We start from the raw sequence: 140,558 nt of genomic DNA on the forward strand, positions 1-140,558 counted from the left end.
GCAGCCATGAGCACTCAAAATCATTCTCATTCTATTCTTATGAGCATCGCACATGCAACAGGAATAAAAAAGGGCACGTCTTCGAACTAACAAGTGCAGCTGCCAGCTTGACTTTTTCTGAAGTGCCCCAGGACACCTCGCTTGCAGCAACGTACTCTAAGAAAGAGTAGAGTGAGGGGTTGAAGCACCTTGGAGCTTTTTTTGTGTGTTTTGCATAACCTGCTACAAATGCTGTAAATAAGGATACAGGAAGGAAATCAAATGTGCCCTGCTGTCAGACTAGGTATTATATTTATGACCCGACAGGACTGTCCGAAGGTTAAAAATGTACTTCGATTGTACTTTTGATATTTTATGAGCTAAAAAATACGCATTAGAATATTCCAAAATACAAAAGCTGCTGAACAAAAATACCAATGCACAATTGATCAAGGGTCGTGGATCAGGACTGGAGAAAGCCTCAGCTCAAACCTACCTCACAAGGTTGTTGTTGTGGGGAGAAAATGGAGATACCCCCTCCTTCCCCTTGAGAGAGAAGATGGGCTATCAATCAGCTGCATAATAAATAATAATTTATACAGGCTGCAGAATTTGTGTGTTCTTGCAGAATCTTTGGTCTAGTGGTTAAGGCAGCGGGCTTGAAACCAGGAGATTGAGAGTTCTAGTCCCGCCTTAAGCATGAAAGCCAGCTGGGTGCCCTTGGGCCGGTCACTCTCTCTCAGCCCAACCCACCTCACAGGGTTGTTGTTGTGGGGAAATGGGAGGAGGAAGGGGTATTAGGGATGTTTGCCGCCTTGAGTTATTTATAAAAATAATAAAGGCGGGATAGAAAATAATAAAATAAATTTTCATTTTTTAGATGGGGGAGGTGTTTGCGTGCATGTATGTATGTAATTTAGAAACATTTAAAACTACTTTTTGCACACGCAGAAGGCATCAGATTGTAGAAGCCGGTGTATATCTCAGGCTTGCTCAATCAATCAGGGACACACCAAGACATCGGGAGCCTGGGGTCAGGGTGGTGCTGGTTCCCATTTTGTGCAGGGATGCGTACTTCAACCCTGGCAAGGAGACAGGGTCCCCACCGTCCTTGCCTCTCAGCATCTGCCCCCAAAGGGTTTGCTTCACTCGACCTAACAGTTGGGCTGACCCTGGCAACATACACGTGGATGTAGTCCAACCCAGCTGTCAGTCCTTTACGGAAAATGCAAATGCACCTAGCTTGGCTTTGCCTTGGTAGTGTATCTTTATTGATTAGTCAATCGACCTTATCAAAAAATTGACATCAGCCACAATAAAATACAGTAGCTAACTCAAGGCATCAGTTTGCAACCAAGGGATGATCTTCTCCACAGCTCCCCTCCCTTCTGTAGGGAAACACACACTCCTAATGCTCACACACACACACTCTCTATCTCCCCGAAAGTTTACTTTTAAGAATAGGGAAAAGCAGCATAAACAAACTGACTTCAGGAAAATAGGAATGAACAGCACCGATTTAACTGGTGGATTATCTTTAAAAGCAGCCAGTTACTTTGATCTGCCCATACACGAAGTACGTCTTTGTACAGTAAGGTAATCACACCACCCAGTGGTGCACCAAAGAATTTTTCCTCTTGCGTATGTGCCGAGTGAGCTCTGGGCCATCAGGGTCATGCAGGCTGCATCCATGCATCGCACTAAGAGATAATGTAGTTGGTCTGGTTTTTTGTTGGGTGAACCAACCACAGTGGCTTGTTACAGTAAATCACAGCTGAACAAGCCACAGCTTTGCACTGTGTGAACCAGGTCTGTGGCTTGTTTAACAACCATGCCTTTGTATACATGAAGCCTCTTGCTGAAGCCACACAGGAGGTGCGAGCAAGTTGTTTTTAGGATGGGAAGAAATGTTTTTAAGTGTCCCATGTAGACCCAGACATCTCATTGTTTATTTTCTAGGGCAGTAGGATTCAACTGCAACTTCAAATATTTAAAATATTTTTAAATTTATTAATTTTAAAATTAATTATTTTTGAACTTAAATTGCTTAAAAATAAAATAAAATAAAATTAGACTTCAACTCCCAGAATATAGGCCTTCTGAAAGGGAGTGAAAACCTGGCTTTGCCACCTCGCTTGGGGTGGGAGGGGGGATAGTCAATCATGGGGGTGGTTGGCGCCGTGATGTGGCCCCGAGAGATTGTTTTATATACATTTTAAGTGTTTTATTTTATATTTTTATGATGTACTTGTTTTCATCATTTTAATCTCGTGATTTTAACTGAATTGCAAACCGCCCAGTCACTTGTGAGATGCATGGTGCAGAAATGTGAAAAATAAATAGTATGCAAACTTGATCAAACCCAATTTTAGGATTAGTGTGGTTGGCTGGGGAATTCTGGGAGCAGAAGTCCACGCATCTGAAAGTTGCCAAGGTTGAAAAAGACTGCTCTAGGATAAATGGGGTTGGCTAGCTGTGGCTCAGTGTGTTCTGTGAATCCTGGCAACTATGCAAATTCTGCAAACCAGAGTTTGGTTAACTCTCAAGCAGGATGCTGAGCGAACTCGGCCATTCTTAGTCAAGCTGCTTCCAGTCCGTAGTGAATGTCTGAGCTCTTATCCAAAAGAGGGGTCTGCTGATTCCTTTGTACCACTTAGGGTGGGGGAAAAGACAAAACCACCTTTTTTCCCCCTCATAGAAGTTGCTTTCCTTTCTTCCGAGAGAGGAGAGCTATGCTCACAGATGGCCCACGTTTCTACCTCCCAGATAATGAAAAATTTGCATTTCTTTGACTTGACACATTTTTTGGTGTCCACAAACTTGGTTTTCATTCAATCCTATGCGACAAAACCACTGGCCCAGGAGAAATCTGTATCTCTCTGCACTCCCCAAAATTGTGGGGTTGCAGAGAAGTTGCCAGGCAAGTTCAAATTTTAAAAGGCAACCATTTGGCAATAATCAGTTTGGAAATGCAGAGCCTTTCTCAGGAAAGTTTATTTCAACCAGGCGTGATAGCAATAAATCCATTAAGAGCATAAAGACAAAATTACCTATAGTTGTTGTTTTTTTTAATTATAAAAGGTAGGTACAAGACCAAGGAGGATTTTTTCCCCTAAATCCTCAGAAAGAAAAGAATTAACTTATTTTATCGGTCCGCCACCTCTTCTCAAGTGCTGAAACGCCAAGAGATATCCCAGTCAGCTTTGGAATGTGTGTGAAGACAGCAGCACAGACACCCCTTGGTCTCCGCAGAGCAATCCCACCTCTGCAAGAACAGCAAGCCAAGATAAAAATTTGTACCCTATCTTTCCACTGTGCAGGAGCTCGAGAGTGCATAGAGAAATGATGGATCAGTTATTTCAGATTCAGCAAGGCAAGGGCAAGCTTCAACTGAAAAGACACCCTTCCCAATTGTACCCCAGCTGTCTGCTTAGCGTCTGGTGGCCCTAAAAATCCTTTGGGGAAACACTCGCCCCTTCTCCATCCAAAGCTGAGCAAACTGAATTGCTGATGTTTTTTCTGCAGCTGAATTTGAATTTGAAAGAAGCATCCCCTTCTTTCACTTCAAACAACACAGTATTTCCGAGTCACCCCTGCACCCACTCCTTCTTTAGCCAGATTGACACCCATGACAGCACTCAACCCACCCTCTTTGCACCCCTCTTTGCATGACTAGCAAACAAAGGGGGAAAAAAGGGGGGGGACACCAAAACCCAGCCACGCTTAAGGAGATCAGAAGCAAATGGTGAAGGTAGGGTTGCAAAAGCAAAAACCAGCCTACTCCCCTTCCCTTCCTTTCCTCCTCCAATGCCTTCCCCATCACTAAGATTCACGCTACAAGGGGGCAAGGCCTTGTATTTTTGCTTACGTGACTCCATAAATTGGCCAAGCACCCCCTCCCAGTATAAACCAGCCCAAGGATCAAGCCAACCAGTCCTAGCCCCCCCTTTTTTAACATAAAGCCAGGCTATCTGCTCTGTTCGGCCAAATGAAATAGAAGGGTAAAACGGATGATCAAGAGACTGAAATGAGGCACGTGATGAATGCAGCTTTTCATTTAATAGAAGACGGCTTCCATAAAAATAAAACGACACACACGCACATACCCCAGAAGGGAAGAATCAACATTAGCAAAAAGAAAAAGGAACACAAAAATCAAACTGGTGCCATGGGGGGTGGGGAAGGGGGGTAAACGGAGCGTTAATGCAGCGAAAGCTTCTTTGATAGGGACGTGGGTGGTTTTTTTTGCTGCATTGACGCTCCATTTACAGGTAAGCATATGTGTGATTGTGCATGTGCGTGTGTGCTTGAGGGTTAAGAGAGTGTCATGGTCAAGAGGATGAAGGGCGCACAAAAAGTTTTGCCTCTGCCTCTCCAGCCTGAAATTCTACGCAGCAAAAAAGTGCCATTTTCATGCTCCCTGATAAGATTTCATTGCACTTAAGAAAAACAAACAAACAAACACAATTGAAAAACGAAGTAAAAAGCTTTTAAAGTTCTGCACCGACTCCATAGCCAGCCCTCCCAACTTCTGCAGGAAGGCCCATGTCCTCCAGTCAGTCTCGTACGGAAAAAAAGGTACTTTGGGGGGAGGAAGAGGGGGAAAACATCCCTTTCGTTTCTGCTTCGTTAATGAGTACCATAATAAAACCCTTGCAGAGTTTGCTTGACGGCCGATCAGGGCACTGTAGCCCCACTTTGGGGGTGGGGAGGGCACTTTCCCTCCTCCCCTCTTCTTTCACATCAGCCCTTCAGACAGAGACTTGAGTCAGCTGGGGCAAGTTTTCCACGTATGGGAAAAGATTTTGGAGGGCATTTAACGTGGCCGCCAAAGACTGCCTCTGCTTCCTGTTGCGGTGGTTTCCAACCAGGTGGATTTTGGCCTACTGCATCCCCTTCTGCCAACACAGGTCATGCCATGTCCGGATGCCAGCTCAGCATACGCAAGTACCAATCGGTCTCTGTGGCTCAATGCGTGGGCGGAGCTCCGTCTGGGGGGGGGTTACCTGTGAGACCACTTCCCCCCGACCCTCTGCAGCGTCTCATCACCTCTGAATTTCTCTTCCTTCTCTTGCCAGGTTCCAACCAGGGGATTATTGGGGGGGGGAGGGAGGGAGAACATGCGACTGTGCACAAGCCTGGGTAATCTGGCTCCTCTCAAGGATGCCATATTGGGGGGAGGGATTCTTCAAAAAGCCCTTCCCTGAGAAATAGTCAACCCTCCCCCACAACACTCTCTACAGCAATCCGCTTCTCCTCCTCCTCCTCCCTTTCGGGTGCTGAAATCCGGTAACACCCCAGACGAGGGCTCCCTGCAGATGTCCTCCTCTTCCTCGCACTTGGGGAGAGGTTCCCACCTCACCTGCTTCACCGAGCCTTTAGCACCCCCCTTCCTGGCCACACGTTAAGAAAAGCACGGCTCGGCTGGGAGGGATGCACCGTTGCTCTGGAAGGGGAGCGATTTTGGGACGCTGCGAAGGCCCCGAGGAGCAGCAGCTGACTCCCTACCACAGAGGTTACAGCCTCGTCCACACCTATGGAGGAATGTGGAAAGGCCTGCAACGCAAAGAGATGGGGCAAGTTGGAAAAAAATGGGGAGGGGGGCGTTAAACTGCCCTGAACCCAGCAGCATCCATAAAAAGATTCTCATGTCAGTTTCATCACATGGGGTAAACACCCCCTGCCGTTTTGCAATCCGTGCCTCTTTCCACGTTTTACAGTCCACTGGTGAGTTTCCTGCGCCATCATCCCCAAGTTCGGCACCACACGGCTTGCGAAGAGACCCCCCCCCTGGAAATGCAACAACCTGGTCCTTTTTGCAATAAACAGAAGACGCCAGAGTGGGTGGAACAGCATTCACATTTGTGGGCAATGGAGGGAGAGGAATCCGCCCCCCATGCACAACATGTCCTCAGCTGGTGGCAAATGCTCCGTGTGGCCCCAGATGACAGCCCCCCTAAGGGATTTCTTCTTCTTCTAACAAATGGCAAGAGCAGAGAGGCAGCTGAGTCCCTCCGAAAGAGATGCAGATTAAAGGGAAGAGTGTTCCCGTTCCTCTATAAATAGACACCAAACAAAAAAAATAGAACAAACGTGGAGACACAACAAAGGAAGGAGAAAAAGAGATGGATGTGTGTGTGTGTGTGTGTGTGTGTGTGTATATATATAGATATATGAATTTATATATTCATATTCATATATATATATATATATATATATATATATATGCATAAAAATAAAAATAAATAGTAGTCTGTGCTGTGAATTAACAGCCTGAATAGTCTTGCTTAGGCAAGAAAATGTTTTTTTCCAGCGTGGGGCTCTGACATGACAAGTTTGCCACCTTGACTCAGTGTTGTCACCTCTCCCTCCTCAGCCTTCTTTGAAAGCGCAACCCACCGGGACTGGTCACCTCTGCGCTGCACAAGAAGCCAAAAGGCGGGCCTTTGAGGGGTCCTCAGGGTTTTGCTTGGTTTTTTTAAAAGTCCCCCCTTTGAGCAGAAAATCGCAGCCCGTTACATCCAGAGCCTACAAGTTAAATCTCCTCGCAGAGTTGACCTGCCGGGGCCATTCTAGAAAGGAAGGGGGAGAAAAAAATTGCAAGTGCCCTTGGCTAGTGTTCCAGAGGGAGAAACAGAAGCAGTCCAGACTCAAGAGTTCATCCTGTGACTCAAGTATGGAAGCTCTTCTCCAGACTGAGATCTCCCTTTGCCGGTTGCCTGGATCGCTCCTGCTAAGACAGTGCCTCTCTTCTCAGAGGAAGACGTCAAGAATGCCAAAAAAAAATGCGGGGGGGGGGGGAGTGGCTGCATCTGGAAACAAAGCTCTTTGGGAAGGGACAAGGCATCCAATTGCCCTGGTATCTCAGCATCCACTTTGTTTCTTTGGGATCACACGGTGGAGGCAGGGAGTAAAGCTAGACAGGTGCTTCCCAAATGCAATCCATCTGATCAGCAACAGCCCAGGACTGAAAGAGAAGGGGAGGAGGAAGAAAAAGGTTCAGAGGACCAGAATTTGGAATGCACACATCCAGAAATTACTGGATAAATCATCCTCACTTTACTGAGGGTTAAGGAGAAGTTGGGACGTACGGACATCACAATATAACTGTTTTTTAAAAAATACATTAGGGCAAGCTATTCATTTCTAGCGTATTTTGGTCTTCACCCTGCTACTAATAAGCAAGCCTAATTTCAAACAGAGGGCAGTTTATGTTGAATTATGGACTTGTTGAATAAATAAATAATAGGCCTGGGGACCCCAGGTCGCTTCGGAGCCGATCAAGTGGCCGATACGAATGTGTTTGCTGCCACCGTGGGCTTTATGGTTTTTAATTCTGTAAGCTGCCTGGAGTCACCGCGTGTGAGTTGGGCGGCCTTATAAATTTGTTTAATAAATAAATAAAGAAGTGACACCTCAGGCACATTTCATCCGTTTTCACGCAGCCGCACCGAACTGCTTGCATTTTCTCCCCTCGTTACGGCAAAGGGGAGTACGACTGCCTTTTCACCTAAATACCACTCAAACGACGTTTTCAAAATATGAGAACCAGACGCTTGACTTACCTGTGAGAGTGGCCCATAATTGAGCATTTTAAAAGAGAACATTCTGGAGAGTGGAAAGTTTGATTTCCTGTGGTCACCATTATGTGTTGGACAAATGTATTAATTTGCACCCCTCCCCCGTCCCCAACCCAGCACACAGTTTGTCGTTAAGACCTAAAGGGACAAGGCCAACAAGGAGACTGCTAGCTGGGGCTGGAATGGTGTTTGGAAGCACTCTTCCCCTAGGCCCAAATTAAAAAAACCTTGGCAACTTCAAGATGTGTGGACTTCGACTCCCAGAATTCTGGGAGTTGAAGTCCACACATCTTAATGTTACCAACACTGAGGAACACTGAGTTAAAGGTATTACTTCCTACCCAGACACTATGCACCTGCTACAGTCCTTATGTAGGAAATGGTTTTAAATCGGAAGCATATAATGAAAGGAGTGCCAATAAATAGTGCGCTGTTGCTTATGTTCTAATATTGGCTACCGCTTGGCTAGCGTTCTCCTGCTAATAAAGCCATCTGTTCTCAAAACGGGGAGGAGAGGGATTTCACTGTAACTTCCCCTCCCCAAGACTGCTCTAAAACGCAACCACCCTGGAGCAGATGTGGAAGGGGCCCGGAGGGCGAGGGGAGGAGGAGAAGAAATGTTGAAGTTAGGGTTAAAATTGCTAAGGTCGAGCAACACCGCTCTAAAGCTTTTTAAAAAGCCCTCCACCAGTTGGAAGAAGCCAGAGGATCTCCTCACGCAACCACCCAGCATTTCTGGGAATGCTTCTTGGGGTTCCTGGCACTGCCAGGGCTGGTAATGCCAGCCATTCAGCCAGATTCTGAGCACAGCGGTGTCCGGACACTGCTGAATTTTTAAAAAAACCAGCTGCAAATTTAGAGTCCAGAAAAAGATGCTGGAGCAAAATTCAGTTGTTGGTAGCCTTAGATAAAGAATGCCTTGGAAGCCTCAAAAGCTTAGACCACTTACCAACTTCTAACTAGAAGCTCACTGCATACAGCTGGTCCTCTCTTAATGACTCCCCTGTTGAGCAACCGTTTGAAGTTACGATGGCGCTGAAAAAGTAACCTTACAACTGGTCCTCACACTGAGGACTGTTGCAGTGTCTCTGTGGTCAAGTGATCAAAATTTGGGCGCTCTGCAACTGGCAGGCATTTATAACTGTCGCAGCGTCCAGTGGGCACGTGATTGTATGCTTCACAGCTGGCGTCTGACAAGCAGAGTCAATGGAGAAGCCAGCAGTAAAATCCCAAGTCGCGGTCCCATGATGTCTCACTTAACAACAGCGGATGATTCACTTAATGACCACAGCAGCAGTGACATCATAAGTCTGGTGCAGTCACGTTTTGCTTAACGACCATGTCGCTTAGCAACAGAGTTGCCGGTCCCAATTGTGGTCGTTAAGTGGGGACGACCTGTACACGTATTTGCAGTAGATGCTAACTATATTCAGGGGGACTGCCTTGGCCACACATACCTTCAGAATCATGGCTTTCCGAGTGCGGCCAAAGAGCTCTGCCTTTAAAGCACACATTACCCCTTCTGGGATCCTGGTTCTGTTGCGCCTACTCTCCTTTCCACACGTTCAGAGACCAGTCCCTTACCTAAAGTGTCACATTGGTTCCTGTCCCATCTCTAGGCTTGCATCCAGGAGCAACTCCTCCAACTCCTTCTCGTTCTTGGAACAGCTCAGCTCTGAAAAACAGAACGGCGAATCAGAGCGTCACGCGGTCCCTCGATCGTCCATTGTGCCGACATGAAGCCGGCTGCACCTGCAGCAATTCCTGCAGCCCTCCGAAGCCCAGCAGCCTCTCCCAAAGCGGCCACCAAATCACCACCTTTGGCGTGATGGAAGGGGAAATTATCCCATCTGTGGGGTACAATCATATTCGCTGAGGTTAAATTGTGGAATGTCAATTCCGTTCAAGTGTTTCGACCTAGCCTCAACTGCTTCTTTGGTCCTTCCTCCCCCTGGTTTTTTGGGAGCGCATCTCCAGCACCCCACCTGAAGATCAAGTCCTGCCTTCAGCCCAAAGGAGGCCGAGGGCTCCCCCCACCCTGCACAGCCTCACCCTTCAGGTGATAATAAATAAAATGCACCGGGATCACGGCCATCTCATCTCTCTATAATGCAAGGTTCTCCCTCGTCCTTACCATGCTCCACAGCACAGCTGGCAATTTTCCCCTCATATCCTAAAGGTGTGTCTGGCAGCACATGAAGAAACTCCGTCTTCACCCCATTAGGAAGCAGAGCAAGGTGGACAGTGGCCTCGCGTGACCCAGGGTTCATTTTTTCTGTGCCCGTATGGGTACTTGGCGTGGGGCGAGAGCTTTCCAAGCTGGCTGTCGGCTCAGCCACGGCCTCCCTGGCCTCTTGTTTTGAGCGTTCAGTCTTTACGGGCTGATCTGGGGGCAAAGAGTCTGCCTGCTTCGACGGAGGCACAGACAGAGCCGCAGGGCCAGCGTTCTGCTGGGCTCCCCTCGTCCCCTCCTTCTCTGGCAGGCTCTCCACTCGCGTCACCACGAAGATTTTATGGCCTCGCCCAGGACTGGAAACCGATATCCGCTTCTCATTTCCAGGAGAATTGATCTGTGTTGGCGCCCTGCTTGTGGCTCCTGCTCGAGATTCACATTTTATTTCTTCGGTAGCTTTCGAGGGGGAAGCCTTCTCTTCAGCTCCAAGGGGGTTCCCACTCTTCTCAAGGGAACCCACCCCAGGGGCTCCTTCAGTGTGGTTGGGCTTGCTGTGCTGTTCTGATGGAGAGAAGTTCTTCAACCTCTCCTCCTCCTCCTCCTCCTCCTCGGTGTCTGAATCAGAATCGGACAGATGGCCGCTGCCACCCGCCACCCTCTTCTCCGCTGCTCCATTCTCGTGGGACATCAGGGCTTCCCCAACCTCCTCCGCTTCCTCCGGACTGGGTGCCACATCGCCGTTCTGCCCGTCACCCGCCAGCGGCTCCTCCTCCAGGGGTCCTGTGACTGTGATTTCAGGCATGGAGGCCGACTGCTGGAGCTTCTGCTCCTTCTCTTCCTTCTCTTTGGCCAGAACAAAGTTGCGCTTGCAGCCGTTCTGGATCTCCGTCAGGAGGGCTTTCTGCGTCTCAAGAAAACTCTTCACCTGCGAGAGGAGCAAGGCAGAACAAGGTGACTCAGTGCAGTTGCAGTGGATGTTCACTTGAGGGGCCTCAAGGCATGCTACTTTCCCCCCCCCCCCGCAAGGGAATCTTCTTTCCTTCAGAACCTGCGTTCAGTCAAGCTTGCCTTAGTCCAGGTGTGATGCAGGTTGCAAAATCCATCCGCCCACCCATCCATCCTATATAGCTGCCCAACTTGAAAAACACCGAAAACCCTTTGGAAAGGACAAGAGTTCTAGGATTGACCTGGGCAGTATGGTTGGGATATCCCAGCGGGTCAACTATATTATGCCTCCTCCTTGGGAATTCTAGCACCATTCACTGATGTACCACGTGTATTGATTTACTTATCTATTTATTACATCAATTTATATGGCCTCTCATCTCACACTGGCAACTCTGGATGGCTCAAACAGGATTTAAAATCCAAGCAAGAAGCAATGAAAAGAGAATTAATAAGAACACTACTTCCCAGGAAATATCTAAACAGAGCCTGGATAGTTTTGTCAGGGCTTCATTCCTGCACCGGGCAGGGGATGACCTAGATTCCCACCACAATCGCTTTCTAGTCCTTACATTCTATGAATCTACACAATGTCAGGTCATTAAAAAGACAGGAAAAAACACCTTGTATTTTTTGCGGGGGGGGGGGGGGCGTGCCTTAATTGCCCTGAAAGGAGGCCAGGTTTAGAGGGAGAAGAATCAACTGACTGAAGCCCGGTCACTTTCCATAAGGTGTACTCTCTGGAAAAACTGTTCCCCAACAGCAGCACAGGGCCCAGTTGACCTTGCCTTCACCCACTTTTTCAGCAGGGCTAAGGCTCTGGCAGGAGCACCAGCCTTTGGAGATGGCAGGTATCGCGTGGCCTCCAACAATGCCTTTGGGAATGGTGTTACCGCTTCACAATACAAACACCATTATGTTATAACATTTCAAAGGAATTCAACCAAACAAGAATATAACCTCTTCTAACACACTCCAGGGCAAACGTGAAAGGATGTCAGGAAATCAGCAGAAGAGGGCATTGGCCATGGCAGGGTCTATTCCAGCCTTTTTCAGAGTGGGGTGCTCTGGATATTTTGGACTCAGATCCCCTTCAACTGGTAGGTCTACACATCTGGAGCACACAGCATTAAAGGAAGCTGAATGATTGGTTCACTGGCTTCAGGTGGCTTCAGCTTTCATTTAAAGAAAGTTCTCATTCACAGCAAAGGCCCATGTCAGTGACTCATGCTGTAGCTTATAAAAATTTTGAGAAGCTGGATAATTCTCTCAGCTCCCAGAAAAGGAGTACTGTGGAGGATTCATCAGCAGAAGCTCACTCCAACCCTCCTCAACCTTGATGTTGACCAGATGTGTGGATTTCAAGTCTCAGCAATGGCTGTGTTGGCCTGGGGAATTTGGGGAACCGGTCCACTGGAGAGGGCCCAGATTGGGGACTGGCTTCCTAGCACAGACTCACCGATTCCTTTTTGGGCTCACGGTCGAGGTCCAGCCTGAGTAAAGAATGATTGACCTTCAGAGCCAAGGACAAGGCCATCAGTCCCCCCGTCTTGATCTCATTTTCTCGCAGGTCCAGCCGGAGCAGGCGAGGACTCTCTGCAATGAATTCCGCCACAGCCACAGCACCTGGGCACCAAAACCCCTGGTGAGATCATGCAGACAAGAGCCCCTAGTCTGGGGTGGCTTCTGCTGCCATCAGGAGGCAGGGAAGGCTGCAAAGCCGGTTTACCTTCACAAGTCAGTTTGGTCGAAGCCAAGCCCAACCGCAGCACCGAGCGGTTGCTGATGAGCCCGTTCTTCAAGTTGCGGACCCCTTCGTTGCCAATCGGGTTATGTCCCAAATTCAGGGTCTCAAGACTCTGGGTGTGAGGCTGAAGATGCAAGCAGGGCAGACTGTGAGCTATCATGTTTCATGTTCAGATAATATGTACGCTGCCAAGAAGGCAAAGTCCCTGACTTGTAGACCTGTCAGGGAAGAACTCTGGCCTTCCGAGTAATCTGAAACACCCCATCTTTGCTCTCAAAACTCTAGCCAAACTATACCCCTGAACAGAAAACTACCGTTAAGAGTCCTGGGGCAGCTAAGCAAGCAGGATACAGGTTATGATCTATTCTGACTCCCTGGAGGCTGAAGGACCTGATCCATCAGGTTGCCAGTAAGCAATCAATCACCTGAGGCTGATCAGACAGTGAATCAGCAGGAGCAGGCGAGGGTGGACTCAGATCCTGGCAGGACACCTCTTGGCTCTTTAAAACCAAATCTGAAACACTGCAGAGCCTTGCTTCTAAAACTATACCCTGCAACCTCCAGGCAAAAGGATCTATTACATAGTAATGGAAAAAATGTCTGCTGAAGCCAACTTCCCAGCCACCGGCTTAAGTGGACAATGCTGGGCTAGGCAGATCAGTGCTCTGACTTGGTGAAAGGCAGCTCCGCACCGTGTTCCCTGAAGCCTCCGACTTTCTGATCAAAGAGTGTGCCCTGTGGTACAGCAAGTGCTTTTGACTCACCAGGGTCATCCCCATATAGGCCATGCCGGTGTGAGTCAGCTGATTATTCCACAGCACCAGCGTGACGAGGCCTTTCCGCTGCTCTTTCAGCCCTTCACAGATATAGGCCAATCCTGGAAACCGCAGGACAGACAGTTGAGAAAGGGAAGTTTTCTTCATTTTTTTTTAAAAACTAGCACAGGGTAATGCAGAAGATCTGCATGTTCTATATTTAGCTTAAGGGAATTAATACATCACTTTGTTCCTTCTGGAAACTTTCCTTCTGGATCAACTTCCTCTTGTGGTAACAGCTGCCTGAGGTCTCTGCATCTACTTTAAATAACTCATTTTGTTTCTGGTTAGGATTGTTTAAAAACAGGAAATGCTGAAAATGAGTTTCTTGGATCATAGGTATCTTACACCTTTTACCAGTTCCTCAAAAAAAAAAAATTCACCTTTAGGATTCCGCAAAAAGAAGTTTATTTAAAAGCCAATCACCAGTTCACAGCCCCATTCGTCCAGATCTCAGTAACATGTCTCCTTGGAAGTTGGACCCATCCAGAAGTAGAATGATGTATGAATTACTGCAGCCAATTGCATTAAAATAAGCCCCAGCTGCTACTTGGCAAGTTAATGTGGTTTATTTAAGACTTCAAATATACATAATGGACCAGTAAATAGGAACCAGTTCCTATTGTCTGACTTATTTAAAACCTTATTCTCCAGGACATTCCTGCATATATTCTTGGGTCGACGAGACCAAAATAAATCTGCGAAACTAATCAGATGCATGAAAGTTTACTTAATTTGCAAAGATGTATTCAAGCTTCAGCATCTGAACTTTTCTCAACTTGGAATTGGAGTAACCTTACAGCTGAGAATGGGAATGCAACTGTTATTTCCCCCCCCCACCCTCCCCAAGCTGTAGTGCCACAATCACAGATTTCTGTTTTGGAGTGAAAAGGAGGATGCTTGAGGCAGGAGTTTCCCCTACCTGAGTCCAGAACATGGTTGTTCCTGAGATCCAGGATCTGTATGTAGCAGTTGAACTTCAAGAGGTTGCCGAGCTGCGCCGAGTCTTGGAGGCTGTTCAGTTTATTATCAGCCAGGTAAAGTTCCCGCAAGTTCATGTTCATTTTCAGAGCCGTTGCTAAGAACAGAAAAATACATCGGTGAGCGTGCAAGAGCTCGGGCAGAAGAACAACAGAACTTTGGGCCCACTCCAGTCACCTCTGGCTGTCAGTTTCTTTTAAGTGGAGAAAAAGAGCCCTGTGGATCAAGCCAAAGGCCTGTTTAGAGCGAGTCTGGTCTAATGGTTAAGGCACCAGGCCAGAAACCAGGAGACGGTGAGTTCTAGTCCCACCTTAGGCATGAAAGCCAGCTCGGTGACCTTGGGCCAGTCCCTCTCTCTCAGCCCAAGAGCCAATCAGGCGTGGTATGAGAGTTCTAGTCCCGCCTTAGGCACGAAAGCTGGCTGGGTGACCTTGGGCCAGTCCCTCTCTCTCAGCCCAACCTGCCTCACAGGGTTGTTGTGGTGGGGAAAATAGGAGGAGGAAGCAGCACTAGGCATGTTCACTGCCTTGAGTTATTTATAAAAATTATAAAGGTGGGATAAAAAACATCTTTAAAAAAACTCCCAATTTTGTTTCTCACAGTGACCAAGGGATGCTTCTTTTGTCAGGGGAACATGAAAGGAAGAAAAAAACTACAATCCTGAAAAGCTCTACTTGCCTTGGATGCAACAGGAAAAAGAGGTGAGAAATAACAGACCTACTTGGAGCGTTGCTGACAGTGGCCAAGGCTTGGGGCCGCAAGGACAAACTTGCACCTCTCTCCTCCCACTGCCAAGCATTCCAATTGGTCTACCCAATCTTCTAATAAGGGTGGGAACTCATAAACTCTTCACAAAGAGTAGCCCCAGAGGACGAAAAAGGCACATTCCTAACTGAGCCATATAGTTTTCCTTCCCCTCCTCCCTGAAAAGGAGCTTTGGAATGGAAAAATGACCAAGTCGACTAATGCCGGATATCGCTGCTACGAGCTGAGGATAGTATTTCAAGCAGGTCTGCATGTTAAAGTCCTTCAGGCTGGTTCCAATTCATTATTAAAGCTCCGGGATCATCTTTATCTGCAAGAATGTCCACTGCCCCTCCTAAGTGCTAGAAGCAGCCTCAGGAAATAAAAAATATCATGTGGAATCAGCCAAGGGGGGGCCCACTTGCCCAGGAAAAAAATCAAGATGACAATGAGGTGATAGAGAAAGCTGGTTCCTGTAACAGGAATAAAGCAACCTTTCAGGCACAGTGGGCAGTCTTAGCATGCCAGCTCCTTTGAGAAACTGCCTGTCATTTGTTTTTAACGTGCTAAGAGTGCCCCCTGTGCCTGAAAGGTTGCTTTATTCCTGTTACAGGAACACACTCACAAGAAGCACGTTGATCTTTTAGCAGGGGATCGGGAACAACTGCAACATGGGGTGGGGTGGCAGAGGGACAGAACATATTAACAAAAGGACAACTCAAGTTATTCACCCAGTAACATGAGGGGGCGACCAGACAGGCTAGCATTCTCCAGGTGTAAGACAATCAGGCTGTTGCTGATGCGCAAGGCGCGGGCCACAAAGGGGGCCGAGTGATCCAGTAGAGGCGTGTTGCGGGCATCCACGTACTGGAGGCAGTTTGTCTGGGAGACAAAGAAAGCAGGGGTCAGGCACAGACAGACATGGCGTGGGGGTGGGTGGGTGGAGGAAGAGACCAAATCCTGAGATCCAAGAAGACTGAACCCCAATATCTAAGAATAGGCAAAGTTTCAGCTGTCTACATATGGAGGCAGCCTGCCTTCATCAAGCAAATCTTCAGCCCATGTCATCAAATTACCAAAGTGCCGGTCCGGCATATAGGACAAGATATTATGCCACCCAATATTGCCGAGGGTGAAGTTATTCTACCCAGATTACAGTACCTCAAAGAAGGCAGGAATAAGCAGAGATCGGTGGGATATAATCACCAGGGCAGAGGATCCCCCCCAGGGCCAAATGCAAACATGCTGGTGCACGGAGGCTTCAGAACTTTAGGGAAGATGACTTAACTCAAGTTCTAACATGCTCTGTTAAACGTGAACATATGTTAGACGACAGATGCAGTATATTGTCCCTTAATTCTCCTGTTAAATATGCGCGTGTGTTAGTTAATAGCCGTAGTATTATTTTCCTTCCATTTTTTTTCCTTTCTTGATTGTATAGTTTTAGTAAATAACATTATTACTTTACTACTGTTTATTTTTTGATGTTATGTAAATATATTGATAGCTCTTCCACCGAAGTCAAATTCCTTGTATGTCTAATCATACTTGGCCAATAAAGTATTCTCTTCTCTTCTCTTCTCCAAGCAGGCTGCCTGTATGATAACTGGCCAATACTGGGCTTGGGACCAGGGAGACCCAATAGGGTTTTAAACTTTGCTGTGATGCCCTTGGGAAAATTCAGCCCTAGGATTTGCCTCCAATTCAGGGGAAAAGACATTAGTGGCATTCCCATTTTTCTAGTTTGATGGTGAAATAGGCTATTTCAAACCTCTACTGCAGTGTTTCTCAACCTCAGCCACTTTAAGCCGTGTGGACTGCAACTCCCAGCATTCCCCAGCCAGCAGGGCTGGCTGGGGAATGCTGGGAGTTGCAGTCCACACGGCTTAAAGTGGCTGAGGTTGAGAAACACTGCTCTATTGTCTTTCCTCAAGGCTGCCTACAAGAACATGTTAAAAAAAAAAACCTCAGGAGAACATCGGTACCAACCTTCCTCATCATGTGTGCAGCTGCCTGCCAGCCCCGGGTGCCAATGTGTTTGTTAAAGGAGATGTTGAGGTGTGTGGCTGACTCATAGTATTCAATCATATCGAACAGTGCTGAGGCACCCTAGCAAACGAGGGGCAGGGGGAGGAGGAGAAAGAAACAGCAGCAGTGTTAACAGGGCATAGCATCCCAAACAACGATCTTGCCTGCAGAATTAGCAATATTCATTTAATAGACTACTGCAATGCGCTCTACATGGGGCTACCCTTGAAGAGTATCCCGAAGCTTCAGCTGGTCCAGAATGCGGCCGTGCGGGCTATTTTCGGCGCCCCTAGAAGGGCACATATAACACCTTTGCTTTGTGAGCTGCACTGGATACCAGTTTGCTTCTGGGTCCAATTCAAGGTGTTGGTTATCACTTTTAAAGCCCCACATGGCATGGGGCCAGGTTACCTGAGGGACCGCCTCTTCCCCGCTTCATCAGCCCGTCCCACCCGGTCATGCAGAGAGGGTATGCCGAGGACCCCGTCTGCAAGAGAATTTCATCTGGCAGGGTCCAGGAAACAGGCCTTCTCTGCAGTGGCGCCCGCCCTTTGGAACATCTTGCCCCCGGAGGTGAGATTAGCCCCATCGCTCCTAGCCTTCTGGAGGAAGTTGAAGACCTGGCTCTGCCACCGGGCTTGGGGCAGGGAGGAGAATTGACATACTTGGGGTTGGCTGGTGCCTTGAAGTGCCCCTCCTAAATAATGACTGAAGGAGATCACAGCCATCTGGATTTTATGAGCTGGGGTAGTTAAGAAATTGTTTTTAGTGGGATTTTATTAGAATTTTATCATATATTTATTAGAATTTTATTGTATATTTATTGTTCTGTATTGTAAACCGCCCAGAGTCCCTCCGGTCGGGGGAGATGGGTGGTGACAAATTTGATGAATAAAATAAATAAATAAATAAACAATTCATTTCCATTTATTAAGAGGTGCAGGTTTTCCCTGCAGCTTGAAGCAAGACGCATCTTTCAAGACAGCAGATTCAAACCGGGTATGAATTTGTACAAAGGGCAACAGCCGAAAGCAATGGGCACTTTCTCAACAGCAAGCCCAGCTTGGTTCAATAAGGCTTCCTTTGAGGCAAGCGTATACAAGGCTGTAGTTCTCCAGGCAGAAGGTGCACCTTTTCAACTCCCGAGACAGTCAGTTTTGAATGGTGAAGAGGTGCAGAATTCTGCTTCACAAGGAGAGGGGAGAGGAACATTTACAAGTTCTTTACGGGTTACATACATCTTCATCAAGGCTGGTTTGCTCCAAATCCACAATTTTGAATTGGAGGCGCTTGAAAATCTCTTCCAGAGCCTCACAAGCCTTGTAGTCTAATTTCTCACCTGTAAAACAAGAGAGGCAAATAGTTTGTAAGGTTTTAAAAATGTGGGGTTCATGACCAGCAACTCAGGAAAAATGGGGGGTGGGGGGGGGACAGATCTTAGACAATCATGGGAGCCAACTTCTCCCTGTTCAGGAAAGTGATGCCTGAGGCTACCTCAAGCCAAGATGTCAGTATGCCCAGCCATCAGCCCCACAGGTATCATGGCTGAGCCTCCAACTGGGGAAAAGGCTGAACAGATTGCAGTAGTTGGGGGATTCAAAATGAGGTTGAGGCCAGAGAAGCCTAGAGAGAGAGACTCTCAGAAAAGCCTAAGCTGCTGTGCTATCCCAAGCCTTACAGCAGTGTTTCTCAATCTTAGCAATGTTAAGATGTGTGGACTTCAGCTCCCAGAATTCCCCAGCCAGCATGCATGGATTTCAACTCCCAGAATTCCCCAGCCAGCATGCATGGATTTCAACTCCCAGAATTCCCCAGCCAGCATGCATGGATTTCAACTCCCAGAATTCCCCAGCCAGCATGCATGGATTTCAACTCCCAGAATTCCCCAGCCAGTATGCATGGATTTCAACTCCCAGAATTCCCCAGCCAGTTTGCATGGACTGCAACTTCTAGAATTCTCCAGCCAGCATGCTGGCTGGGGAATTCTGGGAGTTGAAGTCCATATATCTTAAAGTTGCAGAGGTTGAGAAACACTGCCTTATAGAAATTATAGGAAGAAATGAACCTTTTCTCCATCAGAAGATATAAAACAATGTTTTACTGTTCTCACTGGTCAAATACGGCCAATTCCACCAAGTGCCTTACCTTGAGAGGACATGTGTTTGTGGAGCACCCGAAGTAGAAGACATTGCACATGTCCTATTTAACTGCCAACTATATGCCCCACCAAGGGCTCAGTACCTTCAGACATTAATTGATAGAACCACATACTGGGACCGTAACAAAAGACTATGTTACTTCCTCCAGGGCACAAATACATATGTGGTCAATAGAACTGTTAAGTTCCTAGTTAGGGCTGTCCAACTAAGCGTGCAGTTTATAGAACACATTGGGGTGGCATGTAAAGGTGATGAATTCATTTAAACTCACACTGTTTCTGTATTTTATTACTCATTTTATTATATCTTGCATTTTTATCTTACAATTTTAACTCTATTTTATCCTCCTGTATTTTATCGTATTTTATCTTACCATAGTATATTTTATCTTACTGTACTGTATTTTATCTGTTTTATAGTATCATATTTTATATCTTATAGTGGCTGATGCCCAACTTCTTGATATGGTCATTTGACTAATCAATAAAGTTATTCATTCATACTGTTCTCAGCCTTTTGCTGGGAGACATGGCAATACTTGAATCGGCTTAGCAGCTTCTAGACAGTTGAGCAGAAGCGAGACTAAAGGGGAAAGAGGCACTTGGGCTGGAGACACAGGGCAGACAGTAACACCACTCAGCTTCAGCTTCTGTAGATGCTTGCTCCTTGTGCTTGTGAACAGTTAAATCCCCTGAAGCAACAAAGACTTTCCGGGATCCTTGTAAGTTTAAAGAGGCCAAGTCATAAATTATCTGGAGGAATAAAGGAAGATCTTTCCAACATCTCGTAGTAACGGGTAGCCTACTGTCTCTCAATCCTGTGGCTCTGAAGAGGTCATACAGTATTTTGCAAATTGTAACCAGTTCTGGATCAGGCTTAAAAGGAGCTGGAAGAGAAGAACTTCAGCATTTCCTCCCCATAAAGCAGGCTCAAGGAAATTAGACTCACACCCACGTGAGTAAGAAAGAAAGGGAATGAATGCATGACTCTCCACGGCAGAAACCAGCATATTCCACAGTGGAGGGCTACACAGATAAGGAATAAGGCAAATGTGGTTTAACGGCTGCTCCTATTCAGTGCCGTCTACAAAGGAGGAGAGAAAGTAAAAGTGAAGCCCACTTTAGAACATTTATTATTACTGGCATTTTCATTCCACTATTTTTCTGAGAGCAGAAGGGAATTTTCATGGAGGTCTCCACAGTGTTATCCCCACAACCTCCCTGTGAGTGGACTGAGCTGAGGGAGTGCCTGGCCTAAAATCAGCCAAGAGCTCTAGGGCTGAGTGGGGATTTGAACCTTAACCACAGTGCTAGAACGGTCCAGTCGAAGGTTAAGTTGTGCTTTCTTTCCTCTTAAAAACTTTTTAAAAAATTAGAAGCACAGACTGCCATAACTGGGCAGTTCAGTCTCTATCTTCTCCCACCTCCCTTTTAGCAATTTTTATTTTCATATTGGGGTTCCTGTGGCTGCCATGTTGATCCGCCTCTCTTACAAGTGGTGCCATCAAAGTACCTATTCAAGGAACGACAGAGGTCCTACCCCTCACTACAAGATTCTTCTCATTTTCTACTACAACTTCTTCACCCCTTTTCAAACTTCTCCCAATATGAGGGTTACGTGCCCATACCCAATGCACGCTTAATTAGAAAATGCTGCACTCATAATGAAGATTTAGCACTGTGCAGAGGTCAGAAAGGATGCTCTAAGGCGGGGCTGTTATTTCTGCTGCAGAGCCAGATAACCCAACACGGCTGCTCTTTCTTCTCCTCCTCAGCTGTCAAGCGTGACCCATTCGTTTTCCGTTCAGATGACGTCTGCACCCTCACACACCTGGAGCCCTGACAATTTATTGCCCTGCCAGCCTCTTTTTGGGAACAGGCATCCCATTTTGAAATGAAGCTTCTATTTAGCAACTCTGCATATAAAACCCATCTTGTAGTCAACAACCTGTCATTATAATGCAAACACGACGTTTACTGATTGCTTCAGAGGGACTGCTTAGTTATAAAATATAAAACCAGGTGAGGGAATGGGAGGAAGAGAAAGGTTCACCCCAGGTAAATCCAGAAAGGACCGTGCCTATTTCTGGCTACCATGGAAAAGATGATACAGATGTTCAACCTGTCAGTCTGGTTACGCCATTTGGCGCATTTCCATTTTTTCTCCCCAAACTCGATTAACTTTTGAATCTACAACTGGAGAAAGAAAGTTGAACGCAAAAGAGAAGAGCACTGGCAAGTGGGTGAAACTCTGAGCCAGCTTTAGAACATCAGGTTTCACACGCCTGCCAGCAAACAATAATGACTAATGTGTACACGGCACTCAGCAAAATGACCCCAGGAACCGCGACAGCCATTCTGCCACCTCCGCAAAAAGGGGGCTATTTTCAAATGCAAATAAACGGAACCAATTTTTGAACAAGAGGGATGGCAACCTTAAAGGCATGCTCATGGTGGCAAATCAACTGTGCCAACGAAAGGCTTAAAGACATACCTTTTAGATCCAAGCACTCTATCCTGGGGGTTAGATCTTTAAATTCCTGCAACAGAACAACGGCAAATTATTATTTATGGCAAGAAACCACATCGAGGATCAGAGCTGGAAAGAAGCATGGGCGAGAAGAGAAACGCATGCCAGGACCCTGCGGGTGTCTTCTAACTTCAAATCTGACTCATCCTCTTCAGAAGTGAAGTCAGTTTGTTTTAGATCTGGGATTAAGCGCAGATTCAGTCATTTTCTTGCTGGCCATGGCTCTCAAGATGGAGCCCATAAGAGTCAATGTCAGGAGGGAAAAGACGGCTGTTAAGAGAATTTTGCAAGCTCCCTCGCAGAACGGCCTTGGAGCCATCCTGGGATCAGAGGGATCTCCTTTCTCCTTTTCCTTGCTGGAGAGATGCCGTGAGGCATTCAGAAGGGCTGTAGCCTCTGTGAGCAAAAGGTCTAGCTTCAACCCCCAGTCTCTCCTGGAAGGACTGCGAAAAGGTCCTGCTTGAAAGCCGGGAAATGGGGCTGCTAGTTAGCATTTACACCACCACCTAGATCAGTGTTTTTTAACCTTGGCCACATTAAGATGTGTGGACTTCAACTCCCAGAATTCCCCAGCAGCTTTCCCAGAATTCACCCTGGCTGGCTGGGGAGTTCTGGGAGTTGAAGTCCACACGTCTTAAAGTGGCCAAGGTTGAGAAACACTGACCTAGACAGACCAAGGGCCTGCCTCAATATAAAATGGTTTCCTATGTTTGCCAGATCTGCCAAAAACAAACCCCAAGAGTGGATAACGTTTCAGGAACTGCATTATCCTCCTCCTCTAGTTGCAATTAGCTTCCTGCAGCATTTTTTTTAAAAATCCATCTCTGGCTTTGACAGCCAGATCTCATCAATCATCGTAGTGGTACCTTTAAGGACAAGCACCTACCTGGATCTGCTTCAGTAGTTTGGGTATCTGTTTGCAATTTAACTTTTGACAGGCCTGCTTGTAGGCGGTGAGAATTTCTTCCACGGTCACATTCTGAGCTGGAAAGAAGGTGAGAAAGAGAGAGATGGGGAAAACCCACGTATAATGAAAAGCCCCCTTGATGAGCACCAGGGTCCCGGCTTTACGGATCACAAAACCTTGGAGGTAAACATAAAAGGGAAATGACCCTAATCTGGAGGTAAGAGTCCAAAGCAAGGTTTCTCAACCAGGGTTCCATGGAGCCCTCGGGTTCCACAAGAGGTCCCTAGGGGTTCCCTGGGAGGTCACAGTTTATTTAAAAAATTATTTCAAATTTGGGCAACTCCACATGAAAGAGGCAAGTTTCATTCTTTATTTTCAGTTTAGGAACCCTGTTCATGCCTATAGACAGGCCTACCCATGAAACAAATGTAATAATTTGGTAACTTCTGGCCTCTCTTTGAGCCTGAATGGGCAGGGGTTCCCCGAGGCCTGAGAAATATTTCAAGGGTTCCTCCAGGGTCAGAAGGTTGAGAAAGGCTGGTCCAAAGGGTGTTGGGGGAAACAGAGTATTTTTGGGGCGTGGAAGTAGCATAGCCTTGCTTGTTGTGAAGGTGGCACTCACACTACCTTCAAGAGACACCCCCCCCCAATGTCTCCAGATTCATCGCCACTTGGCAGCCACTTTTAGACTAACTTGCATTGCCACTTTTAGTGATGGAAAAAAATGAAGCCTTAATTGTGGGCTTTAGTGACTAAATGGTTTGCTTTGAAAGGAACAATATTAATAGGGCCTAATTACAGGTATGAGATTACATCTCAAATTGTATTTATACCTGCATGGGAGAAATGGGAAACCATCTTTCGTTTTGTTTCTTTTATAGTTTCTTCTTTGTTCTCTAGCTATCTTTTCCAGCTTTTCTATATTTTTTATATTGTATTGTAGCTATATATGTTGAAAGTGAATAAAATTCTTAATAATAATAATAAAAAAAAGATTCCCCCCACACCTTCTCTCTCTCTCTCTCTCTCTCTCTCATTATCTCTAGCGTCTTCCTCTTTTTTCCAAGAGGAAGCCCTCCTTGGGCTATCAGAGTCAGTTATTAAGGAGAGAGACTCTGGCATTCCTTCAAAGGTCCCCTCCAGACACTTTCTGCAAGATTAAGCAGCATCGGTGGTTTGCGATTAACTGGGAAGCCTGGCACCAGCATGTAAACAGATAAGAGTCATTAAACACAGATATACACCCAAAGAAAATAGACAGGTCAACTTGAACTGCTCCAGGAACTGCCAAGCAAACCGCCCCGACTCACAAAATGACTGGGTCAGGCCTGGGTAGGTAGGGATCTAATTACAAGGTTAGAATCTAACCTCGATTACTGAAGCAGAAAGAGCACCATCACCCCTATGCCCGGCTCAGTTCAGGAACGGATAACTCTGCCATTGACACAATTCACTGGCAAGACTAGAAATTTCCAAGGGGCTGTAGCTGCTGCACACTTTGGTTTTAATGGTATTTATCTGCAAGCCAAGCATTCCACTGCAGGAGGAGAGAGAACTCTTTCATTTAGCTTCCTTTAAAAAAGAACCCTCGGAATACTGAGCTTTGTGGCAAGAATCTGCAGAGGTTCTCAATAACTCTAGCTTTGCAGTTCAATAACGCTAGCTTTGCAGTTCATTACTTGCTTCAATGAGCCCTTCTAACGTAGGATAGATTTTAAGGTCTATTCACCAAGCCATGTTTTTAGATTAAAGGTGGGAAAGAATTCACAGCAAGGCACAAAGGTTAGGAAGGGGGTTACCTGTGTGGCCTTGAGGCCAAGTGCCTTCTAGAAAGAAGAAACCGTGTTTCATGGACTGCCAGGCCTTGATGGTCCATCCCATGCCTGGCCCTGCCACTTAGGTAAACTCTAGCTATTAACTCTCAACTACCTTCCAGCTAACAGGATCTCTGCAGTTCAGCCACTGGCAGCGCAGCTGAGATTTCTTGGGGGCTTTCGAGGCATGCTGCGGAATATGGTAGCAAGTGAAGCTTTCCAAACTAACAGTACAGGAAGCGCAAATGAATGCACACTCATACACCAAACAGACTTTTCCAGCTAATGCAGAGCTGCTGGGATAGGACAATCGGAGGCCAGAAAGAGGGGGGGGGGGTGAGGAAGAGCCAGGGCTTAAGCACTTGTGCCCGGGGAGAAAACTTCAGCAAGTGCAGCTATCCACGGGAGCAGCAGATATACTGTATTTTCTGCTGCTTCACCTTGGACAGTACAGGAGCTTAATATTTATTCCATCTCTCACTGTTAGTATTTGCAGGTTCCTGAGAATTACACCCTAAAACAAAGTTTAATCATCCTCATCAAGCTCTAAAAATACTGTAGTCTTTGAACATACCTTTCTTACAGCCTACATGGGTATCTATAACCTCCTTGAAAAAAAGATACATAAATAGTTATTTCATCGCCTCTGAAATCTTGTGATTGAAGCATTCAAGTATCTCCCTGCCTGATTTTCTGTTTCTGGTATATTTAACTTTGTTTAAAAAAAAATTGGCCTTAAGATACTTAGCAATGTGCTTCTAAAATGCTGTTCTTCCAATCCTTATTGGCTGCGTTAACAGTAAAGCAGGATTTTTAGCCACACTTTGATGAACAGGCCGTTATTACCTGAACTGCACATAAATCAAAGCCATGATGGATAGGTTTGTGCATCATGCTAAGCCAAAAGACAAATCACCTTAACATTAGTACAACGTATGAACCCAGGCACTATCTGGGTTCTTGTTTTGCAGCCTTGCGTTCCTTTTTGTTCTGCTTATCTGGACAAACCTCCATTTCTAACAACACTTTCATTTCCCTAATAGATTTCCTGACTATGCTGTTAAACAGGGAGCATTTTCTTAGACTTGGGGTTTTATCTCTTGGTCTGCAGTGAAACCTTACTGGATTATATTGGGGGTTGTTTGTTTTTTGGTATGTTTTAACAGACAAATTGGATATAAATATGAAACACACACTTACAATTAAACAAAGAACACAGCATATTCTTAAAAGCCAGATGCTTAAATTTATGCAAAAAAAAAAAAAGCACAGGTTGATTTGCCTAATAGTTTCTTAGCAGAAAAGAGGATTTTCTATTGTTTACACATACCAGCTTTGCCCAAGTAATTCCCCTTAGGACATTCAATGTACCAGGAAGTATTATTTTTATTGCATACTTTGGTTTACATATGCATAATCTAACCTTTCTTTTAGAGGCAGACCAAGAGAGTATAATACATGGATGGTTGCCATCTTATTCCAGGCAGAGCTACTTGTTCCAAACCCAAATATTTTCACTCCTACGAATCTCATTTCTACTCCTTTAGGAATAAAATGTTTAAAATGCATCCTCAAAGACCCCCAGTCTGAGAACAAAACTAAAAAAACCCAAACCCCAGATGACTGTTCCAGCTTCTTATTACACAGGCAGAGTTTCCCTCCCGGCGGCCCAACACACAGACAGGGAAACATTTACTTAGTCAAGGGTTAGCTCAAGACATTTGGATGCCTGAGGTAGAAAAACGAAGCAGTAATTTCACGACAGTAATTTCAGCAACACAAGCAGCAGTTATAACTCTGTCTGACCAAAGTAAACCATTCAGGCCCCTTACTTCTGTTGCATTCCCTCTCCATTCTGAACCTACATACCATAAACATTTCCATTGTAAAAAACGTAATGCACCCCAAAATACTGTACAAAAGAATCTAATACGGTACTGCGTTCATGACTTTCTGCGTACCCAAAGGGTCTTTCCTCACTCCCCTAGCTGAGTACTTACAAGATTTGCTTGAAAAGACTGGGAAGAATGCCACAGCATACATTGAACTTTTAGAAGCAGAGGAGTATTGATAAGCCCCGAAGTAATTTCAGTGCATTTATTTCCCTGTATCACATTGCTGCAAAATGTCCCCGACTGAATTTGGGGGAAAAGCAGGAGCAGAGGAGATCACTTGCGATCACCTTGTGGGGCAACAGGACCCACTTACATTGCACCAGACAGAGTCAGTTCTCTATCCTCAGGTCTGGTTTTTCAGGTCAAGCATCCATACCCTCCCCCCACCCCCAATAAACAAATATATTAAACAATTCACAATTCGGCTCTGACAAAAGCAGCAACGCCGAAGTTTCTTTCAAGGCATGGATCTGGAGGGCTGAAAGCCAGGTGCTTGAGACTATCCACTGGACTGGCAACAGGTGAGAGGAACAGCTGACCACTGACGTGCCCCTAAGTGTGCAGGATCTTCAGCAAAGAAAAGCTTAACTCTCTTCCCCAACATTATGGCTTTGGCACCGCCTTCTTTTTCTCACTCCCCAAACAGCAGGAAATCAGCCTACACGGATTGTTTCTTTCAGACTGCAGAATGTGTGGGGCACTGACACAAAGAGGTCTCCCTTCCATCATCTCCTACAGGTAGTCCTCCCTTAACAACCATTTGTTTCGTGATGGTTTGGACTTACAACGGCACTGGAAAACCCAACTTGCAACCAGTCCTCACACTTACGACCGTCGCAGCATTTCCCCCCCATCATGTGATCACAATTTGGGTGCTTGGCAACCAGTTTGCATTTATGACTGTTGCGGCGTCCCGTGGTCACATGATCACCATTTTTTACCTTCCCAGCCGGCTTCTGGCAAGTTAAGTTCACCGACTGTGCTACATAATCATGTACGTGGTTTGTGTTTGGATTAACCGGTTGTGGGAACCCAGTCACAGGAGTTGGTAAATCATGGTTTATGACTTTGTATTGTTTAAACCAAGCCACAGTGGTTTGTAAACAATGGTTTCTTACAAGAGTGTACAAAAGCTGCCAATTTGGGAGACACACCTGTCTTTGCATGGCTCTAGAAGTGAGTAGGGCCAAGGATAATTTTTGGGAACCTCTGCAAGACTTCAAGCACCTATTTTGACCCTCCAGTTTGCCAGAAAAACCTTCTACAAAATGCAGAAAAAGGCCAACATTTTTAACACTAGCACTCTTGAAGGCCCTGATGGCTGAAGAACGGATGACGGCATGTACCCCTCCCGACTGCAATCCTTAGTTTGTGGTATGGGTCTGGCAAATAAGGCAGACAATAAGTACTATAACTATACAACAGACTCCCTTATTTTTATTTCCAATGTATCTTGGCAGCATCTGACTTTTAAAAAAATCTTTTCAGCCTGAGAAAAACTTAGTAATTGACTATGCCTTTATTCACTGAAAAAAGGTGCCGTATGAGATGGACCTCATTCCCTGTCAACTGCGGATGAGATGGTGGGTGGGGGCCAAAAAGGCAGGTTCGTTTACTGTAGCTGCCTGTACCTGGCGGGCAGCCCAGATCAGATCAGCAATGCAAAGCTTGTACTGAGGTTGAGAGCAAAATAGGGTACAGTTCTTTTTCCCCAACACACAAGGCCTTCAGACCTTGCAGTATTTCCTTTTTTGTCTGAACAGGGCTAGAAAATGCATTTGTAAAGCTTCCGGAAAAGGCTGTTGGCATTTGGAACAGGAATGCTGAGGAGAATAAAAGAAAGAGATGGAAGAAAAAGAAAAGATTATGTATGGGAGGTACCAGACACCATGCCACAAAAGGCAAAAAGTGAAGGTGTATCATACTTTGAAAAAAAGAAAAGAAAAGAAAAGCTGCCTTGGAGGCCTGCTGGTTGAAGAGAGAATGTGGAAAATAAAACAAAAGTGTAATTTCAATATAGTGTCAGCTTCTGCAGCTCCTGCCATTGTGGGGGATGTGTCAAAGAGACCACCACAAAGGCACCAAAGAGCAGAATTTACATCAGAGGGCAAGCTTATCTTCCAGGGCTTTTATAGATAAAAAGTCTATCCTGAGACTTCAAAACCAATAGCCCCAAATGGCTATGAGAAAAAAAATCTCTCATTCGCCATTAGGCCTTAATGCGATGGCACCAAAGATGGCTTCATCTGGATTTTAACCATCAGAGAATCTAGGTGAATTTTCTCTTGCAAGGGCCATAGCTCTTTGGTAATTTGTTGGGGGCTGTGAGATATGTGGGCTGAAACAGGCTGCAGGGGAGGGAAAAAACAGTCCCTACGAGATCTAAACTGATCTCTTCCATAGGGTTTTACAAAATCACACAAGGGTTACAACTCAAGCCTGCCCTCTCTATTCTAAAGGGATGGAACTCCAGAAATGGCCAGCCAAAAAGGACATTCCTAAACAGATTAAATCATGTTCTTGGAGACTGCTTCCTCACCACTTGCAGCAAAGAAACCTTGTTGGTGTGATTGATCACCCTTTACTACAATCCAGCTTGATAGCACTGAGGTTCAGTGGGGATCCTTTTGGGGAGCAAAAAGCAGAAAGATATTCTACCAATAGCATAAGGGAAAATCGAGATGGATGATATATTCTGCAGAGTCCGATCCCACCATTATGGTCCAGAATTGCAGGCCCTTTTGCTGAAATGGTCTTTTAATCAAATGGCTGTCTGATGGTAATGTGTTTTTATTTTGCCACCCAGAATTCCTTCTGGTAGATGGCTGGCTATATAAGTTCGCTGAATAAGGTAATAAATAAAATCTGATCAAAATATGGATGCAAGTAAGTATGGTAACTATAAATCACAGGATTATTAATAGGTCCTACATGGTTCATTATTGATTATTTGATAATGATAATTTATTAAATGAATATGTTTCCTGGCTTCCAGAGAGTGTAAGAAATGTATTTGCAAGAAAAAATATCTTGGAAGTCGCACCTTTCTTTAGGGAGCTCTTTCTGGAGAGGCAAGGAGTTCACAATAATAAAAAGTGCCAGCAAGAAAGAAAAGACGCAAATAGGGTCACACACCACTTTATCCACAGTCCTTCTTAAGTCAGGGAACTTAGCCTGTTGTCAGCCTTGGGCTATTTACCCACAGACTTGGCTCTCAACATTCCCGCTTGGGCAAAGCAGAAAAATAAAGCGTGTTCCTGCACAAAGCCAATAGATTTTCCATCTGGGATTTCTGCCAAGAGTCACAACCCAGAGTTAACCTATTCTCAGCCTCTGCTTTGGGAACTTGCCAAGATTGGTCTTCTTCGAGCAAACAAATCAGCAAATTAAAGCATCCTGGCCCAGGCGTGGAGAGACCCTCACTGCTGGCTTGGAAGGCTGCTGAGGAGAAACCAGGCAAGAGAAAAAGTGTAAACCAATGATCCAGGAGAGGGTATCCCACGTTCCTGTTCTGAAAAAAGAAAGTAGGGGGAGCAGGAAAGCCAGTCCTACCCTGAGTTCTATGCAGGGAAGGAAGCTTCTACATGAATATCCAGATTTTGAGCAGATAGGGCAACTGCCACAAGTGGCACCCTTGTGTCAATTCTTCACATTCTAATAAGACTTAGTCCATGGCCCAATGTCAACAGACTGAGCGTCCACATCAGTGGATGACAGTGACAGGCAAAACACACAACACAATGTGATCTGGGTTCTGAAGATGTTTTAATCACCCATTACAAAATGGTAGTGAGAAAATTTGCTACAGAACCGGGAGTCTTGTATTATGGATTTACTTCCTTAAGATTAAGCAGGATTAATCATGAGGGACTTGCCAGAAGGGACCCTAGCACACCAACTTGGGGTCCTTGGGGTGAACTCAAGCTAACCCTCAGAGGTTGAGAGTCCAAGCTGATTATATTATGACTAGCCAATAGCGGTGGTGGTGGTGGAAATCTAACCCTTATTTAGTAGCAGACCCAAGTCTGCATTTGAAGAGATCTTGAGATGTTACTTCCCCCACAGAACCAGTTTTCCACTTCTATAAGCATCTCACAATGTGCTTTTCAGCAACTTGCAAACAGAGCAGTGCAGACAACAATGCATTTGTTTTTGTATTGAGCAAGATATTTCCCAAGATAGACTACATCTGATAATATGGAGGTTCCATTTATCTAGCATTCCTAATAGCTCATGAGACCTACCCTCCTTTAAAACAGAACCAGACTAGATAAACTAGTGGTCTGACTTAAGTTCCTATTCACGGCTGGAAGAAAACCTCAATAATTAATTGAGGGAGGAAATCTTGCTAGCCTTCCTGCAGGCTGGGCCTGATTGCCAGAACCTATATCTCATTCTTGAAAGAAAGACAAGACTGAAAGGTAACCAATAATTCAGAGTTTCTGTCCCATGAAATAAATCATAACCAATTAACTGATTTATTAAAATAAAGCCAGTCTTTATTTGTGCTTTCAGATGGTATTGATTAAACCACAAGTGTTCTCTGGCAAGGTACTTACTTCCCATGGGTTGGAGCTATATTACAGTACACCTACAAGGCACCGGACTGGGGAAAGCTTGCTGAAATGGAGCAAATAGATTATGTTTTCATAAGCCTAATGCAATTCCTTTCATCCTCATTCAGTCCTGCCATGCGGCTGGCCGAGCGTGATTGGTCAAGTCATCTATCCAATCAAATACTGCAGTCCTTCGATCCCAGGCCCCTGAGACAAACCAGACTATAAATAACTTCTTTAAAATCCCTCTTCCTTCGCTTTGGGAGTCTCAACCTGTCATTCAGTAATATGATTTGCAATTTATACAGGCAATGAACTACCTACAATTTATGGGATCTCGTTTCAGATGCAAAAGGCTGGCAACCACCTTTTAAACCAAACACCCTCACCAGGCACGCAAACACAGACACCTGCTGAAAGCCCGGGAGTTTGCTCTCCAAGTCCACAGACTCCACAGGACCTCTGAGTTGAGCAAGTTGGGAGCTGCTTGCTTACATAAGGCTTCCCAGGGAAAACACTAATTGTCATGAGCAGACATGACTCAGCTGCGGTTTCAAAGGCAAAAGGCCCCACTGGAAAAGCAACCCTTCAGCTCCAGCCAAGAGCGAACCAAACCACAACATTATACACACCAGAACAGACAGTACACAATTACCAAGCAGCAGCAGTCTTAAGATAATAACGGAGTGTACGTGTGTTGAAAAGGAAAGGGGTCCCTCATTTTGAAGCTGCGGTTTCAAAAATAATCTTGCTGTGCTCAAGAAATGCCAGCTGGTTGGCAGCAGATGCTGTACCCAACTTTGGATTCCTGAAGTAAAAGGACGAGCTCCTGCTTGCCTGCTTTGTAAACCAACTTGGTAAGCCAACTGCAGCCTCAAGTTACCGGAGATCTGCCAATATTGGAGGGAGGGAGGACAAAGGCCAGGAGAATCCACATAGGTTGCCGCTCTCCCCCTGACCACACTGGCCTGACTTTGCAGGTGAGAAGAGCTGTAGGTGCTGCACTTCTGTCCACCCAACCAGCCTCCAGCCCATGTCTTGTTCAAAGACCAAAGGTGCTTCTGATTCTGCTGAAATGCTCCAATTCTCTCTTGGGCTGGAAACACTCACCTACCCCAGCTCATTGTCCACAGGGACCAGATTTAGGGTGGGCTAAATCACGACTGGGGAAGGCAACGGCAAAGCACCCCACTACAGTCTGCCAAGAAAACTTCGCGAAAGCGGCATCCCCCGCGAAGGGTCAGACGTGACTCGTGGGTGCTTGCACAGGGGACCTTTCACTTTCACCAAATCACTCACTACCATTTTTTTCTTTTTTTTCTTTTTTTTGGGGGTGGGGGCACATGTCCACATACACACATGTGAGTTTGGAAGGCAAAAGATGAGGAGAGAGACAAAGATGGGGGATGAAAAAGCATGCAGATTTAATTTTTGTATCAAAGGGCTGGAAGGAAGTACAGATGCCATGAGGTGCTTGGAGTTAAAACAACTGAAGGATCTTAAAAGTGCCTGTAATTAATTAGTTAATTAATTAATTAATGTAGGAAGATCAAACTTTCTTGTTGTAGTCAGAATGTCAGACAATTTGCAAGTCGTTGCAAAAACATGACAAAAAGCAGAGTAAAAGGCTGCAGGCCCAGGAAACCTTCCCTAACTTTTGCAGGAGCCAGCCGATGCAACAGGTACAGCAACAGTACAGAAAAAGATGTAGAAAGCTGATTGCCCAACCAGCCTCTTGGCAGTATGACACTCTTACACAAGAAAAATGAAAAAAAAAAACTTGTTTACTAACAATACCTCCTTAGACCCTTAATATCGGTCAAAAATGGCTTCCAGATTAGGGTTGATAAAATGCTATTTGTAACTATACACAAAACCCAATTTCACACCGCTATTCTCAAATGAAGGACCTCTCAACAGATCCACAATCTCCATTTCTATGGAATCCTTACGACTTAAGTTGCATGCTGGAGAAAAACAGATTATCGAAGAACTTTAGCAGTCCAGGAGGATCAAAGCTGGGCTTAAACACCATAGTTAGCCCTGTGTGCCTAACCATGATTTGTTAAATAAGTCACTGCTGATTAACTTCACACATTGGGCTAAACCATGGTCTGCAAATCACAATAGTCTGGTGTACCCAATTTCAAAGAAAACATGATAACTTAATGCAACGTGTAAACCTGGCCATTACCTTTCCCTCTTTTGCTGTTTCTTTGGGCAATAGCCAGTAACCACAAAATCCATTTATGTTGCTGCTGTTGAACCACTGGTTGAAAAATTGACGCCTACTTTGTTAGAACTGTTAGTATTAGGCAGAGGAACACAATGTGGGCACTGTGTAAGCTTAGCAGCAGCAGAGTTCAATATTAATGCAGCAGTTGACATATGACAGTCTCCTCCTCTCTCACCTCTACTATGCCAGATACCAATTTAGTTAAATGTGGTGGAAAAACACTTTTTATCCCGTACAGTAGCTGAGCCATTCAGGATGGGGAACAACTACCTCGGTAACCGACCTCGACAGGGTTAGGAACCCAAACACTAGTGGCACCAGCTACCACAGACACAGGAGGAGGAAGCCGAAGGCTCTCATAGCATTTACACAGAGGAGATTCTGCCAGGATGGCTGGAGAAAGAAATGAGCCTTGACATCACCAAGAAATCTAAAATGCTAAAAGGGCTGAAGCAGCAGGTCGAAACTCCCATTCTTGGAGAAAAGGATGGGGATGGAGTGAGAAAACATCACCATCACTCTGCTTGCCCACCCTGTGTGTGTACTACACACGTAGTGACAGAACCATATTGGGAGGGAAACCCTGTGCCTTGCCTGCCTGCTGCCGATGCAGCTGATCCCGGGCACAGACTGCCCGGCAGGAGGGTGAATCTGACTCATGGGTTTCTGGACAGACCAACCAAGACCTAAGAAGGAAAGCATTTTATCCTTCTTGTCATCTACCATCTGCATCATGTGCCACAAACATTCAACCCCTCCCACTGCACTGAAGCAACAAAGGGTGTGGCAGGGAGAACAGGAGGTTTTCCTTCTCACAGGCAGCAAGAACAGCTTTGCTTTATTCACAAACTACTTTGCAAGATGGTGGCAACTCAACTTCTGTAAGGTAGTTTGCAAGAAAAAAAAAACACAGCCTCCCAGTCTCAGCCCAGCCCTCCGTCCTGTATCTGTTCCTTTCTTTCATTATTCCTCGGAGGAAAGAGAGGCAGAATCTGAGATCCTGCTATTTTTCCCAAGACCACAGAAACATCATGAAGACGAGCAAACTTGCTGCTCCCTGCATCTAGAGTATTCAAATGTTCAAAGTGTTTCAAGACAATCGCACTGTCCTACTGTAGAAGAGGAGGGAAGAAGCTCAAGCAGGCTTCTCTGAGGCTGCCTTGTGAGTCCACGACACAACCACAACGTGCGTTTTGGGGAATGCAGCGTGGTTCCTGGGCTTTTGTAAGCAAAATGCCCCAGAGTTAAGGCCTTTGGGGCTTTTTCCATGTGATTCATTCTCTTCAGCCGCATAGTTGCCTGATATTTATTTGTTTGTTTGTCTGTTTGTTTTGTCGCCGCCCATCTCCTCCCATCAGGGGACTGGCACCTAGCACTATCCTTCAACCAGGTCTGAAACCTCTTCCAATTCCTTTGTAAGTCTTGCCCTCCTTGTTGTCAAACTCAAAGTCGCCTGGGCACCAGACCAATTGTTTTCCACAGCAGTAGATACACAGGTAACAATACACTTTTAAACACTCCGGGCTAGAGAATCCTCGTGTTATCTTCTGCCTCTGGGAGAGAGGGCTGTTTCAGCATGTTCCTGCTCAGTTATTTTAGGCTTATCAACAGCCCTGGAACTGGTCTCTTGTGTCAAATAAGAATCCCCTTTAGGTGGAGAGATAACCTTCTATAAATAGAAGATAGATGGCTCTTTGTCCCTGCTCTCATTCTTTATTTTCAGGGAGCACTGTTGATTTGTCATATAATTTATATCACAGAAGGCTATGTGTTTTGTTTTGTGGGATCTGTCATCATCGCTGTTTTCAACACACAGGTGGTCACTATTACCATTTTTTGCAGCAGCACCTGCTTCTCAAATATGGACTACTGGAATGTAAGCAGTCTTAAACGGCGAGAACTAATTAGCTCATCTGGTCTAACATTGGCCATAATGTAGCAGCACCTCTTCAGAATGTCAGATAAAATTTGAAATAAGCTGGAGCTTGGGAAATCGTAACACTCACTTTCATAGAGCGTCTGTCATGAGCACTGATGGTGAGCAGGAGGGGGAAGCGCACGCGTAGTCCTGAGGAGTTGAGCAGCCATTCAGAGAGACACAGAACAGACCCACCTTGACTTTGGGGTGTATCTGTCTGGGTTTTTCCCACGCTTCTTCAGTTTGTCAGGATTTTCTGTCGAATGTAGCAGTAATAAAACACTAGAGACCTACTCCCTGTCTCGGCGTGGTTCCTGACTGTTAGGACAGTGTCCAACAGTGCATACACCATTCTGGTTTTGCAGTTGGCCCTAGGGAAGACTTGCAATGCTCATAACGTAATACTTCCTCTGCGGACCTCTAAGTCTTTTCGTCTTTCATTCCTGCGTCTGTCAATTTAAGCAAAATAAACAAGAACACAGACTGTGGATCACCTAAGCCTAATCCAAGCAAAAGTAGCCAGCTTCATTTTAACGAGAAGAGGAAAAAAATAAGAGAAACATTTTGCACAAAAGCAGGTTACGCACGCAAAGTTCACTAACAGAACTCTTGGCATGTTCAGGGACACAAACGGCTTTAGGCTCGACACAGCAACGCAGAATCCTTCTGAGGGCTCATCTTCAGGAATTAAAAACGATTTCATAATTTGCATGATTTCTAGGAAGATACTTTGAACTGCCACAAAAAGGCTAAACACACACGTGCTACAGTGCAGTGCTGATATTAGGAAGACATTTGGACCTGAAACAGAGTTAACACCAGATACCGTGTTAACTGTCTCTGAATCAATTATCGCTTTTGCGTAACAAAACAGTACAACAAGGAACATGTTTATCCACAATAAACAGTTTATGCCTACAAAGTATGGATACTGGGCCAGTCACATTACACTTCATTTGGACACTTGGAAAGAATCAGCTATGCGTACGGCACTCCTGCACAAGCGGGCTTTCTGAGTCCGCTTCCAGAAGGTGAGCTCAGGGCACGCTAAGGACATAAACACAGCAAATGGCTGTAGAAACTCCTAACACTGGAGGATCTCTATGTGCAAAACTGCCAGTCACGCATATAAAAGGAACAACGGAGGGGAATGAGTGGATGCTATCTACTGACTTCAATAAACCCTAGATTGTAGCCTATCACATGGTTCTTTAAATGCAGGTGCCACTGACATGTACGTGTTGTTGTTCGTTCATTCAGTCGCTTCCGACTCTTCGTGACTTCATGGACCGGCCCACGCCAGAGCTTCCTGTCGGTCGTCAACACCCCCAGCAACCCCAAGGATGAGTCCGTCACCTCTAGAATATCATCCATCCATCTTGCCCTCCACTCTCCCCAGCATCAGCATCTTCTCCAGGGTGTCCTGTCTTCTCATTATGTGGCCAAAGTATTTCAGTTTTGCCTTTAATATCGTTCCCTCAAGTGAGCAGTCTGGCTTTATTTCCTGGAGGATGGACTGGTTTGATCTTCTGGCAGTCCAAGGCACTCTCAGAATTTTCCTCCAACACCACAGTTCAAAAGCATTGATCTTCCTTCTTTCAGCCTTCTTTATGGTCCAGCTCTCACAGCCATATGTTACTACGGGGAACACCATTGCTTTAACTATGCGGGCCTTTGTTGTCAGTGTGATGTCTCTGCTCTTAACTATTTTATCGAGATTTGTCATTGCTCTTCTCCCAAGGATTAAGCGTCTTACTGACATGTACAGACTACAAAAATTGTACAGTACTGTGGTTTCATCGAAAGCCATCAGCCGTGACTGTAGCTTCATCTGCCATGGGTGGTTCAGAAAATCTCTGGATTTGCCGCACAAACAGTCCCTACCATCTTTAGGTATACCTGCTGACAGAGATGGAAAGGTGAGGGGTTCAAGGAGGAGGAGGAGGAGGAGGAGGAGGAGGAGGAGGAAGAGGAAGGGGCAAATATTCTGAACCTGCCTCCCAACCCAACTCTCCTAGGTACTAGCTGTCTGTAGCACCAGCTTAGACAAGGCTGCACTAAGATGCTTATAGGATTATTAGTCAGCTGGCAGGAAAAAAAAGTCTGCATTTCCGAAAATCTGTACTGGATGTGCATTCAGAGTTCAGAACAAAGGTACTTACATAAGAAAGATTCTGCTGCTGGCAAACGTCAAGCCATTCAAACTAACTTTCTACACATTCATTTCTATCTCAAGACAAAGAATTGAGTGAACCTTCCCAAAAATATTTTGCTGCTTCAAACTGCCTCAAGACATGCCAGTGCTGTAACTAAAGAATCAGTATAAGCACCAGCATGGAAAACCCTCAAAATATCACACAGGAATAGAGAAATGTCAGTGTTATCCCCACACAGCTTCAGGGCTACTGTTAGGGTTTCCAAAAAAAGAAAAACCTCTCATGATTTTGACAGAGATCTAGTGCTTCCAATGCAGAGGTGATAATCCAAGGGGAAGTGCTGTTCCCCCCACCCCCCCACCCCCAGCCCCACCTCATGCACAGGTCTTTAAAATTAGTATTCAAGGACCTGGACCAAAACAACAACAAAATGCTCATTTAGGCAGCCTGTCTTTTATGAAACTCATTTAGGCAGCCTGTCTTTCTGAAATACATCCCTCTCACCACAGTTTGCAGCATTACACTTCCAAAATAGTTAATAACGCACTGTCCCAACTACTTACTTGTCAGTTACGTTTAGAACCCAATGCAATGCAAAATAATACTAAGAGAACATGCATTATCATCAGGACCGGAAAATTCTTACCACCAGGACATTTTTATCAAACAGGAGTCCACAACTTTTCCACTCCTATGCACCACACTAGCAAGAACACTGTTCACTCCTGGAACATTTTAGGCAAGACCAAGAAGGAAAAAAATAAATAAATCCCAGAAGGCAATGGCAAACTACTTCTGTGGGGTTTCCAAAAAAAACCAAAAAACCCTACCCGGTTATGCCCAAGAAGTCACCAAGAATTAAGCAGGTCTCAAAGGAGATTCTACCTTTTTAAAAAATGTATATACGTAGTCTAATTACCTCAATTAAAATACCATAATCTGTTTAATGGAGCTGTCAACAGTATCATCTATACAGGGATTATAAAAAGATAGGCAGGGAGAGTAATCATGATTGAAACACCACAAGAACACGTGACTACATTGTCCAACCACATCACATTTTGCTGAGCTATGGATTCACCGGTTCCCACCCTTGAGAGAAATCATTCATATGCAACTCCTTTGCTAAATAGGGAAATTAGTGGCCATACACAAAGTTATTAAAACATATATGGTGCCAGCAAGATTTCAGAGGTGGTTTGCCATTGCCTACTTCTTAGGGCTGAGAGGGAGTGACTGGCCCAAAGCCACCCAGCATAGCATAGGACTAGAACTCATGGCCTCCTGATTTCTTAACCACTACACCAAACTGGGTTTCATTAAAACATTAATGCAGCATTATTTTTATTATTATAATCTCAAAATTCTTACCAAGAAATTCTGTGGTAAGTTTGCCTTGACCGACCATGTTACAGATTTTTAAGATACACCCACGAAATCAGGATAATGTTATATACATTAACACAAAGGGAGAGTAATCTCCAAAGCATGGAAGAAAAAACAAACTTTCTTCAATCCTTTTGCCAGCAAAGCTTTCTCAAAACGAATAATTTAATGATTAAAATATGTATTAATATTTTTAAAACATTAGATAATTAGAATACTTAAAGAGAAGGAAACGTCTTCATTTAGTGCCTGTGAAGCTTCATTTTTCCTTGTCATGTATTTACATGAAACATTAAGCATCGCTTTATAGGCTATGAAGTAGTGAATTCTCAGTCTCTTTAGTAAGATTAAGATTGCCAACATTTGAGTTTTTTAATTAAAAAAATTACGTCTGCTTTTAACTGTGGCTTGACTCAGGTAAGTTAAACATGCAAAAACAGCGTTATTAAAGGTACCAGCCACCTTATTACATCTCCAAAAACTTGAACAATCCTGAATTGCCACTCTTTAGAAAATTCATACTGTCCACTGCAGCAACCACACTAGAGAACTTTTTAGCATATGGAAACGTGCCAATTTGCCTCCTTTTATAACTTACTCAAGTAAAGTCTGTTTTCAAGAGCCTTCCCTGCCTAGTGATCGGCTGTTATGTAATTAGCTACTGTATAGTTAAGTCAGCTTTTAGTATTTTGTCATGCACCTTCTTCAATAGGAATTTTTTTGTTCTGCACTTGTATCCCGATTATGCAATGTGGTTTGAAGCCCTTTCAGTAGAAAAGGGCCTAGTAAAATCAAATGCAATAACGATTCACCGTTAGTGGAGTGCAAAATGTTTTTCTCTGAATTGCCGCCAATTCAAAATACCTAATGAGAATACTTTGAACGAGAACAGTTTCACACCTAAATGTTCCGCAAAACCCTAAAGACTGCAGCGCAAACAAATCTCCAAATCTGTATTTAAAATAATTGGCTTGGACCAGCGTAGTCCAGCCCCAAGAAGAGAAGGAGGGCGTTTGGAACAGATGATCCTTGCTTACCATGCCGCCAAGGGTCTTTAGGCTCAACCGCACCAGACACGATGTCTTCATCAGAAGGGAAAGTGACACGCTTTGCCCCAGGCTTGAGCTTCCCATCATCGACAGGTGGAGAATCCTGGCTTAACAGTTCATCTGCTGGAGTGTCTCCACTTGCTGCTTCCAAGCTGTTCTGAGAAGGGGAATCAGCCTTGTTGTGCAAATGGTTGTTCTGCTCAGCAGACTGTTCATTGTCCCTAAGGCATTCTTGAGTAGTTGCAAGAGGTTCTCCAACCAAAAAGGTGTTACCATCAGCCACTTCATTCACCAATGAGGGTTCCTGCAGCGGGTGGCTCACAGTCTCCAATGCTGGCAAGCGCTCCTCTGCCCCATCACAACTCTTGGTCTCTTTCAGACCATCCTTTAAAGAGCACGCCATACAACGCTCTACAGTATCTCTGACATAAGCATGGCTATGTTGGGAGTGAAGGGTCTCTGTACTTTTAGAACATTCCAAAAAATCCTTAGTGTCTTGAAGCTTCATACCATCTTGGCTATTGTCCCGTTGGGAAGCAGCCCAGGTGTCAGAGCCCCCCAAAATGGTCTCCTCTTCCTTCTGCACAGCAGGAGTGGGCAGGAGCAGCAGCAGACAGTCCCCCTCAGCAGCTTTCCCTTGTTGCTGCACAGGTGAAACCTGCACACACTCCATAGCCAGGCAGGTGAGATGGGTGTCTGTCAAAGGGGGAGCTCCTTCGTCCCTTCTCATGGGTCCTTTGGATTCATTACTTAGGGACCGAACTCACCTTCGCCTCCTATCTTTTGCTCCCCACCCCTCCTGGAAAGAAAAAAGCTCTCACGTTTTCCAGGCCTTCTTCCTACAAGCAATGGTGTAAAGAGACCAAGCCCTTGCTGGACCAAAAAAACCTGCTACATGAAGCATGAGTGAAGAATAAAATAAACTGGGGGGGGGGGGAGAGAGACAGAAGGGAAGGGCCTCTCTCTCTATGAAAAATAGAAAATAAAACCCGTGTCTGAGATTAAAAGGAAGTGATTGTTAGGAGAGACACAGGATCAAGGGAACTGCTAGGACTTGGGAGAGGGGTGAATTTATGGGGAGCCAAGGATTATTAAACGGTCACAGAAGTCTCTTTCTACTCTGGAAAACAAAGAAAATTATCCAGTTTCCTTGTCCTTCCCAATAAAAAAGGGATCAGGTAGTGTATGCCTAAGCCGGAAATTCACCAGAATAAATAACTGCACAATAAAATACGTCTCACAGAAGCTCTCCCACAGCAAGAGAGCACAAAAAAAAAAAAAGTTTATGCAAACATGAACTGCAATGCCCACAAAATAAATAAGCCACAACTGACGGAAGCCAAATAAAAGCACACTTGGGTCGACTCTGGTGCAGGAAAGGAAGAAAAATAGGGGGTGGGATGCTTTTGCAGAAGCATGCACGTGCAGTTGGGGTCGTGCAGGGAAAAGTTGGGGGAAATTACTCTCTCCGACGCATGGAGGCTTTGTGAGAAGAGAGGAATAGATATAAAAAAGTCACTGTCCACTGGGAGGGGGTCGCTGGGGAGGAGACAGCCTTGGGGGTGCGGGGGGGGGAGAAGGAAGCTCTCCAGATAAAAACAAGCAGGAGCTCCGGGAGCGGGGAGGAGGAGGAGCGCGCCTCGGGAGGGGGGTCAGTCGCGGGAAAGGGCCTGCTTGAGCGTTCCTCCCAAGAGGGGGGCCTCGGGACCCCCTCCCCACGTCCGACGGGGCGGGAGACGGCAGGAGAGGCCGCCGGGGTGGATACGCACCCGGAGGAGCAGCGGAGCGCCGGGTCCCGGGGAGGCGGGAGGGAGGACGAAGCCGCCCACGCGGCAGGGTCGGCGGAGCGGCAGCCAGCGCGCGCGGCGACCAGGGCCGCCGCCGCCGCCGCCGCCTCAACCAGGTGCGGACGCAAAAGAAGCCGCCTCTCCCCTTCGCCTCCTTTCGCCGCCGCCAGGACGGGGTGCGCTAGCGGCCTGCGCATCCGCCGCCGCACTTTCCACAAAGGGCCGGCTGTTTGCTTGGCTTTCGTTCCCGCTCTTCTCCCCCGCCCCAGCTGCGATCCTCGAATCCGCCCCCACCCCCGGCCACTCCAGCCGGCTTCCCACCACCGGCTTCCCCAGGGATGGCCCCGGCCCGTCGGAGGTTGACGAATCAGCGAGTGGGTTTTGTGAGGCAGCGCGCGGAGCGACACGGCCCCTCCTCCCGCTGCTGGCCGGACTCCCGCTCTTCCCCCTCCCTCCTCCGACTCCAGGAGTGAAAGCGCCTGGTTTGGTTTTGGTTTCCGTTCCGCACTTTCGACGGGCGTATGGCGTCTGAAGGAAGCGGGCGCAGAAAAATCCCGCCCGGTGTGGCTTCGGACAGGAGCGTGAAACCGAATTTTAAAAATGCAAAACTCAAAAGAAAGCACGAGGGCGACAGAAAGACGGCCTCGAATGTGCCGAGAGGTGAAGCGGACTGAACAGAACAAAAAACCACCTGACTGACGAAAAGCTCACGCTCTTTCACCTTACTCGCCCAAGCCTACGCGGAAAGGGAGGGGAAATGAATGACTTACGCATGCGCCATGCTAGTCTCCCCGCTCGTTGGTCTAAAGTCATAGAGTTGGCAATCCTCCTCTGGTCAGAGGGGACTAGTCTCAGCAATAGGCTTAAGGAAGAGGATAGAATTTCCGGGCAAGGAGGTCACGTCGCTCTCTTCACCGTGAGCACGTTGGATTCTCGAGCTTCAGGACCGGCGAATGCGGGGTTGTCATGACGACTTGAGTTAGTTCCAGCCAGGCCCGTTGAAGTTAGTTCACGTTAATTAAGAATTTTTAAATTATTTTTTAAATTAAGAATGCTACTTTTCTGGGCAAAGGGAGGTTGTTTGACCAAACTTGGCGGTGTTTCTCACCCTTGGAACGTTCTCCCCCCGGAGTTGAGGCAGGTCTCCTCGCTCCTGGACTTCCGAAAGAAATTAAAAACCTGGCTCTGTCAACATGCTGGGGTGGGAAAGAGAATAGTTCCTCCTGGGGATGGTTAGCTCCGTAGAATTGCCCTGTTTTGCTTGCGGACAGAGAGAATACCTTAGCCATCTGGATTTTATTATATTTTGACATATTTATATTTTTATGTTATTGGTATTATTGTATATTATTGTATATTATATTATGGTTAAGTGTTTTTATTCTGAACCGCCCTGAGTCCCTCCTTGTGGGGGAGATGGGCGGTGATAAATGTGATAAATAAATAAACAGGTCCCCAGCTGGGCGCCCTCCATAATCAGCGCTGGGGCCGACGTTAGGCTGGCTTGCCCTGCTGGGTCTTTTGTTGCGTCCAGCTCTCGATTAGCACGGTTGATTTTTGGCTCAGGGTCTGCTGCAAACCCAAGAAAGAAACCGAGCCAGTATTTAAAACCATAGTCTTTTAGCCCAGAAATCTGGCTTTTTAAGCCAGGGCTTCTTCAATAGGAAATCAGAGTCCTGGTTTGTTTTGTGCCCCACCCACTTCTGGGTGGTGGCACAGAAAACAAACCAGGAGCTGCCTTTACGGGTTACTAATATTACGTTCATCTAGAAGGCTTGCTCAAGTTTCTCCTTGGCTTCCACAAATCATGGTTAACGAATCTTGCTGATTGCAACATGAGAAGGTAGCCAACGTCTGGATATGCACATTGTATTATTGAATAAGTCAAACATGGCTGAGTTCATACAACTTGCTCAGTCATGGCCTAGAACAGTGTTTCTCAACCTTGGCAACTTTAAGATGCATGGACTTCAACTCTCAGAATTCCCCAGCCTGACTGGGGAATTCTGGGAGTTGAAGTCCACGCATCTTAAAGTTGCCACGGTTGAGAAACACTGGCCTAGAATGTGGTTTGTTTGGTTTAACAGGATGTCTAAGAGTTATCTTTGATTCACTAGGTTAGATACCAGGTTGCTTTGTGTTAAAATTTTGACATTGCTTCTCAACCATCAGTAGGACCCCTGTGGTACCTAACAAGATGCCCAGGAATGGTAGGTTTCCTGAGATTTCATACACCAGTCAGAGTGTTCTGACATTACGGTGGGTTCAAGTCGACTCTTTGTGTAAGATTCCACTCTGCCCTAAGATCAGAGCTCCCTTTCTGACCAGAGAGAGGTAATTTGGGGAAACTCATCACTCCTTGACCACCACCTTAGGGCCCGTGGATTGCAACCAAAATAATCTATTGATGGGTAAGAAGCTGCATGCAGTTGGGGGACTGGATTGTTCTGCCTGTTAAGGAACTTACATGCCAAATATTTGCCTTCATCATTCATTCTGATTAAAACAACATTAACGTTTTGACTGGGGAAACTCTCTAAAGCTATGAAATAGATGCAAATGCAGAAAACAAATTACTGTTGAATAATCATTCCATCGATATCTGTTAGTGTTTCTCTTTAGTTATGTGCATTCACTCTCAGTTTCAACATGTATGTCTGGTTTTAATTTTGGCCTTGATAAATGCTTCATTTATTGTTCATCTAAAGGCTGTCATATCTAAAAGAACAACAGTTAGTTGCTGCTCATTAGTAGGGGGCAGGTAATCTTAGGCATCCCAGTGGTTTTGAGCCACAGCTCTTATAATCCCTGCTGGCTGAAAGTGATAAGAGTTATATACATGGTGGTTGTTTACCTATTGTTGCATTAAAAGATGGCATGCAAAGATGATTATTACTCATGAAATTAATCATAACTGCCTTGCTGTTTTCGACAGCAGCCTGCAGTATGTGTGTGGCCACTCTCTGGGAAGATATAATAATAATAGCCTTGACCTGTTACTGATACTTAGAAGTAAACTAGTTCTGTACAGGAAGATCCTATTTAGCTCCTATCTGTGGTGATCTTATACTGGCCATCTGCATCTTTTGCAATAATAGGTGAAATACTTTTGACAGTCCTGACTTTATTGTCCATAACTTTTACTGAAAGACTCCCCTAGCTTCAATACTGAGAAAAGACATTTCTGTACATGTTTGGTTCTAACGGCACCCACATCCCTCCACCACCATGTCTTGATAGGTCTTAAGGACCACCATATCATGTTGGTCTAGGTAAAGCATAGCAATGTGGCTGAGCTCGGTTGGGACACAGCATGCCTTGGGCACTTTGGAGTTCACTGAATTCAGGATGGTCTGCACTACAGCATGGCTGGAAGAGTTCATGTGGTCGGCCAGCGGAAACCGGCAGTCCCCAGAGCAGTAGAAAGCGTGGTAGCCACTAGGAGCAATGATCCAGTCATTCCACCCAACCGCCTTGAAATCCACAAACAGACGGTGCCTTCTGCACCTTGTGCTGGTTTTGGTCTTTGGCTTCAGATTCTTGTGCTTCTTCATGGTGGCTGGGACTTTAGTAGTTCCTCTGCCTCTAATAGGCCGGCTTCTGCTTTGCCTTTTTCTGTGTGTCAGAGGTTGCCCTCTTTGGTCATGGCTGTAGGTGACCAGTAGAGGTCTTTCGAGAGCCCACTGGGTCTCCTCTTCTCCAGGAGAGCGTCTTACGCGAAGGGAAATCTGACGGTGCTGAGGATGGCGGCTGCTGTTGGAAGGCTGCATCTCAACAAGAAACCCCAGGTTTCGCTCCGGTTCTCCAGCCTTCTCGAAAGCAGCTGTAACATCAAAACTCACCCACTGGGGCTGACTGAGAGTCACAAATTGACACGTGAGGAGTCTGCTTTTGTTTGTGGCAGCAGGCGGGGGGTCCATTGCGTGGTAGACGTTGATGTATAGACCTTGGCTTTCCTTATGGGAGGGATAGAGACGCAGCTCAAGGGCAGTCAGCTCTTCCTCCTGAGGCAGCAAGGTGAGGTTGAACAGGACATAGAATGAACTTCCTGCCGCTTCCGAGACATGGACCAGATCCTCTAAGTGTGAAAAGATGAGCAGAAGTAAGGAAAGAAATCGAGACAGACAGTTCGAAAACAATCACTGCCCTGCTGGAGTTAACAGGAGGTCTCTTGCCCTGTTTCCCGGTTTCTGCTACAGCCAACCAGATGTTTCTTGGAAGCTCACAAGTGTGGCCTGGAGACGACAGCGTCCCCTTCCTTGTCATTTCTATCTGGAACACAGCACACGTTGCCTTTGAAATAGGAGTTTGGTCTTCAGTTCCATAGGAGGAACATTAACTTGGATAGCTAGGGTTGGATCCAAAGTAGTTTACGTTCAAGGCTTAATGCTTTGCCATTATAAGGACAGAGGGAAATTATGGAGCAAGGTCAAAATACACTATTTACTAACCTTTTACGGCTAGTGTGCCCCGCTGGCAACTTCCTTGTGTAGTTTCAGAACAACAGCTATATGGCATCTCTTTCTCTGAACTGAGGAATATTTTAGCCACTGAACAGTGTTTCTCAACCTTGGCAACTTTCAGGTGTGCGGACTTCAACTCCCAGAATTCCCCGGCCAGCCTTGCTGGCCGGGGAATTCTGGGAGTTGAAGTCCGCACACCTGAAAGTTGCCACGGTTGAGAAACGCTGTGCTAGAAACTCTTGTCAACCAACCTTTTGGGAGACCATTGCCCTACTTGCTCCATAGATGGCACTAGAACCCAAGGTAATATGATTTCGTCCGGTTCTCACCTCTGCAGTTAAATACAAGGCCCCATTTTCAAGAACAACAACAACAACAAAATCTACAGTGGCTTCCGTAGAACAGTCGGGGAAGCGTTTAGGCGTTTGGCTGATTGACCTCCCTAAATTTAGATCCTGGCGTTGGGGAGGTCTGCCATGGGACATAAGGGAGATGGGAGGTCAGGCTGAGGGTTTGCCCACCTTGGCATTCTCTGCTTTACTGGCTGCCGATTCTCAGGAAGCAAGAGGAGGTCTTATCCTGTCCCCTAACCCTTTGGACTGGAGACGCTGGTGATTCCTCCCTGGGATCTTCAGCATGCAAAGCTGGGCTCTATCCACTGAGCTATAGTCCATCCCACTTAAGCGGCCCAGTCAGCTCGTGATGTCTGTGGTTTTACACACACACCCCAAGCTCTTTTCAACAGACCTGGGCTGATTCCTGCTACCACCCTGACCTTTGGGGAACAGTTCCCAAAGAGGTCTGGCCTCCCTCCCCTCCCTCAACCCTGCCCAGGTGGGCGATTGAGCAAGAGAACTTTCAGCCTCACCAACGTGATGGAACGTGCGCACGGTGTTGGCTGTTGCTGCTCGCGCCTCCAGGAAAGGTTGTTCAGTGTCCCTTGGAGAGAATGGAGCCTGTCTCAGCCAGAATTGGTATAAATCCAGCAGGTACTGGGGAACCAGAAGTTTTGGCTTTGGGTCTGGGCGCCTTTGCAAGCCCAGCCGTCTTAACAGAACAGTTTGGAAGGCTTGGACTGGAAGCTGCTCTGGGTCATGTTTGCCAGTTGGCTCAGCAGTGCCTGGTGATGCCATCTGAAGACTTTCAGATCCCCAGAAGGCAAAAGGTATAAGTAAAATTGCCCAAACAGGCAAATTACCAGAAACCATTGTGGAACTGGAGAAGTTGGGTGAGAGAAAGGAGAGGGGGGAGGGAGAGGAAATTATTGATAACTGTAGCACATTACAGTAGTAGTATTAATTTCCTTTTTTGCTTTCCTCCATTCTGTTCCAAATGCAGACCATCCATTTTGCCTAGCATAAATCATACTGCAGTTAGACAACCTGTTGAGACCTCGAGTTGCTTTTTCTTTAACCCACAGACTAAGAACTCCCACTGCCCCCATCCTGCATGTTAGGATAGCTGCCTGTTGACCAGTTCAGATTGCATTTTACAAATCTGTTCCAGTTCTCCTTTCTCTTTTTGTTTCCAAGACTCCGCAAGAGGATGTTACTTTAAGCTCCTAGACATAAGTGTTCCTTTGTGCATAGTGTGCTGCATTGTTAAGAGGATGTGATTGGTTCTTTAGTTGTGATGCAATTGCGTAGAAGGAAACGAGTCTCTGAAAATCTCCCTGTTCATGTTTCTCTGTCTTGATCCTCATTTATCTTTCTTGATTTTATAGCTCAATCCCCCGCCTCTAAGAGTTTGGGTGCAAATATTGCTTCGTACTTTATTCACTTTCCTAACAACTTTCTGCATGAGATAGTGCCGTTATATCATAAAGAGAGAAGCGGAGGCCCAGGGAAAGAATCAAATAATGTAGACGAAGGTTTTATTTATGGCACTCCAGCACTTGCTTTGATTTGTGCTGTGAGACTTCCATTTCTTTAGTCATGTTTGTCAGAATAAAAAAGGTTGAGAGGTCAATTCTGGCAGCATCATGGTAGGCAAGGCTGCCATGCCGTGGGGTGGGCTTGTATACTGCGAAGTGGGGTGGAGCGACAGTTGGTACGTGGAAGCAGGTTGTAGGTGGGGCTTCATGTGATACCCCTTGGTCTCAGATCTCCTCCACCATTTCTTTGCCAATCTTCTCAGATCATTAACTTGTAAAAGTAACAACATCAACAACAAAGGTTCCTCCCACCTGTGCTACTCACAAACCTCCAAATACCAGCTAACCAGAAAGGAAGCATTGTTTTCCTAGTCCTGGCGGCTATATTCCTTTCTACCCACCCACCCACTCATCCCGAAAGAGTACTTACTTGCAAGAGTTGAGGTTCTCGGCAAGAATCCATTTTCCCTTCTGCAGTTAAAGGGGCCTTTCCTTGCACTCTTGCCCTTCAAGCCTTTCCCAGCTCTTCTGGATCCCCCATAGCGGGAAGCCGCGTTTGAGACCTCACGGGCATGGCATTTCTCCTTGGCATCCTCCGTCCACCTTCCTGCCTCACTCGGCAAATGCGAGAGGCCAGGTCCGGCTCTCTTTCAGATTGTCCGGGCTCTGCCCACCCTGCCTGTGGAGGTGCCGGTCTCCCTGCCTTCAGGATGTGATGTCAACCAGGCGAGCGGCCTGAGCCAGAACAAACAAGTCGTTGAAAGTTGTCGCTTCTTTGCTCTCTGCAGCAGCATCCCAGTGGCCCTTTGGACTCACTGCATGCTTTGGCCCTGCTGGAAAAGCCGTGTGTGCCCTGTGGCTGTTGGGCCCATATATGGAAAAAGGGGCCCTTATAACTCCATCTTGGTAGTTAGCAAAATCTGTTTCCCAGAAAGCATGTGGGTCAAGCACAGATGGTGGCTGCCTCTTCCCACAGTCCCTCTTGGTCAACTTTACCCATCCAGGAGGCCTTGCTACCCTGTGCCATGTTAAGATGTCTTCATGTGAATCTCTGCGGGGGCTCATGCTGCCAGCCCTTGTACTTTAGCTGCCATGGCCTGTCTTGTGACAAAAATGAGGATTCTGGTAGTTGTCGAAGAAGATCTCAACACCATGAGTCACGTCAAAACTAAATGTGGTGCGTCCAGAGATGACTGGCCAGGCTGATTTGGGCATGGGATGTCCTGGCCCGTGTTGGGCAAACATGTGTAGACACTGCAGTTGTTGCACTGATGGCTCTAGTCTTGCGCAGCTCGCGCTTACGTTGTGCTTCTGCAGTGTGCCTTAGTTCGTAAGCTTGAGAGCCCTTATGAATGAGGCCACGCCAGGTAGAGCAATTTTGTGCCAGGGTTTCCCGGCTGGTCGTGTCTATGTCAGGTGACTTCAGGGAGGCCTTTCATGTATCTTTGTAATGCTTCTTCTGCCCTCCATGTGAGCCTTTTCCAGCAGAGTGTTCCCCCAAAAGGAGCTGCCTGGGTATGCACTCATCCGGCATATGGACGATGTGACCTGCCCAGAAGGCCTGTGCTATCACATCAGCAGTGTGTGAATTGATGGTAGGCTTGGTCTAGAGAGAACTTCAGTAACTGCAGTACTTTATCTAGTCATCTGATGCCTAATATTTTGTGAAGATGAGTCGTGTGGAAATGGTTGAGATGTCTTGCCTGCCTTCGATACACCGTCCACGTTTCACAGGCATACAGAAGGACAGTGAGTACCGTGGCTCTGTAGACCTTCAGCTTTGTTGTTGGACTAATTCCTTGACGTTCCCACACAGTGGAGCGCAGAACTTGCCTTTGCTATTCTGCAGTTGACTTTTGTGTCCGTGGTCACTACTCAGGAGAGGGTGCTGCCAAGATAATTGAACTGGTCCACTCCCTGTAGTTTCTGCCTTTTGATGGTGGTTTTGGGTTCTCTGTACAGAGCACGAGGAATAGGCTGGTGCATGACTCCAAAGTTGTCACAAGCTGTAGAGAATTTGTCCATACCGACTTGCATCTCTGGCTCTGAGCCAGCATTCAGGTTCCAGTCATTGGCAAAGAGGAAGTCTCTCAGATCAGTTTCCTTCACTGAGGCTGATTCCAGCATCACCGTCCTGAAAGGCATCATTCAGCATGGCAGTAAACATCATGCTGAGCAGTGTGGGTACAAGCACACAGGCTTGTTTAACATCATTGGTGACTGGGAATGCCTTAGAGGATTCTCCGCCGTCCAGCACCCTGGCCATCATGGAACTGGGGTACCACCTGAATGAATTTGGTGGGGCAGTCAAACTTTGACATGATCCTCCACAGGCCTTGTCAGTATCAAAGGCTTTTGTGAGGTTCACAAAGTTCACACTCTTGACACTTCTCCCGAAGTTGGCGCGTGGCAAAAACCATGTCTGTAGTCCCATGACCTCTGCGGAAGCCATGCTGTGACTCTGGCAGCAAGCCTAGCTCCAGATGAGTGGCCCGATGATTTAGCAGAACTCTTGCAAGGGTTTTTCCTGCAATGGAGAGCAGCAAGATTCCTTGGTGGTGTCACATACTTGTTGATTGCCCTTCCTCTTGTAGAGGTGTACAATGGATGCATCTTTAAGTTCCTGAGGAATGGATCCTTGCTTCCAAAAAGACTGGAATAACTCAGTGAGTTTCTCAGGAACAGGACCACCAACCTTGTGTATCTCTGCAGGTACGGCATCTGCCCCTGGGGATTTGCCATTGGATAGCTGGCTGACAGACTTCAGCTACTGCTGGTGGGTCATCCATGGCACTGTTGATGTCAGCCTGGGAGATCCTGTCTGTCGCCTCATCTTTAATAGAAGATGGTCAGTTGAGGACGGCTTCAAAGCGTTCAACCCATCTCTGCAGGATCTGAGCCTTCTCTGTGATGAGAGCAGTACCATCTATACTCAGGAGGGGGGAAATCCCAAGAGACTTGAGGTCCATAGAGAGTGTTAAGGGCTTCATAGAACCCATAGTGAGACATTTCTGAAAGCATTGCCTAGACAGTGGCTCTTTAGCATCCGTTGCACAGCCCCCAGAAAGTGTGGGGTCAAAATAAGGACCCTTTTTTATGCCTTTCCTAGGTTTGGGAAGGTTTGAAGGGCCCAAACAGGCACCTTAAGCCTTGCAGATTTGCACGCCACCTCTAAACGGATCCTGGCCTTGTCACTTTAGAGAATGGCCTTTGTCACACGAATCTGGCAGCACTTTCCTAGACCTGTGTCCCTGGACGGGTCTTGCCGGCAGCCCTGCTGCCTGTCTCCAAATCACCACTGGCTTTTATGTTGAAACCCGCGGCTTCGTCTTTTACGCTTGTCCTCACAGCAGAGTCCTTTCGTCGGTCACATTCCAACAGAAGCCCACATCGTGGCAAAGGCGAGCCTTGCCAGAAAAATAACCCTCCCCTACACACAGCTGGCATCGGGCCCAGGAGTGCAGCAGGTCTGAGCCGGGTTCTTATCGGGCCAGCTGGAGAGGGCTTCCAGGGGCCAGCACTTCCCCTGCTGCCAGACAACACGCGCCGAGAATGAGCTCTCTGTGGAAAGAGTGCATAAACAGGGCTGAGGAGGAAACCCAGCGGCCTTCAGCCAGGGCAGGCGTTTGGAACAAACACACCACGCAGGAATGTAGTCTGACCAGGGGCTTGGGGGAGGTTAGCTTTGGGGGGTGGGTTTGTCTCCCCCGAGACTCAAACCTGGAGCACTTCATCCCAGAAACCTGCTGCAAACTGAAGCAAAAGCTGGAAAAGATGCTGCTCACGCACGGCGGGCATACGCGGGGCTCCTGGTGCCTGGGCGAGAGTTCAGCCAGCCCTGCTGCATTGAGCTGCACGTCCAGAGCGGCATCAGGGTGGGGGAAGGTCGCTGCAGCTCTTACCACCCCTGAAGGCGGAATTGTGTTTCTCTGCTCCACAAGGGCATAACCCCTTTTGCTAACTTCCTTCAGGTGAAAACCAAGCATTTCCGTCCCTTAGCCCACACTCCTAGGGGCCTTTTTGGCTCCTCTTCAACACACCAAACCACTACGGAGCGCCCCATAACACGTCACAGCAACAAGAACGAGCTGCTGCCGCTTGCTGCTGTGGCCTCGCTTGCGAGGTGAAGTGGAGGCGTGGAAGCCAATTTTCCAGGAGGGATTCCTCGGTGTCTGAGACCTTAAGCCAGCCTCCCCCGGTCAGGTGCATTGGGACTGCACCTCTGGATCAGGCAGCCCGGGGGTTGCCGTCCTGGTTTATTTCGCAAGCACCTTGCTTAGGCATCTTTTCTTTTCCAAAGTTATTTTCAGAGGCTCGATCAGTTCTTTGACCTGACTGAAGGAGTCGTTTTTGCTGGTTTTCGGAGCCGAATCTCTACAGAGGTTTTGGTGGCCGGCCAGCCCCCCCCCCTTTGAAACGAGGCGATTCCCGAATTGGCCAGAGCAGAGAGCAGTGGGCCATGTATGCACCCAACCGTCAGGTTGAAAAGAGGCGAGACCCATGTGGTGAATTGTGGCAACGTGCATTGGGTGCTCTGCCACTAAGGTGGAGACTTCCTTCATTTCGTGTCTCGGTGACTTCTGCTGCGGTGGGTTGCTTCTCATAAAAGACTCCGGGAAGGGCTTGGGAGTCTTCGTTCCGGTCCTTTCCAGGCCTGCAGTTTTCAGAATTTCTAGCCAGCATTGCCTACTAAGGACTTGCGATCCCAAGTTGTGTGGCGGGTGGGGAAGGCTGGGGAAGACCTCTTTGGCCAAAGACTGAAGACCAGGCTGGGGAAGGCTTATGTAAAGGATCAAAGCTGTGTGTTGCGCCATGGCTTCTCACACCAGTTTGCCCCCTTGCTTTCCTTTGGGGGCCGGAATCGTCCTTGGCTGCCGCTGGCCCTCTCCCGTTTACTGTGGAAAACATCCTCTCTGCCGATGACCTGGGCTTGGCTGCCTGCCGGAGGGGATGTTGGCACAGCGAGGGAGCGTCAACTTGGTGCCGCCACCGTCCAGAGGGGGAAAATAGGCTGTCCTTGTGCAGCGGTACTTCCTGTTTACAAGCCTGTAAGCCTGAGTTAACTCTGCGCTGCCCAGTGGATTGCAGGGGGTGCGCTGTAGGGGCGGGCGGGATCGCCAGCTAGACCAGATGCAGCTTACCTTTCCCGGATTCCTTAGCCACAGGAGGAGGACTTAGAAGAAATGCAGTTTTGACAAGTGACCCAAATCTGTACACTTAGGGTATGTTGATGCTCTAGGTGTTTATGGTCTATCCACCTAATGAACAGTTTTTCACAGAATTTGTACGTCTGCAAATTTAAAAGATTATGACTGGAACAGTCAGTGATTCCTAAAATATGGCTTTGTCTTTTAAAAAAAGCAGCACATTCATTATTCTTCTTCTCATGGAATGCAGTACAAAAAAAATATCTAATCAGCCTTCTCTAATCTACAGTCGCTGGATACAGTGGTAACTTTGGTTTATATCTGGTAGAGCCCTGGGGGTGGTTTTATTTTAATCAACCCAAAATGAGAGTAGGCCTGGTGTAGGTTCACAGATCACGCTTAAGCCATAATATAGTTCCTTTGATGTTGGCTTAGTGCGTTGTGTGAATTCAGCTAACCCATGATTACAGTACAGGTAGTCCTCACTTAACGAACACAATTGGGACCAGAATTTTGGTTGCTAAGCAAAGCGGTCATTAAGTGAATCTGGCCTGATTTTACCACCTTTTTGCGGCAGTTGTTAAGTGAATCATGCAGTTCCCCATTGATTTCGCTTGCCGGAAGCTGGATGGGAAGGTTGAAAATGGTGATCACATGACCACAGGACTCTACAACAGTCGTAAATGCAAACCGGTTGCCAAGAACCCGAATGGTGATTGTGGGGATGCTGCGATGGTCATAAGTGTGAGGACTGGTCATAGGTTGGTTTTTTCACCACTGTAAGTCCAAACCGTCGCTAAATGAATGGTCATTAAGTGAGGACTACCTGTAAACAAATTACATCTAACAGGTATAAACCCAGTCTTGGCATATTCAACAGAGACTATCCAATCCCTTCTGAAGGCAGGAAGTATTTTTAAGTAGAGCAAAGGAAAGTACCCCTTCCTGAGTAGTTCCTAGAGGTGATGATTTAAGGCAAAGATACAATATTGAGACTTCTGTTTTTTTAAGCAGGGATATACAATGAAGGTGCCTGTCGCTGTTCTGCGCCTACCCCGTGGACCTGACGGGTCAAGCCGCGGCTTTGACCCCCATTCTCCTCGCTTCCAGGCTCTGGGGCCCAGCAGCCTGCCTTCCAGGGCGTGTAAGGACCCAGCTGCCCTGGAGCAGGAGCAGCAAGCACGCGTCACTCTGCGGGAGCACTACTTGCGCAGCCTCTTTGCCATGGTTGGCCAGCCAGTTAACTTCGTAATGTACGAGAAGGTCAACGTCACCGCCTTATTTGGAGCATCGGACATCGACATCCTGAACTTCCAGGTTTCTGAGCTCCAGACTCCGCTGGGGACTCAGAGGGAAGCCCTCCTCCGTTGTTCGGACATCATCGCGTATTCCTTTGAACTCTGAAGGGTCGCCCCCTTTCACAAGAGAGCCTCCGATGAGGGCAGAGACTGGTGTCATTTTTTTTTTCAGTTGCAGCTCTAAGATAAACAAAGAGCAACAATCCAGTGGATACAGCAACTACAAATTCTCTGTGCGATCAGAGCAGCTACCCCAGAAGTGGGAGCTTGCTCGATCTCAGTGATTCATCTACTTCCAGTTGCGGTGTCTGTGTCTGTGTGAAGAGCAGAAGGGACTCCTAAGTACTGTGTCCCCCTCTCCCCCTCCCTTTTTTCCTTCTCATCCGTAAAAGAGTTGCAGGAGTTCTGGCTTCACATGCTACAAAAACCAGCAAGGGAGGTCCCTATCCCCAGTGCCGTTTCAACACCCGAAACAACAGAGGGAGGCGAGTCACAGGTGTGGGCAGCAGCACAGAACTAACATCTCAAATTTGTCTGGCTTTTATTTTATTTTATTAAGTTTATTTTTTCTGACAAAAACAAAAACAACAATGTACAGCATTATTACACAGCAGGGTTACATGGGGCCTGGCGAGCCAGCGGGGTGAAAGTCACCAGCATGGCACCGTGCCAGGAATTAGTCTTAGTGGCGGTAGTGAGGGCTCCGGGATCGTGACCGTGAGTGCCTGTGAGAAAGAGAAGAGGCTGCTTGAGTACCGAGAGATGGGCAGGGAAGCTTACCTACCGGCTGATGACTCCCATCGTCTTCAATGGAAGTGGAGAACTTGGCAGGAACAGCATTTTGACCCTTGCTGCAGTGGCACATTCCTTTTCACCACTCAGCCACAAAATAACCCACCAAGGGCTTTGGGGAAAGGGTATCTCTGGCTCCAAGCGGGCCCTTCCCCAACCTGCTGCCTTCCAAACAGAGCAAGTGTGAGAAAAGCCAGCCTACGGTATGTTACAGGCTCCCCCATTTACCCTGGTGAGTTTCCTGAATGCACTGAGTTGGCCACGGTATGACTGAATGCTGGACCAGATCGGCCTTTGAAGGTTTTAATTTGCATTTTTTCCTATGTAAACCACCGAGAGTCTCTTGGATTGTGGCGGCATAGAAATACGTTTAAAAATAAATAAATATAGCCTGATTCAGCAGAGCTCTTGCATTCAAAACAAAGCCAAGCATTCAAGTATTTCACATCAATTACTCCTCCTCCAATGGCTGGGACACTTTCATTTCCAAAGTTGCTGGTTTCAACATGGCATCTGTACTCCTCCATTCTGCTCCCCGTTAGCCCCTTCAGCACCCCCTAAGTAGATAAAAAGCAGGCCTTACCTTCTTGAGGAGCTGTATTCTCGACCTGCAAAACAAATTCAAATGAATAATAAAATCTACATTTACATCTCCAGAATCTTGCAGCTTCCTTAGCAAACATGTAGGTAAAGATGCAGATCAGTAGGACTGATATGCAACACGTACTAAACCCCTTCCTGTGTTATCACAATTTTGTTCAATTGTGTCTGATTCTCAGAGACCGCCTGGCCAAATCCCTGCAGTTTTCTTGGCACCGTTTTTCAGAAGCAGCTTGCCATTGCCTCCTTCCTGGGGCTGAGAGAGAGTGGCTGGCCCAAGGTCACCCAGCTGGCTTTGGGCCTCAGGCAGGACTAGAACTCAGGGTCTCCCAGTTTCTAGCCTGGTGCCTTAAGCAGTAAATCACACTATTCCGTTTTTTAATGGGTTTAATTCTGGAAGCAAAAACCAGCGCAGTGATGCCTGCATCCACCCACCGGCCGACAATACCAAGCCGTGCCCCACTCCCCCAACTCTGGAAACTGACCCAAAGGAATGCACTTTCCAAGGCAAGTGTTCCGTGCTTGGAACACTTTTTTTTAAAAGGTTTATATAGCCGCCCATATTATAACAACAATAACCCTGAGAGGCGTACAAAACAGTAAAGCGAAGAACCTCAAGCCTAAAAAATAAAACATATAAACACTCATGGCACCCTGGGGCAGCACTCTGATACATTCGTACACCATCATACTATGCTCCGGCCTCCTCCTACCCCAATGCTCGTGGAGCGTACCACTTGGCTGGAGCGTACCACTCTGAATTTGGCACGGCCCGTTTCAAATCTAAAACGGTTCGCATCCCTCTAAAACAGTGTTTCTCGACCTTGGCCACGTGGAGATGTGTGGACTTCAACTCCCAGAATTCCCCAGCCAGCAAGGAACAGCAAGGCTAGCTGGGGAATTCTGGGAGTTGAAGCCCACACATCTCCATGTGGCCAAGGTTGAGAAACACTAAAGGAAGCACTTACTGTAACGTGGAGAAGGAGAGCGACTATGGCGGCTGTACTGTCGCTCCCACTCTTCCCGCTCCTTCTCCCGCCGTTCCCGCTCCCTACCAAGAAAAGCACAGAGATTAACAGACAAGGCGCCCAGCACCGTCCCACCCCACCACAGGGACAAGGAAACCCCCGAGAGATTACTTCATCCGGATCTTCCGAGCCATAGCACGCAACTCATCTTCCCGTTCCTGGAAGAAAAGACGAGGGTCTAGTCAGCACCAGGATGGAAGCTACCTGGGACAGTGTGAAGGAACGTGAGGGCGGCCTTGGGAGACGGGGGGAAGAGATGCCCCTCGGGAGCCATCAGATAAGAGAGGAAGGAGCCCGCCACAGAGCGACGGCCGGAGAAAGAAACCTAGGGAGGACCCGCCCTAACTACTCAGGCGGTAAATAGGGAGGGGGAGATTTGTACTTTCAGACTTGCAAGATTCTGTTAATGTAGCCTTATGATAAACTGGCATTAGCTCATCTGGCTGTGTTTCCTGTCTGGTCTACTTGGGAAGACTGACATCAATCCTGCAAGTCTCAAAGTACAAATCTCCCGCCCTCCCTGGTTACCGCCTGAGTAGTTAGGGCGGGTCCTCCCTAGGTTTCTTTCTCAGGCCGTCGCTCTGCGGTGGGCTCCTTCCTCTTTTATCTGATAGCTCCCGAGGGGCATCTCTTTCCACCACCTGCTTTCCAAGGTCATCCTCACATCCCATCAAGACAGCAAGGCAATGATCTCAAAGAGGTGTTCCTACACCCAGGCAAGAAGCTTAGCTTCTGCAAAGAGTACATTATGCTACAATTTTGAAGGCTGGAATTCCCCAGTTAGAGGCTGCCTGGTGATACTATCCTTGTAGTCGAGAAATTAGTAGCATTCAGTGATGAGGTATCAGCCAACAGCACAAAACCATTCCTCACGGCTTGAAGCCTGCAATCCCAGACCTTGCATTTCTTAAGGATCAGCGCAGTGGATACCTTACGTTCTTCTGCACCCAGAACTGTTCTACAAAGGGGGCAGCTTGAATGCTGACTGATTCTGTGCGCACACAGGAGAGAGGGTGACTCTGTCCTCTCTCTAACTTGCTGAAGTTAAATTTAAAAAATGGTCTAGCTTCTAAGACGTCTACTGCTATTGCACAGATGGCTTTAAACTCATTGACTTTAAAAACCCAGAAAATTAAAATTAAGATCCCTCTTATCCCCTACATTCTGAACTTCCCCCCCCCCTGCAACCATGGTTTGGATACCATATGCTCAACACCACTGGTTTACTATATTTACATCTCTCTCTCTTTCGATGAGGATGGCCTAAACCAGCGTTTCTCAACCTCAGCAACTTTAAGACGTGTGGACTTCAACTCCCAGCATTCCCCAGCCAGCTGGCTGGGGAATGCTGGGAGTTGAAGTCCACACGTCTTAAAGTTGCTGAGGTTGAGAAACGCTGGCCTAGCATCAGCAGGACAGCTGCTTCACATAACCTATGCAGCCCCAACCAGACCCAGAGAGCCCCTCTGTTGCGGCAGTACTTGGCTCATATTGACAACTCCCCACAGTAGGGAGTATCGTAGATTTTATCTTACAGTGCTCCTCCCATGCTAGTTCACTGGCAGAATCAGCTGGCTTCCTGCTTACTTGTCTTTCGTGCTCCTGCTGCATCATCTTCTCCTGGGCTGCTTTTTTATCTGCTTTAACTGAAGAGGCAAAGCAGAAAAGTGAGGGGAGGAGGGCGGCCAAGAAAAAGTGAGGGGAAGGTTTCACTAGGTGAGATCCATCACAGCCACTGCCCCGCGCCACCCACAAGATGCTTACACTGCCGATTAAGCGCCTTCTGCATACGCAGCTTCAGCTTCTCCTGTGGGGTCAGCTTTGGCTATAAGCAGAAGTAAACAGAAGGGTATTAAAAGTCTGCCACTCGGCCTGAGCTCATCCTCCTTTTGGGAAAGGCATACGTGGAGAAAGGAAAGGGTCTCCAGAAAGCCAGTCCTATAAATAAAGTATTATTGAAATTGAGTAAAAAAATGTGAACAAGGAGACAGCCATTCACCAAGCGAACAAGAAGGAAAAGCGTATTTTTCGTTCCCGGGAATCGCCACCAACATCCCTCTCCCCAGAAGGCTGCTCTCCCTCCAGCAGGATGGGAGATCCTATCTTCCCAGCTCAAAGCCAACTGAAGGGTCTGTCACTGGCAAAAATCAGAGCCTTAGACTGAAGGAACAACCAAAAAAGGCAGCTTATTTCAGGGATGCCAAAGGGAGCAACAGGATGGGAAAGCAGGCGTTAGCAATCCGGAGCGAGCGACTCCAGGAATTCAAAATGCAAAAAGTCACTAAATAACAAGGCAAAGTCTACCCAGACTCCCAAACACAACAACTACATATACACAAACAGCACTGACTCGGAGCTCATTTCCAAGCCATAACTGTTGCAAAAGATTAAAAAGTCATCACGGCCCCTACAGGCTAACAGAAGTTACTCATTTTATAGAATTGGGCTTTCTACGGTTTTAACAAGCGGGCGCTGCTACTTTTTGGGTATGGATCGACCCTCACGAGGTGTGACATGAATCTCCCCAAATTTAAAAACAGCTTGTCTCTCAAGTCATTTAAATATTTACGTTCTTGGAATCCGTCGTCCTGGCCTCTTCTTAAAAACCACCACCCAAAAACAAACAGTCTAATGCACCTGATTGCCAGATGAGAAAACAAGGCAACCAAGTCATGAAGCTTTTGAAATTCACGCCAGACTCCTTATGATGAAGGATGGTTCCCTTCTGTATATTTGGAAGAAGAATCAGAAGTGGAGTATCAAGTAAGTGGAAAACTCAAGCCCCTTGGTTTCCTGATTTCAATATATCTGCACTTCACCCAGGAATCAGAGAGGCTTTCAGTCTTGTTTGTTCAGGGCAGGACTCCAAAACTGCGATGCTTTAGTTTTCAGACTTGGAACATTTTTCCAGTCCTGTCTGCAGCCCTCTGACTTGCATTACATTTCCGTCTTCCGCAGGGATCAAAGCAATATCCCCTCCTGGCCAGGAGTTCGGCACAGAATCAAGCCCCACTTTTTAATTCACCTCCTGAAGCTGCCTCTAACCCAGCGTTTCTCAACCTCAGCAGCTTTAAGATGGGTGGACTTCAACTCCCAGAATTCCCCAGCCAGCATGGGAGTTGAAGTCCACACATCTGAAAGCTGCTGAGGCTGAGAAACGCTGCTCTAACCATTAGCTGGACTGACCCTAGTGTTACGGGAGTTGTGGCCCAGCATACTTGGAATATTCTAGACGAGGAAACCCCAGGGAATATGATCTTTCTCACCGAGTTAGAGGAACGCAATGGGTGTCTCTCATGCCAGATCAAAAGGGCATTTTTTTGACACTGATGTTACAAGCAGCAATGCTCCTCAGCCCCCTCCCCTTTTATTGCTCAAGCAGAGAAGCCAAGCCTTCTCAAACAAGTGAGAAAAATATCCAAGGAACAGAGCATTGCAACGTTTAGGCTGGCTTTCTTCAAGTAGGTAGAGTTCCGTTCCCAGCATTCTCAGAAATAGCCATGCTGTCAGGGGAATCCTGAACATCAGAATCCACATCTGGAGGGCAGCAAGGGTGGAGATGGCTGGATTAGGCAATCACACAAGCGAGCCATTTGGACTGCATTCTGGCCAAGTCAGAATTTGTAAAGCCAGCCATGTACCAAAATATGGCTCACCAGTTAAGGTTTCAGGATTATTTGCTACGACATTTCATACCGTTACCTCCCGGTGCCGGCTGATCTTGGAAAGAGATGGATGTTGATCTGACTTAAGGAGCTATGCAAAGAGGACAGCACCCTCAGGATTATACAGCATTGGTTCCTGAGGCCTCAAGTGACTGATATATCTTGGCATTCTCGGCTCTGCAAGTTGAACCCATGCCAATGAATTTGAGGATTCTAACTTTAAAAAGCGTTGCCATGCAAAACTGAATTCAATTCCCCTCTGGTAGGAGGAGAGCCTCGCTTGCCAACTCTTCCAGAAACACCAACAGCCAGCCAGCACAGCGAGTAACAAACCTTTTCCTTCCCAAAGACTGAAAAACTGGGAGACGCTCAAGTCCCCGCAGCAATTCAGGATGGCAGCAACCAGGACTTGGCTGAAAATAAGAAAATGCCCACCAGCCAGAGCCAGCCAAACCAAAGGTGGCCAAAGGGTGGCTATTTCCCCTGCCATCCACAGCTGAGAGAGCAGCCAAAGACAGGGCTAGCTAAGCCTGTGGTTGTGCGCAGGCAGGCAATTCAAGCCTGCCTGTAAAGGTGAAGGGGAAAAGAGTTTATGAAAACTCAGAATAACTGTACAGGTAGTCCTCGACTTATGACCACAATGGGACCGGAATTTCCATCGTTAAGTCGCTGCAGTCATAAGTTGAGTCACCACATGAGCGGACCCAATTTTATGACCATTTTTTACAGTGGTTGTTAAGCGAATCCAGCTTCCCCAATGGGCATTTTTTGCCGGAAGATGGCAAAAAACATGGCAAAGCGCAATCATGTGACTGTGGGACACTGCAACTGGTCGTAAATGCGAGCCAGTTGCCAAGCACCCAAAATGCAATCATGTGACTGTTGGGGGTGGTGCAACGTTTTGTGATGCTGGGAAGTGCTTTACAGGCTGCAAAGCACCCATTCTGAGGCCGTTGTAACTTCAGACTGTCAAATGAATGGTCGTAAGTCGAGGACTACCTGTAGAGAAGAATCCTTAGAATTAGACACATATCACACACAGAAACAAGTAAATAGGTAATTAAGTACAGGTATAGTGATAAGCCTTAGACGTAAGTGGTTGTCATAAATTTTGTTGAAGAAAGAGTTTAGTTTTGTAAAGTAAAACCTTCCTTGTAACAAAGGGCAGAAAAACAACACGCCTTGTCTGTGGACTGTACCTTTCCCCAAACAGAGCTCATCACGCCTCGATACCCCCCCCCCCAACATTCACTTACTCTGCCAGTAGAAAACAAGGTTTCTAAGAGATGGTGATAAGTTATTAAAGTTGTATATGCTTGCTGGGAAGGGGTGGGGGGAGTTACTTCTTCCTTTTCTTTTTTTAAGAACCTTTATTTCTTCTGTTTTTTTCAGTTTTCCCTTTTTCTTTTTTTAACCTTTTGTAGTTTGAATTAATTTTATCTGTATATTGTAATCCTTAATAAAATTATTATTAAAAAAAAAGATTTCCCTCTCTTTCTCCTCCTCCTCACAGAATCCTGCAGACTAGCTGTGAGATGGGTTTGGAGACCGGACTAGGGACACAGTAAAGTCTCTCTCAAGTCCAGCTCAAGCTCAGTGACAACATAATACAACAAAACAACAAAAGGCGTTCTTCCAAAATGCCTTTTCCCCTTCCCAGTCCTTGGATCTCCTGGTGGTCTCCTATCCAAGTACTAGACAAGTCCAATCTGCTTAGCTTTTTCAAAGTCAGCTAGGTACTGCCACCTACTGTCAGAGATAACGAAGTCACCTCAAACATAAACAACTATATCATTTGTTGGGTGAGGGGCTAGGCTCCAGCTGGGTAAGCAGGACCACCATTCGCATGCAGGCACCATCACATGATTAACGAAGCCTTGTTATACAGTAAATGCTAATTTATTTACCCTGACCTAATCTTCCAGGGCTTAGAGGCCAATTCTAAGCAAGGTTCCACAAAAAAATTAGCTCACAATAATTTTTAGAAGGTAATTATTGTGAGCTAATTTTTTTGTGCTTGAGGATCAACCACCCAGAGTATACAAATTTAACAATAAATAATAATAATTTCCTGCAATGGTCTCGACCTGGTCCCTCTTCTGGAACCCATCGCTGTCAGATGGCTCAGGCAGAGCCTGGAAAATATCACGGCCAATTCCAAATGGGCAATAGGAGAATTCTATTCCACGGTCCCACATTCACACATGCAGTTCACGAAAGCTACAATTTGTGAGCAAGGAGCCAACCAACCAGCATTTCCCCCATTACAGCAGCACAGGCAAAAGGGTACACAGATAAATTAAGCAATATTGCTGTGGCAGCATTCCCACGCATTTGCCATGTGGCACCACTTCTGGAACTATTTTTGTCCCCGTGACATGCTTTCGTACAGGTATCCCCGTTATCAAGGGACCATGCTGGGAAGGGGGCTCTCACCGGGTCCTCTCCCAGCTCACCAGCCCACCAGCCATTTCCAGGTCAAAGTCTCCCAGAAACCCGAGTGCCCAGCAGCAGATGCCACTACTTTTCAGACGCACACTGAGACACAGAAGAACGCATCGCGTGACGGTTGCCTGAGCAAGCCCAATTTAACCAAACAGAATAAAGAAAAAAGTGTGTAACAGAACAGTAAGCGACCTTACAGTACATTTAAAGAAATGGAATTAAGGTGGCGTTGCTGTGTTATTTGTTTTGATGCCCTAAAACAGAGAGGCCAATTTTTCCTTCCTGAGCCAATGAAGAGCTGTAAACATTGGATCAGTCGGGTAAGAATTCGCTTTTGCTAACCGAAAACTTGCCCAACACGCGTTTTCCAGACGCCCGCGTGCCCAACAAATTGCAGAAATCCTTTCTCTGAGTAGAGCACGAACTGGTGGTGTTGATTGTGCTGGCTGCTCTCTAGCGCTAGTTTCTTAAGATCATTGTTTTTAACCTTACATGACCTTGCTCGAGCTTCGGGCTGAAACCAAAATGTGAACAACAACAAAGCTGCTTTGCAGTCTGCTACAGTTTTAAAGAGCGGGGAAGCAAGAGCGAAGGTTCAGGGAATTACAGCAGAGCCTTAGCAAGGAAACACCACCTCCCAGGCAAGAACACAGCAGGGTAAGTGAAAATTCCCTGCGACGGAGCTTCAGCTGCCAAACTAAAACGTGCTGGAGGATTTATGCTCATGCATAAAACACTCTAGAGCAGGGTTCCTCAACCTCGGCAACTCTAAGCTGTGCGGACTTCAACTCCCAGAATTCCCCAGCCAGCAAAGCTTGAGGAACCCTGCTCTAGAATGAAATCTAAGATCCTGCCGGTTCCACTAACGCTTTCAGCTTTTTTTAATGAGAGTTTCTGTATTTTTCTTCGTTACACTGACCACCAGGAGGCACCACATGGTTGCATCCTTACTGGGACTCCTCAGATGTGGGTGGCCAGATGTTACTCTATGGCAGGGTTTCTCGACCAGGGTTCCGTGGCACCCTAGGGTTCCACAAGAGGTCCCTGGGGAATCATGATTTATTTAAAATAGTATTTCAAATTTGGGCAACTTCACATTAAAGAGGCGAGTTTCATTCTTTATTTTTCGTTTAAGAAGACTGTTAGTGCATACAGGCAGGCCTACCCATGAAACGAATGTAACAATTTCGTTAACTGCTGGCCTCTCTTTGAGCCTGAATGTGCAGGGGTTCCCCCAGGCCTGAAAAATATTTCAAGGGCTCCTCCAGGGTCAGAAAGTTGAGAAAGGCTGCTCTATGGGTTTCAAACCCTCTACCAGGAATTGAACTCACAGATCTTTGCACTTTAGATGACTATATAAAGTGCATGGCATTCAGTAGTTGCAAGCAGGGACAGCTAGAAGCTGTGATGGAAGGTAAACCTAGCCCTGGGAATGGGGACGGTATGAAAAAACCATTAAGGCAGGCATTTCAGAAAAGATTACTCAGCCCTGGGGAAGAAGAAAGCACAAGGAACAAACTCAAAATAACCCTGCCTTGATTTTGTTTGGGGTAAGATGGAGCAGAGAGAAACTCTGGTAAGCTGGCAAGATTCTGTTATTATACCCCTCATCTGTGTTTCTCAGCCTTGGCAACTTGATGATGAGTGGACTTCAACTCCCAGAATTCCCCATGGCTGGCTGGGGAATTCTGGGAGTTGAAATCCACACATCTTCAAGCTGCCAAGGTTGAGAAACACTGCCCTACATCAATTAAGAGTCATTTCTGTTGAGATGGGTGGCTATATAAATTTGATAGGGAGGGAGGGAGGGAGGAAGGAAGGAAGGTTGGTTCCTGGAATCTCCGCTGCTTCTCTTCCTTGATGGTGCCTAGCTTGGAGGGCTGACAATATCAATAAGCAGATCCATATTATGTCTCAGCAGAAGTTAAATAACTGCAGCACCATTTTAGTTGTTGAACTAAAATTCCCAGCAGTCCTAGCCTGCAAAAGCAGTGGAGATGGATGCTGGCGGCTTAGCTATCCAGAGGTTCCCCATCTCTGCCTTATACACTATTTCCACCCCAGATTTCCTTTTGTGGGATGGGCTAGAACCAAGTCCGACATTTTGAAGAGGGCATAAAACACAAAGAAGAGTTACAACAGACACCGGATCCAGGCAGGGAAAATTGATTAAGAGGGTCTGACTTATAAAGTGCTGATTCCAGAGAAAAATAAATCCGTTGCAGCCAGCTCAGCAACCTTTGCCCACCCAAAGACCAACCCCAAATCAACTTCTGTCTGTCAAGAAAAGCTTTCTAGGCCTCATTAAGAAAACCCCTTTCTGGAAATAAATTAATCCCTACAGGTAGTCCTCACTTAATAACCACAATGGGGACCAGAATTTCAGTTGCTAAGCAAAGCAGTCATTAAGTGAATCTGACCTGATTTTACAACCTGTTGTGCAGCAATTGTTAAGCGAATCACCTTGGGCAACCATGTGGTCATTAAGCGAATCATGCGGTTCCCCATTGATTTTGCTTGCCAGAAGCCATCCGAGGTCAAAAATGGCAATCACATGACCACGGGATACTGCGAAGGTCATAAATGCAAACCAGTTGCCAAGTGCCCAAATCGTGATCACATGACCATGGGGATGCTGCAACGGTCATAAATGTGAGGACTGCCCGTAAGTCAATTTTTTCAGCATGGTTGTAAGTCTGAATCATCACTAAACAAATGGTTGTTAAGTGAGGACTACCTGTCCTCTTATCTACCCAACCCCAAAGCCCTTCAGTGACATCCCAGCAAAGCCCAAATGGTTTCCATTTTAACAGGCCTGTAAGCAAGTGCCCCTCCCATCTCCACCCTCAACTAAGTATGAAACACGACCAGGCAAACTCTAGAAAAGACCCCACAGAACACTCTTTTCCTGCAGGTCTATGGTTCCCCGAGTCTTTTTTTTCCTGCAGTGATGGGAATTAAGAGGTGAGGTTTAAATTCTTACTGACTTTGGCAGCTCCTGTCTCTTTACCACCAGCCGTTTCAGCCCTGAAGAAAGAGAAGGATGTCAGTCAAAAGATGGATGCCCACTGAGACACTGGAGAGGTTGATCTGAGTCAGCAGAGTACGTGCCCTCACGGATTCCCCCCAGCCGCCTCCTGTTCAGGCTCTGAGACTAACATAATACGTGCTAATGGAGCTACCCTTGAAGAGCACATGGAACCTTTAATCTGTACAAAATGCAGCCACCATCATAAAACTACACAGATTGCCAGCGGTCTCCTGGGAACAATTTAAAAGGTTGGTTTTACTTGATAAAATTCTGCATAGCGCAGCACCCAGTGACCTGTGGGACATTACGAGCCGAGGCAAGCATGCCAAGCCGGCACCCACAGTCTCCAACAAGCCTGCAGGTGCTCGTCCTGTGCTCCCACCACCCTCCTTGCCCCACCGGATGTCAGGGTTTGTTAGTTTCTTAAGAAATGGGAAATTGGCGTGCTGCAAAGGCAAGCCCCAACTTCAAGCAGGATCTGAATTTCCAACAACATCTGGAACAGAAACCTGCTTAGAGAATAGAAGGCAGAAGGCATGGCTCAGGCCTTTGGAAGTGCTCAAGGGAAAAAAGACAAAACTAGGCTGAGGTGGTAGGTAACACCCTGCACAGCTAGAAAGGGAGGTGAGGACCCATGTCACCAGGTCGCCTTCTGAGAAATGGGAGCTGGGAGATTCAACGGGTCCATGCTGGGCACCCTTCTGCAACCATGCCCCTAAGAGGCTCTGCAAACTCCAGATGGGCCTGCCGGGAAAAGATCTGCAGGAGGCCCCCTCCAGATGACACTCCCTTGATAGAAATCCATTTGTCAGGAATGCAGGAGAAGATCTCCTGGGTCGTTCCCAACACCCCAATTCCTGTAAAGTTTAGAAATTACAACAGTTGGGGCCAGTGCAGGGTTTCACTTCTCTGACTTTGGGCCGGTGGGGGGGCAAATCTTGCTTCTTCCTTTTTTCTTTTTATACAATACACACTACACTGTTAATAGACTGTGCAGGACAGCCAAGGGTCTCCCTGTCCGGCTCGGGGAGGAAAGGCAGAGGAAGGTGCGTTGTGTGCTCACTTTTTCAGCTTCTCCCCTACAGCAGGTGAAGCCGCAGGCCTCAGCGCTTTCTCTCTGGCCGGAGACGCTGACCGGCTGCGGCTCCGGGATTCACTGTCACTCTGGCTGCTGCGGCTGCTGCTCCAGTGCCTCCCTCCCCTGCCGCTGCTCCATCGGTAGTGTTCTCCAGACCGGGAGTGGCTCCTGGGAACAAGGAAAGGGACTTGCATGAGGAGACGCGTTCCCCCTGCCCCCCCAAGGGAATACAGGGGCACCCCCTCCTGCTGCTCCGCCCGCTGACCTGGATCTGCGTCGAGAGCCGTAACGCCAGCCCCGCTCTGTCGACCGTGACCTGGAGTGGCGGCGCCCGTCCCGAGACCCTCCAGCGGAGTACCGCCTGGTCCTGCTGTGGGACCGGGAATGCCTGTGGCTGCGGGAGCGGCTGTAGCCGCTGGCTCTGTGGTAGCCACTTGTCCGGTGGGAACGTGAGCTGGACTGTGAGCTCGAGGAGGAGGAGGTAGAGGAGGAGGAAGAGGAGGAGGAGGAGGTGGAGCGTCGCCTGGAAGGAGGAGAGGCAGGATGCTGGCTATTCACACCGGGGACTGGCAGTTCGGGAGAAAGGGGCAGTTGGAAGAGGCGGAAGGACGTCCCCGGCTGCTGAGATCTAATCCTGCTGCACATTCCCAAGGCAGAGAAACACTTCCAAGTTAACGGCCGCAGCTCAGTCGCCTGCAGCGGCTCGGGCTGCCCTTCGCTTCCCTGTCTTCTTCAGGGCACCCACTACTGGAGGCAGGAAGGTTTGGAAGACCCGGCGGGTTCCACACCGTGCTCGATTCCGCCTAGCACAACAGGCGTGGGGAGGGTGGTTTACTGCAAGATCTCCCTGCCAGCTGCAGAATCTGACCTCCAGCCCAAGAATCCCCAGGGCATCTGCTCCATTCTTGGGAATTCCACATTTCATTATGAAAGGGGGGGATGCCAGTCTGTAAGCTTTCCCAATTGCCAAGGAAAGCTTTTTCAAAGGCCAAAAAAAAAAAAAGTGCATGGGAACAGGCGCCCAGGGAGAGGGACACCTCTCTCTATTATGGTTTGCTGCAAAACGTCAAATGGGGCAACAAAAAACATTTTTTGTGGGGAGGGGGGTACAATGTAAAAACTGAGCTTCATAAGGGTCCCCTTCGTTAGAACCTTCAAACTGGTCTTTAAGGCTTATTTTTTTCCAAGCCACTTCCTTGGTTTTGCTGACAGAATACTTGATGGAATGTGGCTATTTATTGCCACTTGCTGCTGCACTGCAATTCTATCGTTTAGTTTTTCAGGATACGATATAGAGCAGCGTTGCTCAGCCTTGGCCACTTTGAGATGTGTGGATTTCAACTCCCAGAATTCCCCAGCCAGCACACTGGCTGGGGAATTCTGGGAGTTGAACTCCACACATCTCAAAGTGGCCAAGGTTGAGAAACACTGGCATAGAGAAATAAAATACGACATCTTATGAAAGCTCAGTCCTAAAAGGTGGCTAAAAATACTATTAGTACAGTAATGATGATGGGGGGGGCGGGGAGGGCAGCAATCATTTCATTCGCAGAATTTGGATTGGTCTGGTTGGAAAATTCTAGGGTTTATTTGCAATAAACCAGCTTCCCATGCCACAGGACTATCCCAAACCTGAGGCAAAAGGATCCCTGTAAAGTTAAGGCAGCCATACAGGATCTCTGACCTCCCCCATCTCCTTCAATGAAGCCACAGCAAGATGAGGAAGAAACACCCCAGATCACCCTGATCTCCCTTGGGACAAGAGGGGTCCTCTTTCCCATTCCCCGACCAGATTCCACAACGAAAGGATCATTCACGCAGGAATTGGCCCCCAAGAATGACCAAAGGCAATGCAGTTCCCCAAACTCAGTCGGGACCAGACCAAGCGTTCGGGGGGGACGATGTCAAAGTAAACTGTCAACCTTTGACCCCAGAATGGCCTCTGCTTTAAGGTTTGGGAAAGGCGAGGCAGATGCGAAAGTTACCGACCGGGAGGAGGCACTATGACCTGCCGCAACGCTGCCCTGCTGCGCTTGGCCGGAGCGTGCCTTGTTGAGGGAGGCGGTTTTCCTAGGGGGTCCTCCGGCTTGGGAGGCAGCGGCTTCTTCATCGCTGCCCCCAAAGCTGGTGATGAAGGTGATCTTCTCTTCATGACCCGGGGAAGGTGAGCGAGAGCGGGAACGAGACTCAGACGTGGATTCCGAGGGGGATCTGTGGGATGAAGCCAGACGATCACTGGAGACTGGAGAACAGCAGAGTGGGCTAATTCCAGCCTGCACCATTCCTTTCCTTTGTGGCACACATGTGTGTATAATCACACTCATCTGCCACAAGCGGTACTCGAGTAAGCATCCATAGCATTACAGCAAGAAGGACCCGAAACGGTCATTTATTTTTGCAAGTTCGCAATTAAAAACATATCAGGGATAAACACGAAGGGACAAACCACACTGAGCAAACTTGAAAGACCAGGCTGTGGTTGCACATACACCCCCCATTCTGACTGTCCTCCACAAGGCCAAATATATTCTAGGAAGCCACGGAAGCTTCCCCTTCGCTGATCTGGGGAAGTATCAAGGGAGCACAAAGGCAGAGCAGTCGCATTCACTCACCGTTTGTAGGGATCGTAGGTGGGGCTATCTCTCCGGGCGTAGCTGTAATGAGAGAAGGCTGTGAAAAGCAAAACCCTCACCTCTCCTGCACTACGGGAGGTTTGTAAAAACCTAGCCCCCAGCCTTTCTTCTCGGCAGTAGCTTTAGTCCAAGCCTAGGAAATCTTGGACCATCTTTTAAAAAAATCTGGCCTGTCATGTAAGTTTCTTAGGCTGGCCCTCCTACTGTTATCTCTGAAGGTAAAGGTAAAGGTTTCCCTTGACATTAAGTCCAGTCGTGTCCGACTCTAGGGGGCGGTGCTCATCTCCGTTTCAAAGCCGAAGAGCCGGCGTTTGTCCGTAGACACTTCCTCCGTGGTCATGTGGCCGGCATGACTAAACGGAACACTGTTACCTGCCCGCCGAAGCGGTACCTATTAATCGACTCACATTGGCATGTTTTCGAACTGCTAGGTTGGCAGGAGCTGGGACTAACAACGGGAGCTCACCCCATCACGTGGATTCGAACCGCCGACCTTCTGATCGGCAAGCTCAGCAGCTCAGCGGTTTAACCCGCAGCGCCACCGCATCCCTACTGTTATCTCTACCTGTCTTGAAAAAGCAGAATGTACCAAACATATCCCGGAGGACCCTCTGAGGCCTCACAAAATCCTCTGCCCTCTGCCCCCACTTAACGGATCCATAGGCCTGCTGAACTTAACTACTACAAGCCACAAGCGATTGAATGGAATTAGTCTTTGACACAAGCTAGTGGATTTGAAGGATACTGAATCCCTGTCGCAGGGAATCCATTCCCCAACAGCAGAGGAGTGAATGAAAGAGGAATAGGTTTACAGGGACTTGCCAAGAGCACCATTCCAGAAAATTCAACGGCTTCACATTTACATAGAGAAGGAAATGGCATCAGGAAGGGCCGGGGGGGGGGGCAAACCCATAACACCTTCTTCTGCTGACAAAGAACAAGTTTTTGGCCTCCCACCAGAAAAGGATCCTGCAACTTTTGCCCACTCTCAGCTACCCAAGAGCGAGAAACACTGAAATGAGCCTAACTTCCAAAGGCCTACCTCGGAGGGCTGATTTTCCTTCCTTTCAAACGTTTCTCTCGGAACTCCCTCCTTTGTCGCCGAGAGCGACGACCCTGGAAGAGAGAGAGATCTGGGGGGTCGCAGAAAGGCCACAGGCACTAATGGGCCTGTCGCCACTCCCCAGTTTACCAGCGATGGGCAAGAGGAATCATCCCACCTTTCTGGCAGCTTTTTTGCCTGCACTGGGGATTTCAGACTGCAGCAGTCACAAGTGGGAGGCGTCTGAAACGATCCCCTCAATCCAAGCGGTCACGTGGGGGGAACAGCCAGGCCCAGCCCTGCCCAGGCTTCAGTTCTCTTACCGAGTACATAGCTTTTTCTTCCTCCAAAGCTTTGGCGTGTTTGATAGCCTCTGCCTCCTCTTTGTCCTTCCGCAGCATCCTTCCAGAAAAAGGAGGGAGGGAGTTGAAGAAAAGGGGGGAGCGGACACATGGAGGGCAAACCTGGGGACTTACGCCCAGAACAGTGGCTTGTCTCTAAACAAAACATGCCCGTCTGGTCGGGATGCAGAATGACACGCGGCTGTTCGAGGGCGGAGGGGTTTCAGGAAAGGGGGGAGAACGTGGAGGGGCCACGCCAGTGAGTGGACACAGAGGGGTGTGTGCTGCTGAGCGAGAGGATGATGCACGCCAGCTTTGCGCTACGCTCCCCAGAAAACCACACTTTTGTTCTGCTCAAAACCCAGAACAGCAAAATCATCCAGTTTTGTTTGTCGAACCGCAGTCCACACAGAACGATTGAGCAGAACGCCCAGGATACCACGTCTTTGTTTCAGGTTCCAAACAAAACGCACGTTCCGTTCCATGCGTATCTTGTAATACCGTGCGTTGGCTCCTTAGGAACTCCAAAGAGGGCAGGCGTCTTACCGGACAAAGTCTCCCTCTGCCATCCCGTAGGTCGTTGCCTGTTTATTCAGGTCAGCCACTTGGTCCTGGTTCAGCTCATCCACATCAACTTCGACATCTGAAAGCAATGTAAATTTGCCCCCATTATAATCCGACCAAGTATGCTAGCCCTCCCGATCAGTCCTCTTCCAGCCCTACGTTGCCCATCGCCCCCATGCTTGTCCCAGCTTATGTGGAAAGCACCTGGCTGGCAAAAGATAGAATAAACCTCTACAGGTAGCCCTCGACTTATGACCATTCGTTTAGCGACCGTTCCAAGTTATGACGGCACTGGGAAAAGTGATTTACAACTGGTCCTCATGCAACCGTCACGGCGTCCCGTCACATGATCAAAATTCGGGTGCTTGGCTACTGGCATGTATTTACAATAGTTCCAGCGTTCCAGGATTACGTGATTCCCATTTGCAACCTTCCCAGCCGGCTTCCGACAAGCAAAGTCAATGGGGGAAGCTGGATTTGCGTAACAACCACGTGATTCACTTAACAACCATGGCAAAACAATGTTGTAAAATTGGGCATGACTCACTTAACACCCGTCTCACTTCATGTCGGAAGTTCCAGTCCCAATTGTGGTCATAAGTCAAGGACTACCTGTACTCAAGAACTCTGTGGTAATGAAATGGGTTTCCAGGTGCTCTTAGCTCCAGCCAGCTATAGACATTTGGGCTTGGATCCAAGAAGCTTCTTTAGCAAATCCCAAGAACAATCTCTCCTCAATCCCTTGTCTTGTTCCACATGCCGCAACCCAAAATGCAACTGCAAGATTCCAGCTTTTTCCCCCTTCACGCGCAGACCATCCTGCAAGAGCCCTTAACGCTTGGGAACCAAAAAGTTCCACTCGCCCAGATACCTGGACACCTGGGAGAGGCTTAAATCAACGTCTTAACATACCAGGCCCGATCCCCAGCAACTGGTATTCTACCCTTGAAGGTGCAGATTCCTCTTGGCCACCTAAGCGAACGGTTCCACGCTCATCATCTCCGTGACCCGCCCAGTCCTCTCTACAAGCCACTTCCACCAGAAGGACTATTGCACCATGCAGTCCTGTACATGTCTACCCAAAAGCAAAGTCTGCTAAGTTCAAGGGGATAGCTAGACACGTTCAGGATTGCATCCACATTGACAGATATCCAGGAAAAGGAACTGTGGAAGAAGAATGGCAGTACGCGGCGCCAAAAGAGAACGCCGAGGCAGCAGGTGATGGGGCCCTGAAAAGAATTCTCAGCACCAAAATGTTGAGACGCACACAGACACACACACATGTACGTACAGCAGAGCAAGCTGCTCTACACAACTGTTTTGTCTTCATGTTCCAGAGAATCTACAGGTTCTAGGGTGGGATACAAATGTGACATTAAGGCTGGGAAAGGATAGTAAGACCCTGCCACGTCCCTGCCTCTGTACAAGTCCGATCCTAAAAGCGCTCTGGAGATGTACCAATATCGGGGATCACTTCATCCTCGTCGGTGTTGCTGTCTTCCTCAGAATCTTCCTCCTCAGCTCGTTTTTCGGAAGGATTCTCAAGTTCTGCCACTGTGCTGTCCTCGTACGTGTACCCAATAGAAGCCTTCTTCTCTGCCAGCCTAGAGGGGGAAAGGCCGATCATTAAATGCAGGCTGCCTGGCGTCCCAGAGCAGACCTCTGTGCTGGGATTCTACACCCTGCCCTATTTATTTAAAGTACTTTCATACTGCTCTTCAACCAGACTTAACCTGTAGGTGGGTAAGAATACCACCTCCCCTGCCTTCCAGCGGTCAGATGTCAAGCCAGACACGGCAATAAACCTCCTCTCCCCAGGAACTCAGTCCTGCGTTTAGTGTCTAAGAACAGTTCCCATCAGCCGTCCTTGCAGTCAGTGGTGAGGAGTGCTGGGAGCAACAGCCGGCGGGCCACAAAAGGGTCTGAACCACCCCCCAGACGTCCTAAGCTGGTCCAGCTCAACGCACTCACTTCTTTTTTTCATCCTCGTTGGGCTTCTGGAGTCCTCCGTACAGCTCATCAATGTAGATCTGATACAGGCACTGTTCTTCTGAGACTGTAAAGCAGGGATGGAGACAAAGCAGATGAGATCCCTGCAAAGCTGGTCCAGTGCGGCAAAAACAGGTTGGCTTCTAGTACGACACAGCCCCTTCCCCCCCTCAGTCATCCTCCATCCCACCCAGCGCCACCCCGGCTCAACGGGAGAAGGTCAGCTGAAGAGCTCAGCAGTAGGCAGCTAGGGTGAATGACCCTGAAGCACACCGTCGGAAGGGCTTTGGGGTGGCAATGTTTTTCCTATGCCAAGACAGGCCAACGCATCTTCACCCACATCTGCTCTGCAGTACGATACGCCACTGCCCCGCTAACCCAAGGTGGGCGGGCAGCACCTCACCAACCCTCTCTGATCATAAAAAAAGGTAATAAGAAGCAGGGTCAGACCTCATCGGCACTTAGATGGGAGACCATGCAAAATCCCAGGGCTGCAGGCAGACTGAGAAGTCAAAGAAATGTCCTAGTAGAAGGTAATGGCAGACTACTTCCATACTACAGCCAAGAAAATCAGGTGGACGTTTCCATAAAGTCAGCGAGGTCAGTGTCTTACCCAAGAAGGAACACTGTCCTTCGGTCCCAGAGATCAGGGCATGCAGGGGGGCCCAACAGGGACAGAAGCACCAAGCAAGGGTGCTCTGCAAAAGCCCCTAAGCTGGTAATTCTCTCAGGCAAAGCGTCTGGATACATGTGTGTGTGTCCCGGCCATGATTGGGGAAGGTGGAGGGGAGTCGCTTGAAAATCCAGTCTTTCTTCACAGGAGAGCTGCTATATTCCACTGCTCCCTCCATTACTAATACTTCTCCTTGCCCTTATTATTCTCCTCCCGCGATTGGCTTGCAGTACTTTGTGGTTAAAAAGGAGAGGCCCTGATCCCTCCCTCAAGCTTGCCCCCCAGGGCTGACTAGAGAATGCCATCCAATGAAGGCCCTTTCTAGTTATTAACTCATTAAAATCTAAGCTGAGGTGTTCACCTCGATAAACGGGTTTGGGAGCAGCTAGGAGAGAAGCACCATCATTCCTTAACTGGAACCCTCTGTGCTCTACAGCAATGCAAGAAAAATCAAGGAGAACTTACTGCCAGCAAAATCGTTCTGCACAAGCCCTCTATATCTTTCATAGTTGCATTTCCTTTCATCAGACTCCTGCTCCGGGGAGCTGGAGACGTAAGAGGAAGAGACCGGAATTAAAATTCTAAGCAGACAAGGATGGGCAAGAAAGTCTTTGAAAACTACACAAAGACTGGCAGAACAGATCCACCCTGTGCTGCCCTCACCCTACCCCCCGCATCCCAGTTCTGAAAATCACAGTGCAGAGAACTTCCCCATGTCAACCTGAGCCTTCCCAAGAAAATAGGCCTCGTTAACTTATTTTATACCGATTGGTTCACACACCACATCAACATCTGTTTTTGTCTGATGGAATACGTAAGGCAAGCGACTGCATCTTGTGGTTGGGCATATCGGGCAAACGCAACCCACTGCAATTTATTTGGCGAGCCACAATTTCAAGGGATCCCTCAGTCAGGCTACAGAGGAGCTTATTCCTTCCCAGCGAAAGAGTTTCAGGAGCCAAACCTAGCTCTCTTCTCAATCTCCGACTGACGCAAGGGGCTGTACATTCCAGCATCAGAGGGGGGGAAAGAGGAACAAACGCCTTACATTGGATTCAGCAGTGGAGGGGTATACATGGGGATGTAATCCAGGTGGGCCCGTACATCAAACCGGTCAATCATGTTGTTGGTATCCCCCTGCCATGGCATCCTGTAAGGGCAAAACACCAAAGGGAAGGGGGTCCCATTAAAAAAATGAATAAATGACGCAGTGCTTACTGTGCACGAGACACACCCCCTCGCTTCCAGCTGCTAAATCTCCAGTTTGCGCCAGTTCTTCTAGGTAGACCAAACCAAGAAATCAACTCTGCAGAAAAGCTACAATTCTTTCTATTGAGATTGGCTGTAATAACAGAATCTTGCAAGCCTGATTCTGCTGTACAATCAGGGAAGCGTCTGTCTGAGCCACTTTCAAATACTATCGGTCTGTTGTGGACTTAATCTATGTTTTATCCCTTGGCAACAGAGCTTGCATATCTACATCGAGGTCATCTTCCTTGCTCTCTTCAGCAGTGTTTCTCAACCTTGGCCACTTGAAGATGTGTGGACTTCAACTCCCAGAATCCCCCAGCCAGCAAGGGGATTCTGGGAGTTGAAGCCCACACATCTTCAAGTGGCCAAGGTTGAGAAACACTGCTCTACAGTTTGCCAGCCCAGAACTGCAAACTACTCACATGTTCACAGGACTTTCAGCAGCAAGAGCCACAGCGGAATCTAAGTGCACCTTGCAGGCACGCCCATGGACCTGCAGGAACTGGGCTGGATCCTTTTTCTGGAAAGAAACACACTGGTAACTGCCCCAAGCCAGCCCAAAGCGTTGCTCCAACTCCACAGCACTGTTACAGCTGACGTGTAGGGTCCTTCCAGGATTGTGTCCTATTAATATTTTATTCACTTTTTTAGTATTTCAAGGACTGCACTTAAAGCAAGGCTCATTTTTTTCCCTTGGTTCTTAATTTGCTTGGTATTTTAGAATTTCAGATTTGTATAAAACATCGGTCAATGACCATAATAAACCTGAACAGAACTGAACTGAGCTTCCGGGATTTCAGGCATGTCTCTTCCCAGCCCTCCCTCAAGGGGGCAAGGACTGAACCTAGACCACCAAGGGCATCACAGCCACATGTTCAACTGAAAGGCACTGGCATGCTCTGCCCTTATTTTCCATATATCTATGAGCTGCTCCCACATAGCCCTGGAACCTGGGAACTGGCCAGAGTATAAAATACATTCGTGGCTTAACTGAAAGGCAATAAAGAGAATCTAGAGGCAGCTTAAAGATCAACAGATGCACTTTTATGGATTAAGGGTCCACAAGAGAAATAACGGAGTCGAATGGCAATAACATGAAAACTGTGGCAATTCAGTTAAAGCTGCAGCATAGGGGAAAAGAAGCCTAATGATCACCTCCATCAGTAACTGGGAAAAATAACTCCGTAAGGCTAGGAAGGCAGAGAGGCGGGAAGTAAGGTGCCCAATCACGCTCCCATGAAGCGGTCAAACCTTTTGATATGCTTTTGCATATTCCCCTCCCACAGGCAGCTGCTAATGCAGAGGTGGCTCGGTTGAGTGGAAAATGCTGATATCAGCAGTCCTGCAGCAAGACGCGAGATCAGACCCCTCTGCCCTCAAGATCAGAAAAACGCCCCATGCTCATTTCTTGAAGGGTTTTTGTTCTGAAAGAGGGACCCGGCAGTCGGAAGGTGACAGGCATTCTCCCAAATTGTACCGAGGAGAAAGACACTCACTATCTTTTCGTAATACTCTCTCCGACGTTCTGCTCGCTTCTTATAATCCACCATCATCCCCCGCAGCTTTCGCTCATGCTTTCGTGCTTCGTGCCACATCCTGCTTTTCTCCCAGCTATTCAGCAGGGCGAGGAAAGGATGCACGTCCACGCATTGAAGCGGGGGAGGGAAAGGGAAGAGAAATGTAACAAAGCCAAACGGAGCAACTTTTTCACATTGCGCCCCAGCCTCTGCCAGACTCCACAGAAATACTCTTGATTATTAGTCATATCAGACACCACAATGGTCACTGTGTGCCTGACAAAAATGACGGAGCAGAAGCTTCTAGAGTCCCACCAGAAATTAAACTGGATTTCGACAAGAAATCAAACAGAATCCCGGGTCAAGATGAAATCCACCATGTGGGTTTCCGTGCTGGTCCTGCTTCCTCCCGATCAGCTTCCACCATCCCCTGAGGAGAAAGCCAGTTCCGAAGCCTCTGCATACCCGATTTTACTGAACCATTCAGGAATGCAGGGACAGGACAGGGTGAATTGCCTTGAGCAGGCTATACCTATCAAAGTGAATATCTGTAGCTCAGGGCTGAACAGTGGAGCCCTGGGTGCTCTCTGAGCCTGGTTGTTTTCTTACAGATGCTTCATTGCCAGACTAGGCAATGTCTTCAGTGCGAAGAGGGAGGGGGCCTGGGCGGCGACTTTAGGGTTACGGTTAGGCCCACTCCCTCCTCGCACTGAAGACGTTGCCTAGTCTGGCCATGAAACGTCTGCAAGAAAACAACAAGGCTCAGAGAGCACCCAGGACTACACAGATTATACCTACTGCAACTCATGTATGGCAATTACCTGACCTGCCTTCTTCCTAGAATTAGGCAGATCAATAACTCCATGCAAAAAAAAAAAGGCATTTGGAAGGTAGGGCCGAAACTGTAAACCTGTAAAGATAAACTCAGAAATTAGGAAGTACTGCAGTCAAAGAACTTTAGATAACAAATAAAACAGCAGACAGGGGCCTGGCACACATAACTAATACTCACTGAGAGCAGGAACTTGAGAGGTGTCAAAACAGATGCTCTCCTTTTCCCCAAACACAGTCTATGAAGAATTTGTTGCCCTCTGTGAAAGGAGCGCCCTAGATAAATATGAAGTCAGAAAACATAAGTGCTACAATTTTTTATCTGAACATTAACTAGCTCGAGATCTAGTTGAGGAAGAGGTAGTTTTTCTCCCCAGGATTTTATGCAGTCACACAAAGAGTACCGCCAAATGTTATTGCAGGAATGGGAATTCTTTAATAGTAACGTTATTAAAAATTACAATTGCAACAATAAAAACGAATACAAACTAAAAATTATAAAAAGAAAAAAAGCTGCAGAGAATAGAACAAATAGAAAAATTAGAAAAATAAGGATAAAGAAAAAGAAAACAAATATATAAAGAAATGACTTCCCACCTTTATCACAAATATAAACAATTTTAGTAACTTATCACCTTCTCTAAAAATACAACAAATGATCTCTTCTTCCCACATCCCATCTCTTATCTATAAACAAAGCCTTAAAGCCTTTTCATCCAATCCTGATGTCAGCAAAAGTCCACTAAGGGTTACCAAAAATAACATATATTTTAATCTTGATCAAATAAACCAACTTCACATTCCTTCCTTTTACTTCTAACAATCTTATCTTCAGTCCTTTCAAATAATGTCCTAGAATTTGCTTTCTTTTCATTTTTTCTTTGTCCCTTCTCACAACATTCTTCAAAGCTTTAACAAGCCTCTTTTGTAAATCCAAAACAGGAAAGTTATCCTGGTCACTCTCTTGATTTGTTTTTTGTATATCCCTTTTAATTATTAAGACATCAGCCAGTTTCTTTTGTATGTCCAGTGTAACATCTTTTTTGATGTCATTCTTGTAGCAATTTCCGAAAGTGATTAGAAAAGGAAGTATACGAGCCCCATGTCCTTTTAAAGGCGCCAACCGCGGTTTTAGCAAGATGGCTCTTCCCTCATCACCCAGAGCTCTAAACCTCCTGGAGATCGCTGTCCTGCGGTCTCCTCATGCAGAGCAACTGTCTGGGGCACTTGTGGGCAATCTCAAGTCCTCTCCGGACAATTTATGAATTACAAAGAGCTGGTCTACTTGCCAGCTCTTCATTCCGCCGTGGTCATCGGCTCCACTTTTCGTGGTGCCGTCTTCAGTCCATTTCTTCTCCACCAATTGCAGGTATGGGAATTCTTTAACTGTAGGTTCACTAACAATTTTTTTAAAATTGAGATCTAAGAACTACGTAGTGACGTGGTGAGCTCCAGTTCAGACACAGAGACCAATAATGTGCGGCCAGCTTCAGATTCAGAGAGAGAGATTGACAACGTGCAATGGAGTTACCAGCAGAATTTCCACCTGAACAGCTGCGGGCAGAGGAGGCAGGGCTGTTCGCACAGCTGCCGCCAGTCTGTGAACATGAAGAGGCTGAGTTGCCACCCACACCCAGCCCGAAGGCTCGCTGCCCACAGCAGAGAGCAGAGCAAAGGCACTCTGCAAGATTCCTCGCAAGGAAAGAGCCTCGCCTTCCTAAATGAGCCACACCGTGACTGCTCTGATTTAAGAAGAGCTATGAGCTCGAGCCCCTTTTGGTGACAGCCATTCGCAAACCCAGGCTCCGTGTGCCTTGCCTTTGGACTGGAACCCGTGTGACAGTGACTCCAAACCTGGACTGGCTGACAACCTTGCTACAGGTAGTCCTCGCTTAACAAACACAATTGGGACTGAAATTTCAGCTGCTAAGCGAAACAGTCATTAAGCAAATCTGACCCAATTTTACCTTTTTTTTGTGGTGGTCGCTAAGCGAATCACCACAGGTGTTAAGCAAGCCATGTGGTTGTTCAGCAAATCGCGGTTCCCCATTGATTTTGCTTGCCATAAGCCAGCCAGGAAGGTCAAAAATGGTGATCACATGACCATAGTACACTGCAGACGTTTATAAATGTAACCTGGTTGCTAAGCACCCAAACTGTGATTGCAAAACTGCAGGGGCGCTGCGATGGTCTTAAGTGTGAGGACCGGTTGTAAGTCAGTTTTTAGCACAAGTCCAAACCGTCACTAAATGAATGGTTGTTAAGTGAGGACTACCTGTACATTTTCTGGACCCTTGGATTTCCCCTGACTACTCTTGTACCTGCTGCTTGGATTTTGGACTATCTCTCTAGGCAAGTTTGCCAGACTTCTGGGGACTTGATTTCTTTTGTGGGTATGGGTGTGTGTGCGTGCGCATTCACACATACCTTTCTCTCTGCTGCTTGTTATTTGTTTAAAACCCATCTAGTAATAGTTTGCAACTACCTCCCCGTGTGCGCTTGGCCTGGAACAGGGCATGTAGAGCCCAAAATATAACATCTCAAAATGTTTTATAATTTGGATCTAAATAACGGGCTGTTTAACTCTTAGAAGCGGGATCCACTGCTTCAGCAGCGTGCCTTATGTTACAGCATTTTTTTCTCTGAGAATGACAAGTGGATGATCAGCTTCTCCAACGGTAGCCTTATTCAAAAGAAAAGCTCCATTTAACTTACACGCACGTCTCATCTTCCTACTCCTGCTAAATTTGAAAACGGCACAGTAAATAAAGCACTTCTGAACAATCAGAAAGCTGCCTCACTATCTGAAAGAAGGAAGTATAAACGTGAAAACACATGCTCAGCATTAACAAAGGAAAGGATGGTTTTGGAACTCTTATGACAAACTGAAACTGCTGCTTTTGAAGGCCTGTTTTTATCAATTTCCATTCAGATTCACTTTACTGTAGAACCCTTCTGCTGATATCTTTGAAAGCTGAAGTTATAGCTTTAAAAGTACTATTGTCACAGCTAGAAGACCAGGAGATTTATCATTTAATTTTGTAAGCAAATTCTCTTCGAGAGGCACACTTGTTCAACTGAACTTGACAGACAGGCTATACTGAAAGGCTTTAGAATTCTGAAGGATTTGTTTCTAGCAGGGCTAGTCCAGTGAAAGCTAACCTTGCATGCAAAAGGCACAGATCTGCATATAATACTGAAATGGTTGATCCTACTTCAAAGAATTAAACAGCTTTTACTTTAGGACAGTGTTTCTTAAGCTTTTTTCTCACAGAACTCTTCCCACTTTTAAAAACTATGGAGGACCCCAAAAGAACTTTTGTTTGCATGGCTTATATTTATCGATATTAACCATACTAAAAATTAAAATTGACGCATTCGCTGCCACTACTGCTTCTCACAATTGTTTCATGGGATTTTAATATTGTATTATTTTTCAACACAGGCTGGCAAATTATTTGATTTCTGAGTACCCCTGAGAGAATCTTGGGGGACCCCCCAGGGCTCCTCAGACCACCCTTTAAGAAACACTGCTTTAGAAGCTACAGTAATACAGGAGACCCAATAATCATCATCACCACGATCAAGTAAAGTATTTCTGACAGTTACATAGAAATACAACAGCACTGACAATCAAGGTAGCAATACTTTGTGGAAAGGGGAAAAATGAGCTCTAAACGAAAACCTGAAGGGCTGTTCCGCACCTTGCAGAAAGCACTTTAAGGATCGCTACCGCTTCTCTAGTTCGGCAGCCGAAGAAAACACAGCTCCTCATGAAAAGGCGATGCTAGTCCTCAAGATTCTTGCAGCTCCCCTCCTCCTCCTCCCACGCCCGAAGGTAAAAGTGGCTCTTAAAAACGTCATTCCGGCCATGAACGATGGGATAATGAGGCACTGTTTAGGCGAAGGCGACACCTCCTGCTTATAAATGCAGGGAGGCACATGGAAGCCTCACTCGCCTGTACCCAAAAGAGACACTCAAGGAGGCGACGGCCTCTCCGGCCAAGGGAAGCCTCACAAGGCGGGCTCCCAACACCATCCAGGCAGCTTCTCCTCCTCCCGGAATCTCCCACCCCCGTCCTCCCACGACGCGAGCGGCCTCCCGCTCCGAAGCGGCCTCTTCGGCGGCCCGTTCTCGGTTAGAGGACAGAAGAGACCCCTCCTCACCCTGCGCCAAAGTCGCAGCTTCTCCCCCGGAAGCGGAAACGACTCGAGTCTATAGAGTAGCAACCGGGGAGGGGAAAGAGCGCGGGCGCCCTTCCTGCGGCCCTCGGATTGGTGAAAGCAGGTCGCGTGACAGCGAGCGCGCCAGCCAATCAAAGCCCGACTTGGCTTTTCTTTTTCCCCCCCCCACTCCTTTCTAAGTTCAGGTCAGATGCCGACGAGGCTGTGAACAATCGGTTGTGGGCCTTCTACTGGCCAAGAGGAGATGCGCAGGCGCAGAAAGCATTCTCTGTGCTGCGGGTCTGAATCGGGAGCGCCGCCTGTGAAGCCGCGTTGCTGCGGCGGGTATCTCTTCATCGGAAATATTTTGGGAATTTTTCTCCCCCCGAGCCCCTATCCAGATCCAGCCCATTTTTAAATCCAAGCTTTCTTTGGCTAGCCTTTCATCCCCCTTCAAATTTGGTCCTGTTCTGTTGTGTTTCCAGAGAATTGTTCTGTTGATAGAAGGTGAGTGGACTCCTGGGCTTTTTCACGTACTCTTTTCCAAAATTCCATTAGGTTGGAAAGAATAAAAGTGCATACCTGGTTATAGATATCCAGCTCTCCTCTTGGAACAGCCAGAGAGCCAGCAGCAGCTATGGGTGTTCACTGATTCTGGTCAAAGGCAAAACACCAACTACCCAAACTAGCATCGTCTGATAACTGAAACTCTCCTGGGTCTTAAAGCAAAGCGGGTAGTGCTAAAAACGCAGGAGCAACTAATAGGCGGCTCTCCAACCATCACAAGAAAATTAGCAAGCTTCTCATTGGAAAGAAAGCAAAGTTTTTCATGGACTATAGAGTTACGGGCAATTCTGGAATTCAGAAGCATTTGCCCTGTTTTGTTAAAGATGGGCAAAACTTTTATTCCACCAAGCATTACTTACAAATATGTGCTCATTAGGTCTTTTGGTGGAGCTGAATAGATGGAGGGCTTGCATGCCAGCTGGAACCGAAACAAATGCAGATTGATGTTTACCATGGGATAGCGCACTTTTACCAGTGGGAAAAATAACCATCCACCACAGGATTCTGGGTTGTAAAACGGTTTTTCATGGCTACCTAACAGTACTGATCCAGTTGCACTGACCACTCTCAAGCAAACGTCCAAGAAAGTTTGCCTCCGTTCAGAAATAAAACACCCTGCTTTGAAGAGAGGGAGGAAACAGGAACACAAAGAAAATGATTCGTTGCACACAGAAGTCACCAGATAAATCTCTGTAATTTCTCCAGGTAGAAAGGATCTCAGAAACACCATTAAAAACATTTTGAAAAACCAGTTGGGGAGATTAGGTCAATGGCTCGATGCAATATAAAGACAGTTCAGTGTATAATTTGTATACTCATATACTCCTTGGAAGTAAGTTAAGGCACAATAGAACACTGTCTTATGTATCTTGATGAAGATATTCAGCCCCTGGTTTATTCTGATCCCAGATCCACAGTGGGGAAACCATGGCCCTCCAGCTATAACCAAGGATGCTGTGATAGCAACATTGGAAAGGCTCCTGTGTACCTACCCCTGTGTACCTACCCCTATGACACACTGGCTATGTGCGTAGGCAAAGGCATCCAGGAAAGTCACGACATCACATACATCATGGCATCATCTGCGTGATGACATCATGACATAAAATGCCACCTCCCTCCTTTATCCCACCATGTGTGCAGAGGCTGTTAAAAGAAAAGTGGGCGAAGTCCAGAAATATTCAACCACTGATCCGGACTAACTGTCATGGGGGAGGGAGGGGGAAGCCCTTCATTTGTGCATGGCGTGAAGGCACTTAGGTGATTTTTATACATGGGTGCACACACATTTTAAGAAAAAGATCAGTGACTGATACATTGCATGAAAAGAGTGGCTTGCATAACTGTGATTTGTTGGACGAACCATCCTCAGTTGGGTTCTGCCATCATGCAAAGCCATAAAATACGATTTTTAAATCTAGGTTCACGCATCACTCTAAGTCAAAACCAAAGAAACCACAATACATCTTAGGGGGAATTTGAGAATCCGCCCAGTTCTTGCTGCTCTGATTTTGCAGACCGAGAGAATTGAGGAAGAGAAAATAGGAACCACGTGCAGAGTTCTTCAGGCCTCAGATTGCAGACCCTCTTCCATTATTCCACAATTAGTGCAGTCTTCCCTTCTGAGTCTTTCATGACTTCTTCTCACAAAGAGGGCTGTCCTGCAGAGATCACTTATACCTACCACCTCTTTCCTCCTTCAGCTGTCAGCAAGGAACAAATCTTCGGTCAGTTTCTCCTGGGTCCAAAATGGAGAGTAGGGTTCCTCCTTCACACGTCTGTGGCGTCATGCGCCAATCTGGGCTCGCTCCCCATTTCTAGATGCTCTTCGACCTCTTTGTACTGGCTCGGGAACATGCTGTTTCCTACCAAGGTGGCCACACCTTCGGGCTCACAGTCTCCAGGCAGCGCAATGGGGACAGTTATGCCCGAATGGACAGAATAAGCATCAAGCAAGAATTCCTGTTCTGCCCTTTCTGAATAGTTTGTAGCAGAAGGTAGGACCACATCACTCAGGCTTGGGCCGCTGTAGGGTGAAAATCCTGGAATCCGACTGAATTCCTCAAACAGGTCCGGCACAGTGATGCGTTCCAAGCTGGCCAGGAAATTCCCATCCTCGGGACAGGACAGGGAGATGTCTGCAGGCAGAATAATGCCATGGGTAGGATTCAGGATTTAACAAGTAAGAAGTCACTTAGCAATTCCCTTTTGTCTCCACTTGAAAACAGCTCTGCAACAGTGTGCCAGATGGAGTTGGGGAAGATGGGAAAGAGACCTTCTTCGTAGGTTAAAGCAGAGGTAACCAACTTAATGCTGCAGAGCATTAAGTTGTCCCTTGCAACCCCAATCATTGAAAACTGGAGGCCTGATTTTGCTGTGAGAAGCAATCAAAAGCTGGAGTGTGGTCGTTAGAATAGATTTTGCACCATAGAAAATTCAAAACAACAATCCGTATTGACTTGGGGATTTTAAATAAGGCCTATGTAGTGCTAGAGCCAGTTTGGTGCAGTGGTTAAGGCATCAGGCTAGAAACCAGGAAACCGTGAGTTCTAGTCCAGCCTTGGGCACAAAGTCAGCTGGGTGACCTTGGGCCAGTCCCTCTCTCTCAGCCCTAGGAAGGAGGCCATGCCAAACCACTTCTGAAAAACGTTGCCAAGAAAACTGCAGGGACTTGCCCAGGCAGCCTCTGAGAATTGGACACAATTGAACAGATGTTTTAAAAATGTAGTGCTAAAGACAGACAAAAACCTGGTTCACGCATCAGCTAAGCTGTGCTTTGCTTAACAATTGCTAAAGTACAATTGGCTGGGATCACACCAGTTGAGCCATAAATTGTAGCTTACAAATTATAAGGGCTAGATTTGCACACCACGTGAAGCCAAATTAAAACAAAATGTTTTGGATTCATAGGATGTTGAACCTAAAGAGAGATGAACAAGGAACCCATCCTGCATGTATGATTTAATAGCTATCATAATTTCCTAAAAGGAAGACTGTGGTTTCTTTCCTCAAATGATTTTCCTTTAACACTGGAGGGATGCCTTGGATTCACTAAGAATACAGTAACAGAAGCAACTAGATTTACTTCCTCTTTAATTTCCTGAATGTGGGTGTAGGTAGGGAGAAAGACTTAGATTTGGGGTCATGTTCTTTGGGGGCAAATTCAGTAGCAATAAGGAATATTCCAGGTACAGATGTCCAAGATGGAGGATCAAAAATGTCAAGATGATGGCCGCAACCACACAATTAAAACCCAGCCACTTTGACAAGCAACACGTGGGTGGGGCTTTGATAACATGCTCATGGCCACTAGCTTGACTTTTTTGACCCTCCTCAACTCCCCCTGAGTCCAGTGCTCTGCACCTGCATCTAATCACAGCACACTCCTGCCCGAACATCTTTATTCTGCCATGTTCCCCATGTAGTTGCCTTCATCTTCTCCCCAGCCCGTGAGTGAGACTCCCTCTAGGAATCAAACAGCACTTCAGCTCAGCGCTGGAGAAAGGTCCTAAGATGGTTCTGGTGCAGTGTTTCCCAACCTTGGCAACTTCCAGATGTCTAGACTTCAACTCCCAGATTTCTCATCAATGGCCATGTTGACCATGGAATTCTGGGATTTGTGGTCCATGGAAATGGTCAAGGTTAGGAAGCACTGTTCTGGTGTGTGCTGGCCAAGGAAGGGGTCACACACTGACCTGCTGAAGGAGTCAAGTTGAAATGGTCCATATAGTCAGGCTTCTTCTTCTTCCTCTTTGCTTCAATCCCATGAGGGTCTGGGGAAGCAAACAGGACATTGACATCTGGCCTCCAAGGGCAGGTTATCCAGCATCCATTTCTACTGGCACAATGTTACACTGCTTTTGCCCCAAAAGGATACGCACCTGGGCCAGAGAGTTCCTCCAGGACATCGGGCATACCTTGCTTCCTTTTTTTGTTGACCCGGTATGTATCTGTTTAAAGAAAGAGCCATACATTTATTCTGAGATATCTACTCAATGTTCAGGTCCAAAAGGAAGGAATAGCTCAGACTCTTAAGATACTGAATTTCTCACTCTGTGCAATTCATACAGACTTGATCAGTTCATGGAACTCCTTAGTGCACTGTTTCTCAAGCTTGGCAACTTTAAGATTATGTGGACTTCAACTCCCAGAATTCCCCAGCCAGCATGGCTGGCTGGGGAATTCTGGGAGTTGAAGTCCACATATCTTAAAGTTGCCAAGCTTGAGAAACGCTGCTTTTGTGCTTCAAGAAGAACCTTCCCCATTTCTCACTGCGTTAAAAAAAACAGAGATGGAACAACAGTTCCTTGGATTGCAGAAGATTTCAACAGATAATGAAGGAGAAAAGCCAGGAATCACAGCCTCCATTTGATTTAATGCCAGGACTACCCCTTGGGCATCATGGACCAACAGCCCACCCTGATATAATAGACAGCTTCTTAGATTCCTATCCTACCATTGTCTTTGGGCAGGTAGGTGAAAGTGAAAGGTTCACTGGAAACACTGTCAGTCAAGCGACGCAGGTACACCTCCACTTCCACTGGCTCGGGGATGTCCAGGTGTTGGTAAGGGGGGGTCTTGAACACAATGGCAATCTGCCGATGAACATCAGCTTGGGAAAAATCAGCTTTGCCTTCCCAAGCCTCCTTCCGGAAAACAATGGAGATATCTTCTGCAAAGAAGAAATGGAGAAGCAATCATCGGGATGGCTGGGAAGAAAAATCAGGGAACCAAATACTGGGCACCACTATCGGGTTCCTCCTGCGCTCGCCGGCCTTTCTCTAAACTAAACTAAACAAGCAAACCACCAAACAATGGTTTCAAATATTACCTGATAGGCTCACTTTTATATTTCTGGCTCATTCCTTTATTCTAGCTCTTTAGAACCATAAGCTCAGATTTCAACCCCAGCTGGGAGAGAATGAGATGCTGTACTACTTATTGTTACGTGCCTGGGACTAAAGAGGTAACCTCATTTGATCAAATCAGTAGAGTGGGGTTACGAAAGACCCCTGGAGATCACATCACGTACCTTTTTGGACTTTGTCACACAGCAAATAGAGCTCCTCCCCACCTGCGCAGGTTCCGTGTTCTTTATTCATCCGGTAGATTTTGAGCTCTGATGTGTTTGTGGATTCTGTGTACCAGGAAAGCGAAGGAATTAAAATTTGCCCACTTTGCATCACTAGATGTCTTGTTGCTTGTCAGACCGCCCTTCCCTCCATCTTTCTAACACACACACACAGAACCCTCAACTGACTGGACCCATATCGTGGGAAACGCTCTTTTGCAGAGAAGATGGCACAGTCTTCAGGACAGACCCAATCCATACCCAGGGGCAGGAAAACCTATTCCAATGTCAAGGGTTATTTCATGGGTGGCAGAGACAACAACAACAACAACAAACCACATAATTGGGTGCTGATGCATAGAGTCTCTTTTTCTTGACTGCCAGATAACAAGTACCAGCTTTTGCTGGCTCCTTCCTAACCCCTTTTTCCCTAGAAAGGAAAAGTCTCTTTTCATTGCGTGCAGGATTCTTTTCTTTTTCCCTTTTCAAAACCCAGCAAACTGAAAACAGCCATTTCTGGCTTGCTTATACCACGTTTCCTGGTGGGTTTTTTTAGGGCACTCACAACTCTGCAAAAGAACACCAAAGCCCCGTGACGTTTATTTGTTCATGTATTATTTATCTATTAAACAAATTTATACGGCCACCCAACTCACACACGGTGACTCCGAGCGGCTTACAAAATTAAAATCCACAATATAAAAAACCTTTTGACTCCCCCACCCTCCATGGTGGCTACAAACACAGTCAGATCAGCCACTTGATCAGCTCTGTCTCGACCTGGGGTCTCCAGACCCGCTGGCAGAACCACGTCTTCAGGGCCTTCCAGAAAAGCATCAATGTGGGGGCCAATCCAATCTCCGGGGCAACGGTGTTCCACAGGGAGGGAGCCACCACGGAGAAGGCCCTTTTTCATGGTCCCACTAAATGAACTTCCCTTATAGAAGGGACCCGTAACATACTCTGCCTCCCAGCTCTGGTGGGCCAGGTAGATGTAACTGGGGAAAGGTGGCCCTTCAAATAACCAGGCCCCAAGCCATGTAGGGCTTTAAAGGTGATAACCAGATGATAATAACAATAAATAATAATATTGCAAAAAGCATTGCCTTCCTAACTTCTGGCATCTTCAAGATTTATTTCTAACTTGCCCTTGGTCTCCTTGTCTCCTTCCTTCCTTCCTGCCTGCCTGCCTGCCTGCCTGCCTACCTTCCCCCAGCCTGAAATAACCCTTGGCCCCTTCCTTCCCTTCTAACACTACCTACTTTTGTCAAAGATGGGTTCCGAGAGGACAGGGTTCAGGTGCCACGTCTTTCCTGTGGAATCCTGATAGGAGGCCTGAAAACAGATTCGGACCACGTTCATGTCAACCTCCTGGTGGTTCTTTAGTGAACCAGCTACACAGAAAGAGCAAGAGAGCATAGGTGAACCAAGCAGGGTATGCACTTAGTGGGGAAGAAAACTTAGGTCCCTAAGACAGTGGCTCTTAACCTGAGAGTCATCTGGGCTCATCCTGGTGGAAATGGAGCAATTTGTAATTGTGAGTCAACGATCCAGTTGGCTGCCACTGCTGAGACCCTTGTGTAAAACAACCGAGTCTGTTGTTTTCTTTTTTTTTTGTGGGGATAACAACATTATTTGAGACCAAGGAAAGGAGCAATTGGGTCAAACAGTTTAAGAACCACTGCCCTAGGATATTGTCGAACCTCCCCACAGCCCAGCCTAATTTCCCATAAAGTTGCAACCTATAAAAATGGCTTGCCTTTTAAAGATCATAGCACCATTGGCTATATGGGGAAGTCCCTCCAGTGGGAGGAGATGGGTGGTGACAAATTTGATAGATAGATAGACAGATAAATAAATAAAACTCGTGTTTTTCATCACTCACTCACATTATTATTATTATTATTATTATTATTATTATTATTATTATTATTCAAATTTAATTACCGCCCATCTCCCCCAAAAGAGGGACTCTGTGCGGTTTCCAATAAAATCAATCTCCAATCATAAATGTTAAAATCTCATAAAACCAGACCCATTACAATTATTATAAAATGCAATAAATAAATACACATACAGTACATGCATTCCCACTGGCTTACAGTACCAATGCCTAGGTGAAAAAGAGAGTATGTAAGCCAGGCTGGAGGACTTATGACCCTCCAGAGGCTGCTGAACTACAACTCCCAGCATCCCTCATCATTGCCAAGGCTCACCGGATTGTGGTTCAGTAACAGGTGGAGGGCTACAGGTTCCCCACTTGATTTAAGTAAAGTTTTGCCACAGGCATGAAGACCTGATCCCACTTCCTCTGTAATTTTTCCTTTTTTTTTTTATCCATTCAATTGTGGACAAGTCCTTGCAGTTTTCTTGGCAGATTTTTCAGAATTGGTTTGCCATTGCCTCCTTCCCAGGGCTGAGAGAGAGGGACTGGCCCAAGGCCACCCAGCTGGCTTTGTGCCTAAGGCAGACTAGAACTCACGGTCTCCCAGTTTCTAGCCTGATGCCTTAACCACTACACCATACTGGCTGTCTACTATTTTTTCATTACTGTACAATAATTACTGTACTGTTCTATATTTATTGCACAGGAATATTGGGCCAATTATATGTGCTGCGAACCACTCACAATTCTCAGAACCTACTGTTTTGCTATTTAAATTCTGGTGCTTTTTTTTTTTTTTGGTAGTTGAGTTGAGCTCTTGAATCAGCTCTTAGTAAAGTAGGAGTCTGGTCATATCAAAGGCAGCTGGTATGAGAGAAAACAAGATAGTTTATATTGGAATCTAGCCTAATTTAGAAGAGAATTTATACAGCTTTTAGCTAATCAGGATTAGAGGCTGTAACCAAAGCCTGAGATGTCTTTAAAAATACCAGGCAGAGGCTGATTCTAAACACACTCGGGTAATAAGGGGTCCTCCAGATGTGTTTGGATAGAGTTGTGCCAAAAATTATCTGGTCCAAATGTCCCAAACATTTGGGAAACATCCTGTTCCAGTCTTAAAATACAGTAGGTAGAAAGCTCATCAGATGTCAGCAAAGCAAATCCTCCAGAAGTGGTCCAGCTTGTAACACTTCTGGTAATATCTTGCACTCCTCCAGTGCTGGACCAGCTCGCATAAGCTCCTAAACAGCATGCCTATTGGCTGGAGGCCGTACATGCCCGTGTGCCACATCACAACCTAACTTCATTGCCTTCTCCAACTTGGCTTCTCAAGGCTTATTTTGGCCCAGAGAGGGTCTTCTCACCTTTGAAAGGGTCAATTCCAAGCTGTAGCTTTTTCTCTATGGATTCTTCTATGTCTTTCTTCTTCACACACTGGATCCCAAGGTTGTTAAAGCTATCAGACAGAAGATAGTTTGGGGTTCAAAAAAACAGAAAGACCATGATGAAAGGTGGTAACATACAAAATGCATTACAGGTAGGCCTCGCTTAACGACCATTCGTTTAATGACGGTCCGAAGTTACGACCTCGGAAAAAGTGCTTCATGACCTGTACTTGCACTCATGACAATCGCAAACCATCACACCACCCCCACAATCACATAATCGCAATTCAGGCACTTGGCAGCCAGCCCACATTTATAACCAGTTGCAGCATCCTGCAGACACATGATCACAATTTACGACATTAGGGAAGCTGGATTTGTTTAACGACCATCATAAAAATGATTGTAAAATCGGGTCTGGTCACGCAGTGACTCACTTAACGACCGCACTGCTTAACAACCAATTTTCCAGTATTTATTGGGGTTGTTAAGTGAGGACTACCTGTATTCCAAATCAAATTCGAGGCCACCTAATTTCCCAAGATCCATTCCTTTTCCAACCTTCCATGGAGATGGGCGAGATTTTAATTCTCTGAAAGTTTTCACTCATCAAGCATCTGTTTCGTTACTCAGCAAAGGCCCTTCCCTAGAGACTGATGTCACATTTTTTTCCCAAATGTGGATGATAGAACAATAATTTGTGCTATAACAACAGCCCCTTTCTGTAAGTATCACCAAACTTTGGAAGTATAGTGGAAGCCTTACAACCTGCGATCATTCAAACACTTGGTACAAAGGTTCTCATTTACTTATGGTCTCCGCTTTTCTTGAATCTCAGTGTATTTTAGAAGGGGGAAAAAAACCCTAGAGGTGGATGAGACTATTCAGGCCAGTGGTCCCCAGACCTTTCTGATCACATACCCTTATCAGTAAAAAAAACATTGGACATGCACTCCCAAGAGATGTATGTTTGTTTATTTCTAAATTATATATATGTACCACTGTGCTAACGCATTGCTAACATTTTAACACATGCTCTCAAAATAAATATTATTTCCTGTACAGTGAGTTTTAGTACAGCTTGATTTATTTCCTATTTTTCAGATTAAAAAACAAGTACCAACAGACATTCTAATGTTCTCTTCCTGCACTCATTCTTCTGGCACACCCTCTGGATTCATGCACCCCACTTCAGAGGCCACTGATTTTACCCTCCAAGCCCAACTCCTTCCCTGTGCAGGAACTCAGATTGAACATCCCAGCCCGATGGCCACTCAGCCTTCTCTTGCGAAACAGGCCCTCTAAAAGGGAAATCCACCACTTCTCTGGGTCCCTGGTTCCACCATCTTACAGCAGGGAACTTTTCCTGAGCATTAATTCAGCTTCTACCAGCCTGTAGCTTCAGACTGTGCTCTAAACGTGTTGTAACCCAACCTCGACTGTGTGCAGGCACCCAGAAGAACGGGCATCATTTTAAAACCATCCGCCCCAAAGACAGAGCAGTACCTGTGCCTGGCATTGACTCGAGGCTTCAGGGTCACTTCACAGAGCCCACTGTTGCAGTCTTTCCCTACCAGGCTGTGGGGGTGGATCCGATAAGGCCAGTCCTTCCAGACCAGGCAAGCCGTCACTTTCACTTCTGGGATCCCAGCAAAGTTCTGCAGCTGGAGAGACAACCTGGTTTCAGATGTCACCACCAGGGAAAGCTCAACGCGATCCCAAAACGGCTGTCTGGGAATCCTAAGCCTCAGGGACACCTATATCCTGGCTTGATGCATAGATCAGGTTAAGCCAAAATGTGGCTTGTTAATGGGAAGTAGGAAGAACCTTGAGGAACAGGAGGAAGAGCTGCGACCAAGGCACAACGGTCAGATAAAAGAAATGTGAGTCTGGGCCAGATCTGTAATCTGAGAAAGCGTCTCAGACAAGACCCTCCCTAGGTCTCATGAAGATAAAGGGAGGGAGGGTCAAGGCTGAGACGCTTCCTCAGATTACAGATCTGGCCCGGACTCACATTTCTTTTATCTGACCGTTGTGCCTTGGTTGCAGCTCTTCCTCCTGTTCAAGGTTCTTCCTTCTTCCCATTACATAACTAGTGGCAACTACAGGGTAGGTAAAAAAAAGTCAAGATGGCAGCCACAACTGCACAGTCAAAGCCTCTCCCTAATGTTATGGGTACTGCAGACACAACACATGGAAAAAAGGGGTGAAGTTTAATTCGGGACGTCACAGCCCCCACCTTGACCCTTCTAACCTCCCCCGTAGATACCCGACAGAAACCTCTTATTTGCTGCACCAAAAGCCCTCTCCAGGAATAGCTGTGGGAGAAGTGGGGAGAAGTGTGGGGAGGAGGAATGCCTTCTTCATGCTCAGCATGAGGACAGAGAACCTGTCCCTCACCAAACATTTTTCTGAAGCCCCAGCTTGACTTTGTTTTTGATATATGCAGCATATAATTTTTATTGAGAGTTTTAACAACAATAGTAAGAACTAATACAAACTAAAGTAGAACGTGAAAGAAGAAAGGGAAAGGGAGAAAGAAAAAGAAAAAGCTAAAAGTGCAAAAAAGAAGAAAAAGAGGAAAGGAAGAAAAATGAAGAAAAGTAGAAGATATTAAAAAAAGATTTAAAGAAATAAAGATATAAAAAAGTTATACATCGTCTTTACAGAAGTTGTAAGTACAATTATATTTAGCCTCTCTCCCTAAAGTTACATCATGACTCTCTTCTTTCTATAATCTATCCTGTCTAATCATCAAAACCATAAATCACAAGTTCATTTTTTTTCTTTTTTACACAAAAAGTCCATAAGGGGTTTCCAATCACTGATAAACATATTGTTTTTTCTCTAATCAAACAAGCCAATTTAGCCATTTCAGCAAGTTCTATCATCTTCACCAACCATCCTTCCATTGTAGGTATTGCCAAATCTTTCCATCTTTGTGCGTACAATAATCTCACTTCAGTTATCATACAGATAGTCCTCCCTTAACAACCACAATTGGGACCGGAATTTCAGTTGCTAAGTGAAGTGGTCATTAAGCGAATCTGACCCAATTTTACAACCTTTTTGTGACAGTCATTAAGCGAATCACTGTGGGTGCTAAGCGAACCACACAGTTGTTAAGCGAGTCACGCAGTCCCCCATTGATTTTGCTTGCCAGAAGCCGGCCACAAAGGTCAAAAATGATGATCACATGACCACAGGACGCTGCAACTACCATACATGCGAACCAGTTACGAAGCACCCAAATCGTGATCACGTGACCATGGGGACACTGCAACGGTCATAAGTGTGAGAACCAGCCATAAATAGTTTTTTTCAACACCGTTGTGAGTCCGAACCCTCACTAAATGAACGGTTGTTAAGCGAGGACTACCTGTATATACAAACCATGTTCCATGACTGTTTTCTACCTGTTTATCCATCAGTCCCAGGAGGAAAAGTAGAAACCCCAACTCGACTTCTGATCCCCCTCATCCCAAACATCTGGAGAGCAGCCCCTGGATTTACCACTCTCCCTATGCAGCATTGCAGGATGTCCTTGCTTTTCCATTCTAAGCCCCTCCCCATGGGCGGAACCTGCCTTTTAACTCCACCCCCTATGTATCCCACTCACCTCAATGGTGGGCAGCGTTTTGTTCGTCTCGGTGCTCCCTTCCCCCAAGATGCTACCAGCAGACCGTCCTTCGCATTGATACCGGAAGCGCATCCCTCGCTGCTTAGGCTGCTCGGTGATCACCAGCTTGGGGGGTTCCCGCATGACGTCATCCAGCGGCTCGTGGGGCACCACGGGGCACCGCGACGGGGCAGGAGGGGTCCAAGGAGCATCAGCGCACCGGCTGCTGGGGAGAGGAAGGGGCGGCATCGCTCTGGGGGTCAGCTGAGACCGCAACGTCAAGTTATTGAGGCTCTGGGACAGCTGGGAGGGGAAGGAATCCTGGGGGGAGCCCGGGGCCAGGAGGCCAGAGACCCCATAGGGCCCCGTCTGCAGGAGGCTCAACCCTCCAGGCTCGACGAGGCGCTGCATCTCCGCCGGTGGTGTGAAGTCAGTGCTCCTGGGAATCAGCTTGGCGGGCCCAGGACTCTCCCCAAAACCATCTTCCTTAATCAGTTCATCAATGATGGCTAGAAAGCAAAGACAGAAAGACTGCACTACCAGCTGTGCCAATGTCAGCCCTCCCAGGTGGGCCAGACGGGAAGCACCACCAGATGAGCTAATTCTCCTTCATTGTCAGGCTACATTAACGGAATCTTGCAAGTCTGAAAGGACAGATCTCCCGCCCTCCCTGTTTGCCACCTGTGTAGTTCGGGCGGGCCCTTCCTGAGTTTCTTTCTCTGGGCGTTGCTCTGCGGTGGGCTCCTTTCCCTTTTCTCTGATCCTTCCCTGGGCAGCATCACTTCCCTCTGTCCTCCAAGGTCGCCCTTACATTCTATCACAGCCAAGCTAGTTTGTCCAAACTCTGCTGTGCTGGCTAAGCCACAGTTACCTGGGTCCCCATAAATCATGGCTTGGAAACCACAGTGGCCGAGTTCAGACAACATGCTAAGCCCTAAGCAAGAAAAAGCCATATGACAGTTCAGCTGGGGCCACACCCAGCATCCATAGCTTGTTTAACCAACTTTTTCTGAATTCACATTTACTTAGAAAATACTGCCCACTCCCTTTAACATTCACACTTCACAAGAAGCCATAACAGTTTGACTAACAGGTCATGTGAAACCAGCCACACTGGTTCATAAACTCCAATTCGTGGCTTAGTGTTGCTTGTCAAGTCAACTAACCGTTGGTTATTAAGCAAACCAGGAAAGCAAACCATGGCGAAGAGCAAATTGAGAATCAAACCTCTGTTTCAGAACCTTCTTCCAGACTACAGATCTCTGAAGCATCTCTTTTAGCTTTGGTTCCAAATTGCTGCATATCCCTGTTCCAGACCTTGGAACCAATTTGTCTTGCAACAAATACAGACCCATATTGGCGGTGGGGGGGAGGGTTTTAAGAAGAAAACAGTGCCTCTGAACATGTGAAGAGTATCTCCCCCAAGGTCAAAACCAGTTCTCCAAGGCCTGGCATATGCAGCTAGAGTTCCTTGCCTGCTCTCCCTTCCAGAACACCAAGCAACTTGCATCTGATTTTAAGCCCGTCTCTCTGTCATCACTTGGCCAGCCTAGGATGGAAATGTATAACAGGGCATGATCAGCTGATGATGATTCTGGACCCCCATCCAGATAGATGACCTCACCCAGCAGTTTCACGGAGTCGTTGTATAAGAGCAGAGAGAGAAAGCAGAGCCTGAGGTCAAGAATATCTCCTCAATGAGGTCTAGAATATCTCCTTACCTGTAATTGGCAGCACCCCTCTAGAACCCCGCAAGTGCTTACCTAGTTCATCTGTGAAAGAAGCAGAAAAATAATATTATTGTTACTTTGGGATGCAGTATATTCCTTACGTTTGCACCACGTGCCTATCAGCTTCTCAGCCAGCACAGCCTTTGACAAGATTTGAATAGTGCAAAATCAGAGAACAAGGGCGTAAATTCGGTGGCCATGCTGCCGCGGAGGTATTGAATCCTCAGCCACAGGTTACAAACCACAAAGCCTAAAGCAGAACCAAGGAAGATATGCGACGTTTTGACAGGCTACATGAACGGAGCCTTGCATTCATCCATAATGCAGTTTCTATTTTTGGTTTAGCACGTTGATGTGAACCCATTGGTCCACATTAACTAATGGTTTGCTGTTTGTTGACCACAGTTTATATGAACATAGCCTATATGTTGGGGTTGTTTTGAACAGCTAGCACCCACACTAAGGATTCTCCACTGTCTCTCTGTTTCTTGCACCCAAAGGGGTATCCATGGGGAAACCTCTGAGTTTTGCCTTCTAACAATCTACGTTTTCTTCACTTACATTTTCTCTTTCACTGATAATAGAAGAATTAAATTCTGGATCTCTCTCAAGAGGAGTCTGGTGGGGCCCTATAAAGCAGGACGCTGAGAATCCTTACCAGAGCTCTCTCCGGTTGGCTGCATCATGGATAAGCTAGATGTCGGAAGCAGAGGGCCTATAAAAGAATGCAGAGCAAGATGCCGGGTGAGTTCAGCCAGAGCCCCCCCCCCATATTTTCCAGTTCAGTCCTGTGAGTAATAAATCAGGTCATAAATTAAATCAGACGTGCACACCTGGCAAGCTTTCCCCAGCTGTTAGCCGTGGTTTACTCAAACCAATTTTCGGCATTTGCGGGACTCCCTGAAGATCAGCTCACCACACAGGCTGGGTTCATCCAACACGCTGGGGCAAAATGGGACTGGCTACTTTGTAAATCAGGGTGCCCTGCAAAGACAGCTGCACCGGGTGGGGGAAGTAGACAGGGCACTACCTGGCTAACTTACCACATCAACCTCTCTCTGTCAGAGGCTCCCCTTTTTTATATTCGCAGGGTTCTGGTGCAGTTGAGAGCCCGGAGAGACCCGATCTCTAATTTGCACAAGGTTCCATCTTCCTTATGGAAGGCTACAAGGCTGGTGAGGGAGTGTTGAAACCAGCACAGCCCTGCTTGCTCTACCTCTTGACCTAGATTCCAAATACAAGCACCTGAAGATGGGGTTTCACTTGAGCCCCCCCAACAAAAATGATTGCTTGACCAGAGTAAAGAGTTTGGGGCATAGTGCTCTCTGGCAGACGCCAATTAGCTGTTCTGGCTGTGACAGCCATCAGCAATTGGAGCCCCCCCCTTGAAATTTCCCACAATGCCTCTGATGTTGTATCAGTCCAGGGGATTGTGGGAAACTTACACTGGCCATTCCAAGCTGTGCAATGTGGCAGGCCCAGGGCAGGCATCAGCTGTCCAAGGATGCCAAATGCTAACTCAGTCGCTGGGATCAATTTTTTCCCTTTCCAGTTGAGATGCCTGCAAGACAAGTAATAAAAATCGAAGACTGAGAACACTTACAGGCTTCAGATCAGGGCATGTCTGCAGGGTATGGTCAAAAAAGACAAGAGGCAAAAGCTTTGCAATGCACATAAAAAAAAGGCAGAGCTTTGATCACACCATGGTAGCCGCCCTCTTAACTTTTTTGACCATACCCTGCAGGTACCCCTGCATGAGATATTTTGACTATGGAAAAAATAGCCATTTAATGTATTTAATGTAGCTCCCTCCAGCCCGGTACCCTCTGGATGTCCAGATAGGAATTGTAGTCACATACTCGCTTGCGGTTAAGCAAACCATGATTTACTGAATTAACCTAATTGCCTGGTTTCACATAATACACTAAAAATGCATTTTAGCCTACTGTATTTTGTGAATTCAGCCGTGGTTTGTATTAGAGGTAGGGGGAATGCCTTTGGTGGGGATATAATGGCTTTTTCAGTAAAACACTTTAAAAGTCCATTAACTGGAGTTGGGGCAAAACTGCAGCCCAAATTTCATTGTTCATGCTGGGTTTTTTATTTATGATTCTTATACACTGCCCCACTCCAACAACTCTCAGGGGTTTACAATATCCCAGTTAAACATAACAGAAATGCCAAATATATATCAAGAAACAGGTCCCTAAAACAACAACCAATTTTCTGGATTCTCAGAATCGGGAACCAACTGCAGAGCTTTTTCAACCCATAACCCATTTGTTTTAGGCAGAAGAAGAGGACAACCAGCAGGCAGGTGGTGGACCCAGTTACAGTGGTTATGGGGGTGCCACTGAAAGACCTGAAAGACCAGGTTGGGGGCAGATCATCATGGAAAAAATCTATCTAAGTGGTTGCTAAGAGTTGACACCAACTGGATGGCACATAATCAATCATATAATTTATTTCTCACCTTATATAATCTCCCTCTCTCTCACCACACACACAAACTTTGTTGCGCATCACTCAGAGTCTTTGCATCAGGACAGGTTGCACATTTAGTAAAATTAGTAAGTCTGTAAATATATAAAGCCCTACAGTTCAATCTCTCCATTACTCCCACCCCGGGGCTGAGCCTACAACGGAATAGCAACTGAGCGATACTCCTCCTTCACAGGCAAAAAAAGATGGAAAGCCGAGTGTGGAAAAAAGTTAGCCCAATCCTCTTTGGCAACAACTTGGATTTATTTCCAAATGGGGCGGGGGGGGGGGGCATAAGCAGCCCCCTGACCTGGGCCAGTGCTCTTCTGCATAAACCAGCCAAGGCAGTATGTCAGCGCCTGGAAATTAGCAGAGGAGGAATCCGCGCCTGCAGTTTTGGATGCTGCTGGAGGGACTTGGGTGGGGAAACAGCTGTCGCCAGCCGCAGGCGCCATTCGCGACGGACCATCGCCGGGGCCCCAGGCACGGCCCGCCTTCGCTCTGCCCGGAGGAGACGGCGTGGCCCTAAGCCCAGCTCCGGCCGACACGCCCGCCAGCCCCCTTTCTCTCCTGCGCTCAGCCCTCGCGCAGCTCCGCGTACCTAAAGCAGCAGCCAGCATCTCTCTCCCCTCCGGCTCCGGCCGCCGTATCCGTCCCAGGCTATTCATGGCCCAGCGGAGCCCGCATTCTCCCAAAGCCCGAACCGGGTGTTTTTTTTCCCTTCTTCTTCGTTTCCCTTTTTTCTAAAAAAAAGAGCTTTTCGGCCCCGAAAGAGGCCGAGGACTCTTGGAATTCCCCTGCTCGGCTGGCTGCGGCTTCCTGATTGGAGGAGGGCCCCGTTGAGGTCAGAGCTCTGGAACGGGAAAGCCCCAGCCGAGCTGTAAAGGGGCAAGGCCCAGGCGGCCCCCGGGCTGGGATGCCGCCGCGCCTACCTAAAAGGCGAAAAGGAGGGAGCGAAAAATGCATTTTGCACGTCCGGGAAGCCGTGTCGGCGCTTGTGCTTTTATTTTCTCTTTCCGGCTCCCAAAACGCAGAGACCGGGAGTGCCTTTTCTGATCAATGCAGTTCATTCAAAGGCATAAGGTTCTTTTGCATCCCTCCTCTGGTTTTAAACAGTTTCGTTTTTAACGGTTATTCTTTTTAGTTGCTTTTGTTTGCTTGGGTTTTTTGGGCGGGGGGGGAGGATTTTTAACTTTGTAAGCTCCCCGGAGTCAGGCACTGAGATGGGTGGCCATATACATTTAAAAACAATAATAATGATACTAGAGATAGTGATAGTAATAGTAGTAGTAGTAATAATAACTTTATGCAAATGAAGGCCAACACCAGCAAAAGAACTGCTAGCTGTGATTTCATGTTGTTGTGTATACAGATAGTCCTCGCTTAACAACCATTCCTTTAGTGATGGTTCAGACTTGTGACCAGTCCCCACACTTACGACCATCGCAGCATCTTTCCCATCATGTGATCACAATTTGGGCACTTGGCAACCAGTTCACATGACCATCAGTGTCCCATGGTCACATTATCTCCATTTTCAACCTCCCTGGCCAGCAAAATCAATGGGGAAATGCATGATTTGCTTAATGACCACATAGTTTGCAAGCAAGGAGTGCCTGTATAAGAATAATCAGCAACGGCAGCTCACTTCATCAGATGCACCTAGAGACTAAACCAGTGTTTCTCAAACTGGGCAACTTTAAGAGGTGTGGATTTCAACTCCCAGAATTACCCAGTCAGCATGACTCCAATTCTGGGAGTTGAAGTCCACACCTCTTAAAGCTGCCAAGTTTGGGAAACACTGGGCTAAACAGGTGTAGGATTTAAACTGGGGTGAGGTTAGTCCCAGACTAATTCTCCCAAATGAATATTTTACATTGTTTTATTGCATTATTATAAAACACAAGTGTACATTATTTGGGTTCAGTGGTATTTATGCAGTGTTGACTGGAGATTATTAACACTCTAATGTTTAAATACCTTAAACCTTTAAAGATAAAGAAAAGTTTATATCAATATTAACTATCATTTCTAAAATGTTAATGTCGGTACAAATAAACTTGTTTAAATTTTACATCTAAGGCTAAATAGTTGGAGTTGGGCTGCCAGTAAGTTTAAATGATAATAAATGTGGCATTAATAAATAACTGCAAAATGCATTAAATTGCTATATTTTTTCATTTATTTATCAAATTTATATGGCCACCCATCTCACAAATGTGACTCTGGGAGGCATACAGTAAAAACAAAACAATAAAAACACATCTTAAAATAACCATAAAAACAAGGAACGTTCATATAACACCTGAGAGTGTTTAAAAACTCAGACGTAATAAGGCCATTATGTGGGCTCGTTCCCAAGGGATCCCCAGGTCTACTCGAAAACCATATAGTAAACCATATAGTAAAGGTTTCTGTCTTAAATTTAATGCTAAGGTGGTGATCAGATTCAGATTTATTTTAGCCCACAGTGGCAAAGTTGTAGATGTCTTGTCCTTTGAAAACAAACAAAGGAATCTGGTAGCACCTTTTCCAACTAATACACTTTATTACACCTATTCATCAGATACCTAGAGAAGCAAGCTGCACCTCACAAAAACTGATGCCTTTTAATAAAATGTTAGTCTGAAAAGATGCTACACAACCCCTTCCAAGTGTGCACTAACATAGATTAACATGGATTGTCCTCTTATATTGCTCCCCAAACTCTAACTCCCCAGTAAGGACAGGGAGGTGTTGAAAGTCTTTTGAAACTGCTGTATGTAGTCCTTCCTTATGTGTCTGCAGTGAATTATAATTCAACCAGCACACCAGCAGAAGATTATGTGAGATGTAGTCCAGCCTCTCTAGAGAGTGCCTAGTTTATTGGGGAAAAGGTGCAGGTTGGGACTGAAGGTCAGCCTTTCGAGGTAGGCCAGGTCAAGAAAGAGACAAGAATGCTGTTTATTATAATGGGGAGAATAACAGAGGCCAAAACCTTCCCTGCCCCTTTTGAAGGACCACAAGGTCAAAGTGGGGCTGGTCAGAGTCTCTTTCTCACCCTTTCTACCATCCCAGGGCTGAGCAACTGGCTGAGGAATTCTAGGAGTTGAAGGCCACACATCTTAAAGTTGCCAAGGTTGAAAAACACCGCTGCAACCCACCTCAGCTATCTTGAAAAGCTAAACACAATGAGACTTGGTTAGTGCTTGGACGGGAGACCACCAGAAAATGCCAGGATTGCAGATTAGCATGCTGGCTGGGGAATTCTGGGAGCTGAAGTCCACACATCTTCAAACTGCTGAGATTGAGAAACACTGACTTAGTGGAAAAGCAGTTTTTCAGCTGGGGCAGTGTTCTGCTTTGCCAAGTGGGGTCACAGCTGACTTCTGAATGACATGTGGAGGCCACACTCCCCGCATAGGGAGTGGACTCGTACAAGATCGAAGGTTTCCAGATTAGGGCTGCAAAAATCAGGATGATGGCCAGATAACATAAAACATATAGAAAAACTTTGGTTGTTCTCCTACGGCGACCTAGATTTCTGCATTTCCGATGCGACCGGGGAAATCTCCTCTGAAGGAGATCGGGTGGCCTTCTATCTTAGCTTCGCCAGGGCGGACCCCCTAAACGGGGAAGAGGGGGCCGCTCTTCTGCCCTCATTCCGCGGCCACCACAGGCAGGCACGCATCAATACGGTAACGGGCTGCGCCGCCTCTCGCAGGATTACGAGAGGCTGAAGACAAGCCCCGCCCCGACGAGGTGAAAGGGAGGAGACCACGTGACCCGGGGACGGGCAAAAGGGAAGAACGGGAGTTGGGGGAGGGAATTCTCGCGAGAATTCCACCAGGCAACGGCGCAGCAAGATGGCGGCGCCGGAGACGGAGGTGGTATCGGCTGCGGGGCCGGGGACCGGCCTTGACCAGGTAGCAGCCGCGGGGCTCTTCTGCTGATTTTTTCCCCTAAGGGCGGCCCCCCCTTGTCGGCCTCCCTTCCCCGTGGTGCGATTGTCCCGGGCCTCACCTTCCTCTTGCCCCGGGCTACTTTCCCTTCTGCCCCCGCCCCTCCCTTCTCTGGGATCACCTGACAGCCGCCTCTGGCCTCCATTAGTTCCTCTGCCCCGTCCCCCCCCCACGGCCCCTCATCTCCCCTCATTCAGTATCACCGCTCTTACAGTCGGGATTCCTTCCCCAGACCCGTCGTCTCTGACCTCGCGCCTCTCCAGAAGGACTGGGACTACAACTCCCAGAATCCCCGGCCCGTGCGGCCATTCCCGTGCCGGTAGGGGCTTCTGGGAAGGGTAGTCCCAACGTCTCTAGAAGGCGGGCTCAGGTCAGGAAAGAGTTCCTTAACGCTTTTCAGGGTCAGGCGTCTTGGTGGGGAGAAAAACAGCCCCCCCATTTTGGCCTGGGGGGACGCTCAGCGAGGAAAAGCGTGTAAAACAGGCTTTATCGGGACAGGGGTCCTAACTACCCGGGGGTGAGCTAGGTCAGCTGGGTCCAAATGATTTCATATGCCTCTGCTCTCCCTTTCAAGGAACTCAGGGTGCTGTATATGTATCAATTTGTTAAATTTAGTTACCAATCTTTTTCTGCACCTGACTCTAGGCAATTCACAGAGAGAAACACACTGAACAATAAAACAATACAGCAATAAAAAACGAGCAAAACATGGCAGAAACCGGGCAACAGTCAAGCCAACCCACACTGCCCAGAAGGGGGCTTCTGGCCTCTCCCTTGTTGTTTATTCATTCAGCCGCTTCCGACTCTTCGTGACTTCATGGACCAGCCCACGCCAGAGCTTCCTGTTAGTCGTCAACACCCCCAGCTCCCCCAGGGACGAGTCCGTCACCTCTAGAATATCATCCATCCACCTTGCCCTTGGTCAGCCCCTCTTCCTTTTGCCCTCCACTCTCCCTAGCATCAGCATCTTTTCCAGGGTGTCTTGTCTTCTCATTATGCAGCCAAAGTATTTCAGTTTTGCCTTTAATATCATTCCCTCAAGTGAGCAGTCTGGCTTGATTTCCTGGAGGATGGACTGGTTTGATCTTCGTGCAGTCCAAGGCACTCTCAGAATTTTCCTCCAACACCACAGTTCAAAAGCATCGATCTTCCTTCTCTCAGCCTTCCTTATGGTCCAGCTCTCGCAGCCATATGTTACTACGGGGAACACCATTGCTTTAACTATGCGGACCTTTGTTGTCAGTGTGATGTCTCTGCTCTTAACTATTTTATCTAGATTTGTCATTGCTCTTCTCCCAAGGATTAAGCATCTTCTGATTTCCTGACTGCAGTCAGCATCTGCAGTAATCTTTGCACCTAGAAATACGAAGTCTTTCACTGCTTCTACATTTTCTCCCTTATTTGCCAGTTATCAATCAAGCTGGTTGCCATAATCTTGGTTTTTTTGAGGTTTAGCTGCAAGCCAGCTTTTGCACTTCCTTCTTTCCCCTTCATCATAAGGCTCCTCAGCTCATCTTCACTTTCAGCCATCAAAGTGGTATCATCTGCATATCTGAGATTGTTAATGTTTCTTCCAGCGATTGTAACTCCAGCCTTGGATTCCTCAAGCCCAGCATGTCGCATGATGTGTTCTGCATACAAGTTGAATAGGTAGGGTGAGAGTATACAGCCCTGCCGTATTCCTTTCCCAATCTTAAACCAGTCTGTTGTTCCATGGTCTGTTCTTACTGTTGCTACTTGGTCGTTATACAGATTCTTCAGGAGGCATACAAGATGACTTGGTATCTTCATATCACTAAGAACTTGCCACAATTTGTTATGGTCCACACAGTCAAAGGCTTTAGAATAGTCAATAAAACAGAAATAGATGTTTTTCTGAAACTCCCTGGCTTTTTCCATTATCCAGTGGATATTGGCAATTTGGTCCCTAGTTCCTCTGCCTTTTCTAAACCCAGCTTGTACATCTGGCAATTCTCGCTCCATGAATTGCTGAAGTCTACCTTGCAGGACCTTGAGCGTTACCTTACTGGCATGTGAAATGAGTGCCACTGTTCGATAGTTTGAAGATTCTTTAGTGTTTCCCTTTTTTGGTATGGGGATATAAGTTGATTTTTTCCAGTCTGATGGCCATTCTTGTGTTTTCCAAATTTGCTGGCATATAGCATGCATTACCTTGACAGCATCATCTTGCAAGATTTTGAACAGTTCAGCTGGGATGCCGTCGTCTCCTGCTGCCTTGTTATTAGCAATGCTTCTTAAGGCCCATTCAACCTCACTCTTCAGGATGTCTGGCTCTAGCTCACTGACCACACCGTCAAAGCTATCCCCAGTATTGTTATCCTTCCTATACAGGTCTTCTGTATATTCTTGCTACCTTTTCTTGATCTCTTCTTCTTCTGTTAGGTCCTTGCCATCTTTGTTTTTGATCATACCCATTTTTGCCTGGAATTTACCTCCGATGTTTCTAATTTTCTGGAAGAGGTCTCTTGTCCTTCCTATTATATTGTCTTCTTCCACTTCCACGCATTGTTTGTTTAAAAATAATTCCTTATCTCTTCTGGCTAACCTCTGGAATTATGCATTTAATTGGGCATATCTCCCCCTATCGCTGTTGCCTTTTGCTTTCCTTCTTTCTTGGGCTACTTCAGACAGCCATTTTGCCTTCTTGGTTTTCTCTTTCTTTGGGATGTATTTTGTTGCTGCCTCCTGAACAATGTTGCGGACTTCTGTCCAGAGTTCTTCCAGGACCCTATCTACTAAGTCCAGTCCCTTAAATCGATTCTTCACCTCCACTGCATATTCCTTAGGAATATTAGTGAGCTCATATCTAGCTGATCTGTGGGTCTTCCCTAATCTCTTTAGTCTGATCCTAAATTGTGCAATAAGAAGTTCGTGATCTGAACTACAGTCAGCTCCAGGTCTTGTTTTTACCGACTGTATAGATGTCCACCACCTTTGGCTGCAAAGGATGTAGTCAATCTGATTTCGGTGTTGTCCATCTGGGGAAGTCCATGTATAAAGCCGTCTCTTAGGTTGTTGGAAGAGAGTGTTTGTTATGCAGAGTGAATTGTCTTGGCAAAATTCTATCAGCCTATGTCCTGCTTCGTTTTGTTCTCCCAGGCCATGCTTACCTGTAATTCCAGGTGTCATTTGACTGCCCACCTTAGCATTCCAGTCTCCCATGATGAAAATAACATCTCTTTTAGACATGTTGTCCAGTAGGTGCTGCAGATCCTCATAGAAGTGCTCTACTTCAGCTTCTTCAGCATCTGTGGTTGGGGCGTATATTTGGATCACTGTGATGTTAGATGGCTTGCCCTGAATTCGAATTGAGATCATTCTATCGTTTTTTGGATTGTATCCAAGCACTGCTTTAGCCACTTTACTATTAATTATGAAGGCTACTCCATTTCTTCTGTAGTCCTCTTGTCCACAGTCGTAGATCTGGTGGTCATTTGATGTGAAGTGGCCCATTCCAGTCCATTTCAGTTCACTGATGCCCAAAATGTCTATCTTTAATCTTGACATCTCACCAATAACCACATCCAATTTGCCCTGGCTCATAGATCTTACATTCCAGGTTCCAACGGTGTGTTGATCCTTAGAACATCGGATTCGCCATTCACCACCAGCACCGTCGGCCGCTAGCCGTCCTTTCGGCTTTGAGCTAGCTGCGTCGTCACGTCTGGGGCTAGTTGAGCTCATCCTCTGTTCCTCCCCAGCAGCATTTTGACCATCTTCCGACCTGGGGGTCTCATCTTCTGATGGTATACCGACATATCTCTGGTTGTACTGATCCATTTAGTTTTCACGGCAAGAATACTGGGGTGGGTTGCCATTACCTTCCCCAGGGATTGCACTTAGTCTGACCTCTCTGTCATGACCTTCCTGTCTTGGGTGGCCCTTCACGGTTGAGCTCATGGCATCATTGAGGTGTTCCAGCACCACGGCAAGGTGACGATCCTTTGCTGGAGGGCCTCTCCCTACCGCGGTTTTATTCTCACAATGGCCATGGATGATAGGATGCATCAAGAATTGTTGGGCCAAGGCTATTTATGGAGCTTAATGGCCAAGTGGGGATTTGGATGACCAGGATATATCATGAATCAAGTGACTGTTTTGCCTCTTATTTTATCAGCTGTAAAGTAAAGGACTGCCTTCCTGATACTCTCCGCTCTGGATAGTCAGCTGCTGCTTCTCATCTATTTTTAGTGAATTGCTTCTGCTTTTTTTCATCTTGAAGACAGAAGTGTGTTCTTTCATTCTTCTACTTGCTTACTTGCCCCACTGCTTTCATGGCTGCAATCCTCTGTTTCTCTCTCCCACCTTTTAGATTTCTCCCAGTTTAGTCCTTGAAGCGTCTACCCCTGCTCTGTCATGGTACCACCATGGCCGCTTACTCTTAGCCAGTATTATTTGCTACCTCTCTCCCTCTTCCACCAGGACAAAAAGATTACTGGTACTTGTATTGTTCAATGTCTCCTTCTCTAGAACTTCTGTTTTGCTTGTCTTCCTTTTTTCTTTCTTTCTTTCGGGGAATTGACCCTTGGCCTCCCTGCTGTTTTTCCCCCATGGGCAAATGCTCATTCTGCCTTCCTCCTTTTCCAGCATATTTTACTTTATAGTTTCCTCCATTGGGAAATAACACAAAACCTGAATTGTTTTTTCATCTGCCATTCGGTTCCTTGTAAAGCTTCCTGCCCTGTGAACTATCACCTGGAACCGGTTTATATGACAAAAATAATCTCTTCCCCGCTTTCACATGGTTTCTGTGGCAAGCATCCTGCCCCCAAATGAGGCTTATTCTGAAATGTTTAAAAAAGTAATCCTTCCTGAGGTCATTGCTAGAAATAAAAGGCCCTGGCTTCTCCTTGTAAATGCTCGTCGTTGTCAACATCAGCTGTTCTTGAACTGTGTACCAGGGCACACTAGTATGTGGTGAGAAACAAATAGGGTAGTAAAAAGCTGCTATTAAACAAAAGCCCCCATTCATAGAGGATGTTGTCTGCCTTGAGTGGCTTGATTCAATGCTCTGTCCTTATTTCCACTCACCCTTCACTGGAGAGGATAATTCTGTCTCAACAGTGGGTGTTACTGAATTGTTTTGCTGGGCCTGGTGCCGTGGAGAAGCCTCCCCACTGAATCTCTGGATGAGTTGTTTCTTAAGGCTCACCCCTCTCTTTAAAATGAAGTATTTCAGAAAAACATCACTCAAATTCAGGCAGTCTCCTCTAAAGGTGGAAAATTACCACCCTGTTGTCTAGAAAAGCCCTGATTTGGCAGGGTGAGGGTGTATCCAGGAGAACTGCTCTGGTTACCAGTATTTAGTCAACAGTGCTCAGAACCCTGCTGGTGCTGGCTGCTTCAGACAGGATAAATGCAGGGGATTACCCTTCCACACCTGTATTCTGCACCTTTTGCTGGGAAACTGTTCTTTAACTCTGATTGCCAGTCATCCATATCTTTAAGAGTGGAATGTTTCAATGTGCCTCGGGATTCCCCTGGGTCATTTATCACCTGGATGCTTTCATGCCACTTCTCCTTTATTCTTCCCCTCCCTTTCTCTATTTTCATTTAATATTCTCATGTTGAAATCTGGTGCTGCCTCTTCTGTTTTCTGATTAATAACATGTTGAAATAAATCCTACCCTTTATTTAAAATCAAGCATTTCTAACAAACATTCAGTCCAGATCCAGAGGCTTAATTTCCTCTCTGTAATTGACCCTGAATGATGAAATGCAAGATTTGAGAAGAGGCTGAATCTATATGTGATGAATTGTGACCTTCAACATACTTCATGGATAAATTCAAATATTATTGTTTTTCAGTTTACTTTATTGGCTTAGGGTACCCGTGGGAGCGACTAGGAACATAAGCTGCATTTCTCATCTGTAAAATGGAATTCATATTGGGAGGTTTCCTGTAGCTACAAATAATATAATTTAGATAAACGTGCAAATGGTATTGTTCAACATTTGTAGAACCATGAAAAATGAATGGTATATCTGATTCCAAAATGATAATACAATTAAGGCTTGGATCCACAGCATACATACTAATGGTACGATTGCACTGACAGGCATGCCATTGAAACCTACTGATTTCCAGGCCAATCTGATACTTTTTGAGGGAAAGTATTCTGGTCTAGTAAATTAGCTAGTCCTTCTACATTAGAAAAATTTAAGACCCCAATTACTTAGTTAATGTTACTTGCCACTTAGCCAATGTCTATAAGCAACTTGCTTCTATGTGTGAATGATTACAATGAGATATGGTCATCCTTTATTGAAACTGTTACATAAAACTTCAAAAGTTTATATTTAAAATATCAATGAGAAGTCCTTATGTGGGTAATGTTGTTGCATAACTTCCTGATAAGCTTAGTAACTAATTAAAGACTACAAGTCAAAGGTGGGACGAATTGAACAACTTTCACTGTTTGAGATTAGTATACAGTAGTAGATTCAGGGCTGTTTAATGTTTGCAGATAAGACCGGAGCCAAGTTTTAAAGTTATATTTAGGAGGATGAACATATAGACAAAAGATCTCACTGATCTGGGTGGGTGGGAGTAGAATGCCAAGAGATTCATCTGGAAAGTACTGTGAGGTTCACAAAGGAATAACATCCCAATTTCACACCAACATATAGGGGATGAAATGGTCTGATTATCCTAGTAGAGAACTTCTAGTCATGCATTACATTTTGTGCCTCTGCTTTGGAATTAGATTATAATGAAAACCATGCAATGCATTTGAATAACTTAATAGAAGCTTCATTAGTATGTGCTTGAACTGAAAAGCAAACTTGCCAACCTGTGAGCCTAAATCTATTAGAACAATAACAAGATGCAATGTTAAATGTTGGCTTAGCATTTCATTTATTGAATTCTGTATCCGTTCATATGTGCCCCTGGCCCAAAAGGGTAATGTGGCAATTGGTTGCCCTTTTCTGTTCTTTTTGAAAATGGCTACGAGACCATTAGAGTTCTTTATGGGAAAAAAAAGGCTGCCATTTCTGTGGCTTTTTTTATTTAGAAAGAAAATATAGCTCGGAAGGGGAGGTTTACTATGAAAACCCTGATACTGTGGAAAAAGTAGAGAGTAGTGTTTCCCTCCCTCTCCCATAAAATCAGAACTCAGTTCAAGATAGGTTGGTAGCAATTCTGGAAAAGTAAAAGTGCTGCTTCATACAGCCCATATCTTATGTAACCCACTACCATAAGAAAGTGGATTTAAACGGTGATTAGAAAATGCATGGAATATAGACACTGGTAGACTTCTCATCCCAGGTGACTGTATCAACTTTTAGACTGTCAGAATAAACAAAACAGATGCACCTTCATAATTAACTTCTGGGCAACCCTGGATTCATCTGTCTGAAAATAGTTGCTGGAAACAGAACATTGAACTAGATGAGCTGGTGATCCAGCCAGTCCACTGGGATGGGCAACTACAACCCCATTGTTGACTTGGATTGTTGAAAATGGGGGGGAGCGCATGAAAATTGTGGTATAAACCCTGTATACCCCATGATTCCTAACCTCTGGCTATGCTTGCTGTAGACTGTAGGAATTAAAGCCCAGCATCTGAGGGACAAGGTGGAGAAGACCTCCCTGAGTTTGGGACCAGCACACATGGCCCAGAAGCTCCACAGCTAGGAAATCTGAGCCTCTGATTTATTGTGATGAATGGCTTTTTGTGATACCGTGTTCTTTTTCTCCCCTGCTTCCGAAGCAAGTGACGAGCAATGGAACTGCAGGGGGTGGTGAAGGGGTTGTTGAAACTCAGCAACAGAACCAGCCCCAACAACAAGCTCCAAATGCCTGGCAGATCATCAAAGGGGTCTTATTCAGGTAAAATTTCAGTTCTTCTAGATCTACCTTCTTGTCTTCATGGTATGTATTATGCACGATAGAAGGGTGAGTTTGTCCTGCCAGCATTGGTCTTAAATGGCCTAGTCTAGATGAATGTGTTGTAGGTCATGTTTCTGTGCTGTATGAAAACAGCATTAGATCTAGGAAAATAACAACTGTGTTTCTGAAGGCTTGAATATACGAAAGTATATTGAAAAATAATTACAGTAGTTCTCGCAACGATCATATCTCCCTATTGTTGGTGAAGGAGGAACTAGAGGCTTGTCCAGGGTGACCAAAAAGGCTTCTTGTAGAGGCAGAATGTGAGCAAGGGGCTTCCCTTTGGCTGCTAGCTTAGTCTTTAGCTACTGTGCTCAATGGCCAAGTGGAGGTCTGCTTTTTAGTTAGCATCTCAGTAACTGCTTGTGAAGCCTGAGCATCGTGGCCATTGCCCCCCAACCCCAGGCCTGGTCTTTAATCTTTGATACTTAAAATGATGCTGTTGTAGATGCAGAGAGTTCTGGGGCCTGAAATACAATCCTGCGAGAAATACTTTTGTGACAAAGTCTCTTTAGTAAAGCATTAAATTGCCTGGCAACTTAAGAATGCATACCTTTCAGTGTCAGTTCTCTACCTCTTGCCACTTCTCAGAGTCTTGGCAATGTTTTCCAGGGCAGAGAGGTCATGAGACTTTGAATTCTTACACTAGAGCAGCCCCCCCCCCCCCAGCCCCAATCCAAGTGTTCTCCAAATGCATGGACTTCAGATCTCAGAATTCTTAGCCTGTGACCATGCTGGCTGGAGGACTCTGGGAGTTGGAGTCTGCATGGTCACAGGCTAAGAATTCTAAGATCTGAAGTCCACATAATATGGAAAGCGATATATTGCAGAAGGCTTATCTTCTTGAGCGACCAAAAGCCCCAGGAGTCTTTGGATGTTCAGCCCCGGGCGGGGTGGCCGGGCGTGACGATATTCGTTGACAGATTCAGGGGCGTGAGAAAGGAACTCTAGAAGGCTGCAGCTCTTTCATGCTGCAGCACACAGTTCTCTAATGAAATGGGACCTTGCTATGCTCTGGCGATGAAAAAGTTTTTATATTTCACATTGCATTGGCTTTGACGTCCGTGTCAAATTTTGGACACACGTGATATGCTGTAGATCGGAACGGAATAATTCGGAAGTTCCACAGAAGTACTTCAGTATCATACCACGCTCTCCTTTTCTCGCCTCCCTTCTTTCTGGGATCCAAAGACATTTCCGTTCTTTTCTGGTATAATCATAAGCGTGCCAGGTGGGTTATGGTAGATTGGCATATTGTTTTCACGGCATTAACTTTTGAAGACGCTCAGGCCGAGAAAGTGGCTTAAAGCCATCAGTGGCTAAACTTTGGGGTCTTCCTCCTCAAGCCGTTCTTTGCAAAAAGCTCCTCCTTTTCTGCGATTCCCTGAGAGTGATGGTGACGCGTCCTGAAGGCCACCCCTTTAGCCTTTTATTACTATGTGGGCATCCTGGAGTCCACATCATGCTGCTGATGGGCCTTGCTTTGCTGTTGAAGGAGAGGGTGAACTAGAGCAGTGTCTCTCAACCTCAGCGACTTTAAGATGTGTGGACTTCAACTCCCAGAATTCCCCAGCCAGCCATGCTGGCCGAAGAATTCTGGGAGTTGAAGTCCACACATCTTAAAGTGGCCACGTTTGAGACACACTGAACGAGAGCAGCCCCGAGGGTGAACCAGCTTCTTTCTCCAAGTTTGGGAGCAACTTGCAGACCACGCAAAGATCGGGTGCAGCTAGAAGCGGGCCTTTATGGAGCGAGGATCGCTGCCGTGGCTTTTTCTTGTTGTGGCAGCCCGCTTTGCCGTCTCTCTTAAGCAGACTGTGTCGCCGTTTGCTTGCCCTGATTAACTTTATATTTGCCCAATACCTCTTTTTTTTTTTTAAAATTAAAGCGTTTTAATGTTTTTCGCCATGCCTAGGTGGCTTCCTCCCTTTTCTGTCCCCCTCAAGTGAGAAGGCCATGTGGTGTGGGTATTCCTTATTGGAACAGAACGTGAAAGGCCTACGATGCCTGCAGAAAAGGGGGGATGGAAGCGTGTAATTTTAAGGTGTAACGGTAGGGTGCAGTTTTAAGCGTGTTTCCTTGGAGGTGAGGCTGACTCCGAGAAAAGGCTTTCGAAGGTGGACAAGCTATACACGTTGGTCTACTTCATTGAATCCTTGGTGGGATTTTCTACTTTAGCTCATGGATTTGGGGTTAGCCAACATCAATAATTCTCCTCTAATAATTCAGCCTGTCACGTGTGCCTTTCAGACGCACACAGCTTATGAGGAGAAGGGTTGAGCTTCTTCAGGCTTGTATATTTTGCCCTGGCTGCTGCTACCCCAATCAAGCCTGTGGTTTTCCCGTTTTGTATGGAATGTACAGAACTTCAAATATGAGAGAGAAGTTACAGTTTGTTTGTTTATTATTTATTTGATTAATGTTTATCCCACCTTTGTTATTTTTATCAATAACTCAAGGCAGCGAACATACCCGATACTCCCTCCTCCTCCCATTTTCCCCACAACAACAACCCTGTGAGGTGGGTTGGGCCAAGAGAGGGACTGGCCCAAGGTCACCCAGCCGGCTTTCATGCCTAAGGCGGGACTAGAACTCTCATACCACGCCCGATTGGCTCTTGGGCTGAGAGAGAGGGACTGGCCCAAGGTCGCCCAGCCGGCTTTCATGCCCAAGGCAGGACTAGAACTCACGGTCTCCTGGTTTCTAGCCTGTTGCCTTAACCACTAGACCATGTCTGCTGCTGAATTGGTTATTATGGGCAGCAAACATATTGGGCAAGTGATGGTTCCTGGCAGGATGAGATCTATCTGAATTGAGTAGGATGTAGCTGCTCCTCCCGTGAACAGAATTGCATAACGCCGTTCTAAAGACAGGTATCAGCTGGTTACATTCCTTACATAAAAGTCACTGTCCAGCCAGCACAAATAATATAAGTAGGAGCCAATCCATTCTAGTACAATGGAATCTTTGAAAATCAAGGTGACCCAGTGGGAAAGAACAACAATTTTGTTTCCAAAGCCTTTATTAAAGTTATTGCTTAAGATACTAGATTGCATCCTAGAGCTAAACCAGCAATCCATTTTGGCACCCGCGGAGTGCCAGCCATGCATAAACTTTAGAATGATTAAACTGCTAAATATTTCAATGTATAAATGCAAATCAGATTGGAGCAAAGCCAACATCCAAGTGTTCTTCCCTTAATATGGACAAATGCTGCATTACAATTTCTTCCCAAATCATGAGTTTGCAAAGAATTCTATAACTTGGCAAGGTTCCTTTCTCATTGCTGAAATGGATCGAGAGGATCACTTTAAAGTTAAAATAATACTTCATCTTGCATTAAATTGAAAAATTTCCAAAATGTTGTGGCCCACTTTAAGTAGGGAGGATGAGAGGAAATCATTAAATAGAAAAAATATATACACACACGTGTTCCTTTATTTTAGATTAATCAGTTGTTTAAAAGCTCCCCTGATACATTGGCAACCAAAGAAAGCATGTTTCTAAACCAATCCACATGGATTCCTGGTTCTCCTACCCATACACGTCTCATTTGCAACTTAAAAAGGAATTTGAACATCCTTAAAAAATCCTGCCAAATGACCCAGTTCTCACTTATCAAGGAAAAACAAGGCTTTGCAGATCTTAAAGTTAATTACCTAACGCTTATTTGCTTATCTGCGACTGTATTAAAATTCTGGGTGTTCTTATTAGATTTTCCTGCTGCCTTTTCAGGAAGAGTTCACGAGGTTAAAGCGGCGTGCATAAAAATAAATACAAATATCGTTAATGTCTTGCAAGAGCTTCCGAGAGGTATTTCGGGGAGAGAAGCTTTAGAATGTACATTGCTTTTTAAATGTGGATTTCAAATATGAAATACTCGCCACAGTTCAGATGAAGTAATCAGGATACCTTTATTGTTCATCAGATTGACAAAGCCGGCAACACACAGGCCCTCCTTGGGTTTCAGGTTTCACTGATGACTCATAAAGCAGCAGAAACTGATATACGACCCTGTGGTTTTGTCTTTCCAGTTTGTTGATTATCTTCAGCCCTAATTTTAAACACACTAGCTCGTTAACGCAAGGAACAGCAGTGCGGATATTTGCAAGACGGGGCATGCGGGCAAGTGGTTGGAAAGAGTTTAGTTCAGTACGTTCGTCGACCCAGGTCCTAAGATCCTGCATTCTGCTTTCCTTACCGCGCGAAAGTTTCTCTGCAGCAGGACCACCCCGCATTCGCTGAGGGAAGTGGCCATTACCGTTAGTAATGGTAATTTATTGGGTTGCTTGCAGCTTCAGATGCTGAACCAGCCATTTCCAAAGCTGATCTGATGGCAGCTTGAAGGAACAGCAGCTTAGCCTTCTAGTCCTAAAGGCTTTGGAATAGAGTGTGCTCTGGCGCCTGGGTTTGCACTGAACCCCGGGCCAGAATTTTTTAACCACTTTTTTTTTTTGGCAGCTGTTACGGTTCAGACATGACACTAAGTCATCGCTGAGCAGGTTCACACCTCGCACCGAGATAAAAGAAACCAGCCACCTTACGTCTTACCACGATTTGCAAATTGGCCACAGGGGTGCATTTCATGCATTGCTGCTTCATGGGTTCTGTTTTAATCTGCTTGATGAGAAAGGCTTTCTGCAAGTTGCAGACTAGTAATAAAAAAGGAATGAACTCCAAGGCAAGACATGAACTGTAAATGATGTTAAAATTACTGTTTTGCACAGTACATTAATATTCTTCATAAACCTGTGATAAAGTCCTACCAGCTGCCCTTTTAGTGTAAACATTGACAAAAGCTGCAGGCTACCAGGCCCAGTATTGTCCTTGTACAGCCCTTTCAGTGTCCTGATGGGATCTTTCCTCCTGTCTACTCAAAGGACGTTGCCAAAGATGTTCTGGCCCCGAAATGATTGACAGAGAACAAGATGTTTAATATAGAAGATTATGCTGTAGGATGGAGCTTCCATTGAAATGGCGGGGGGAGGGCATGTTTAGAAACATTCATTCAATACTGTTAAGAATACAGGTGGTCCTGACTTAACAACCATTCATTTAGTGGCGGTTCAGACTTACGATGGTGCTGGGAAAACCAACTTATGACTGGTACACTTACAGCCATCACAGTGTCCATGTAGTCATGTGATCACTATTTGGGTTCTTGGCAACCGGTTTGCATTTATGACCATCGCAGCGTCCCACGGTCACGTGATCACCATTTTCGACCTGCCTGGCCAGCTTCTGGCAAGCAAAATCAATGGGGCACTGTGTGATTCACTTAACAAACACGTGGTTCGCTTAACGACTATGGTGATTTGCTTGATGACCGCCACAAAAAGCTGTAAAATCAAATTGGATTCACTTAATGACCACTTCACTTAGCAACTGAAATTCCAGTCCCAATTGTAGTCATTAAATGAGGACTACCTGTACTGATAGATCTGGAAAAAGAACTAAGATACATGTATTTACCATCTTTCTCTCACACTTGTTTTGGCCAGGATCTCTCTTTTACGATCCCTCTGCTAGGGTGTTGTGAGTGAGTGTGACGGAAAGACCAAATCTGCCCATTAACAATACTTGGCATTTACACAGCAAAATGTTTAGTGCAGTCTCCATGACAATCCTTTGAGGTAGGCTGGACTTCTCCTTGCAGTGGAGGTGAAGAGTTTGCGCAAGGGATATATGAATGATGTGATTGTTAGCTTTTGTGTTAATTGTGTATGCCGCCGAGAGTCACATGGAGGTGAGATGGGCAGCTACGTAAATTCAGTTAAATAATCAGCTTATCAAGGTTGTACACGCAGCCCATTTCTGGAACAGGCCAAATTGAACTCATGATCCTTTGGTTCAAAAAGTAATTTCTCGCTATATGTTACTGGTCAGACTGATTCTCAAAATACTTTTCTTTGCCTCTTGATTGAACTGCCTTGATTAAGCTTGGGTTGTGGCGCTGGGGGCTGCATAGAATTCCTCTGCAGGCCACGTCCTTGTCATTCTAAAAGATTTGTAGCATATCCTACTGTACTAGAAGCTGGCAGATGTAGAACAGAGGACCATTCCAGTAAATTGCCTATCCCCTGCTGGTTGCTAGAATTCTTGCAAAGAGCTCTTGTGCAATCTCATAATTCATTTATCTTTTAACTTATTCATAAACAAGCATGATGATTGTGTAATAGAGATCTGTAAAACTGTAACTTATACAGCTGTTATGGGTCTAGTTAAGAGGTGGGGAATTTTTTTTCCCGCACTCTAAAAGCTGTAGGATTATACTACTGCTATCATCAGAAGGAGAGGTAGAAATGCTTGATTTTTCCAGGGATGTTTTTCTTTAAGAAAAATAGATAATGTCAGTCCCTGCAGAGACTCCATACATATACAGGCAATCCTCACTTAATGTTCACAATTGGGACTGGAATTTTGGTTGCTAAGCAGGATGGTCATTAAGTGAATCTGACCTGATTTTACAACCTTTTTTTTTGCAGCAGTTGTTAAGCGAATCACTGTGGATGTTAAGCAAACCGTGTGGTTGTTGAGTGAATCGCGCAGTTCCCCGTTGATTTTGCTTGCCAGAAGCTGGCTGGGAAGATTAAAAATGGCGACCACGGGACGCTGCAATGGTCATAAATGCGAACCGGCTGCCAAGCGCCCAAATCATGATCACGTGACCTTGCGGTGGTTGTAAGTGTGACAACCGGTCATAAGTTGGGTTTTTCAGCACCATCATAAGTCCAAACCATCACCAAACGAATAATTGTTAAGCGAGGAATACCTGTGTTTGCCACGTTTGGCAGTTTTAAAGGGCCCAACGGCACTATCCAGCCTTTGCCTTTGGCTGTTGAAATACCACAGCGTAATTAAGAGGTTGGGGTTGCACGTGGACGGAGGATTGTTATCCCTGACAGAGACCCAGCAAGTGTCTGCCAACGTAGCCTTGTGCTGCACTTCCGCATCTGTACTTGCCAGGAGTATAGGTTTGGCGGCCTCTCCGTGCAGGTGAGAAAAGCCGATTAAAATACGACTTCGAACCTTCCGGAGAAGAAAGCATTCTTGCATCCTGTCTTTTCTTAAAGGGAGCCTTCCCACTGGCTGCGATGGTGAGTTAGGAGCAAGGAGACGTGTGAAGCACTTAATGTTACATGGTCTTGCAGCAGAAGACGCTTAGCCATAATATGCTAATAATATAATATGACTGTATGGAGTACAGTCACTGGCATATTAAGATAGCAGCAGTGGGGTCAAAATACAACATTCCCGCTTAGTGTTGTTGCTGTGATGTATGGACAAGATCCTTGAGAGGGGTGTGTGTGAGAGAGCTTTAGCACTTGACCCATGCCATTCCTCATTTGGGCAGAGATCCAGGGCTGTATGCTCAGGGACATGGCTAGTACAAAGGTCTGCACTACCTGCTCCTCAAGGATTCATCTTGCCTGCCCTGCCTCTGCCAGGGGTGGCTCATTTCCATTCTACCATTGTCTGGGCAGAAGGTCCTGGTGCTTTCTTGGCTCCCCCAACTGAGATGGAAAGAGGGTTCTCCTCTTTTTTTTATGCTTTGGGGTCCAGCCAGAAGAGCAGGCATTAGCCATCTCACAGCCGAGAGCTTTGTGGGGCCAGGAACTCATTCCTCTCCTTTAGATCTATTCACCTCCCAGCTGTATGAATGGACTGGCCCACCTGCAGGTTTTTGCTTTAAAAAGGCTGGATTAAAGTTGCAGTGTGACGTTGGCGGGGTGTGGGGGGGGGAACTAATCGGCATGCAAGGGGCATTTGACACACCTTCTCTCCAGCATGTGAGGCCACTGCAGCTTTCCCCAAATCCTGTCTCTTCTGGATGTATTGGACTATTGCACCCTTAATTCCCCAGAGAATGCCACCAAAGGTAGTGCCTTGTAGGACTCTATGGGGATTGAGATCTAGCACCTCTGGAGAGCTGCAGAATGTGGGGATGCTTCAGTAGAGCCCCAGTTTCCTGTGATATGCTCTGCAGGTAGTTCCCATTGCCTGTGACTCAGTGTGCTGTGATATCCCTGCCGTTATTTCTTCTAACATTAACAGCGTGACTGTTACTGCTACGTCACCCCAACCCTCCAGTTGAGATGGTGGTGGTGGTGATGGTGATGATGATGATGATTATATCAGTTCAATCATGTCCAATTCTCAGCTATTCTATGGACCAGCTCTCTCCACATTTTCTGATCTTGTATGCTTTCTTTTAGTTGCTTTATGCTCTGGCTGGTGTCGGCTTTGGTGGCGTCTAGCCACCGTGTTTCTTTGGCGGCCTCATTTCCTTTTACCGCTGACCCTTCCGAGCATAACTGCCTTTTCCAGCGAGTTTGATCTCATAACGTGGCCCAAATGAGTAAGGTGGAATTTTGTGATTTTGCCCACCAGCGATGTGTCTGGTTTTTTATATGCTCCAGCACTCACTTGTTTGCCACCTTTGCTGACCAAGGAATATGCAGGAGCCTTCTCCAACACAACAGCTCGAAGGAGTAATTTTTCCTCCTGTCTGGTTTTTTTTCATGGTCCAACTTTCACAACCATAGGTAGCTATGGGAAACACGATTGTGTGGACTAACCTGCATTTAGTTGCCAGGCTGATGTCCTTGCTTTTCCATACTTGAGAATATAGTGCCTACTAATAAAAGAGTTGCCCATGTAATGCCCTACCAGGTTTATGATGTTTGATGAAAATTTTATCTTCTGAGAATATCTTTGTCCAATCAGAATTTCTTTGGAATTTCCCTATGTGGTTGCTGCCTCTAGAAGGAAGGGTTGGTTTTAGAACTGGTGTCAATTCTCAACTTTTTTTTTCTCTCCCATCGTCCAGAATCTTTATCATCTGGGCCATCAGTAGTTGGTTTCGTCGTGGGCCAGCACCACAGGATCCATCCACCCCTGGTGGGGCGCCCAGGGCACCAAGCCGCAATCTCTTCCCTAAAGACACTTTAATGGTAAGGATGGCAGAATCTGGGGTCAGCTGGTCCCAGATTTTCCAAGGGCTGAAGTCAGACTTTGACTCTTCAGTGGAAAAATGAGCAATAAACTCCTTGCCTGCAAAACTGAAATTCTCTGCCCAGGTAATTCAAATTCTGTCCCAAGATGAAATAGAATTCCGTTACAGGTGTTAAATGATACAAGACAAGTGGATTTACATAGGTGATCTTGTTTTCTATACTGAGATGCCTTCTTCCACTTTTACGCTTCTGCATGTTCCCTTCGGCTACCAGGTAATACTGAAATCAGAGCAGCCGTTCCACTTACCTTCTCAACACGTCTTGCAGTTGGAAGCATTTGAATTGTACTTGTTTTCTCGAATAGAAGCCGTAAAGGTGATCGACACACTTTCTACGGAATAACACGTTTTTCTGTAATCCCAAGGAATTGCAGTTAACGCATAGCCTACCTTATTTAAAATAGGATAAGTGGGTCTGTCTGCCCTGGAATAGATTTCCTCCAGCCTAGAGTTTGGATTCCCTGTCCTGGATCTCCTTTCTTTTCCTTGCAGGATCTTCATGTCTACATATCCGAACATGAGCACTTTACTGACTTCAATGCAACTTCAGCGTTGTTTTGGGAACAGCGAGATCTAGTCTATGGAGATTGGACAAGTGGAGAGAATTCGGATGGCTGCTATGAGCATTACACTGAGTTGGAAATTCCTGAGGTGTGTGAACAGATGCCACTCTTGGCCTGTCCTTTCTTCATTTCTGCATGGGCAAGTCTACTTGCTGACAGCTAGACTTTTCTCACTGCTTTGAATGCTCCGTGTATAGTTTTTCACAGCCCTGGGAAGCACGTCCCAAAGCTGTTACCAAATTACAATTTTTAATGCGGCAGATGGGGGAAATTATTGACCCCATGACTGTAACATCATCATATGAACTTAATTTCATTAAATTTATATGAAGTGAAGCAAACCGAAATGAAATCATTTTCATCTTGGTTTTGCAACACGGTTTTGGAGTGTGTCCCCCAATTCCCCACTCAAACCCAAGTGCAAATTTTGGGAAACAAAATGTGCATATCTCACCTCCAACCACCAGGAGGCAGACAGCAAAGAGATGTCCCTTGGAATGCTCTGGAATAGGGGTGCTACTTCCATTACTTTGTGGGTGACATCAGGCTTGGTATGGTATGTCAACGGCTGCACTCCAAATGGCGCTGGGCTGGCTCGGGGCTCATTTTGGGAGTGATTGAGGAATTGCAAGAAATGGAATGGATACTTTATATGTCTGCAAGGCTTAAGGCATCCAGGAAAAAAAATGCAAAAATGGAGCTAAAATGTTGGGATCCACTCCTGGATCTGATCTGGGGCCGCAGAAAGAATTGCTGGCAGGCCGTATGTGCTTCTAGGTCAGTGAGTCTCAGCCTTGGCCAATTTAAGATGTGTGGACTTCAACTCCCAGAATTCTTCAGCCAGCATGCTGGCTGGGGAATTCTGGGAGTTGAAGTCCATTTTTAAAGTGGCCCAGGTTGAAAGACACTGCTGTAGGTCATGCTTTTTGTACTCTTAACTCTGATCGATACCCACTTTTCCTTGTTACTTTCTCAGCCTTAGCAAGAAACTGTGAAGACTAGTTTGACAATGCTCTGAATGGTGTACCTGTTGAAAAGGCACCAGTTGTCAGAGTTCTCTGTGGAAAGAGACCAGGGTTCACTTAACAATAGCATTTCTGAATTAAGCCCTGTTGTGATGTCTTGGGCAGTTGGCATCATAGCCTCATCCAGAAGTGAAAATCCAGGACAGACCTGAGATTGCGATCCCCTTACAACAGTGTTTCTCAACCTTGGCAACTTTAAGATGGGTGGACTTCAAGTCCCAGAATCCACCAGCCAGCCATGGGGTGGGGAATTCTGGGACTTGAAGTCCACCCATCTTAAAGTTGCCAAGGTTGAGAAACACTGCCTTACAAAATGGGAATGCAGAAGTGGGTTGGTCTGTGAAAAGCTGTCTCTCCTTTTATTTTTGATCTAAGCATTTGGATAAAGCAATGAGTGACCAAAGGGGAAGAAGGCAATAAAAGGAAAGGCAGGGCCTTTTGTTTGACATTTTCAAGTCCTTGGTGCTTAACATGGTTAGGAATGAGTCATACCAGCCAGTTCCAGGAGCAGGTGGTGGCAACTGGGCTTTTTCACAACTCTTCTTTTTCCATCTCTTCTTCTCATTCTCTCCTTGATAGTTTTGTTACCAGATGGGTGAGGACGCTAACCCTTCTGGAGGATGTGTAAGCTATATTTATAATGTGTCCATGTGATTTCAGAGCGTCCAACACAACGGTTCCATTTACATCCACGTGTACTTCACGAAAAGCGGGTTCCATCCTGATCCCAAACAGAAGAATCTGTATAGGCGGCTTGCCACAGTTCACACGTCTCGAAGTAAGCTTTGGTTCAAAGAGCGTTTTGCCTTTAGCTGAGAGCTCAGTGTCAGCGGTTGGGGAAAATGATTTCTGTGCTTGATGGGATTCCCCAAGATACATAGATCTTGGCCTCCATTTAATCCTTCCTATAACTTCCCCCCTCCCCATAATATTGGCATTCCTGCCAGGAGTCACAGGGCTATCCACAGGAGCTTTGGTGCTATAGGAAAGCAGCCAGGGGTCTGATTCATGTACCATAACAAGTCACGCATGGTCGAAGAAGCCACCAGGCTATAAGGCACAACTGATAGACCGCAGGGAATGGATTCACACAGTGGTCTGAGCGAAACAGAATGCCCTGTGAGCCCACTTTGTATTTCACACAATGGGTGCCTCTCCATTTGGTGAACACAGTGACGTCTTTTCAGGAACCACGCTGTTGCTGATCTGCAGGATGGCCAAGTGTTGGGACACTATAACTAAGGACAGCTCATTAGTATGCACTCACTGTGCTTATAAGTGGCTCTTCCTTTTCTTGAACCCAATAACAGGAGCCAAATGGAAGTCCGTTCTCTACCCCCTTTTCAAAATGCCACATTGCTTCAACGTAGATTGACCAGCAGGTCTGTGGGACCCTTTACAAAGCTAGGAAGGAAGCAGCTTGGCCAAATTTTTGTCAGCGGTTGGATCAGCATCTTTGGAAAAAGTTGTGGGGAGAAACGCGCCTGGTTTCTGACAAATCGGCTTGTGCGCCATTACCATCAGGAAAGGGAAGAGGGCAATAGCTGATACCAGCGTTGTGCAGGAACAGGAAAGAGGTTGGCGGTCTGCCAACCTGGTTTAAAAAAAAAAATGCTTTCCACCATTTGCAAAATCTGGCTGCAATTAGCAGTTGGCATATTCTGCCTCTGACACATGCGGATGTCTTGTTCCATACTGTGCTTTGTATTAATTGCGCGGATTAAATATGCTTGTCAAGACTGCTCTAGGGATGGAGAACACAGCTTGGCCTCTGGTTTCCCCACAACAGAAGTGGCCAAGAGTTGTCACCTTGCACACTTGTGGGAAGAGAAGAGCACCCTAAGGATGGTTTTATCCATTCCTGCCTCATTAAGAGAAGAGGGTTGATCGGCTGTTTCCCAACACTTTTTGCTCAACATTTGTTGAGCGTGAGCAGTCCAGGTTGGAGTGAGATGCTTGTAGGCCTGAAATCCTCATGTTTTGAGTTTACCTCCTGTCTGGCTTGACTTGCTATAGAATGGATTTTACATTACCCTCCTTTCTGGTTTTTTTTTTTTTTTTATGTTCTCTTTTGCAGTGATCAATAAGTACAAGCGTAGACGCTTCCAGAAAACCAAGAACTTACTAACCGGGGAAACCGAAGCAGATCCTGAAATGATAAAAGTAATATGACCTCTCTGATCGTTTCCCCTCCTCTTGTTTCCCCCACAAGGCCACAGTTTTCCCCATCATGGGAGCAACAGCCCCGCCACTGATCTGCCCTCTTCTGTCCCCCATCATTCTGCTTTACAGCCTCCAGTTCCCTGATGGAGTTGGGCCTCTGCAAAAACGACCCTGGCCAAGTGGTTGTTATACTTCACATGCCGAAACTGTTCCCTTTGTTTCCTACCACTCCGTGCTCTCCCCCACTTAATTTTTTTTTTTTTAGTTTAATAAAATAGAGTTTTATTTCACTTTTAGATTGGAAAAAAGAGTTCTTTGCAGATTGTGGCTTTGTGCTTAGTAGTAGAGGAGGGCCCTTTTGGGCAGGTAGGTGAGCCCAGTCATGGCCCTGTAGCATCTGGCCACCATCAGAAACCAGAGGCAAGGTTAGGTGGAGCCTCTCTCTAATGCTCATGAGATCTGAAAGAAGAAGGGGAGGGAAACCTGAGCTGTTTCTCGCCCCTTGCCAGAGCTCTGGATGTGTGAAAGTGAGACTGAGAGAGAGAATCTAATATTCAGGTTATGCTTTGTGCGTACAGTTGGCGTCACACCTGTGTATTTCACCTGAAAAAAGCACTGGGGCCTTTCCCACCATGACTGGGAAACGCCCTGCATGAGTCTAGGTGGGCCTGTGGTCAAGTCTGTTGGGTTCTCTTGCACGCTGGCCCTTTCTAGCTAAATTAAATGTTGAAAGCCTCTTTCTGGAATCTCCGGTGTTGATTCGAAACATAGCTGGTGGGGAGGAAAGAATAGTCCTGCTGACAGCAGAAGCTCCGAGTAGCTTGAAAATCTGCAGTGGAAATTCCCTGCCCACAGTCACCATTCCGTCCTGCACAGGCAGAGCACATTCTTTCATTTAATTCAGACTAAGGGAGGCAACCTGGTACCATTGGTGTATTTGAGATTTCAGCTTCCATCAGCCTTAGGCGGCATTTCTATTTTATGATGTATTTTTCTCATTTATATTCTATCAGAATCCAAAGGCTCCTGGCAGGTTGCAACCATAAATACTGTAGAACAATGCAGGTAAAAGCCACAATTTTGGGGGGGGAAAGGCAAGACTTGCCACTGGGACAAGGGCTGATAAAAAATTGTAGTGCCCACCCCACTTCAGATTTACAAGTCCTATTGACTGAGTCGTATTGATTGTACGAACTGTCAGCCAGTGGAACAGGCTGCCACGTGACATGGTGAGTGCTTCACTAGAGGTCTTCCTACAGGGGCTGGGTGGTCAGCCTCTGCTGGAGATTGTCAGGGACACACCAGTGCATCCTAAAGTGAGCCAGGGTTGGACTAAGTGACCTTTCCAGGTCTATGATTCTGGGATCACCCTGCATGCCAAAGAGTGGGAGAGATGCTAAGCTTGATGAAACTTGTAGAACACGGTTTCAACTCTCATCAGCCAGCCTAGCCAGTTTTCTATTTTTCTTTTCTTTTTTTCCATTTATATTCCACCAGAATTAAAATTGTGTTGTAAACGTCTGTCACTAATTCTGAAACCACTGTCCATGCAAACAGGCTGCTTTAAATCAAACCGGTGATTAAAATATTTCTGCAAGCCTAAAGGATGCAGCTCCAGAAGAACCTGCCTGCATTGTCTTCCACTGATTAGTTGCTTTTCTCTTGCCTGGAGGTGTCATTCTGCTTCGTGGGATTGACTCCCCAGCCAGGGAAGTCAGCATGATATGCTAACAATTAGAACAGCTTCCTCCAACTGGACACCCTCCTCATGATGGAGTTCAGCTCCCCAGATTCCCTATGAAGCGGGCCACTGCTGAGAACTGCCATTGGCATCCATACATCTGGAGGGTGCCCAGGTTGGATATGCCGGGGGTTAGTGTTAGGCTAAGATGATGGGGTTCCAGTCTCCTAATTCCTGTTTAGCCAGGATGAATTTGGGCCAGTCGCTGTGTCTCACCCAGCTGTTTGGACCATTCAAAAGTAAAAGGTAGGGAGGCATGTGGGAAGCAGACCAGGCATTTCTGAAGCTTCCTATGATATTTATTATCCTTCATACTCTGAAAGTCAGCCCTCTGGGTTGTAGAAGTGGTGTGTGCCTCCCAATTCCATTCATTCCAATGTCTTGGGAAGCGTCCCTTTTTATCGTCCTTCCCCAGTATGTATCCTGTGGGATATTCCAGCTGCGAGTCTCAGAATTACTTTCTAGCTCATGTGGCCCCAACATGACGAGAGGGTGTCTGATTGAGAAAAGAGGCCATAAGTCTTCCAAAGGTATTTTTGATTTTGTTTCCCTTGGATGAAAACAATGGCTCCCCTCCCAAAGAGATCTTTTTTTTTTTTAATTGAACCAATCAAATTTAGCTCTTTGGGATGGTTACTAAGGACTCTTGAATGTCCTCTCCTCTGCTCTCTTTTTCCTCCCCACAAAGGAAACATTACTCAGGCATGGTGCTTTTCTTGCAGAGAGCTGAAGATTACGGCCCTGTGGAGGTGATCTCGCACTGGCACCCAAACCTCACCATCAATATTGTGGATGACCACACGCCGTGGGTGAAGGGCAGCGTTCCTCCCCCTCTGGATCAATGTAAGGCTTCAAATGATTCTGAACCTATGGATTGCTCTGGCAGCAGGATATGTTGGCGGGTGGGGCTTACCTTTCTCCGCTGCACTTGGACAATCAAATGGTTGGATTGTCCTTTTTTATGCTTGGAACTAGTAGTAAGTGCTCTGCAGCTTCCCCTTGATGTCTTCGCCTAGCACTCATTCAGTCCCATGTATGCATCCTGGTTTATAAAGCAGTAATACAGGAGGTCCTCAGGTTATGACACCAATTGGGACCAGGAACTTGGTCGCTAAGCAGTGCGGTTGTAAGGCATGACATCATGTGAACGTGTCACTTAGTGACAGCAGTTCCGGTTGCTGTCATTAAACAAGGACCGTGTGGGTCATTAAGCGAGGACCTCGCATGATCACAACTTCCTGCCTGCTTTCCCATTGGCTTTGCTTGTGGGTAGCCGGCAGGGAACGTCGGAAATTGTGATCATGTGAATGCGGGGACGCTGCCAAGGCCAGAACTCTGAGGAGCCATAGTAACTTTGAATGGTCGCTGAACGAACCGTCATAACCTGAGGACTACGTGTATAAGCTAAAGCACCAGACCACCAGCATTTATGACCCAAGAAAAATCCATGCCTCAATGAAAATACGTTTCACAAGTTAAAGCATCATCTCCCTCACACAACCAACTTGATAATCCATAACGTTTTGGTTACTGCAAGATAGAACTCCAGTGCCCCACTCCCTGCATGAGCTGTATTACACCTGCTAGCCATATGATGCTGGCGAGGTTCGCTGGGAGTCGTTCACGAGGTCTGGAGGACCAGCAATTCCTTGGGAGTTTAGTGGAACATCTAAGCTGAAACGAAAGCCAACGTTGGAGGTTCCAGGGTGGATGCTGTTTTGGGGAGAGCGTTTTTGCTTCCATCTACCAGCGGCACCTTCACCCCCCCTCCCCCCAAAAGTAAAATGTGTCTGGGTTCCTGTTGCAAATGCCTTTTATTGCCCTCCGAGAAAGGCTCCAATGTTTGATTTCTGTATTTTTGGAAACCTGCTGCGACAAGAGCAGAGACAGGAAGGCATCCCAGAAGTGTCTTGTTAAATCTGGTGCCTTTGCCTATCAAATTCAAGCCTAAACATTCCTTCAGCAGTTAAAAAGTCTCACAAGGTTGACAGCCCTTGCAAACGTCAGAATTTAGGTTCTTAGAATAAGATTTTGATGTGCAAATCTGCCCTCCAAGTAGTTTTCTGGACAGGTGGGAAAGAAGGGATTCTGCAAGCAGCCAATGGGACTGGGAGGGCCCCAATCCCTGTCCTTCATAAGATCCAGGGTGCCAAACTTAAGACTTCGCTTCCCCTGGGCTCCATCGTGCCTTGGCAGCATCTTGGTCCAGACGAGTTTGGTCCATCCTTGGCTTGTTTCCTTACAGATGTGAAATTTGATGCAGTGAGTGGCGACTACTACCCCATCCTTTACTTCAATGATTACTGGAATCTGCAGAAGGACTACTTCCCTATTAACGAGACCGTGGAACGGTTACCCTTCCGCCTCTCTTACTGCCCGCTTTCGCTCTGGCGATGGCAGCTGTATGCTGCCCAGAGTAGCAAGTCCCCTTGGAACTTCCTCGGGGAGGACTTGTACGAGCAGTCAGATGAGGAGCAAGACTCCGTGAAGGTGAGTGCGGGGAAGATGCCCCCGTAATCCCAGGGAAGCCCCAGGCACTTGACTCCTGAAGGGCCTCTAAAATGGGGAGGACTGGAACCCTTGTGTGAAAATGATGCATACAGAGGTTTCAGAAATTCTGAAAGAAAGAAAAAATCAAAACTAGGACAGGATATTGTCACCGGGCCTGGGGATCGGGGTGTGTGTCTGAGCCCATGCAGTGGTCATGCTGACTGGTGGTGTGATTTTTTACCTCAGCTGCATTTTTGTATGTGTGTGTGGTGGTGTTTTGTGCATTGTCTCACAGCCCTTTGCTTCATTTTTATTCTAGGTTGCTTTGTTAGAAACAAATCCTTACCTGCTGGCTCTGACCATTGTTGTTTCCATCGTGCACAGCATTTTTGAGTTCCTTGCTTTCAAGAATGGTAGGTTTCAGAGTCTTGGAGAATCACTCCATCCCTTGCTTTCCCCTGCTTTGATTCATGCCTAAAGCAGGGTGTCTCCTGGATCTTCTTCCCAAGGCTGGGTTGAATGTGCACTGCTGCGTGTTGCCAGTTCTGGCCAAGTATGACCCTGAGAGGCTTATGGCTGTTCTTCTACAGTTAGTCCTTGACTTATGTTCACAATAGGGACTGGAAAATTCATTGTGAAGTGGTGTGGTTATTAAGCGAGGCATCGCGTGTCTACACCCAATTTATGACATTTTTTGCGGTGGTTGTTAAGTGAATCCGGCTTCCCCCATTGATTTGGCTTGTAGGAAGCCAGCTGGGAAGGTCACAAATGGCAATCGTGACCCCGGGATGCTGCAACCGTCATAATACATGCCAGTTGCCAAGCGCCTGAATTTTGATCATGTGGCTGCAGGTATGCTGCGACAGTCCTAAGTGTGAGGACTGGTCGTAAGTCACCTTTTCCAGTGCCATTGTAATTTTGAATGGTTGCTAAACAAATGGTTGTAAGTCGAGGACTACCTATAGTCCAGTGTTTCTCAACCTTGGCTACTTTAAGATTTTAAAGTAGATTTTAGCTGGCTGGGGAGTACTGGGAGTTGAAGTCCAAACATCTTAAAATAGCCAAGGTTGAGGAACGCTGTTCTGGTCAAAAGGGTCCTGTCTGTACCAGCAGGCGAAGAGGGTGAGGATTCCCTCCTTTTCCAACCTCCACGTGTCCTCCTCGGTAGATATTCAGTTCTGGAACAGCAGGCAGTCTCTGGAGGGCCTCTCCGTCCGTTCGGTGTTCTTTGGGGTCTTCCAGTCCCTTGTGGTCCTCCTCTACATCCTGGACAACGAAACGAACTTTGTGGTGCAAGTCAGCGTGTTCATTGGGCTTCTCATTGATCTCTGGAAGATCACAAAAGTGATGGATGTCCGGGTAAGAGGCGTGCGTGGAACATGGTGCAGATTTGAGCCCCACCCAGACCTTACAGAAAACGTTGTAAGGCAGCCTTTTTCAACCCTCCCCCAGGTTGCGTTTCACCCTTTTCCTCCCTTACCAGCCCATCCAGGGAGTAGGTTGGGGATGATGGGAATTACAGCCTCAGTGCACTTGGGAGCGGGTTCTGGGAAGGGAAAGCTGCTGTGAACCAGCCCAATGCCTCAGAATCTCTTCCTTCTCTCCTGTCCCGTTTCTGATGCCTCGGAACAGCTGGATCGCGAGAACAAAATCGCTGGGATTTTTCCACGCTTAACATTCAAAGACAAATCGACATACATTGAATCCTCTACCAAAATCTACGATGATGTAAGTTCAAGGCCTGTCAGGTGCAGACACATCCCAGATATTTCGAGGATATGTAGCTCTTTCCCAGAAGGCGGTTCTTCCGTCTGACTCCAGCGGCTCTAAGAAAGAGGTGGAGGTGCTGGATCCTGTCTGTCGGTGACCGCGGTGAAGATCGATCCACGCAGCTAGCCGAGAAGCTACTCGGGTGGCCCTGGGCGGGTTCCCCTCTTCCAAGTTCCCAGCATGCTTGCCGTTTCCCAGCCTGCACTCAGTGTCCATTTGCCTCCACAGATGGCCTTCCGGTACCTCTCCTGGATCCTCTTCCCACTGTTGGGTTGTTATGCCGTATATAGCCTCCTCTACATGGAGCACAAGGGCTGGTATTCCTGGATCCTGAGTATGCTCTATGGTTTCCTGCTGACCTTTGGTGAGTTAGCAGGCGCCGTCCCCTGACAGCTTCCCCGCTAAGCTAGAGCAGGGTTCCTCAACCTTGGCGACTCTAAGCTGTGCGGACTTCAACTCCCAGAATTCCCCAGCCAGCTTTGATTTGTGGGAGTTGAAGTCCGCACAGCTTAGGGTCGCCAAGGTTGAGGAACCCTGAGCTAGAGTACTGGCTTCCCACCTGCCAGTCCTTCAAGGTGGTCCAGAGCAGGGGACAGACTCCACGAGAAGACTAGAACTCAGCTTTATTGCGACCGGTTCTGTTAAGAGAATCTTGCAAGTCTGACTGTGTGTTCCCTTCCCTACCGCTTATACTCCAGCAAGTCAGGAAGGAGCAGACCGTCTCTTCCTTATACCGTCTCCTTTCCCAGGGCTCTGCGCTTCCGCCCTGTTCGTTGTTGCAACCGCTTCTGAATATCTTCCTCAGGGCCATCTCCGTGGCTCCCTACACCACCCAGAAATGGCCTTCCTAGCCCAGGAACTACTGCAGCCCTCTTTATTTCTTGCTTTCTTAATCTGGGTCCTTTCTAGCCCCCGAAACGGCGTTTGAGAATAGCCAATAGGAACCCTAATCCTGCCTGGATTCCCTGGATTGCTTGTAGTCCATGGATCCCCTCCAAAAGTTGCCCCCCGACTGTATTTCGTAATGGTGGAGAGCTGGTGGTTATGAAATACACAGAAACAGGCATACGAACAGCTTTTCATTGACATCTTTAATTAGATTTACGTAGAATTGAAATCCAACTTAGTTTTGGTCCTGACTCCACTGACTTTGCAGAAATGTGCTCTCCCCCAGGGTAGCATTCAAAAGCCTGGGGTAGCCTTTAGCATGCATGCTACACAGACGCAAACCCCACACTGCACATGCCCTTAAAATACGATACAACCAAATACAGCACACCCGCTGTGGAATGTTATGTAAAGAATGTAAAAATGAAGGCACATCAGTAAAAAAGCAGGTTTGCAGTTAGGTTTAGGACAAAAGTTTGCCAAGGTACAGAGTAACCGACTCTTTGCCAATCAGTGGGTTATTTGGGCTTTTTCTCCTGACGGTGCTGGTCTCTGTCACCATCCAGGCTTCATCACCATGACGCCGCAACTGTTCATCAACTATAAGCTGAAGTCGGTGGCCCACCTTCCCTGGAGGATGCTCACCTACAAAGCCCTCAACACCTTCATCGATGACCTCTTTGCCTTCGTCATCAAAATGCCCATGATGTACAGGATAGGCTGCCTTCGAGATGGTAATGGCTCCTCTCTTGGTCTGTTGTTCCTCCCCTGCCCTGTGTGACTGCAGCAATCTGTTAGCCTCCCTCTCCCAAGGCTGCCTCCTTGCCCTGGCACCCAGCAACCAGGGTGGACTTCAACACCCATAATCCCTAGGGGGTGCCGAGATGTCATCTTGGGAAAAGCCAGATTAAGGCCCAAGGGGCAGAAGCTCTAAATCAGCATTTCTCAAACTTGGCGACTTTAAGGTATGTGGACTTCAACTCCCAGAATTCCCCAGCCGGCATGGCTGGCTGGGGAATTCTGGGAGTTGAAGTCCACATGTCTTAAAGTCGCCAAGACTGAGAAACACTGCTCTAAATCCTCTCCTCCTTGCCCAGCTCTGGGTTAGGGTTACATTTGCTCTCTCCTTCTCTCCCAGATGTCGTTTTCTTCATTTACCTCTACCAGCGGTGGATCTACCGGGTGGATCCAAGCCGCGTCAATGAATTTGGAATCAGTGGGGAGGACCAAGCTGGGAGGACGACAACGACGACGCCAAGTATAGCTCAGCCGGACGGAGTCCCTGCAGTGCTGGCCAGCAGCACACCGGGGGCTAAAGCAGAGGGTCCCGCCAACGGGGCTGCCAGGGCAGCAACAGAGAGAGGAGCTAGAGGCACACCCGCGGCCAACTCGGGGGGCTTGCCAGACGCCATCCCCGAAGTGCCCCCCTTAAAGACGGCAGAGGAGAAGAAGAAAGATTAATCTGCTCTTTTATTTTTTAAAATCCCTAACGTGACACTCTCACTGTTGGATAACGGACAGGGGCTGGGCAGGGGCAGAGTTGCTTTGGGCCTTCCAGGTTCCGAGCTCTTTATTTTATATTCCAGTAAACTTCTGGGGGCAGGCAGGAGGGGGAGGGTTTGGTCAGGACGAGCGACCAGGAGACCTCTTGAAATGTGGAAGTGAAGTGTGACATGTTGTATTCATTGCAAGAGAAACCTCACCTCACCCCACCCCTCTGTAGATCTCTGTGTTTAAAGCAAAACTCCAAACCAAGTAATCATTGTGACCTCCATTCCATTGTGCGGGTATTTAGGACATTTTGTCGTTCAGGAGTTTATTCCTGCCAGTTGTGTCTCCGTTCCATAAAGAGAGCTGATGCTAAGAACAAAGCCACGCGCGCAAAGAATACTGTTGCTCATCATTGCATCCCAAGAAGGACGATGGATTTAATAAATTCATGTGGGTGTTTATGTAAAAAAAAAAAAAGAAAAGAAAAAAACCCAACCAACAACCAACCCTCTTTGGCTTCCTCCTGTTTCTTCTCAGCAGGATTTGGGGTAAGGACTTTCAGGATGGGGCTCTGAGGGTGTAAGGCCATATTCTGGATCTTTGGAGGAATGGCAGAATATCTGTGGAAGAGGTGCGGAAGTCAGTGTTGCTTAAAAATGCTCAACGTTCCTAGCCGTTGTCGGGGTGGGGGTCCTTTCACCCCAAAGACGAAGGATTATTGGTGCACAGTCCTAAATCAGTGTTTCCCAGTCTCAGCAACTTTAAGATATGTGGACTTCTACTCTCAGAGCGCTGGCTGGAGAATTTGGGGAGTTGAAGCCCACAAGTCTTAAAAGTTGTTGAGGCTGGCTGCTCTAAATGCACAAAGGCATCCTCGCTGGGGTGGTGAAGAGCAGACTTCCATTTGTCAAGGATGGAGAATAACCCTATGGAAGCTGGCTTGTACTGGCAGCTTCTTAATTACTGAAATTTCTCCCTCCTTTCCTCCTGCAAGTACAGATGGGGGGGGGGGGCTGAGAAAAATTATAGATGGGATTGTTGAATGGGAGAAAAATGGGAAGTTCCTTCCCTCCTGTTGCATGGAACAAGGGACCCTGCAGTTTGTCTCCTGTTGCCAGAGCTGAAAAGGCAGTCTTGGCTATCTTGGGATGGTTGGAAACAGGGCAGGAAAGGGGGTCCCGGTGTATAGATCCCTGGTGAAAGAGGAGTGCTGGGAGAGGGGTCTTTGCTGTGTTCTTAGCCGAGGGGGAAACCAGGCAAGGCTCTCTGGGCCATGTCAGGAACATCCCAGTAGCTGAGTGCTAATCGGGCAAGTGTTAATTGTGGCTTTCTTATTTTTTCGCTTTCCTTCGGTATCTCTCTCGAGATAATTCTGAGTTGGGCTGAACCAGGTCTCAGACGCTCTTAATCCTGTATGCTTTGGGGCAGCCACTTGCTCTTGCTGAGTGAAATCGGAGCTGCTTTCTCAGATCCCCGAAGGGGTGGATTGGGAGCGAGTGGCTAATCCATGGCTGGGAGGTAGAATCAAAGAAACAGATTTATGATTCTACCTCCCAGCCATGGATTAGCCACCCTCGCTCCCAATCCATCCCTTCGGGGATCTGAGAAAGCAGCTCCAATTTCACTCCGCAAAAACAAGCGGCTGCCCCAAAGCATGCAGGATTAAGAGCATTCGATGGGGTGACTGGAGAGCAGCAAATCCAGCAGTCTAAATGCTGGGCCTAATTCCAGATTATTAGCCCGGCCTGGTGGTGAGGCATGGCATTCCTCAAGCACAAGGTTTATGCATACTTTGGAAATGAGAGTCAGGAGATGTCTCACGCTCGCATGTGCCAGGCTCCAGTGCGTCAAACCCCAAACATCCCGGGATTAAAAGAGCTGTCTCATCCGCGGCGGCCCTTTCTCCTTCATGTCGAGGGGCAGGAAATTCTTTTCAGGTCGGCTAGCAGATGGTCATGCCTCAGGAATGCTCTTTGCAACAGGTTTCTCCCAGTACAGTTTATTTGGGCTGGGCTGCCTCTCAGGCCTCGGGGATGTTTAAAGGTGTAACGTGGAAATGCTCCGTTGGCACTTCCTCTTTTTGCACGGCGAGAAGCACAAGAAAGGAGCAGAGAGCTCGCCCAGGCCAGAGTTCACCTTGATCATTTTAATTCCTGACAAGCCTGGATGCTTTCTTTCCTGGAGATACTGTACTGGTGCTGCATATGATTAGGATTACCCAGTTACTGGTGCTAGTTTTCATCCCAGAATGCTACAGCTTGAAGCTATGAAGATTTAAATAGATTTGTTGGGGGGGGGGGGAAGACCGCTTTAGGCATTGCAGACAATGTCTGATCTGATCACGATGTCCTTAAGGACTAGAAACTTGGGGTTAGAGGCTGGATCCGCCACCATACGTGGTTGCTCCTTAGGACAAATTCTGTAGTTGGAGCACGGGTTCTTGCAGAGCGGGGCGGATGATTCAGGACTAGAAACATGCGTTTTCTGCTGTTACCCTTGCAGACTGTGCCTGATCTGATCGCAGCATCCTTCAGGACTAGAAACTTAGGGTGCTCCTTAGGACAGATTCTGCAGTCGGAGCACGGGTTCACTGGCGCTTCTTGCAGAGCGGGGCGGATAATTCAGGCACGTAATCCATGCTGTATTAATTTACCCCACAGCGACCTCCCCAGTACTGAGTCATGTTTGGGTTTAAGCGACAACTAGGGAATTGAAATTATTATTAAGCTGTTGGCCCCGGTGCGAAATGGTGAGGTGTGCTGGGTGTTTCCGATGGAGAGGAAAGACAGCTGCCGCTGTTGGATTGGCCTCGGAGACTTGGCAGGGGGAGCAGAGACTGACAGTCCAAGGAAGGTAAATCTCACGCTCCGCCTCGCTCTTTGCAGAGCCCTCCCGGGGATGGAAATGGTCCTGCTTGGGGATCGATGCATGGTTTGCATTCAAAAGAGGCACGTCCTCTGCCACCCCCTGTGAAACGCATCATGGGGTGGGAAAGACGCACATGCACGCACACCTCACCTTAGAAGCCCAGAGAGCCACTGACTGGAGCCAAACTCAAAGGATTTGTAAAGCGAAGGGTGCTGGAAGGGAGGAGTCGAGCTGCTTGTGCCAGGCCGGACATACATAATACCAGGTTTGCACAAGACGGCTAAAGCGGTAACTCCATGCCAGAGGGAGGGAGCGGCACTTTTAACCGAAAGTTGGACCCCGCCCCTGGGAGGTGAAGTACCCTCCCCGCTCCGCTGTCGTGTGTGCGAGGGGGTCAAGAAAGTCAGGATGGCTGTGACGATGAGGCCAGAGACCCACCCCTTTCAACACGCTCTGGAAGGGGCGAAGGGGCTTTGTGTGGCTGCAGCCGCTGTCAGAGTGACTTCTTGACATGCTCCCCTCCACCTGCAAAGGCTGCTGCTGGTGCGAACCCCAGAGCTCAGTGAAGTCATCGGCGGGGTGTGGTCCAGTCCCCCCAGCCAGTCCTTCCAAGGAAATGAAGCAGAGCACAGCAGATACTCGACTCCACAGACAACAGTCACTGGCCACAGATGGCGGCCGCCTGTTTGCTAGCGGAGAAGGGGCAGTTGATGGCATGAAGTGCAGGAGCTGGGGGGATACCCGGCATGAGGGGGTCGGGAGGAGGAGGCCCATATGCCCACCTGGCTGCCTTTGACCCGGTTAGCAGGATTGTGTGTTGCCAAATCCAGGGGTTAGTGGCTATGACCAGGTCAAGGGCATGAATGCAGGTCATTGGTATGACGCGAGCATCATCCTCAGCTCTTGAAGACCCCCCCAGGCGGAAGGAGGATGCTAGGAATCGGGAGGCAAAGAAATGGCTCTTTGGGGGGTGTTGTCTCTCCCCTGTTCCCCCTTCCCTGGCCTTTAAATCCATGGAGCAATCTTGGGCAGGGCACCTCCCCAGACCCCTGGAACAAGTGACTGCTGTTCTCCAAAGCACGGCCCGGGCACGGCCTTTGGCTGCTCTCCGTTACGTGCCATTGCTGAGGAGGAGAAAACATCTGGAAGCAGATGTTGGCTGCTGTCCATATCCCAGCCTGGGTTGGACGTGGCCTTTTCCATTTTACGGCCGAGGCCTTTGAAGGATCGGAAAAAGGGCAGAAGGGAGACCAAAAGAGGCTGTTTGGGGGTGGGGGGGAGACCAACTTCCCTGCCTCTCTAAGTGGTCCCAGATAACTCGTTCTGCTCCATTGGTCCTGCTTCTCTGCTGGAGTTCACATCCTTCAGAAGTCACCAGTGTGGAAAGAGAGAGAGGCTGATTTTCTTGTCCTTAAATATTTGGTGACTCAACACATGATTTTGCTTGGCCTGCTGGGGTGGCCGAGAGGAAGAAGGCATTTGATTCAGCAGCTAGCTTCTGCAGACGTGCATTCTGGGGAAGCTTCTCTCCTCTGGAGGGCACCAAATAGGATTCAGCCATTCACCTGCTGAATTGAGTGCAAATAACTTCCAGACAGCGTTTTCATTTTCCACAAGCTAATTGCATCCTTCCTCCCTCTTCTATGGATGCTGGAAGGAATTAAGTCAGATTTTTTTTTAGCTCACCCAGCTGCTCAAATGGACTTGGAAATAAGTCCATCAGATCATGGATGCTTCCGGGAGAAGGAAACAGTTGAGCTATGACCCTGCTGAAGTTGAAACAGGGCAAATCAGGGCTGACTTCCCACAGGCCATGCCCGGAAATGCTTTGCTGGAGCACCACTGGTGGTAATAGTTGTTTTCCCTGGACGGACAGCAGGTGAACATTTTGCACAATCCTGTCCTGGCTTCCCCGCCCGTTTCAAGTAGGGTTCGGTTTAATTTAACTGTCCCTTGGTTTTCTTGCAGTAAGAAGAGTGCCTTTGAGCAATCTTGCCCTTGCTGCGAAACAGAAACCACAGCTCTGCCAAGGAGCACCACGGAGAGGTAACCCAAGTATTTCGAGAGCATCGCTATCAAGTTCTTAGCACAGATGAGCATGGATGCTAAACCCTTTTGACATTGTGGCAAGGCGCTGGTGCTACATTTAACATCAGGATCCTGTTAACTGCAAGATCTAGGATGCCAGACCTTTGGGTACATTGTGCTATTTATTTGGAATTTTTGGAAGCCCTTTTTGGGGGAAAACATTGCTGAACACACTTCTCGAGCAAATTTAGTGGTTGGCTAAATTCAACTCTCTCTTACCTCCCAGTATATTTATTAAAAATGCAAAACACTCAGTAACTGTTACGGGGAAGCATGTGTGGGGTGGAGAGATCGTGAAGTTCAGAAGTGTGGTTTTCAGTGCAATTGCAGTAGAGAAATACCACCACCAAGGGGTGCTCCAAGGACCAAAGAATCTGACACTGGAAAATTATGGGGAAAACTGCTGATGAACACATTTTTTTATAGGACTGTGAGTTTAGGTAATTTTCTGCCTTCTGACTTGATAGAGCCACGTGCTGGCCTTGGACCGGCCTCCTCTGAAAGAAAGGATACCTTCAAAGCAAAGGCCCTCTTTTCTAAAGTCCAACAGCATCATTTTGGCTTCAGACTTGGGAGGCGTTGCTTCTTGCATTTTACTTGTGTTTCTTGGTTCCTCTCCTGGCAGGAAAATGTCGGCTTGTTAGCTTTGCTGCCTCAAGGGAAACTCAGTGTCCCTGGAAACTCCTGTTCAGGGTCACATTGTCAAATCCTGGACAAGACACTGCTGTTTTCTGCAGGAGACGCACAGGCCAAGATCGCCTTCCATCCTGAGGTCAGCCAGAAAGCAGCTAGTGCTCTCTGAGTTTAAAAGGAAAGGAAGGCGCAGGAGACAGACGGGAGTTTGCTGACCGTCTTCGGTGACAGATGGAAGCCCAGCATGTGCAGCGATGGGCTCGGTGTTCTCTGGCTGTTTATCCACAGAGAAATCGTGGGATTGCTGACCAGCTAGGGCTGGAATTGAAAAGAAGAACTTCATTATTAGCCTGATGAATGATTAGTGCTCTTCTTTGGCCGTTTCTCCACTTTTTCTAGAAGTAAAAAGCGATGGGGTTAAGCTATACCCTAAAGGGGAGGGTGACCATTTTCACCCTCCAAATTAGCATTAAGCCATTTATTCTCCTTTTTCCTACTAGGGGTGGGATGTAGTGATCAAGAAAAGTCCCCAGCGTACAAGCTGGAATGAGATAAAGGAGGTGTTAGGTACGTTTCTTCATTTTCCTCTGACTTCAGGGGCTGTGAATAAAATTAGGCTTTGGCTGAAACCGCTGCCCTGCAACGCACCTGCACCTTCCCCTCCCGAGAGACAGCCGGGATGTTAAGTATGGGCTCCCTCGTCTTTGAGGGACTTTGCTGCTGTTTTTCAGCCCTCCTTGTTCCGTGGAAAGGATTGTGGAAAGGATGGGAAGGAAATCTGATGTAACAGCTGCATTTACCAAAAAATGAAAAAGAAAGCGGCAGACTTGGCTCACACAGCATGTCAGATTAGACCAGTGTTTCTCAACCTTGGCCACTTTAAGATGTGTGGACTTCAACTCCTAGAATTCCCCAGCCAGCCATGGGGACGCATCTTAAAGTGGCCAAGGTTGAGAAACACTGGATTAGACTAAAACTGGGTTGGTTGGAGGTTCAGCGTGTCCTGGGAACCCAGCCCTGGTTTTAGCATGTGGTATAAACCAGGCCATACTGTTATACCAGAACATTAACTTGTTTAGGGGCCACATGTTCTATCAACCCAGCAGTTGGGTTCTGTTAACTTAGGTTTAGCATGTTGTGTGAACTCTGTCACTAGGTGTTGATATGTTTCCCTATTTTGCTCTATTAAAAATTGTGTTTGCTGGCAATTTTTGCAGAGGCTGCACTCAAATCTTGAACAGCCACAGGCTTTGTACCTTGTGTCTATGAATTGTAAAACTGCTAAAAAAGGGGATCATGTTAGAGACTCTGCTGAATCAATCGGGGCTGATCAGCAAATAGGTCTCTCTCCTAATGATCCATCCAGAATTGCTGTGCAGGCCGTTTTGGAAAGAAAGCTGACTCCAGATTGAGGTCAGTAATGTGCCAGCCCCTTTGCTCTGAAGTAGTTGTTTTGCTAACCAAGCTCAGCATCCTTTGTCCCGTTACAGATGCCAAATGTTCAATTTCCTCTTGAGACAGATTAGAACAAATTGCACAGGCCTTTGGGTCTGTCGGCCACTCCTGGAGTGGGGAGAGGTCTATCTGCGGTCAGAAAAGGGATAAAGAGGCAAGGCAGCACTATTAGGAACTGCGTCCCCAAAAGTTGCAACACAGAAGGTGCAGGCTTGGAGACGCACACTGTCATGAGTAAGGATGGCGAGCAGGGGGCTCCCATCCAGACTGTCAAGCGCATGCGTAGCACTGAGGAACTGTTCAGCCATTCAAAGAGACACAGATCGGGACCGCCTTAACCCTTGGGGGTTATATGTCTGGGTTTTTCCCACGCTTCTTCAGTTTGTTAGGATTCCTGTTAAGTACTAGCAATAAATATTAGAGACCAGTTCCTTGTCTCAGTGTGTTTCCTGGTTGTTAGGACACACACGCTCCATTCTATTTCCACCACCTTCCCCTCCCGTCTCCCAAAAATCTCTCTCCTGCAGTATTGCTTCCCCCAAAAAACTTTCCTGACTCACAGGTCAATCCTTAAAGTCACTTTCCCCAACTGGGGGCCTTCCAGATGTTAGTTTCCCTAATTCCCAGCTGGGACAGTTGCTCTTGGTTGTATGTCAACGTACTCTGGCATGAGCCGGAAACTTTTTAACAGCCCTGGAAGCCGAATGCAGGGGTGTCCGCAGGGAGGATGGAGGTAAAAAAATTCAAGATATTGGCCATGGTTACATGGTTGAGGCTGCCATCTTGACTTTTATGACCCCCCTGCAGAGACCTCTGGCTGAAGAGGGAGGGAGGGAATACAGATGAACTGATGGGTATCCTAGCAGCTGCATTGCTGTTAGAAGCTGATGAGTAGCATATTTAATATTTCAAAAAATAGGAGCTCCCTAGCTGGGCCGGAGAAAGCTGTATGGTTAAGCACAAGCAGAGAACTTGTGTTGTCTATGTCTGTTTGCTGTGTCCAGTTCCAGCAGTCCTACCAAAGGAGCACTCTGCAAGCTACTCTTTAGCCCAGGGTTTCTCAACCAGGGTTCTCCGAGAGGTCACTAGGGGTTCCCTGGGAAATCACGATTTACTTAAAAAACTATTTCAAATTCGGGCAACTTCACATGACAGAGGTAAGTTTCATTCTTTGTTTTCAGTTTAAGAACCCTGTTCGTGCATGTATACAGGCCTACCCATGAAACGAATGTAATAATTTTGTAACGTCTTCTCTATCTTTGAGCCTGAATGTGCAGGGGTTCCTCCCCCGAGGCATGAAAAATATTTCAAGGGTTCCTCCAGGGTCAAAAGGCTGAGAAAGGCTGCTTTAGCATACACACAATCAGTCTTGCTCTATCAGGTCATTTTGTCCCCTGGCCGAGATTGATTTTTACCTGTCTGATAACAGCCTGCCCAGCTGTGGCGCCAAGACTCTGCTCAGCTTGGCCCAGGGCACTTGTGTTCGAGTCCCTTAGCCAGAGAATTCCTCCCCAGGCGGCCTCTTTCTTTGCAGGGATGCAATTCTGCAGGGTTGTTGAGCTAAAATAGGCAGCAAAATAGGGACATTAGCATCTGTTTTGCTTTTGAAAAAAATACATCAAAATACTGAAATACAAAATACAAAAAAAATGCAGTCACCTGCTAAAAAGGGTGAAAGGCTTGGCTCTTCTGCTGGTGGCACCACGGAGACCCACCTATGGTTTGGTTTGGTTTTTAAACTGACCCCCCCACCCCGTCCAGGAAACTTTTATCCAGCTCTGACATAAAGCAAAATTACAATTACTCTTGGTGACTTTGTGTATCTCCAGGAATTGGCAGTCTATTATTATTTTTATAATAATTTTATTAAAGTTTACCCATTGTTGGAAGGAAATCTTACCAGGTCTGTTCTGAGCCAGGAATGAAAGTTCTTAGGCGATTGCTTGAACAGAGATGATTTGATT

At 46.8% G+C, this 140,558-nt stretch overlaps 6 protein-coding genes across 11 annotated transcripts; 2 read left to right on the plus strand and 4 right to left on the minus strand.

The window, feature by feature from the left end:
* Positions 1-5,775: 5,775 nt before the first annotated feature.
* On the minus strand, positions 5,776-41,073 carry PPP1R37 (protein phosphatase 1 regulatory subunit 37). The gene is made up of 13 exons (XM_063312527.1): positions 39,586-41,073; positions 22,567-22,664; positions 21,645-21,690; positions 18,231-18,331; positions 16,954-17,073; positions 15,696-15,846; positions 14,162-14,317; positions 13,189-13,301; positions 12,407-12,548; positions 12,137-12,303; positions 9,694-10,657; positions 9,144-9,234; positions 5,776-6,946 (listed from the first exon to the last, which is right to left on the minus strand). Exons 1-12 carry the CDS (start codon positions 40,325-40,327, stop codon positions 9,152-9,154), a joined length of 2,883 nt encoding a protein of 960 aa, XP_063168597.1. The 5' UTR covers positions 40,328-41,073; the 3' UTR covers positions 5,776-6,946; positions 9,144-9,151.
* A 1,231-nt stretch (positions 41,074-42,304) lies between these two features.
* GEMIN7 (gem nuclear organelle associated protein 7) lies at positions 42,305-55,607 on the plus strand. 4 transcript variants are annotated; one of them, XM_063312591.1, is made up of 2 exons: positions 42,305-42,387; positions 53,882-55,607. In XM_063312591.1, the coding sequence occupies exon 2, from the start codon at positions 53,891-53,893 to the stop codon at positions 54,269-54,271; it is 381 nt and encodes a 126-aa protein (XP_063168661.1). In that variant the 5' UTR covers positions 42,305-42,387; positions 53,882-53,890; the 3' UTR covers positions 54,272-55,607. The 4 variants fall into 4 exon arrangements, with proteins under 4 accessions (XP_063168661.1, XP_063168662.1, XP_063168659.1 ...); XM_063312592.1 differs by having other exon boundaries at positions 42,361-42,387; positions 53,879-55,607; XM_063312589.1 differs by lacking the exon at positions 42,305-42,387 and adding an exon at positions 52,376-52,768.
* LOC134503693 (bone morphogenetic protein 2-like) lies at positions 44,492-48,842 on the minus strand. The gene is made up of 3 exons (XM_063312588.1): positions 48,151-48,842; positions 46,716-47,062; positions 44,492-45,462 (listed from the first exon to the last, which is right to left on the minus strand). Exons 2-3 carry the CDS (start codon positions 47,053-47,055, stop codon positions 44,585-44,587), a joined length of 1,218 nt encoding a protein of 405 aa, XP_063168658.1. The 5' UTR covers positions 47,056-47,062; positions 48,151-48,842; the 3' UTR covers positions 44,492-44,584.
* Positions 54,705-81,904, minus strand: CLASRP (CLK4 associating serine/arginine rich protein). 2 transcript variants are annotated; one of them, XM_063312584.1, is made up of 22 exons: positions 81,813-81,904; positions 77,827-77,921; positions 76,794-76,908; positions 75,720-75,817; positions 75,095-75,196; positions 74,512-74,591; positions 73,356-73,440; positions 72,843-72,988; positions 71,367-71,463; positions 70,803-70,881; positions 70,480-70,553; positions 69,417-69,458; positions 68,794-69,015; positions 67,070-67,327; positions 66,790-66,972; positions 65,683-65,722; positions 58,350-58,410; positions 58,173-58,231; positions 56,697-56,743; positions 56,526-56,608; positions 55,541-55,565; positions 54,705-54,890 (listed from the first exon to the last, which is right to left on the minus strand). In XM_063312584.1, exons 3-22 carry the CDS (start codon positions 76,890-76,892, stop codon positions 54,848-54,850), a joined length of 1,923 nt encoding a protein of 640 aa, XP_063168654.1. In that variant the 5' UTR covers positions 76,893-76,908; positions 77,827-77,921; positions 81,813-81,904; the 3' UTR covers positions 54,705-54,847. The 2 variants fall into 2 exon arrangements, 1 of the variants encoding a protein (XP_063168654.1); XR_010068573.1 differs by lacking the exons at positions 54,705-54,890; positions 55,541-55,565; positions 56,526-56,608 and having other exon boundaries at positions 56,691-56,743; positions 65,679-65,722.
* Positions 81,905-83,051: 1,147 nt separating this feature from the next.
* On the minus strand, positions 83,052-99,236 carry RELB (RELB proto-oncogene, NF-kB subunit). The gene is made up of 13 exons (XM_063312619.1): positions 99,149-99,236; positions 97,512-97,627; positions 96,698-96,781; positions 95,208-95,270; positions 94,337-94,845; positions 92,224-92,381; positions 90,697-90,788; positions 88,710-88,841; positions 87,409-87,513; positions 86,833-87,048; positions 86,258-86,326; positions 86,072-86,149; positions 83,052-84,514 (listed from the first exon to the last, which is right to left on the minus strand). The coding sequence occupies exons 2-13, from the start codon at positions 97,555-97,557 to the stop codon at positions 84,147-84,149; spliced, it is 1,920 nt and encodes a 639-aa protein (XP_063168689.1). The 5' UTR covers positions 97,558-97,627; positions 99,149-99,236; the 3' UTR covers positions 83,052-84,146.
* A 3,110-nt stretch (positions 99,237-102,346) lies between these two features.
* CLPTM1 (CLPTM1 regulator of GABA type A receptor forward trafficking) lies at positions 102,347-131,930 on the plus strand. Of its 2 annotated transcripts, XM_063312612.1 has the most exons (14): positions 102,347-102,452; positions 110,225-110,343; positions 119,234-119,357; positions 119,912-120,070; positions 121,668-121,785; positions 123,085-123,170; positions 125,634-125,754; positions 127,157-127,401; positions 127,721-127,814; positions 128,570-128,760; positions 129,034-129,129; positions 129,400-129,535; positions 130,626-130,793; positions 131,198-131,930. In XM_063312612.1, exons 1-14 carry the CDS (start codon positions 102,393-102,395, stop codon positions 131,518-131,520), a joined length of 2,040 nt encoding a protein of 679 aa, XP_063168682.1. In that variant the 5' UTR covers positions 102,347-102,392; the 3' UTR covers positions 131,521-131,930. The 2 variants fall into 2 exon arrangements, with proteins under 2 accessions (XP_063168682.1, XP_063168683.1); XM_063312613.1 differs by lacking the exon at positions 110,225-110,343 and having other exon boundaries at positions 102,368-102,452.
* The last annotated feature ends 8,628 nt before the right edge of the window (positions 131,931-140,558 follow it).

This window comes from Candoia aspera, chromosome 10, assembly GCF_035149785.1.
Source record: "Candoia aspera isolate rCanAsp1 chromosome 10, rCanAsp1.hap2, whole genome shotgun sequence".
NCBI lineage: Eukaryota > Metazoa > Chordata > Lepidosauria > Squamata > Boidae > Candoia > Candoia aspera.

Excerpts from the sequence above, each read along its gene's own strand:
- RELB (XM_063312619.1), bottom strand. The coding sequence starts at position 97,557 with ATGCCTGCCCTGGGCCTGCCACATTGCACAGCTTGGAATGGCCAGT. Across the intron at positions 94,846-95,207 it reads CATGATTTATGGGGACCCAG|CCATCATTGATGAACTGATT; the intron begins GTAACTGTGGCT and ends TTTGCTTTCTAG. Across the intron at positions 87,049-87,408 it reads GTGTGACAAAGTCCAAAAAG|AAGATATCTCCATTGTTTTC; the intron begins GTACGTGATGTG and ends TCTTCTTTGCAG.
- CLASRP (XM_063312584.1), bottom strand. The coding sequence starts at position 76,892 with ATGTGGCACGAAGCACGAAAGCATGAGCGAAAGCTGCGGGGGATGATG. Across the intron at positions 74,592-75,094 it reads CCTCCACTGCTGAATCCAAT|CTCCCCGGAGCAGGAGTCTG; the intron begins GTAAGGCGTTTG and ends TTACGTCTCCAG. Across the intron at positions 54,891-55,540 it reads GAATACAGCTCCTCAAGAAG|GCACTCACGGTCACGATCCC; the intron begins GTAAGGCCTGCT and ends TCTTTCTCACAG.
- LOC134503693 (XM_063312588.1), bottom strand. The coding sequence starts at position 47,055 with ATGGTTTCTGGTAATTTGCCTGTTTGGGCAATTTTACTTATACCTTTT. Across the intron at positions 45,463-46,715 it reads GCGCACGTTCCATCACGTTG|AGGATCTGGTCCATGTCTCG; the intron begins GTGAGGCTGAAA and ends TTTCACACTTAG.
- PPP1R37 (XM_063312527.1), bottom strand. The coding sequence starts at position 40,327 with ATGAGAAGGGACGAAGGAGCTCCCCCTTTGACAGACACCCATCTCACC. Across the intron at positions 12,304-12,406 it reads GACCAAACTGACTTGTGAAG|GTGCTGTGGCTGTGGCGGAA; the intron begins GTAAACCGGCTT and ends TTTGGTGCCCAG. Across the intron at positions 9,235-9,693 it reads CAGCTGTGCTGTGGAGCATG|AGCTGAGCTGTTCCAAGAAC; the intron begins GTAAGGACGAGG and ends TCTGTTTTTCAG.
- CLPTM1 (XM_063312612.1), top strand. The coding sequence starts at position 102,393 with ATGGCGGCGCCGGAGACGGAGGTGGTATCGGCTGCGGGGCCGGGGACC. Across the intron at positions 121,786-123,084 it reads CACAGTTCACACGTCTCGAA|TGATCAATAAGTACAAGCGT; the intron begins GTAAGCTTTGGT and ends TCTCTTTTGCAG. Across the intron at positions 123,171-125,633 it reads CAGATCCTGAAATGATAAAA|AGAGCTGAAGATTACGGCCC; the intron begins GTAATATGACCT and ends CTTTTCTTGCAG.
- GEMIN7 (XM_063312589.1), top strand. The coding sequence starts at position 52,640 with ATGACCTGGGCTTGGCTGCCTGCCGGAGGGGATGTTGGCACAGCGAGG. Across the intron at positions 52,769-53,881 it reads TACTTCCTGTTTACAAGCCT|GGATATACAATGAAGGTGCC; the intron begins GTAAGCCTGAGT and ends TTTTTTAAGCAG.